Source organism: Hippoglossus hippoglossus, chromosome 3, assembly GCF_009819705.1.
Source record: "Hippoglossus hippoglossus isolate fHipHip1 chromosome 3, fHipHip1.pri, whole genome shotgun sequence".
NCBI lineage: Eukaryota > Metazoa > Chordata > Actinopteri > Pleuronectiformes > Pleuronectidae > Hippoglossus > Hippoglossus hippoglossus.
In genome coordinates this window covers 10,135,890-10,263,836 of record NC_047153.1, presented here as the reverse complement: position 1 = coordinate 10,263,836, position 127,947 = coordinate 10,135,890, and the positions used below count along the sequence as shown (strand labels likewise).

General features: G+C 41.7%; 8 protein-coding genes, 1 long non-coding RNA gene and 1 other non-coding gene across 18 annotated transcripts; 5 read left to right on the top strand and 5 right to left on the bottom strand.

Annotated features, from left to right (window-relative positions):
* Positions 1-1,938: 1,938 nt before the first annotated feature.
* LOC117759638 lies at positions 1,939-2,029 on the bottom strand. The gene has a single exon (XR_004613535.1). It is a non-coding gene; the product is annotated as a U6 spliceosomal RNA (small nuclear RNA).
* Positions 2,030-12,694: 10,665 nt separating this feature from the next.
* On the top strand, positions 12,695-51,324 carry rasa3 (RAS p21 protein activator 3). The gene is made up of 24 exons (XM_034570529.1): positions 12,695-12,974; positions 24,841-24,958; positions 27,338-27,441; positions 28,348-28,442; positions 31,807-31,883; positions 35,910-35,990; positions 36,080-36,152; positions 38,412-38,485; positions 38,577-38,681; positions 39,495-39,651; positions 39,749-39,897; positions 40,820-40,934; positions 41,084-41,158; positions 41,349-41,472; positions 42,260-42,366; positions 42,970-43,047; positions 43,162-43,239; positions 43,437-43,510; positions 46,047-46,153; positions 46,539-46,621; positions 46,726-46,934; positions 47,018-47,121; positions 47,209-47,392; positions 47,741-51,324. Exons 1-24 carry the CDS (start codon positions 12,920-12,922, stop codon positions 47,814-47,816), a joined length of 2,502 nt encoding a protein of 833 aa, XP_034426420.1. The 5' UTR covers positions 12,695-12,919; the 3' UTR covers positions 47,817-51,324.
* A 1,404-nt stretch (positions 51,325-52,728) lies between these two features.
* On the top strand, positions 52,729-62,111 carry pros1 (protein S). 2 transcript variants are annotated; one of them, XM_034570542.1, is made up of 14 exons: positions 52,732-52,898; positions 53,873-54,030; positions 54,582-54,606; positions 54,705-54,788; positions 54,889-55,011; positions 55,162-55,287; positions 57,392-57,520; positions 57,649-57,889; positions 58,398-58,584; positions 58,700-58,864; positions 59,008-59,176; positions 59,864-60,000; positions 60,101-60,329; positions 61,040-62,111. In XM_034570542.1, the coding sequence occupies exons 1-14, from the start codon at positions 52,799-52,801 to the stop codon at positions 61,225-61,227; spliced, it is 2,061 nt and encodes a 686-aa protein (XP_034426433.1). In that variant the 5' UTR covers positions 52,732-52,798; the 3' UTR covers positions 61,228-62,111. The 2 variants fall into 2 exon arrangements, with proteins under 2 accessions (XP_034426440.1, XP_034426433.1); XM_034570549.1 differs by lacking the exons at positions 60,101-60,329; positions 61,040-62,111 and having other exon boundaries at positions 52,729-52,898; positions 59,008-59,180; positions 59,864-60,002.
* LOC117752874 lies at positions 61,452-62,996 on the bottom strand. The gene is made up of 2 exons (XR_004612159.1): positions 62,507-62,996; positions 61,452-62,460 (listed from the first exon to the last, which is right to left on the bottom strand). It is a non-coding gene; the product is annotated as an uncharacterized LOC117752874 (long non-coding RNA).
* Positions 62,997-63,257: 261 nt separating this feature from the next.
* Positions 63,258-78,983, top strand: gas6 (growth arrest-specific 6). The gene is made up of 15 exons (XM_034570563.1): positions 63,258-63,774; positions 64,023-64,183; positions 67,916-67,940; positions 68,052-68,114; positions 70,150-70,272; positions 71,336-71,455; positions 71,741-71,863; positions 73,136-73,257; positions 73,712-73,830; positions 74,617-74,806; positions 74,894-75,058; positions 75,144-75,312; positions 75,495-75,634; positions 75,715-75,916; positions 76,870-78,983. Exons 1-15 carry the CDS (start codon positions 63,696-63,698, stop codon positions 77,022-77,024), a joined length of 1,956 nt encoding a protein of 651 aa, XP_034426454.1. The 5' UTR covers positions 63,258-63,695; the 3' UTR covers positions 77,025-78,983.
* LOC117752867 (transmembrane protein 255B) lies at positions 78,749-95,131 on the bottom strand. Of its 2 annotated transcripts, none has more exons than XM_034570577.1 (9): positions 94,828-95,131; positions 92,863-93,005; positions 92,664-92,726; positions 84,332-84,421; positions 83,153-83,233; positions 82,025-82,110; positions 81,301-81,460; positions 80,732-80,878; positions 78,749-80,494 (listed from the first exon to the last, which is right to left on the bottom strand). In XM_034570577.1, exons 1-9 carry the CDS (start codon positions 94,886-94,888, stop codon positions 80,270-80,272), a joined length of 1,056 nt encoding a protein of 351 aa, XP_034426468.1. In that variant the 5' UTR covers positions 94,889-95,131; the 3' UTR covers positions 78,749-80,269. The 2 variants fall into 2 exon arrangements, with proteins under 2 accessions (XP_034426468.1, XP_034426477.1); XM_034570586.1 differs by having other exon boundaries at positions 80,732-80,875.
* Positions 95,132-97,640: 2,509 nt separating this feature from the next.
* grk1a (G protein-coupled receptor kinase 1 a) lies at positions 97,641-103,339 on the bottom strand. Its single transcript, XM_034577917.1, has 7 exons — positions 102,599-103,339; positions 101,690-101,817; positions 101,123-101,280; positions 100,343-100,426; positions 99,568-99,692; positions 98,925-99,126; positions 97,641-97,933 (listed from the first exon to the last, which is right to left on the bottom strand). Exons 1-7 carry the CDS (start codon positions 103,298-103,300, stop codon positions 97,641-97,643), a joined length of 1,692 nt encoding a protein of 563 aa, XP_034433808.1. The 5' UTR covers positions 103,301-103,339.
* Positions 103,340-104,476: 1,137 nt separating this feature from the next.
* LOC117757682 (potassium-transporting ATPase subunit beta-like) lies at positions 104,477-108,418 on the top strand. The gene is made up of 7 exons (XM_034579051.1): positions 104,477-104,787; positions 105,741-105,869; positions 105,962-106,075; positions 106,420-106,625; positions 106,739-106,801; positions 107,551-107,643; positions 107,935-108,418. The coding sequence occupies exons 1-7, from the start codon at positions 104,676-104,678 to the stop codon at positions 108,091-108,093; spliced, it is 876 nt and encodes a 291-aa protein (XP_034434942.1). The 5' UTR covers positions 104,477-104,675; the 3' UTR covers positions 108,094-108,418.
* A 1,905-nt stretch (positions 108,419-110,323) lies between these two features.
* tmco3 (transmembrane and coiled-coil domains 3) lies at positions 110,324-120,724 on the bottom strand. 4 transcript variants are annotated; one of them, XM_034571358.1, is made up of 15 exons: positions 120,172-120,724; positions 118,707-118,855; positions 117,540-117,853; positions 116,712-116,879; positions 114,435-114,614; positions 113,996-114,196; positions 113,736-113,864; positions 113,553-113,645; positions 112,874-113,060; positions 112,380-112,497; positions 111,997-112,192; positions 111,762-111,912; positions 111,571-111,650; positions 111,320-111,469; positions 110,324-110,953 (listed from the first exon to the last, which is right to left on the bottom strand). In XM_034571358.1, exons 3-15 carry the CDS (start codon positions 117,795-117,797, stop codon positions 110,840-110,842), a joined length of 2,025 nt encoding a protein of 674 aa, XP_034427249.1. In that variant the 5' UTR covers positions 117,798-117,853; positions 118,707-118,855; positions 120,172-120,724; the 3' UTR covers positions 110,324-110,839. The 4 variants fall into 4 exon arrangements, with proteins under 4 accessions (XP_034427249.1, XP_034427229.1, XP_034427218.1 ...); XM_034571338.1 differs by having other exon boundaries at positions 118,704-118,855; positions 120,064-120,203; XM_034571327.1 differs by having other exon boundaries at positions 120,064-120,203.
* On the top strand, positions 120,300-125,619 carry dcun1d2b (DCN1, defective in cullin neddylation 1, domain containing 2b). 4 transcript variants are annotated; one of them, XM_034571424.1, is made up of 7 exons: positions 120,300-120,455; positions 122,367-122,583; positions 122,677-122,845; positions 123,141-123,271; positions 123,385-123,467; positions 123,790-123,886; positions 124,905-125,619. In XM_034571424.1, exons 2-7 carry the CDS (start codon positions 122,409-122,411, stop codon positions 124,982-124,984), a joined length of 735 nt encoding a protein of 244 aa, XP_034427315.1. In that variant the 5' UTR covers positions 120,300-120,455; positions 122,367-122,408; the 3' UTR covers positions 124,985-125,619. The 4 variants fall into 4 exon arrangements, with proteins under 4 accessions (XP_034427315.1, XP_034427307.1, XP_034427290.1 ...); XM_034571416.1 differs by lacking the exon at positions 120,300-120,455 and adding an exon at positions 120,650-120,791; XM_034571399.1 differs by lacking the exon at positions 120,300-120,455 and adding an exon at positions 121,164-121,250.
* The last annotated feature ends 2,328 nt before the right edge of the window (positions 125,620-127,947 follow it).

Here is a 127,947-nt window from a genome sequence, read left to right as displayed (position 1 = left end):
GCATGCATGCGCGCACAGCCAGCCAACCACGAGCCTCGGGTCCAACACACCTGGCCCCAGGTGTGAACTGCAGGGGGACATTTCCGGAACGAGCCATCAGACGTCTTTGTGACAATCGGGGGGGGGGAGAGCCAGCCAATCAGATCAGAGGAAGCTGCCCGGCCACTGCTGCCGCTGCTACAAGGACAGCAGGTCGACGGCAAACAACTGCAGTCGACCACTTGTGCTTGCAACGTGAGTGTCTCTCTCTGTCCGTCCGTCCGTCCGTCTGTCTCACTGTACTGTTCCTTGACTTTGCTTTTGTTTCACCCTTCCTGTGCAGCATGAAGAAGTCATTGTCGTCGTCGTCGTCGGAGTCGTCGTGGTCGCCGGAGTCGTCGTCGGAGTCGTCGTCGGAGTCGTCGTCGTCGGAGTCGTCGTCGGAGTCGTCGTCGGACTCCCCCTCCCCCTCTGAGCCCTCGTGTTCCTCCACCGCGGACAGGAAGCGCAAGCGTCCCACTCGGTGCACTCTGTACCGGAGGCAGAAGAGGGCAGAGAAAGACCAGAAAATCCTGTCCGAGGCCGAGGGTAGCGAGAACCTGCATCCGCAGCGACACTGCGAAATCTGCGGCGATCTCCGCCGCCTGGACACGGGCCACGCCTTCTACGGCGGGGACTTTTACTGCTCGACCGCGGAAGGGCCCGGCGGGAAGACTCCGCAGGAGTGGCTGCATACGCGTGCGGACGCCGTGCGTATCCCGCGAACCACCATGTGGCGGCTGAAAAAGGCACACGAGCGGGAGGAAGAGGAGGGACAGGGGAAGCCCCGGAAGGTGTCCAAAGTGCGCATCTGCCAGCGCTGTGGCCATCCTGCCGTCAAAGACTATGGCCACAGCCAGCTGAACCTGCGCACAGGAAAGGTGTCCTACTGTGCCATGCGGGACGGCATTAGCCTGGACCTGTGGCAGGCGCGGCATCGGACCAGGGAGAAGGAGGTGTGTTTGAGTATTTGCCTTGTTCCTTTCTGTCTGTTCCTCATATCCTGTGTTTCTCCCACTCACTCACTGTCTCTCGTTATTCAGGAGGAAGCGCAGGAGGCAAAGAAGGCGCGGAGGGAGAGAAGGCTGCAAAGGCAAGGACCTGGAGCAGGAGAAGGAGCAGGAGAAGGAGAGGGAGAAGGAGAGGGAGAAGGAGAAGGAGAGGGAGAAGGAGAAGGAGAGGGAGAAGGAGAAGGAGAGGGAGAGGGAGAATGACGCCGATGACGATGACGACGACGACGACACCAGAGCTTCCGTGTGTGTGTTGTTGGCGTTCTTGTTTTTATGTTTATTGTTTAGCAATAAAAACACTTATTTCTTTACACTCTTCTCAGACTGCTCATTTGTCATCATACAGCCTCCAGTAAAATGTAGGTGCAAGGGATGTAGTTGCATTACAGCTGTATTAGTTTATGCTACTATACATACATAAATATAAATATCTATATATATATATATAATCTATAATATCTACAGGTTAATATTGTGCTTTATCTATGCCCATCACAGAGTTGAACATAAGGGCTTAATATATCTCCTCCATGTGTTTATTGGTGCTTTATACGTCTGCAGTCGAATAACGGTTTCTCTGCCGTCAGGGATGCTGATGCTGAGGGAGAGATGGAGGGAGGGCGTGTTAGGGAGAGGCCGCTCTCCCGTGTTGACATCCGGCGGTCGGCCCGCGTGGCTCATTTGCGTAGGAGCCCTGTGACCTGCGTGACGCGGTGCCTCTGCGCCGCGTGACGCGGTGAGCCGGCGACGGCCCCCCCCTTTGGACGTTGCGTTCCATTCTCCAAAGGTGATATTCGGGAAAAATACACCGAGAGCGACAATGACCAAAAGGGCTCCACAGTGCGTCCCCGAAAAGTACTCTGCGGCCGCCTGGCCGCTCGGCCCGCCCCCCGGGCGCCGGGGCCTCCACCTCGCACATCCCGTGCCAGTCTTTGCGCAGGGGCCATGCTAATCTTCTCTGTATCGTTCCAATTTTAGTATATGTGAAGCCGAAGCTTCACAAATCTTCTCTGTTTATGAACGGAATATATACCCCTTCAAATCAGGCACATTTCTTAGTCACGGTGCTGTAATTCTGGGACTTGACGTGGAGCTCAGACAGAAGCAGACACACACCTCGAGCGTCACACTCTCTTTGGGAGCCGCTCTATCAACCATATTTATTTATTAAACTCCACGTTTTTCACAAGCTCACAGGGCTCATGGGAGAAATATTCAGATGAGCCCTTCGCCACGGCAGTCTGATTGGTTGACTACAGGCGAGAGACCAAAAGATCCACCCACAACCCCTCTCTGAGAGGTCTGTTTCATTGTTCACTGCCCTCCCCCCCAGGTCACAACGACTATTCCTTGACCCTGATGGACCCCCCCTCTCACACACTCACACACACTATCCCCCTCCCTCTATGTCTAACACACACACTCGCTCCCTCCCTCTCGCTGTGTTACTGACTTCCTGTAAGTCGCAGACACAGGAAGACACAGAGAAAGAGAGAGCGAGACACGGAGAGAGATAGAGAGGACTCTGTGTATTTCTATTTTAGAAGCAGCAGCACTGGGGAAGAGAGATCTCTGCTCAAGCGCATGGAGAGGTGCACGGAAAACTAAAGTTAAAAAAAATGGATACAATCACAAGTTTAGGGGTTGGGGTTGGGGTTAGGGTTAGGGTTAGGGGTTAGGGTTAGGGTTGGGGTTGGGGTTAGGGTTAGGGTCCTATTGACAGTTCTGCGAAGCTAACAAGCTTTCCTACGTTTTGATCTAAATATAATGTATGACAACCTCCATTTGTGGCTTTGAGAGCAGTTTAAGCACACAAAAAGTAGCTGAATTTCAGCCCTGCTCTCAGTAAAGGGCAGAGACAGTGACTCCCATTCATTTAATTTTCGCTGTTTTTGCGATTTGCAAGCAAACCGCTTGACGAATGTCCCAGAAAAAACCCTGATCCCGATAAAGGCGCACGATTTGATGTATTTTTTGTGCATGTGCGTCAACAATTGCAGGAGTAGTAATGGGACAAAAAGCGGAATAATAACTAGAATATTCCCCCCAAGAAATGTTGAATGTGTGCCTAATGCTTGCTGCCGTGTCTAGAGACTGTTTCAGTTTTAGAGAGAGAGAGAGAGAGACAGACTGCATGAAAAGAAGAATTTAGGTCAGATAATGTCGCTGCAAATTTCGGTGGAATTTCAGGTTAACGGGTGTTCACAGGAATCTGCAGGCAGCACAGAAAACTGCCAGGAACTGCCGGGAATTGACGCGGGGTTCCAGTTTCTGGCAGTTTTACAAGCCTGACAATGTTGGCAGGTGACCCCCCTTCTCCTAGGCCTAGGGGAGGCATTCACATGTAAATGACAATGCTGTGAGCTTTACAAATGCAAATCAGGATAGTTTCACTCAGTGGTGCAGAGGTTACACCTTTTTCTAAAAGGTACTAACTAAGGTACCAACTAAAATATATGGCCTAAGTACACCAGGCTTAAAATAAATATAAAATCTGAAATTGTAGCTTATATAGATTTCCCTTATGAATTACATTGTATACCATGAGCAAAGGTCAATGCTATACAAAAAAATTAGAAACAGTGCAATTTATTTCAACATTTGCCTGTCAAGCTCATCCAAGATAATATGTTTGAATGGAGAGAGGGGCACCACTGTACAGTTTTCTAAGAGAAGTCTTTCTGAACTCAGCACCATATTCACATGTCCATGGCATACTAAGCTGTTGACTCTGCTGAAATTGCCTCATAATTTGAACTTCAATTATCCTATTGTTGTTATTAAACTATTTCAGTATTCCATTAAAACACTAAACACTTTTATCCAAAGTGACTTACAATAAGTGCATTCAACTATGAGGGTACAAACACAGAACCGCACGAATCATGTAAGTACATTAACTTAACACCAGAAAGAATAAACTGGTCCTCAGTCACATACTCATCCCATATAAATGTAAAGTACAATTTAAAAACTGTTAGAACCGCTGCTTCGAAAGTGAAAAGGTCATTTGTGAAGTTTTACTCTGAAAACGTCACACTCAGCTACATGCCACGTCACTCGTTAACGTCAACGCGGTAGAGGGCTGGTCCAATCAAGCCTCTTGAATGAAGCGTCTGTCTCCCGCAGACAAGAAACTAGCGGCTCGTGTTTTGCGTGGTCCGACGAGTGACTCTGTTTTCGGTGTAAAAAACTTGCTGAAGTCGACACGACACTGTTTCCCTGGAGGAGAGGATGAGTGCGTTAGAAAGTAAAGCCGCGGCAATTTGCATGTGTTATGACTTTTTGCAGTGCATGTGTCGTTAAATTTATGACGTTGTTTTCTTAATTTGCAACTTGTTTTGCTCATTTGCAGTGCGTTTAGCTCTCTCTCCTCTGTAAAAATGGATTTGAAATCATTCAGGAAGGGAAATGTCTAATTAAGCTGCGCTCACACCTCCCCCACAGCAACAGTTGCCCATCAACCTGAGTGTTAACCTTTCCTGCTCGGCCTCCAAAACACTCTGTGTTTTCCCTAGATATTGAGCATAAGGGCGAAATAAGTGTTTTATGGTGAATTGTGACTTAATGAGTAAGACAATAATGATCTGCTGACACCTGGGGTTTTAAATGTCTCAGACTTTTGAAACACCTTCTCACTCCACCTCTTGGTTTTGCTCATTGTGTGGGTGTCCGACGAGTGACTCTGTTTTCGGTGTAAAAAACTTGCTGAAGTCGACACAACACTGTTTCCCTGGAGGAGAGGATGAATGCGTTGGAAAGTAAAGCCGCGGGCCCAGTGTGGAGGAGTCGAGGTGGAGAAGACGGGTGCACAATCCCAAAATTACGGTAAGAGCTAAGCTACAGAGAGAAGCCATTGCTAACTGCTAAGCTAACGCTTAGATCTGAATAGCGTGTTAACAACTGTGGGATTAGCGAGAAAGTTGCTAAAAGTAGAAGAGAGCATCGAGTGCTTGAGCAGAACGAGTGCATGTTTAAATATATACGAACTGCTTAAACTTAAGAGTTTGTTCTTGTTAATTTTTTTCATAAACGTGACTTTTTGTCCAGTTGTATTTTATAGGAAACTGCCCGTCTCTTCACACCTCTGAGGCAAATGGCCGGCACCACGAAGCGGAGCGAGGGTAAGTTTAAAGAAGATACGCGCTGTGCTGTATAAAACACATTCTCCAGGTTTACTTTATCTGATCTATTTCATCATTGTGTTTTCACAGCCTGAGCCCCCCCCCACACACACAACGAGGCAGTCACTGCACATTTGGCCGAGACTCTAGCTGCAAGTCGGGATTTGCAGCATGGAAAATGACGCCATTGTATGTAAGTAATTGTGTTTTTTTACTGTGGATCTTCCAACAGTGATGTAGCGAGGCTATTTCCGTTTATTAATAATATACTCATGTTACTCATGTTGTTTTCCAGCTGCCTGTACTATGACGTACTATGACGTACTATGAGCCAGTATGAAGGAACTTCCCGTACATCCAACCGGACCTTGCAGCTCTTGCAGCAGCATTGAGAAGTTCAGGAGTCGACAGAGAAGAAAGAGGGTAAGATTAGATTCATTAGATCATTTTTCAGTTACATGTATAGGTGTATGTTGTCATTGAACTGTGCTAATTGTACTGATTGTGTTTACAGCTGATTGAAGCGGGACAGATGACATGGATCCATCCTTCCACAGCCAGGAGCTCACCGACCTGTGTGCCACACTTCAAATAAGACTGGAAGCTACACTGAATCTCACAGCTACACACAACAGACGTCTACACACTGGAGCAGATTCGGACAGAGTCCCACAGAGAACTTATGACCCAGAGGCGGCAAAGAGACATGTCAACCTTCACCTGATTAGTTTTTCACTGGCTAGGCCAGTTGTGTTTGTACAATATTTGTGCTGTATGTAAATAAAGCTTTGACTCAACATATACCTTGTTAATGTTTTTTTCCCTCTACAATATGTTCAACATATAACATCAAGCATCACATGAATGATTGTATAGTCTTCAGTAACTGCAGTGCTTTTGGTAAAGGCTTACTAATTCATAATATATATTAATTAATAATATATATATATTTATATATAAATTATTAGTAATAATAACTATATATTAATTATTATTATTATGAATGGTGACCAATAGCAACAGATCTACCAGCCAATCACAAGTGACTTTTCGTTTCAAAGGTCTGTGGTTTCATCCGATGGTGAAGTGAGATAAATTCTAACAAGCGATTTGGCTGCGATTCATATGCTAATTAGATAACACCTTCGCTCCGCGACTCCACGGCGGCACGCCCCCTTCTCCAGCCCGAAAGCGGGGGTATGTTTCGTTTTTGCAATTTGCATGTGTTATGACTTTTTGCAGCGCATGTGTCGTTAAATTGATGACGTTGTTTTCTTAACCCTAACCCTCTTAACTTGTTTTGCTCATTTGCAGTGCGTTTAGCTCTCTCTCCTCTGTAAAAATGGATTTGAAATCATTCAGGAAGGGAAATGTCTAATTAAGCTGCGCTCACACCTCCCCCACAGCAACAGTTGCCCATCAACCTGAGTGTTAACCTTTCCTGCTCAGCCTCCAAAACACTCTGTCTATGTGATCATGATCTATTCTATTCCATCCCAGGAATACTCCACAGTTGAGTAAAGATTACCTCATATTGCTGTTTGACATAAACAGCTAATATATAATAAGGTCTGTACTGAGGTTTTTATTAGTTTCTGACTCAGTGAAAGTGGTGGAAATGAAAACAAATTACCTAAACTACAGTATCTGATAGAGGGATAGATTACTTTATTGATCCCCTGGGGGAAATGATATAACCACATCTACACAATCTCCTTTTAATAACTAATGTTAAAAAGCACATGTTTTCACTTTAATTGACTCATTGCCTCATCTGAAACACTCCTGGATATATTACAACACCTGATACATTGTGATCCATGCCCACACTTTTTTCTCTTTCAAAATAAAAGTTTTATTCTCACACCCACACCACCACCTGGTTCTGTTCAGCCAATGAGATTGAGTCCTGCTCTGAACTGATCCTGCCTTTCTACCTTTACATAGGGGTTAACGGGCATGAGTCTGAAGTGTGTGTGTCACAGAAAAGTCAAGCACAGTCACAGCTTCTCACTTTACTTCCTCATCACAGATCTTCTACGGATTTGATTAGGAAGATGGATCACAAGTGGAGGAAAAGTAGAACTCAACAGAATGTACACAGAAGCAGAGATTCTCTATGGTTTTGGTTGGGAAAGAGGGTTCACTCTGCACACAATTTGAGACACTGGATGATTTGAACGGATTTGTTTGGTTGTTGATGTCTGGACCTTTTTGTGGCTGAATATATTTCACACTTTTCTTTTTTAATTGCTTGCTATTGTGATTCCTTGTGTCCACAGACAGGTTTGCTTATTTGATACGAAAAGTTGCTTAATCGTTGAAATAAATTAATAAAAGTTTTTACAGTGGTCACAATTTACACGTTGAAAAAATAACCACTGAATCACTCTTTTACATTGAAAAAACATTTATTTATTAACATCAATTCAATACATATTGTCTGAGTTGGCCGACAGCCTATTTTCCCTCACTAGATAATTCAAACTCAACAAAGACTATAAAACAACTATTTTTAGAGAGGGGGACACATTTATTTGACCAAAAGCACTTATTTCCCTGCTTCTCCAGCTTCTCTGGATTTAGACGAAGTATATAACTAACTTTTGTTGGGATGGAGGCCTCCCCCCTGCTGCCAGCCCGTGGCCGGGCACAGGGCCACTCAGCGGGCATTCTGACTGACATGTTGGTCCTATCAACAACAGCACAGGGTGTAAAGGTCCATTCATTTTCTGCAACTATTTTAAGTTCATTGTGTCTTTTATGTAGATTCATTGTTGTAAAGCACCATGAGCTGCATTTCATACTATTCTTGCTCCCATCCTGTAAATCTTGTAGTTGGAATTGCTGCATGATGAGGACTCTAGATGGTGCTATGATACATATAGTCTTGTGATTGCTGCCGTCAGGCTGTGCTCTTTGATCTGAAGTAATTCTCAGTAAAGTTTAACAGTGCTGCTGCTTTATTTCAATTATTTTAGATTTTAAACATGGAATAGAATAGATCTTAATTTTGCTTCATTCTTTCTTTATCTAAACCTCACATCATATCTGGCTTGATATTATAAATCTGACATATAATAAATTAAACACAGCACATATAGATTCATTATTTTTTAATCACAATCAGAGGCTGTGGCACATAAAGAGAGGGTGATGTTTAAATGTTTGAATTGTTAATTTAACTGAAATGTTGGAGATAGGACTGTCTCCATACATGTGGTGTTCATGTGTGAGTCTGTCACCACACTAACGGCCTGCTGCATGTTTTTTATTGTCTACAGATGCAATGTAGTGTGGAAACAGCAAAATTAATAACTAAAATGTGATTAACATAAATGCTCTGCTTATATGAGTTGGATGTATTAATTGTCACTATTTTTAAACGGACTAATTCAAATGCACTGAAGACTCGATTCATGCTCTATTCATAGAGATTTTATTCGTCTGTCCCACAATACCAGGATTAACTCTGCACATGTCAACCGCCATGGGCTCCCCTCAGTGTCCATGCCTGTGTCCACCATATGCATTCACACGTGTACTCTTTATGTTACAGAATGTGCTCATACGAGGGGAAAAAAAGAGCACAAGTTGCAGAAGGGCGGGTTAGAGTACAGTTATTTAAAGTGTGCCGACGCCCTCAAACCCTGCTCTGGTGGCTGTGGCTGTGGCTTTGTGCGTAATAAAACAATAGTGAGCATCCTTTACACTAATCTAGTTAGAATCAGCATCGGCTTTCTCTTCCTCTTTCTGTCAGTGGCTGTGCATCGTCACGCAAACACACACAATGCAATGCTTTTTATGTCTTTGTTCAGATTTATTGCTTTTTTTTTGCTGTCAGTAAATGAGACCTACAAAATACGAGAGGTTTCACTGTTCCTGTTTTGGGTTAGGGTTAGACACACACACAGTCATAGACCACTTTTGGGGACATTGCCTTAACCATGACCATAATAACCACTAACCCCTAACCCATAAACTAACCTGAACCTAATCCTAACCTTAACTACTGACCCACAAATTGGCTTTTGTCCAATGTTTTTGTCCCCAATAGGGTAAGCTGTCCACTGGAGTTTTGTCTGCAATGTGTCCCCAAAGGAAGCTTATGACAAAATACACTCACCATATACACACATACACAAGCTTGAGGTTTAGTGTTTACCACAGGGCGTAGTCACTTTAGCAAAATCTTTAACGCTTTATATGTGATGTTGTGCATACAGTTGAAAAAAAACTAACGGTATTTTCCTGCAGATATCAGTGGTATGTCATGATATGAGCATCCCTTGACTGTTTCATAGTAGTCCTATATTATGGGGATCTTAAATGCAAAGCAAACAGGAGAGCTCTCGATTTACCTGTTGTACTAAATCATCTAGAAATCAAGTTCCAGCTAAAAGGCCTCTCCCTTCTTTCTACAAGCTGCACAAACATTCTGCTGACAGGATGTGGCCGACATGAAGAACCGACATCATCACCGGTGCCCTCACATGCTAGCATCAGGTTTTTCATCGCAACGCACCTGGAGAGGTTATTCATGCAGCATGGTTAATGCCACTGTTCTTATCTAGGAAAATAGCTTAGAGATAGTCAAATGCACACAAACTTCGTCACTGATATGCATACACAGGCACAATATGCACAGTCAGTGGAAAAAGTTCTTGGGTCAAAGTCAAATATAAGTTAATCAATTCATTAAAATATACTTATATACTTAGTACCAGAGGTTAAATTGCTCACTTGACAGAATGGCCTATTTTACATAACTCTATATAATATATTTGGACTTAGGATTGTCGGGTAGCTTATCTTTGATAATGCATCATAACAAATTTTACTGCTGTAGCTGGTCAAGGATCTGACAAAGTTTGGCTGCACAAACCTGTGTTCGTGTTTTCTTACTTTTCTTTAGTCTTTACTGATGTTTGTGAAATATTGGATCATTTGACTTCTGTAGACCTTAATAATGATGGGAAATGATTCTTATGTGGAACAGCTTACAACTCATAGACATCTGAAACCTGCGACCATAGGCCTCCACTGGACACTGCTTTTTGTAAGTGGTCAAAAGTCCAAAAAGTTTATGGAAAACTGGACTGAACTCAAGAATAAGTATCTCAAAACTGTTGTATGGTAAAGTACTGCACTTCAGTATAGTACCACAGACGACCAGAATACACAAACTGAAGCTGCCAAATTAGAATATTTAGCTCTTAAATGCACTGTACTAGCATCAATAGCAGTATGAAATAGAAACACGCAACTTTCTAAAATGTATTTTCTGTCTGTAGTTGAGTAAACATACTTTACTCGTCACTACTGTCCTCAGTTAGCTTAATTTCACGGCAGAGTTGCTGCTCTGTGTGATTTCTCTTCTCAAAAGTCTGACAGAGCAACAGGAGTGATGAGACACGTCGCCTAATTAGATTTAGAGCTGTTCTAAAGGAGTCACAGCTAATCCCAACACCTTGGCCAGCAGCAGAAGCACTGCAGCTCGTTCCTGGTAGAGACAGTTGTCCCGGCTGTTCTCTAAGTCCCTCTTCTCGGCTGGGTTGGGCCTGGCCAGCCGGGTTTGTGCAGTGTTCCAGACCAGAGTTGGGTTATTTTGAGGAATGTGGTCATGGTGATCTCAGAGGTGTGGCCCAAAAGGCTCAAGCGTGGGCAGATGATGACCCTGCACCTTTCACCTGAATGGATCTCAAAGCCTGTCCAGACATCCCTCCCACCGTGCACCTCGTCCATTCATCCATCTGGTAAATTTGGCCCAGGATCAGTGTCTGTAGGAAAAAGGGGACCACATATTCTTGCTTGGCTATTGCTGTCTTGTTAGGTGGCTGCCTTAAAGAACATTTCTGCGGATCTCTGAGAGACACAAACTTGGTTTCTAATCCTGAGGGAAATTAAGAAATACACATTACCATGATATACAGTATCTCTCCCAAGCTCAGTTAGTGGTTGAAACTGTATTGCTTCGTGTGTTCATGAAGGAAATCTAGGCACAGATTGACACATGACCAATTAAATCATCTTACTAACAAACTTAGTATTAACAGAATTTGTAAATTAGTAACAAATTCGCTGCATTTCACAGTCTGTAAACCTCAGATGGTAGGAATAGCAATAGTTAATCATTTGCTCCACAGATATAAATAACAGTATCAAGCTGTTTTGTTGCTTTTTGCATTTGCGGTCTACAGCATCAAAGACAGGAAACAATCAGGGGCGATCCAGTGGAGTGGGGCCCCCACTGCAGCATGTGGGGCCCATATAGGGGGAGAACGCTCACACTCACAGCCACAGATGATGTTTTATCAGTTCTCAGAGAAGGTGGGGGTACAAATAAATTCAGAAGCACAAGAGGATGGTGCCAGCCAATGCTTGTATTCATAAATATATTTTAATCATTCAACATTATGGGCCAGTTCTTGTCAATTCAGAATTTAGCCAACCAATTCATGAGGAGATTAAAGAGGGGCAGGAACTTTGTAGACACATGTATGAGGGGTGATTAATGCTTAGTAAATCCAGTAGCATAGCAGCCTATGTATGAGGGGTGATTAATGCCAGGCATGAGCAAGAAGACAAGCTGTGTGATTTTGGTACTGTTTGGAGCTGAGGTAGTACTTGGCTTAACATATCCCATGATTCATTGCGCTTCAGTGACAAACTGTTTTTAGAGGAAATGGCAAAAAGCGAGGTTAAAATGTCAGGAGAATTTATTTTTTAAATGTAAGTACTCAACCGAACAGCCAACGGTACACAGATATAAAAAGAACATCAACATTTTTAATAAACTGAAGAACTTTATCATCCACAGCTTTGTTGCCAGGCAACGGCTGTAATGGTGGGACAAGCTGGTGATGCAAAAATAAGACCAGACCGTCTCATTTCCCTACGGCGGTGTACTCCTTAAAAGGCACCAGGAAGGGACTTTTTTTTTTTTTACCAGGGCAAGAAGAGAAGCTGCAGGAGGAACACATGTATGTTTGCCTTCTTGCCTGGACAATGGACTTCTTAATTGCCAGAGTACAATCCAACTAAACTGGTGCATTAGTGGCCTCTTGTTATATGTTTATTTTGAAGAAAGAAAACGTTTTTTACAGAAAGCCACCTCACCCTCCCCTTCCAAACATGAAAGAGAACCTGTGGTAGCCTTCAGATGTTTAGTTTGTCCAGTTTGGACTACTGTAAAAAAACATGGCGGCCTCCGCAGAGAGGACCCGCTCCCGATGTAACTATAAAGCATTTTAATATAAAAGGCCCATTCTAGGGTAAAGAAATCCACAATTTCTACAATTTAGTTGAAACACACTAGGGTTATTTTATATTCAATTTCTGCCAGTAGATCCCTTTCACCTAAATCTTACACACTGGACCTTTAATCCCCAAAACAAAAAAATTGCCTCATCCAGCTTGTGTCCCGTTGGGAGAGTGGGCGGGACTCTTGTCTACAGTTCGCATTCCTCAATGACACCACTTTCTCCCTGGTTGTGCGCCGCTGATCACCCTCCATACAACGTGTGGGCGGTGTTGTGTGGAGCCCCCCCCCCCCCGCTGCCTCTGCTGCCGCTGCACAGACGCCGAGGTCCCGCTTGTACTCACCCAGCCAGCAGCGGCGGAGGTCGGGCCGGAGTGCGATCGCTGTCCGGAGCGCATAGATGTGCAGAACCCCTGGAATAACCGAGCGCTGGAGAGGCCGGAACCGAGCACCGTGGAGCACCGCGTTCGTATAGCCGCCGAAAGGGAGCGAGCCACGGCCACAGCATGGCGGTGGAAGAGGAAGGTCTCCGGGTTTTCCAGAGCGTTAAAATAAAAATAGGTAAGAGGAAAGAAAAAAAAATCCCTGCCCCCCCCAGTGTTAGAGGCTGAATGGATGGCTCCATATTAACGGGCCCAGGCAGCGAGGGGACTCAGATGTGTTGTTGTAATTCAAATCACACGCTCGCCTCCTGTAAAACTGGAAATGTGAGGGAGGGAGGTTTTACAGTCCTGTGGGAAACACTGGGGATCTGGCAGCTGGCTCTTGGATCCACATCATGCGCGCTAGACGGGTTTACATATGGAGACTGGGGCAGACTGGCTGATCTCTAACATAAAGGGCTCCACAGCTGCAAATATCCAGATGCGATGTTTTCCTCTAATCTGCAGATCACACAGGGCTTCACTCCGCCTCAGCTGCAGACACCCATTCATGCTATTGCACCCTCTCCTCTCTCTCAACCCCCCCACCCCCCCCCCCCCCTAACTGCTTCATGCTCGACTGTCTTGCTATTGATTGTTAGCCTAGATTTCTATATTTAGATGTGTAGCTGGTCTCCAGTGGGTACCCCTGGTTTGTAGCAGGCATGTGCTGCATGCATATCTTGTGAATGGAGCCATGAGTATGTTGGCTCAAGGGGAGAGGTGTCTTTTTCAGAAACCACAAGAAATCAAGCTCCCTGATGTAAAAGCCTAGTGGAAACGGCACATTAATACTAATACTAACATCATCACATGTATCCCACACATTGTTATAGATATTTCTAATCCTAAAATAATATAAGACAGGATAAGACTTTATTAATCTTTCTTTGATTCCTTCTTGTGCCAGCTTGCCCCAAGATTATCGTGTCGCAATATATAATAAAATACAGTGAATAAAACAGTATTAAGTGTAAAGTCTGGAAAGTATGATATAAATTAAATAAAAATATGAAGTATTTAAAGAGTAATGAAGAACCAATAACAATAGAGAATAAAATAAGTGAGTTACATGAGACAGTAAAACTGTGGCTATGGACTATTGCACATGATAATTCAATTATTTGATGAAAAAATGGTTATATTACATGTTTCACATTAATAGTAATATTGCACATGAGTGGTTATATTGCACATGAAAAAAATAGAATAATATTGCAGTTGTATTGTATATAGTGTTGGTATTATTTCTATGTTACTGAATATCTGTTCCTCCCTGCAGAAGGGGTAATGATAATAATCATATAACATGACATAAAAAGGTCACTGTAAGCTCAGTCTTCGGTTACATAGACATAGCATGTACAGTATTAAAGTTATGGTTACAGCTAATGACTATTGTCATTAATATGTGGATTATGGGATTATACTATTCTGTTCGAGGAATAATTTTGAGATGCGATCTGACCTGACTTTTAGAATTTTTTTTAGAATCTATCTGAATATTCAAAGCAAACTGTCACTTCCTCTGTGTGGGTTGTAATTGTTATCTCGGGTCACTGTGGGACGTTTGTGACTCTTTCTCTGACATCTGGCACCCATTTCATCCTGGCTGTGCTTTCTGGTTTGCTTTGACTCCAAACATGCGACAGAAGGGATGAGCCGAGGGAAAAAAAATGACAACAAACAGACGTACAACAAACAGACACACAAGCTGTGGGACTGTGTGGTGATGCCAGCCAGCATCAGAAAGAAATACCCTGGTGGCCAGTTTTTTTTTCTCTACTGAGCTGATATAACAAAGTTAGGCCGTATTCTTAAGCTCCTTACCTGCTGTTAAATTCGGCTGCGCACTCCCTGGCAAACAGCTGTAAGAAAGAACCAGCCTGAGTGGAATTAATCAGATAGTCCGGCCCCATTGAGATAATATGCTCAGACATGTAACTCCAGGGAAAGTTGTAATAGTCAGATCACAAAGGCCTCATTAGTTTGCTGCACTTTGTGAATGGATGTTCAGTCATTCAGCGCCATTGAGTTCCTGAAACTAGAAACTGAATGACTGGAAGACCTTGTCCTTTCTCCCACTTATTTCCTAATAAACAAACCGCTTACAAAACAGTGGTAGAGGAAGTAATCAGATTCTTTTATGAAGTCAAAGTACAATACCTGATTAGAAGTCATCCAGAAGTGTCATGATCAAAATGGTCAGTAGTCCAAACATTCCATTCTGAAACATGGACCCTGAATTACCCCTATATTTATGATTTAGTTCTAATGTATTCATCTATATGTAGCATTTTAATGTTGTAGTTTGTGAATCAGTGAGTGGATTGCCTAAAGAACTATTTTCATAATTGAATAATTGCTCAAATGTACTATATGTAAGAATGTGAAGGAATTTACATGCTTTAATAGCAGTTTGTTCCTATTGTGAACATATTTTATTGTAACTTGGAAAAAAGTGACTTTCTTGGTTGCCTATAACAAACAGTGTAATAGACGGTTTGCCTCACTGCTAAATATTCTATTATACTGAAACATTAGTATATCAATTCAGCAGAATGAGACATCTGATGGAAACTATATCATGTCAATAATTAAATTTAGGATTGCTAGCATTACTGAGCTTCAGTGAAAGCTATAGGCAAACGACTGGCGACGAGCTAACGCTGAGGCATCATATACAATTAAATGTATCAAGCAATATGAATTGATTAGTTCATTCATGTAAACTTATATTTTAAGATATAGTAATATTATGCTTTATAAAACCAATTCTAAATTGTGTTCCAAAGCACAGTTCATTCGATGCCCACGAGGTTTGTTCATAACAAGGGTTTTCTATATGTTACTCATAGCTTCAAGTTTTTTCTCAAGCAGAAATGCCAACAAATCATCTGTTACTGAATTATAGTTTTTAGGTTTCGTGGTTGGTAGTAAAGGGTCTGAGGGTGTAGATGTTGCAGGGTGATCAGTTGTTGCCTGGTGGCTACTGTTCGCTGTGTCCAAACAAACTGTGATTTGTGAATGGGCTGAATCAATAAGACTGATTGATTGGCTTTGTTTTATATTAATGTGAATGAATATATTTGAGTTTGGACATTATGACACTCGATGCCGTGACCGTGGACTTAACCACAAAACATCATGAATTAATTGAGGTAAAAGTCAAACAGATAAATTCATAAAGTAACTGTTATTCAGCCGTCATAGCTAATTTACAGCTGTTAAATAAGCATAGTGGAACCTCTGAAAAGTAGTCAGGTAAAAGTACTAATCAAGTAAATCACAAGTACCTGAAATTTCTACGTTAGTACAATGCATGAGTAAATGTACTTAGCTGCATTCCTCCACTGGCGAAATGACTTCATATTACCAAGGAAAATAGTTTAAACACTCCCAGTATGTTATTATTATCTGTTATTTACAGTTGACTGACGTTGATTAAAAACATTCATGCTGTTGTCACTTCCAAGTCCAGACTCAGTCCTGGCTCCTCTGTACTGTCACAGGGTGACGACAGTCTGGTTCACACTGTGTGGTTACCTAGCAGCAGTCGTACTTGCTGTCAGTCTGATTCCCATGGCGCTCTGCTCCCAGTAATGTCTCTGTAACCCTTGCATCACATTGTTTTCATCAGAGCCTTGTCCTTTGGCATGAGGCTGCGGTTGGCTGATGACTCAGAGCTGAAAATCTGCCACATATTTGTAGCAGAGAGAGACAGCGAGAGAGAGGGGGGGTGGAGGTTATTATTGTTATGCTTCGCCAGGTGATGACTCCTCTCAGTTTCCTGGAGGAACACGAGATTTTGGAAACCGACCTGTCTGGGGGAACACAGGAAACAGGAAACTACCCCCAATTCACTTCCTGATTGGCTGGAATAGGCTACAAAAGAATTGTGTTTTTTCCTGCATGGCAACACGCTAATACAAAGCAGATGTAGTGAGACTCAGAGCGGGGGGCAGAGGTGGTGTCTCTCACACGGGAGCAGGCTGCGCTTCGTCTGTCAGCGCTCTGAGAGACGGTGGCACAGCTGGAGTCGGGACCTTGCCCTAATTAACAACAACATATGTGCACCGGACGTCTCTGTCACTGCGAGAGACACGGTTTGATCCTCACTCCTTCGAAGAGATGCATACAAATAAATGACTTAAATATCTTATATTCCACTGTCAGTATATCAGTGTTCACGAGGTCATTCAGTGCAGTTCAAACTTGAAGCTACTCTGCAGAGTTCTTCACCACCAGCAGCACTGTGGAGCAATGTTTTTACTAGTGGGCCATTGTTTTGTTAACATCTCACACATATATGACGACACACATGTACGTGCATATACAATTGTCACATTAGTTTGTATTTCACACTATTCTGCTGATCTAGTGCCCTGACTATAGAAAAATGCTCCATTAAAGGCGATGAAAAAGAAAATCTCACGGGGATATTTCAACACATGCAATTTAAGATGAGAAATGAAATACATTCGAGATGCCTGTTACACCTGGGAGCTACACAAGAAAATGCCACAGGGCACATTTAATTACAAATTTTAATCGAGAACCTAGTTTTTCCAAATATACCTGATGGGTAAATGTGTATCTTCCCTGGAAATAGCTGCTGTGATGCTAATTAGAGCGGTTTGCATGAACCAAAACAGTGAAGCTGTGGGCCAAAACAGAAACAGAAACAAAAACAGTTTAGCTTAAAGCTTCTTAGAGATGAGAGGGAGCTGCGGAGCTTGGTGGTAATTACAGTATTCTTGAGTTTGTCATATTAACCTGTTCCACATTACACATATTCATTTTTACTCTTTGTTAATATAGAAATATCATATTACAGCAGCTTTAAAGATACTTATGGAAACATAGGAAACTTTCAGGGGTTAATGGTGAAGTGTATTTTATAATCTATATGACATAATATGTGTCTGTGGAACAATGAAATAAAAAAAATCTCTTATTGTTGGTTTATTAGCTATAGCAGCCTGGTCTCTGTGTAATTGGCTGTTTCCGGGTGAATAGTTGAGAACCTTCCAGAGTTCAGTCGGTGCCTCTCACCAGATGATTTGTCCCAGGATAAGTTATTGGATTGGCCTGAGAGAATATCTCCACTACACATGGCACCGTCTGGCCTCACTTCTCCTCCTAAGCTACTTGATCCTCTCCGCTGATGCCTGTGTTGGCGTGACACCACGCCATAGCTGCAACAAAAGAAAAAGTGTAATTTTTGGACGTAGTGGGAATAGCGTTCAATGGCTGAGTGGTCCACAGGGAAAGAAACATTAGATTGCATATCGTGTGGAGGAGGTGAAGAGCTGGGGGTCCAGGAAACGGGAGTGGGCGGCTGAATTCAGGCAGCTCCGGCTGGATGACTCAGGCCACGGCGAGTAGCCTGGGAGGGAAAAGTCAGTTTGTAGTGACAGCGCCCTCCGCCCCCCCCTCCTTCCCTTGACAGCTGGCCAACAGAGGTTCCCAAACTTCCTCCTGTCCAGACTGAATAGGAGACATGGCGTGACGAGGAGAGGGGGGGTGGGGTGCTGAACGCTTCATCTGTGTGTGTGTGGAGGTCTCCCGCTCTTATTTAGGCTTCAGATTGCATTTAGTCGAGAGTAATAACAAGCTGCATATGAGGCTGTAATATAATGATTACGTTATGTTGGTAATTAGTTGTCTGTGGGGGAAGTATTGTGTATATTCTCCATTTTGTCCTCGAAGGCCGGCTCTCTGGGAAGCAGTTTGCTGTAAACATGTGTGTTGACGCAGAGCGCGTTTCGCTTCATGCAGATTTAGGCCGGTGGAATAATCCGGGTTGCGTTCAGCAGCTCTTCCTGCACTCAGCACTGTGGGAGAGAACACAGTACCAGGAAACATGGGGAGGTATCACCACAGGCCCAGCATGCAGGGTCAGCAGTGGTAAATAAAGGGCTGCGGAGTGCCGCTCCTTCAGGATGTCCTTCAGGTGCCCCGTGGGAGACGCCGACTCGATCCCTTGCCGGAACGACCTCTACCTGCTGGCAATGACACAAGAGTGAAAACATACACCTGGCTGCGCAGTGGAGAGAGGAATTCAAGTGTCAAGAAGCATGAGAAGCAGTTAAAAAAGGGGAATTAACTGCAACAGAAAGTCGTTCAGAACTTCATTTCTGTGGGAAATGGCTCCACTCATACTGATTTAAATCAGGTTTTGCAAGCGTGTTACTCACCTCTGGCTACATGAGCAATGTCAGCTTGCCACATTACACGGACTCGGCTTGCGCTTTCTTTCCTGTGATTGCAAAAGATATCATATCGTGTCACCATTGTGTGTGCCAGGCCTGTTTGTGAGTGAGGCTGTACAGAGCAGAGAATAAGGGGAGAGTTGACCTTACTCTACATCTTTAAGCGCTTATGTCTGGAAGTCAAAAAGGAAAACAGAATGTTTTGAGAATTACGTAAAAGAATGGGGGGGGTTGTTGAGGTTAAACCGTGTCCTGATCAGGACGTTCAGACCTGAGGAAGCAACCTCGTCTGCTCAGCCTCTCCTTGTACTTCTAACTTCCCTCATCTTTGAGTGAACATACCAGGTTTCAGATCACAAAGCTGATTGTGTCCGTGCAGTGTAACTTCACTGCGTGTTCCCCGTTTGCCTGTTTGTGTATTTTACTTTTACTCAAGTTTTCCATTGAGACTAACGAATCTGTGTGAACATTAGCTCCGGACTTCACCGGGCAGAGAGGGAGTTTGATCAGTAACCGAACACCAGTTTATCGCCTTCAGCTTTTAACTCTCATGCTGCTCCAGCAACTGTTGTGGTCGTGTGGAAACCTCAGCAGCTCAGCTGGTTTCAGGGTTGGTTTATTACTCCTCCTTGGTACAGCCAGCAGGGTATACATGCTGACTGTGACCAACTAATAAATCAAATCAGCTGCTAAACCAGACAAATCACAAGTATTGACACTGACGCCGACAGGAAATGTGCGGATTATTAATTCCTGATGTGTTTCGTTTCATCTGTTTTCTGTTTGACGCATAGTATTCTCCAACTTTTTAAGTAGTGCTGAGAACATTATTAGAAAATTGTCGGCAAGATCCCAAAGGTTAAATACGTCAGGCTTGATTCAAATTCAGAGACATGTTTCTTAATGATGCTGTTATGTCGTAGCTATAAAATTGTTTCGTGCTCTTGAATGTCTCACATAAATGAAACTTTAGTGAACCAGGAAACAAACAGATTCAGTGATTTTTGTAAATGTTTATGTCACATCAAACAGAGCTTCCTTGAATAAAGCTAAAATATACCGGATAAGAACGCTGCCATCTTGCGATCAGCGAATGGAGCCATGGTAACGATGGTAATGAGTCAGTCTCAGCTGTCAATCATTCATTAAACAATTAAAACCAAAGTCACAGGAACAATGAGCACTTGAATAAGTGTGAAAACAACAACCTAAAATGACAGAAACCATCTTCACTTTTTAGTCCTTTCTATGTCCCATCAACTAACATGGAGGACACAGGGTTTATGACCTATACCGCAGCCAGCCAACAGGTGGCAATCAATACGCTTTGGCTTCATTTTTAGGGAGAAGTTATGTTATCAAGTTTGGTTTTAATTAGTTATTTGAAGCCATAAAAACAGAAACGATGATTGACAGCAAATACTGACTCATGATTGGTCGAGCACATGTATTGTCGGGACCTTGATTCCAGGGCTCCATTCCCCCGATCACTACTGGGCAGAATCTGGCTCGATTGTAGGAGGAAGTGGGGGACGCATCGTCCATCTTTATTAACAGTCTATGATGACAATGAAAAGTTGCTCATTGGGCGCACAAGCAGAAAAAAATCGCCAGGCGGCCAATGTGAGCATTAACAGAGATTCTCTGCATTTAACAGCAGTGTAGTTAGTTAGTGTGGACATGTAGAATCCAGAAAGTCCCATTTGAAAAAGAGATGAATGCGTCAGATGCCATAACACTGAGAAACAGACTGGATTTACATCTCTGGAAAGTTAGGAAAGAGGCATGCGGCGACCCTGGGGGTCAAAACACAACAGCGATTCGGAAAACACAACTGTGAACAGCCACAGAGTAGATGTGTGTGTGTGTGTGTGTGCGTGTGCGTGCGTGCGCGTGTGTAATGTTATTATGTTTCGTGATTTTCAGAGAAGCAGTTCTTGTTTTGACTCTGTAGATGAGAATTAACAGTGGGATTATATTGTACAAATTTCACTCCTTTTCCTTTCTCACAGTGTCTCTCTCTGCATTACAAGCACACACACACACACACACACACACACACACACACACACACACACACACACACACATACACACACACACACACACACACACACACACACACACACACACACACAACACACTGACACACATTGTCAGGGGTAACTGGGTTGTTCGCTGCTTTTAAGCTACATCTTGGATCCAGTCGAAATTCCATTCTCCTCATCTCATTTCCTGTTGTACTTTCTCCAAAGCTAACCGCTCTCCAGTTTTCTATCTGGCTGACGTCTCTCTCTCTCTCTCTCTCTCTCTCTCTCTCTCTCTCTCTCTCTCCTCTCTCTCTCTCTCTCTCTCTCTCTCTCTCTCTCTCTCTCCCCCTCCCTCTCTCTCTCTCTCTCTCTCTCTCTCTCTCTCTCTCTCTCTCTCTCTTTCACGCCGCATCTCCTCAAATGTGTTCATGTCAGGGACGATTACGAGTCGAGCAGAGCCGGAGCTGAGTAACGGAGGAGGAGGAGGGGGAGGAGGAACAAAGCTCCACGTTCACCGTGTCCATAACAGTGTTTTCAAACACTTGTGCTTCCTCATTTCTCGCCTCCCTTTCTCAACTCACGATCAGGATTGAGACGAGGAGTCAAGTTTTTTAACGTGTTGATCTGTTATTTTTCACTCTCTGCCTCTCTGGGGTGATCCTCCTGTCATCATCAGTGCTCACAGCTTTCTCATGCACACTACACAGCGCTCACACACGTGCCCACAGTGTCTTTGCACTGTGTTGTTTTGCTCAGATACTAGGGCAAGATATTCTCCAAGGGCAGCTGCAGTGATGCTTGATGAAAAGAGAAAACTGCTGTCGTTGCTGTTGTTGTTGTTGTTGTTGTTGTTGTTGTTTTTTATTTTCTGCTTGTTTTGAATCTTGAAGGAGGGGAAAACACACCCCTCTGGAGAAAGTAAAAGAGGGAAAGATGAAAGAAGGGAAGCAACCAGAAATAGAGTGAAGGGAAATTTAGGTTAAAGCTAATTTTGAAAAAAAAAGTAAAAAAGGACGGTGACTTTGCAAGATGAGCTTCAGACAGAGAGCAAAAGAGAAAAGAGCAGCTCATGGAACAGGATGAAAAGAAAGTACCAGAGAAGGATAAGCAGGAGACAGAGAATAAAGTGTTCAATGGCAGGTTACTGGAAACTCACGTCTCCATCAGACAATACACAAAAACAAAAGCTTCTATACAAAAAAAACCCCACTATTGTCATACTTCCCTTAAACTGACAAACTCTCCAGTCCCTGCTTCTTATCAACTCGTCCAGAAATATAAGACGACTCTCTAGCACTTCCTTCTCCCCTAAACAGGAAGCTGCGAGATGTCACCCCTCTGTGTAGTGACTGGGCTGATGCTCCTTGAGTCCCTGGTTGTTTTTTCTATCTTTTGGCCGGATAATGTACAGATGACATATTTTCTATAAATTACCAATGACTATTTTCAAACCGTTATCAAGCATTTTAGACTGATACAATGCTTGATGCTGTTGGGACAGATGCGGTTTCTTACAGACGACAACCTGATGAGTGCAGTTTACTGACGGGATTTCATCTGTATCAAATTATAGTTTTTTTATTAGGTTCACGAATGAGCACATTTGTTGTTTTTCTTTGTCATGTTATTGTAAACAGAATATCTTCGGTTTTTCTTTGCTGACTCGCACCAGTTACAGGAGTCACCTGGTTTTATTTAAAGTTTATGAACACGTGGAGAACTGTGTATGCGTAGTCAAGTTTCTGCTGGATTCCTCCAAACTGTACAACTGGCGACTTGTTAACTTCAGTGTGTTGTTTTCTGTTGCGTCATGTTTTTAACACAGAAGACGACAACTTTGGCAGACGTGTGCTGAGTAACAGAAGATGATGTAAACTTCTCACACTTTCGTGTAGATCTTGCACAGAGAACCCAACACCGTGATTAACAGTAAAGAAAATAGATACGATAACTTAAAAAGAAGAAAACATAGTTAAAACACTTGGTATTTAAATGGTTATAATAATAATAATAATCGCTTTATTTGTATAGCACTTATCTAAAGAAGGTAACAAAGTGCCTAACAAAATCCATGGCATAAATTAATTTATATTACATTACAAGTTGAGTCATTTACCACACACACACACACACACACACTAATCCCATGATATTTTGGTTACCTGGATGATGGTGCGTTCCAGTCACCACACACCACACATGTAATGAATAAGAGTTTGGAGGGAATTCAGGAGTGTGTGAGGTGAACGAGGAGGATTACAGGAGATAAAATAAATGTTGGGGAGTATACGAGAGAGAAAAGAGGAAACAGGACGAAGATCAAGTAACAGAGTGAAGTGAAGGGATAAAGACGTAGATAAGACTTACATCATTGCTCTGCTCTCACACGTAAACACAGAGTGTGTAAAAACAAATCAAAGTAATAGTGTGTGCACCATGTTTTCCAACTCTTTTGCGAGGGAATGTTGTGTTGTGAATTTTTCTAAGTAAGTTTGTAAGTATCCACAATGTGTGTGGATCAGCCTCCAGAGAAGCAGTCACAGTGTCGTCCCTTAATGTAAAACAATTCATATGTCTAATGCATTATGGCTACTAGAGAGCACCTCTTTCATGGCTTGAAGTAATGTATTTTACATTTTCAATAAAATACAGTGTTTCCTAGCAACATAATCATATTATGTAAATCATATTAAGCCTTTACAATCTTGTGTTCCAAATTAAATATAAGGAGTTATAAATTTTTTTAAAGTTTTTTAATGATGTTCTTTTTTTTATCAGACCCTTACTCATTTTCATGACCCACCAGACACTTAACCTCCTCCTGAAAATCATTAAACTGAAACAATGCAAGAAGGATTCGAAAAAAGTAGAATATTAATTTCAATTTCCTGAGCTTGAAACCAAAAATGTGGGGGAAGGCCACAGAAAGTTTCTTTTGGCAAGTAGCAGCACCCACCCACTGTCTCATGCTTTCATTGTGAAGAAGTTACTCATTAAAAGCCAAAAATAACAGTACAAGATTTACCACAGCTCAGCTTGTTGTCTGAATGGCAGCATCCGATTCCTGTGCAGATAATGGAGTGTTATTGGAACAAAAAAGTGACACAATATTGGGTTAACACACGTGTAACTATAGACCACAAAGTCCTGAGGGTCCCCAGGGTGAGGAGAAACACAGTCAGGGACATGGCAATGACTAACATGGCTCCACGGCTTCATAATGGAGAATATATTGCTCCTGTGGGATTGGAGCACCGCCTGTGTGGTGTCATGTGCATGTGTGTGTGTGTTTGTGTGTGACCTGGTGTGTTTGTGTGTCTCGGTGGGTGGTTGGACCACATTCTTGTGAAAGGGAGTGCTATCTGTCACACACATGTGATGAACAGATTGAGCTTCAGCAGGATTCAGGAAATGTCCCACGCAGATTCTTTCATTCACAGATCTGACAACGCACACACAGACACACACACATATACACACACTTGTTATGTTGTTATTCATGTGTGTTTCCGAGAGCATGAGTGGATATTTGTGTGTCCAGTGAAAAAAGTACCCGGATACACCCAAAGCTAAAACAGGTGTAAACTTGCATAACCTTTTTTTTCCTTTTTGAATCTGCCTACTTTCAGTGTTCTTAAATAATTCATCATTTATAGCAGCGTGCATGAATAAACATTGTTATTGCTTACAACAGCGTCCCTAAATAATATCTGCTCTCTCTCTCTCCTTCCTGCTCCCTCTCCTCCTGTTTCTTTTTGTAGGAGAAGCAAAAAACCTCCCTCCTTACCCGGGGCCCAACAGGATGAGGGACTGCTACTGCACCGTCAACCTGGACCAAGAGGAGGTCTTCAGGACCAAGATTGTGGAGAAGTCACTCTGGTATGCTGGGGGCCCCTCCACCCATTTGCTTTCTTCCTCATCCTTTCACTGGGTAGATACAGACATGGGCAATAGTGAAAGTCAAATCAAGACTCAGGGCTGATATGGCGCAAAAATCTAAATATAAAAGAAGTAAACATTCAAATTATATTTCCCTGAGAGGCTCAGAGAGGCTTTTCTGTGATAAACTAAATAGATAAGTAAAGACACAACTGAGCAGCTACAGAATCGTAGACTGCATACACTCGCTCGGCCAAACACGAGTCAGCCTCAGCTGTCAATCACGAGGTCTCGCCACGATTTGATGGCGTCAAATAACTGATTAGAACCAAACTTACTGAAAAAATAAACACTTGATACATCAACCACTTAAAATGACGGAAACCATTTTTGTGAAAAAATTAATTGTACTTTCATTTTGGGTTTGGTCCATGTGACATCTATCAACATGGAGGAGGCAGGGTTTCTGACCTATACTGAAGCTGACCACCAGGGGACATCAAGATGATTTGGTGTCACTTTTGGGGGCTGTCATTATCGTACATTTTTATAGTTTGCATTTACTTACTTGTCTAGAAGACAACTGCCAAGTTTCATTCCTCTACTCGTCGAGAGCTGATTCACTCATTCAACTCAGTTACCTCTTGTTTCTATTAATTATTTTATTCTACTGAAGTTAGCAATCAGCTAGCCTCAGTCCATAGACTGTATATAAAGATGGAGGACACGTCTCCACTTCCTGCCACTATTCAGAAATGAAGTCAGGATACGCAGATCCAGTATTTTTTCGCTGCATTACTTGTAGATCGTGTTCGTCTGAACAGATTGTGACTCTCTTCCAGCCTCGAGCTTTCAATTTTTCGTCCGGGTTAATGAAGAGCTCATTACAGCACAAAACTGAATTAGATTGATTTCAAAGCGCCCTGTATTTGTGGTATTGTTTACGAATGCAGTCGGGGCTCTGTCTGTCTTCATGTCCACTGAGTAACTGAAGAAGTCAGTAATTGCTGGCGGCGGCCCCGAGGCCTCGGCTCACGAGATTCTCATTGCTGTGATTTCTATGGTCGTCGTTTAGGTAGCGCTGCATGGACGGACCTTCCAGCCACTGGACACAAACAGGCTTATTGTTGTAGCAGAGTCCACATGACTCATGGCAAGATGGGGACACATGTGGTCTCTATTTTAGGTTCTGTCCAAGTGGAAGGTTTCTGCCTGTGATGTTTGCGTGACGGTGAAATTAAACCTGAATGTTTCAATAACCAGGACAAACAGCACTGACAAATGTTCCAGTGGCAGAAACAGTTTACAGATTAACCAAACAAACAGTGAGAGACGAGCACAGGAACAAGAGGGCAATCACACAACTGATTATTATTCACATGTAATCATCACACTGTGTACTGCTCCACACAACTGTGTTGATAGACCGGCTTTTTTAATAACAGGTCACATCTAATTACTTGTTGAGCAAAAACACAGCATTAATTAAAGCATTAAAATATGTTTCAATCATTAAATGATGTCACATCCCTTTGCTCATTAAGAATCGTAAGGGATGCGGAACAACCTCAATCTAAAACTGTGTTTCACAAAAGACTGTTAAGGTCCAACAACACTGTAATTATTAAAGAAATAAGTAATTAAGATTACTGGAACACTGTAATTTTTAGAGAAAAAAATAACCACGTTATTTTTTCGGATTTGAAAATGAGTTATAATAGTTTTTTTCGCTGTTATGAAAACTTCAAATGTAATTATGAGGTAGTAAATCTTAATATTCAGATACTGAATTCAAAATTATGTGATATGGTCTCTTTTTTTAAAAAGTGGAATGTGCTTCCATACATTTGTGATTCGGGTTTGTGTAAATAACATTGGCCGGACTTTTCCGATCTGCATGCTGCTGCGATCAAAACATATTACACACATGTGACTTGAGAGGATGTTGTTTTTATTTGAGACATCCGTCTTTTCATATAATTAGCAGCTTAATTTCTATTGGGGATTTTTGTCCCTCCCACATTTCTTTCTTCGCTTCAAGATGCTACTTGACTTCTTTCAGCTACTAAATATGTGGCACTTCATTAAAAAGCCTTTGAGTGTGACATGCAAAAGTAGGCGGAGCAGACACAACCAAACAAGATGAAGAGGAAACACCTGCAAGCTGCCTACAGTTTCTTGATGAAGCACGTTTAATACAACATTTTGGTCAAAGACCTGTTTTCAAGAGTAACCTCAAGAAAGGCCTTTGAATAAGCATGTGGGGGTGTTTCCTTTTCTTCTTTTAGTTGTAAAACTGAATTTGTGGTAAAAACATGTTCTATCAGACGACAGATCAAATCTAATCTCAGTTGACTTGTGTCTCCTCTTCCCCTTCAGTCCGTTCTACGGGGAGGATTTCTACTGTGAGATCCCACGAAGCTTCAGACACCTCTCCTTCTACATCTTCGACAGGGACGTGTTCAGGAGGGACTCCAGCATCGGTGAGTAAACAGCTGCTCCGTCTGTTGTTTTTCACACCGAGGCTCTAACGCAGCTTGGAAGATAAAATTAGATTAGCTTTATTCATGTTGAGTGTTTGGAAAGAGGAAAAAAAGCCTCAACACGCTTCACCATGATTCCACAGCAACTAAACCACATTGGGTGGCTTTTTACAATTTTTTGATAAACAGCAGTAGTCTTGCAATTGTGTTATAAAACAGCAGCGTTCTTGTTTGTGTGTATAAATTCTGTAACGTGTAACATGTAGGTGAACCTCAGACTGTTTTAATTCAACCAAACTATAGAAAATCAAGGTTAAAGCAACATGTAACAAACACTAAAATGTCTGATTTAAAATTTCAGCTTCAACATATCATTTCAATTAATAAAATCTTAATACTAAGCTGCTCTGCTGGCTGCTGTAGCTTTGTATTAAACAGGTGACAAGAAAACCAATCACCATATTTCACAAAGTGGAAATAAGTTATGTGTCTGTTTGAGTGTGGACGGATGTTTTTGTTGGTATTACAGGGTGTGGTAGTTTCATATGGTGTGTGTGTGTGTGTGTGCGTTTGTTGATCTGATTAGTGACCACAAACTGCAAAAATCTTTCTTGGGTGTGATTTGTATCTTCAACACAATCGCCGGTCCTGTGTGTGTGTGCGTGGGTGTAACTCAGTTTCAGAGTAGACATGACAGGGTCGTTTCCAGTTCACTGACAGTGACTTTGGGAGTGTTTCTGCACCAGGTGCAAACATGCAAGCGAGCGGAATATGGATTAACAGTAAGTGAGCAGGCATGTGAGCGTGTGTGGGTGTTTGTTGTTGCTGGCGTTTGAACCTTTCTGGCTTTTTTAACGTAAAAGCACGTCTGTGTCTTCATCTCATTTATCTCTGTCCTGTGCATAGGCAAGGTTGCAGTGAAGAAAGAGGACCTGCAGAAATATCACGGCAAAGACACCTGGTTCCAGCTACAACCTGTCAGCGCTGACTCAGAGGTGCAGGTCAGTACAGAGAGAACGTGCACACGCACACACACACACGCACAATTACGCGCACAACGCATTCTCTCGTGATCTGAAAAATAAAAGGCTGTTTTAAGTATTGGAAATCAAATTCAGGTATTGTAAATTGACTGGTATCAGAATATTTTGAACGACGCCCAGATGTTCACACTTCCCCTGCATGCAGTATATGCACAAATGTATATGTGTGATAGTGTGTCTGCAGGTTAATGTTTGCAGTGGTGCAGACCCCTAACAAACAAAGCATGTGTGCACCTAAAACACCTGAGCTGCAGGGTCAAAGTCACCTGGCTGCTTCTGGGTATACGGTAAAAAAAACAACGTCACCCCCATCACAGCTCAGTTTGTCACCAGCCGATCAAAGAGTGAGCTCACAATTTCATAAAGATCACTATAGTTTCTACATTCGCACTTGTCATTAATTAATGACAGTTGCTTGTGATAGAAGGTGAAGTCTGTGTTTGAGTCGAAGGTTGTGCTTTTAATTTACTGTGGAAAGTAACGATAACAGGGAGTGTTACAGAAATATGTTCATGGAGGTAAACACAGACTAAAGCAAATTGTACCTTATTCTCCTGCTGGGAGACAGTCCTGACTGAAATGTTAGATCAGATGTCAGATGTAGATTGTTCAGTTCAGTTTCAGGTTCCGATCTTACACATGACGTGACCGGGCGTCTTTTCCAGTTTCACATTGACGCAGGTGTTGTCTTCCTGTTGATTTTCTAGCGTGCAACTATTTTATATTGTACAAACTCTTGCTCTAGCTCTAGCCAAAAGTATGTAGACACAGCTTTGCATGTACTCGTGGTCTTGGACTATATTGTTTACGGTTTGGACTTAGCCACTTAGGGCCCTGTCTAGTATCTTTGTTAGTTTTGGATGCAGTTGTCATTTTCCTGCACTTGTGCAGCATTTGAGCTCACATGGGCATGCTGATCCTGATATAATGGATGGATTGACCAATAAAAACCTGGTCTGAGGTCAGTGGCACTGATGGTCTTCCTCTGCATCTGGGCAGGTTTGTTTCCTCTGCAGAGAAGCCATCTCTCCACCGAGGTGTAAGAGCACCTGGCTTTTAAAGGGGACCGGAGATGGCACTGTGATTGGTTTATTGCACATTCCATTATTAATTATGAGTCAAAGTGCAGATACTTTTTTTTCACTTTTAAATTAGTAAAAGTGGCCTTGAACACATCCTTGCACTGTGCATCTTCATGGTTAAAATAGAGTGCGCACCATTTGCACTTCAACTTTCGTGTGACTGTTTTCCTTGGCTGCACACACCTGTGGTCAGAGCTGCAAACCTGTCACACTGTTAACTGAGACCTCTCAAATGCTGGGAAGTTCATTTCCTTGTCCAGCGTGTACGTGTGTTCATCGCTCAGCAAAATGGTCAAGTTCTCTGTCATCTGCTGTTTGTGACGGTGCAAGAAGTGACTGTCTCTGCCGTGCATGTAGCGCCTTCCATCGGGTTTGCTCAGCCCTCGAATAAACTAAGTGAATATAGCAGTCCATTCTTATTAACATTTGACCCAAGTTATATAAAATACCCTAAAGACAATCTGAGTAATCTAAATCTGTATTCTTAGCTACAGGCAGAACTGTATTAATGTTGACATTATTGATCTCAGTGATTCATTTATAATATTTTTTTGAAATATTCCAGTAATCAGCTATGGAGCGCTGTTCTGTCCTACATGCTTATTCAATACATAAAATATTTTACACTATTCACTATTCAGCGGTCTCACTCACCCACACACATGCACACACGGAGAGGAACGCACACACCCAGCAAATGGTGCCCCACACACACACACACACACACACACACACACACACACACACACACACACACACACACACACACACACACACACACAGAGTGAGCGACACAGTAAACAGTGAACAGTAACATCTGCAGACAGATGGGTGTGTGTAGCCCTGGAGCAGGGATCTGAAACAGAGACACATTCATCCGAGGAGCTGGGGAGAGGAAGGATGTGTGAGACAGTGACAGAGAAGAGAGAAAAGCGAGGGAGAAGGATCAAATGAAGTAGGAAGATAGAGTGTCTCTCTTCTCTTTTCAATAGAGGACGCATTGTTTGACCTGTGCGCACATGTATAAGTGCTTGTGTTTGTTCCCTCTGCTCGAACGGGCCCAGAAAGAGCTACGCCTGTGAGTTTGCATACTGATGCTGTTAATTAATGGAGCTTTTCTCGACAGCTGCACCGCTACACTGTCATTATGTCATTAATCCAATCACTTCAGAGGGGGAATAACTTCGGCATGACGCTCAGGCTCACGGATACAGTGTCTCTGGTGGTGGAGGGATGCCACCATTTCTTTTATGTGTGTGTGTGTATTTTTTTGAAATTATGTTTATGTTTAAGGTTTAATGTTTATCTGTTTGTTTTTAGGCTCAAAATACAGACTATGGATCAACATTTGGAAAACAGTTTCAACTATATCCGACCTTATGCAATATATACAGGATATAAGATAGTTTTTTTATATAGTTATTGTAGGTAGATGGGTAGAATGATAGCTAAATAGATGGATGGATGGATAGATTGATGAATAGATGATAGATGGACGGGTGGATGGAAAGGTTGGTAGTAGGATGGATGGATAGATGGATGGATAAATAGATAGGTAGATGCGTTCAGGTTTTCCTTGTGTGTCCGTATATATCCATATTTTTGTAACACTTTCTGACTCAAATTCTGACTCAAGGATGAACTGATTAGAATCAGGTCAAAGGCCAAAGTCACTGTGACGTCACAAGACACGTTTTTCGGTTTTGTGAACATGATATCTGAGAATCACCTCGAGGGACATTCTAACTGTGACCACACATAACTCAAGCAATCTCATGCTTATTGTGACAACATGAACTTAATACCGTCTATTGAATCCCTTCAAAGTCATGGAGTTGAAACCCATTTGGTTATTTTCCATGATCGTCACCAAGACTGGAGAAAGTTTGAAAAGGTGACATCTTCGATTGGATTAGGTTGCACGATGTTGTCAGACTCGACTCTAATGCACATACACACTGGTGTTAGTGAGTGGTTCTCACTGGATAGTGAATGTCCTCCCGGTCACTGGGCACTTGGCCGTGTGAAGTGTTCATAATTAATCGTTAACAAACAGAACTTTGAACTGTGTGTTATCTCATTGGAAAAATATGTGATGAATAAAAAAGTGTCTATTTGTGTGTGTGTGTGTGTGTGTGTGTGTGTGTGTGTGTGTGTGTGTGTGTGTGTGTGTGTGTGTGTGTGTGTGTGTGTGTGTGTGTGTGTGTGTGTGTGTGTGTGTGTGTGTGTGTGTTGTGCAGGGAAAAGTGCACCTGGAGCTACGTCTGAGTGAAGTCATCACAGACAGCGGAGTCATCAGCCATAAACTAGCCACACGGTGAGGCAACACACACACACACACACACACACACACACACACACACACACACACACACACACACACACACACACACACACACACACACACACACTCACCCATCCATTCGTTCATTCATCCATCCATCCATCCATTCATTCATCCACTCATCCATTCATCCCTAACCCTGATGACATCATGTCGTAAGGGGATTAGCAAACCAAACAGGACACCCAGCAGGACGAATCTCTTCCTGTGTGTCATGGTGATGCACCACTCGTCACTGCACATTATGTATTACACAGCAAATCACAGTGCTGCCCACACACACACACACACACACACACACACACACACACACACACACACACACACACACACACACAATTGTGACAAAGACAAATTTATTTCCCACACCCTGCTGGTAAAAAAAAAGTAACAATAAAAAATGCACACTTAAACTTTGAAATACAGTTTTATAATGATAACAGTGTAACATTAACAGTGTAAAAACAAAGAATATAATAATGAACAAAAAGGTTAACTTCACCCGATGTCGAAAGTCGGGAAAGTCTGAAGGGTTGAGTTGTAAGCAAACAAAAAATTCAGTTTATTGAAAGTTTCCTGCCAGAACGCACTGTGAGCACCAGGGGTGTCGCAATATGAAGCTCACACCAAAACCACAATACAGTCGTACATGATCTTGTGTTGAAATACAGGATGACGGAACCATGATAGATTAACAGACTGATTTCGGTGATACCATCGTCTTTTGGGATCTCATCACTTTACTCACTAAGAAAACAAATCCCCCGTGTGTTTCCTGTGTTTCTTACTCCAACATTTTCAGAGCAGTTTTCTTTAATTGCACAATCTGCATCCTTGTTTTGCTGCACGTAGTCTACTTCTTTACCTTTGACACCTTACTGCTGCCAACTGCAGATCACTGTGTAAATGTACACATTCTGGAAGTGGAAGTCATGAATTTGTAAATCTGCCCTTACGTGTGTGTGAGTGTGTTGTTGTGTGTGTGTGTGTAAAATGTGATAGCACACGCACGTGTTTGTGTTTGCAGGGGATCAATGATATGCCTCTGGATGGATAACTCAGCGTGTAGGTGTGTGTGCTTGTTTGCTCTCCAGCTCTTCTTCTGTAACTTGTAAAGTCTGATGATGAGCCAGCGGGGCTCTGCTCACAGCACACTGTGGGTAAGGAGCTTAGAGTGTTGAGCAGAAGGTCATTTAGTCACATCTCTATGAAAAGACCTGTGTGTGTGTGTGTGTGTGTGTGTGTGTGTGTGTGTGTGTGTGTGTGTGTGTGTGTGTGTGTGTGTGTGTGTGTGTATAGGACAAACTGTGCACACTCAGCTCCGCACATCAAACTGATCGACTGCAAGAAATCGCACAAAACACACTTCTTTTTATGCAAGTTTTGAGTTAACAACTGTTTCATGTCAAGGTTAAGGTCATTTGCAGTGTGTTCTATATCTCATACAACGCCAGATTAAATCTGTGCCCAAATCAATCGCATGTCACATGTCCGTCTCAACTGTTAGTCGGGGAAACATTTATTTGATGTGTACTTTTACTTTTTAGTTTGGTCCATGTCCCATCCACTAACATGGAGGAGGCAGGATTTATGACCTTTATTGCATCCAGCCACCAGGGGGTGATCCTGATGATTTGGCTTCACTTTTGGGGAGCTGTCATGTCGTCCATCTTTACATAGAGTCTTGATTTTAATTAGTTATTTGATGCAAAAAAAACGGTGTGAAACATCATGATTGACTGCTGAGACTAACTCGTTGTTGGTCGAGCGTGTGTATCAGTGGGACTTCACTACTGCGGCTCCATCCCCGGATCCCTGATCGCTAGCGTGCAAACTCTGGCTCCAAATACGCAAGATGGTGGCGTTCATGTCCATGAAATTTTGGCGTCATGTCTAGATAGTTGGAGGAAGCGGAGACGCGCGGGCCATCTTTATATGCAGTGTATGGGTTGGATATAAATATATATAAATTATTTTTTAAAGCCACATCTTCAGATTTGGTTAATTTTCAAACTTGCACTGTTGCTGACCCAAGTGATATCACTCGAGGCAACTAAGAATCATGCAGCGCCCTCTAGAGGCTAATATTTTGAATGTTATCTAATATGTTTACTTCTAATAGAGTATTTTCACAGTGTGTTATGGACGCAGTCCGTTTTGTAAAACCATGAACAACATCTGAGGCGTCTCATGGTAAAACACATGCTTTCCTTTTCGTAAATACTCAATTCCGTGTGCTAATTTAACTTAATATTTAATCTAACTAATTTTAAATAGTGTATCAGTCCGTGACAGTGACTCATGATCACATCTGCTTTCTTTATGTGGTGTTTCTTTAGGGGTTGGGGGGGCTGTGATGTACTTTATTCCCTACGTTTATGAGGGAAATTGTTTTGGACAGGATCCGTGGGCGCAGAAAAGAAGCACATTAACCTAATATGAGTAATGTCAACTAACACAAACAACACGTCTGCCTCTCGCCACCACTGTCTGGCACGTCAGAGCAAACAGCGGCGATGAGGGAGAGGGACAGTGGGGCCTGGATAGTAGGCCAAGCAGGGGTTATATAAACAAGCTTATTGGACAGGAAGTACTCTGGCATTAGTGATGCTTAACCCAGCCCACTCCTTATTCCTTATTAGGAACATGTGTGAGTGTTAGTGTGTGTGTGTGTGTGTGTGTGTGTGTGTGTGTGTGTGTGTGTGTGTGTGTGTGTGTGTGTGTGTGTGTGTGTGGGGGGGGGGGGGGGAAGCACTGTGATTTGCTGTGTAATACATCATGTGGAGTGACGAGTGGTGCATCACCATGACACACAGGAAGTGATTCGTCCTGCTGGGTGTCCTGTCCTGTTTGGTTTGCTAATCCCCTTACGACATGATGTCATCAGGGTTAGGGATGAATGGATGAGTGGATGAATGAATGAATGGAGAGAGGGATGGATGGATGGATGGATGGAAAAATGAACGAACGAACGAATGGATGGATGAATGAACGAATGGATGGATGGATGGATGGATGGAGGCCTGCCACTAATTTTTACATTTGTGAATCTTTGAGAATTAATGTTTGTCTTCTGTTTTTTAGCTCAAAATACAGACTATAGATCATAGATGGATACACAGTTTGAAAACGTGTACGTTAAATCAAATTCAGTGATCAGAAGCACGATTTATTTCAGTTTAGGATCAAACCCTTCCCAAGCTTTGTTTTCAGTATTTTCTCCAGATACGGTCTCTTCTGCATTTTATCTCGTTTTTCTTCTGCCTCTCTGGACTTTTATTTGTGCTGTATCTGAAGTTGCTGGACCATTCAGGATTTTAAAAGTCTTTGCCAACTGCTCACATGTAATTACTTCCCTCCATTTATTAAATTTCTACTTAAGGACAGTAACTGAAAGAAAATGTACTTTGTTACTTCCCACTGAGAAACTCAGAGAGCTCTAAACTCAGGGCAGTGAGTACAGTGTGTTTTATATATCTGTGATAAGGGAACAGCTCACTAATTACTTGATAAGATGCTTGTTTGGAAAAAAAACAACATGTGTCCCTCAGTCACTCACATGTTGTTACTCACTGTTTAAAATAGAAAAGTTATTTAAAACAATGTTTTCAGCATTTTACAGATTATCTTTTCTCAAATGTAAAAATAGGTTCATTTTCACCAATTTAGAAGATAAGATTAAACTTTATTGATCCCACCTGAGGTCATTCACCTTGTTCCAAGCAAGATGTCAGAATGAGGTACAAAAGATCTAACTTAGATATCTAACTTAGTCTAATAAACTTTGTATTGAATAAAATGGTTTTATTCACCACTTAACTTTTACTGTTATGGTCCCTGACATCTGGGCAATGAGGGGAGGCAATCACAGGAGAGGATGAGATCATGCAGTGTTAATGGTGCGTTCACTATGTTCATGGTACAGGTGTGTGTATGTAGGCGCATGTGCTGACACACAATATGTTCATTCATCAATGTCGGCTCTATGTGTTTCTACAGAGTGTTGGAGTGCCAAGGTCTTCCAATAGTCAATGGCCAATGCGATCCGTACGCTGCTGTTTCCTTACTCGGACCCTCAAGGTGATGACTTCACCAATCGCCCTCCACACCTTTGATTTCTCATGTTTGACTTTACACCAACGTGTGATTTGACCTTCATGCCTCCATAGGTCAGATGCCAAAAAGACCAAGGTGAAGAGGAAAACCAACAATCCACAGTATGAGGAGGTTTTCTATTTTGAGGTAAAAGTTTCCTGCATTTTACTTCTTTAGTTCAAAATAAATCCGTTGATGTGAAGTTGTGTTTTCGTGCCGGGAATCAGTCAAATCCAATGAGACAATGAGTTTTCTAAAAATCATGTGTTTACTACAATCATAACATGTGATGGAGGTATTTGAACTTAACCTAACTGGATTTTAATTTTAGAAAATTTCAGGAAAATTAGTAAAAACCAACTGGAAACATTAAAGTTTGCAGTTTTATGTCTTCGACTGATATTGTCCCCAAGTTACTTTGAATAAAAAAGTACCAATGTAATGATTTAATTACACATCGCAGCTCATATTTATATAAATTGGTTCATATAACGTCATACAACCTCCCTGAGTCCATCACTGCCCCAGTTAACCCTCGCTCTCCAGCAACACTGCTCGGACATTATTGTTTGGCTCCTCCCTCTGGCCTCCAGAACCCAGCGGGACAAGAGTATGATTGATGCGGACAAACCACCAAACAATCTGGCCCATTGATTTCTGCCTCGACAAGATCGTCTCATTTATTCCCAATGTGGGTGCTTTCTGCCCTGCAGCCCCCCCCCCCCCACACACACCACACCCTGTGTGTCACACACAGAGCTCCGCGTCCACATGCAAACTCAGGAAGTTAATCATGCTCCTGTCATGTGTTCCTGCTTCAAACCTACATGAACCATGACACATTCTTATTTGGAGCTGTTTCTAGAGTTTTCCACACCAGAAAAGGATGTTGTGTCAAGTCCATTTTATTTGTATAGCCCAATATCACACATATTTGCCTAAGGGGGGGGGGGGGTTCACAGTCTGTAGAGCAGTGGTCGCCAACCCGTCGATCTCGATCTACCGGTCGATCTCGCAGTCTTCACTGTCGATCCCCCAACTCTCTGGACTCACTGGCTGTGGTCGCGCCACAGACTAGCTGTGTGTCGGTTGTCTGTTTTCACAACGCGCTGTTGTGTTTGCAGGTTTATCTCCTGCATTTCCTCCAAGAACAAGTTGGTTTATGTACTAACGTAAATGTCAGGACTCTACGGTATGAAGATGCGCATCTTTCGGTCTGTCGATAACAATCAAAGCCCCGTTGGAACAAATGAGTGGATTCAGAAGGTGAAACGCTGGAGTGCTTTTACTTTGAAACGGGTTCGGAAAGTGTTATACATTTGTGTCATAGACAGATAAACATTGTGGTTCACAGCAGAATAAACAGAGACAATGATCTTTCACCTGAGTTTTAATGTTTATCTGATGCATTTATGTCACAAATGGTTGCAACACTTTCTGTATGCCTTTTCAAAATACAAGCACTCCAGCGTTTCTGTTGATGGAATCCATTCCCTTGTCTAAAAGTTTTTTTTTATTGTGAAATATTTGCAGGAGCGGAAGATGCACAGCTTCATACTGTGTAGTACTGGTATTTATTTGAGTACAAGGGACTTCTTTCATACAGGGCAATTATCATATTTGTGGCCATATTCAAATCAAAGCCTATATATAAAAACATTGTGCTGCAGTAGCAGCTACTCTGCGGAACATGTTTTGGAACTGAGAAGCTACATTGTGCATTGTAAATATGAATTGATATTAATTTGAATATTGTGAATTGAATAGAAAAGTTGCACAAATGCCCTTCTTTGTGTATATTTATTTATTGTATATTCAGCCTTTAACAGAATTGCAAAAAAATAATAAGTATGACCCTCCTCAGTGGGTTTCTTGGAGGATATCAGGGTGGTAGATCTCGGCTTACGTTTGGAATTAAAAAGTGAAAAGGTTGGTGACCACTGCTGTAGAGCATACAGTACTCTTGCTGATGTACAAACTGGATAAGGACAACTTACAATTTACAAAATTTACTATTTTTATTTTATGTTTTATTTATCAGCCAATAGTTTTCTCTATAGATTTTTCGAATATATAAATGTTGCAAATAAGTAAAATTGGGGCAGAAGGTTCTTGGCTCAAATCCGGGTTCACCTGCATTGTTTCTGTGGAGTTTGCATGTTTTCCCTGTGATAAGCTGAATAGATAATGGTTGGAATCCTAATTCTGAAGAGACATATTCAGTTTGCTTGTTATATATGGTGAAAACTGAGATACAAAAACAAATGTAATAGTTGCAGATTAATCATCTGCAGATTGATTAATCATTAATGTTTCAACTCTTCCACCAGCACATTGCCCAGGATGAATATGACTCTGTAGCACACCAGCAAAAAAATCCTGACTTCTCCCCGCCTCCATTTCTAGGTGACACGACCATTAAGTTACACGAAGCGACAGTTTGATGTCGAAGAAGAGGACGTTGACAAACTGGCGCTGAGGTGAGCCAGGAGCTGTCTTACAGGGATTTGAACTCTGTGTCTTTTAAAGCTTCTCCCATGTTTGAGCTGTTTCCCCGTGGTCTGTGTTCAGGGTGGATCTGTGGAACGCCAGCAACTTGAAGTTCGGGGATGAGTTCCTGGGAGGAGTCCGGGTTCCTCTGCGAGTCCTGGGTCAGGTCGGGGTTCACGACGCATGGTGAGAGGAACATTACTGACACATAAAATCACCATGTTCTGTCCAGGGGTGGGAAGTAACTAAGTACATTTACTCATTACTGTATTGAAGTACAAATTTGAGAATAATGTACTTATATTTTCTGTTGTCTACTTGAAATTTCAGATGAAAATATTTCACTTTTAACTCACTACTTGAATATGACTGCAAAAAAACAAGTTTAAAAAATAAAACACAATTTTAAAGATTAAACCAGTGGTTTTCAACCTTTTTTAATTTAGACATTGAATGAACTTATCATGAGCGTATTAGTCAAAGTTTGTTTCTATAGCACATTTACTATGACAAGCATAGACTAAATGTGCGTTAAAATAAAAAGCAAAGATACACGACAAATACATGAGGCGGCTAAACATATGAGTTGAAGATGTATAAAACTAAAAAATATATATATAATGGGGAACTAATATACATATATATGTAATGAATAATAGATGAGATAAAATCAAATAAGGAAACAGATAAAATGTTTCTTATTTACACAAAAAGTAGATACACAGCAACTCTCCACCAACATTTGGTTCTTTATGACTCAAGATAATAAAGTCATGAAGCCATGAATCCAAAAACAATACGGATGCTAAAAATCTTTGAGGGAAACTGGCAACACCTTTCACATCATAGTAATTTTTATCATTGTCAATGAAAATATAGCTCAGTGCAGCATTAAACTAAGGTTTTATCTCTCTTTTAGTCTGAAAATCTTTAATTTATAAAAAAAAATCAAAGACTAATCAGTGACACTTGGGATATTTTGTCCTTTTTCTCCTTCAGGTACTATCTCCAGCCGAGGGAGAACGGAGGGAAGTCAGTGAAGGTGGAGGAGCTCGGCTCTCTGCGTTTGAACATCGTTTACACCGAGGACCACGTCTTCCCGTCCGAACATTACACTCCTCTCAGAGATCTGCTGCTGTACTCTGCTATGGTCCAGGTACAGTACGAGCATGTTAGCGTGTCTCAGCTCCGCTCAGACGCTCACACGCAGCTGTCTGATCGCTTCTTGTTCACTCCTCGTCCTCTCTGTTCAGCCCGTGTCAGCGTCCACCGCTCATACCCTGGGGGAGGTGTGTCGAGAAAAGCAAGAAGCCGCCATCCCCCTCGTGCGTCTCTTTCTTCATTACGGCAAGATCGTGCCTTTCATCAGCGCCATCGCTCACGCTGAAGTCAACCGCACACAGTGAGTGTCATGTCGCATCTTTTCACTTTGAGTAACACCAGAAACAAGCTCCGCAGCTAATACAGGATTCAGTTTGACCTCAGTGTTCAGCTTTTATCTTTGTTTGCAGTAGAATGAGTAGATTCCCTTTTTTATAAGCCTATTATATATCCGGGATTTCATTAAGCCGCTAATTCAGTTGCAGATGTATCACCACAGGCGTTTTCAGACATGAATTCCGGACAACTTCTGAAAAATTGGATCTGGATATGTTCAGGATTTTTCTTTTCACATTTAAAAGATGCAGCAGGAGATGGTCCGAGTAATACGCGTTCAGAACAACAGAAAATGTTCGGAAAACATTCAGTCGAGGGGGGGCCTCTCCAAAGAACATGACGTATAAATTCGACACCAGCGTCGGCCTTTATCAGCTAAAGCTCTTAAATATTGTGGTTTTTCCAAGTTGACATCCTCGTCGATGGGCTCTAATTGTACTTTACCTTTGAGATATTTGTAATTTTCCAGATTAACGTCCGTCGCATCTTAAAAACATCATCAACAAGACTCGCTCACTGTGAATTTTCCAAACAAGTTTGCTGCTGTATTATCACACGGGCTGACGCAGACATTCTCCAGAAATCTTACAAGGGGGGCTCCCAGGAAAAGTTTGCGTTCTCACATACAGCCCTTCTGGAACATTTCAGGAAAATGCCGTGACTTCAGTGCATGTCTGAAAACAGGTCATGGTTAGTTTTTTTTAGAGTCGCCATCATCGACTACTTTGATCAGACTCTCAAAACATATTCTGCCTCTTTAATACTATTAACTTTGGATATTAAATTACTGTCAGACGTCATGTTTTTCTAATTTAGTTTCAGCTTTGTCGTCTCATTGAGTTAGTTTCGGTTTGTGCTCACAATTGCACTCTGCTTCCTTTTTGCAGGGATCCAAACACCATTTTCCGGGGAAACTCGCTGACTTCTAAGTGCATTGATGAGACCATGAAGCTGGCAGGAATGCACTATCTGCAGGTCACACTTAAACCCATCATAGATGAGGTATGACGCTGCAATACTCCCGTGCCCTTTCCTTTGCTCACAGTATTTTTCCACTGTATTTTAACTCGTCACACATGTGGCACGTCTGAGGATATTTTAGGAAATCAATTGCCAATGGAGGTTTTAATGCTTTTTCTAAATCGTCACAGATCTGCACAGAACACAAACCCTGTGAAATCGACCCGGTGAAGCTCAAAGAGTCGGAGAACCTGGACACTAACAGGGTAAGAAGGCGTGTGTGTGTGTGTGTGTGTGTGTGTGTGTGTGTGTGTGTGTGTGTGTGTGTGTGTGTGTGTGTGTGTGTGTGTGTGTGTGTGTGTGTGTGTGTGTGTGTGTGTGTGTGTGTGTGTGTGTGTGTGTGGGGTTGATCATTGCCATGTTGTGTGACACCTCCGCCCTGCTCTCTCTCCTCAGGAAAACCTTCGTCAGTATGTTGACCGCATCTTCAACGTCATCACCACCTCTGGCGTTCGCTGTCCCACCGTCATGTGCGATATCTTCTTCTCTCTGAGAGAGTCCGCTGCCACTCGTTTCCAAGGTAACTCGCCTCCTGAACAAAATACCAGAGATGGAGGAAGAAGAAAGAAAGAAAGACAGAAAGCCGCTAATAAGAAACAGGAAACAGACAATAAAGAACAGGATGTGCGAGATGTCCAAGGACATTTTTTATTCTGTTCGCTCAGGATCGCAAGGTTGTTTTTTTGTTTTGTGTTCAGCTCTTTGTGTCAAACCTGAAACCACTTAAGCCTCCTGCACACTTATTATGCCTGTGTGTCTATGTACACCCATTATCATATACTGCACTGCCTCCTGTTGGCCATCACAAAGCACTGCAGTCACAGGAGGCGCAAGCTGTGAGAAATATTATAAAAAATGTGTTATTTACCTTTCATTTCTATATCATGTTTAAAAAGAAAACCTGTCCCACACCAAATTTGATCACAAGACAAAAAAATCATCTTCTTGTAATACATATAAAGGAATACAAAATATTGGTTATAAATGAGTGTTCCTATATGCGTTTAAATAACGTATTTATGCATATATTCAAAATAACTACCCAATCTTGAGAAAGATTCAGATAAAGACCTTTTTAATGTAGTAATTACTTATTTAAATATTTCACATGTGAACAGCAAACATATTCTATATTATCAATATTCACAAATTTGATTTAAATTTTTCCCAGTAAAGGCTACAATAAAAAACTAATTGGAACTAACTTAGTTGCTGATTCAGACAGTACATTTTTCCAGAATGACTATGTAATATTTTGGGTGTAACTTTATTCAGCTAACCCTGTTTTGTGTTTTTCTGCTCTCCAGTCGACCAGGATGTACGATACACAGCAGTGAGCAGTTTCATTTTCCTGCGTTTCTTTGCTCCAGCCATCCTCTCCCCCAACTTGTTCCATCTACGGCCGCACCATCCAGTGAGTCTGAATGATGAACACTTGGATTGAATGCTATCAGAGATGTGTTTTAGATTACGTGCCTGTAAAACAAACACAGCAAATTCCCGAAGCCACTTAGTTCACAGCCACAGTATCATTTTACCTCGTGTGTAGACTGATAAATACATAACACTTGCTTGTTTTACAATATTGGATTTTGTTATTGGCTTCCCAGTCAGAGGCCGTAGTTGAACCTTTTCTTATGATTGTTTTTATGTGTGTGTGATTGTGGACCTGCTGTTTTGAACAAATAAAGTGTCTTCATGTCTACACTCATTACTCTGAAAATAGGAGCTGTTTTTTAAGAATTTTAAAATGACCTGGAAACAGTAGCTTCATGTGGCACATGATCTTCCTCAGCAGGAGGAGCTTGTATAGTCGTCACAAAAATATATTTTGTTCTAGTTCCAAATTTTTCTAACTCACGTTGCTTAAAAGCTGAAATTCAAAGGTCATTCTTGACTGTGGAAACACAATTTTTTGTTTTTATATATGACCTTAATTAATAGCACTGTATCTTTCTTTGATTATTTTTTTCTACCTTTAACCTTTGTTTTATTTCATGTTTGTTTCTGTCCCCAGGATCCCGGCACCTCACGGACCCTGACCCTCATCTCCAAGACGATCCAGACCCTGGGAAGTCTCGCTAAGTCTAAATCTGTGAGTTTCTCCGCTCAAAGTGAATTTTCCTATTTTCATTTATGTTATCAGACTCGGCCCCATTGTTTTTTTAATCTTAACCTTTACACTGATCTGTCTTTTCATTCTGTTAAGGCCAACTTCAAAGAGTCTTACATGGCTGCGTTTTACGACTACTTCAATGAGCAGAAATATGCGGACGCTGTGAAGAATGTGAGTGTTTGGCTTCCTACCTTGTTACGTTCAATAAATCTTGCTCAAAAGTTATTTTTGTCTTGCGTATCAGGTGCATCTAGATGCACTCCCATCAAAGGGTTAAACATTTTAAACTATTTTGGACAAAGAACCAAAAAATGTTTTGTGCAAGAGTGAACAAACACCGAAATAAAATCCTTCTCTTCCCTCTGCAGTTCCTGGACCTGATCTCCACATCTGGCAAATGGGATCAGAAGAGCATTGAAACACCCATCATGCTCAAAGAGGGGTGAGCATCCAACTTACTGTCAAACTAATACAAGTAAAAAAATACTAGCAGAAAAACAGACCACAAATCAAGAAGCACCCCAAACCAAATTTATTTCACATGACTTGGTTTTGTAATCCTAATAAAACTGTGGCTTCCACCACAACATCAGTCACTTCATTTTACTGCTAATGACGTTTCTTTCAGACAAAACAGCTGAGTGGATTTCTACAGCTCAACTTTACCGAATACTTTAACATTTTGGTAAACTGTTACTTCCTGGGGAGTAAAATGAGAAGATTGATACCACTCACATCTGTAGAGTAAATATAAGGCTACATGTCTGTGATCAGCTGCTCAACTTGTGCATCCTTTATGTTTTACTTTATTTTATACTTTTTAAGTTTAATTGCCTGTGTCATTTTATTGGCAATCCTTTGCAGCTTATGCCACTTGTAAAGGAGATATACACAGTTTTTATTCTGTTTTGCTACGAATACTGTATGTAATCTAGGAAAAGGAAGGATGTCTTCAGCTTCAGACTATTTCAGACTCATTAGGGATTTGAGGAAGTTACTAGTTTCTGGTTTACATTAGGTTTTCTGGTGCTGGTCAGCAGATTACGTTTACCTTCAGATGAAGCCTACATGTTTCCTCTGTCTTAATGCTACGCTAACCAGCTGTGGGCTGCAGCCTCACACTGAGCAGACAAGAGAGTGAGACTGGTATCAATCTTTACACCAAACTCTTATTCAGAAAACAAATAAGGGCTTTTATTTTGACAGTATTCAAAAGTAAAAGTTTGGGAGAGTTTCCAGTTGTTGGTGGTTGTGCCGGTGCCTCGCTCATCAACACCCCCCCACCCCTCTTTTGTTTCTGCTACCGGGCGTAGGAGTGTAAAACTCACTATAAAGAGGGTTGATGGGAAAGGGTCAAAAGGCACAAAGGGCAGGTAAGAGCTTCTCTGTATAAAGGCTTTGCCCTTGTGACCCCGCCCCCCTCCTGTGTGTGCACCGTGACCCCCCTCCAAACCGAGCCGGCCATTTTCTCCCCCACCGACATCCCGCGCTGCCGTAGACACTGCTGCACTTTACTTTATATCTGGCCTGTGTAAAAGCAACTTGAACCGTGACACTGTGGCTGTAGCCTGCGCCTCACTACTGGTATAAAGTAAAGTGTTAACCTTTAGGCCTGCTTACTTAGGAGGTGACTCTCGTGCTGATTGTCCTTCTCGCTCCTCGCCACGCCACACATGCTTGGTGTGACAGCGGCAGCAGGGGGTTGGTTACTGTGCAAACATTTCTTAGATTTCATATCTGCCCGCATCCTGACCCTCAATACCTCCTGTGCAGACTGTGACCATATCTCAACCGTGCACGTTAGAGTCCCCAGCACAGCGCCAGGCGTCATGGCAGATGTGAAACCAGCACGTTTTTTTTTTTGGCGGGGGCTCAGTAGTGAAATATGAGAACGGGTTTTCCTGTGGGAGAGTGTTAGTTTTTATAACCCTGGTACTTTGAATTCCATGTATTATGTGGCCCTCAAACTTAAAAACGAAGACATCTTGGCGTTTACTATGCTTTAAAGGACCATGTCGGTGGTTTTACATGTTTTAATAACAAATAGTGTATATCTCACATCCCATCCCACATATTTCATCATAGTGTTAAAATTAAAGAGATTAACCAAGAGATTTAAAAGAAGGAAACATGAACATAATCACTAAATTTGATTAATACAGAGTCATTTTCATCATCAGGGAATTCGCTGTTTATTTTCTGGATCAATCAATTCATTTTTACGGGTAAAAAGTGGCACATGCAGGTCTGAGATTCCCAAAGTCGAATGTGTTAATAAAAAGACAAAGACATTTAGTTTAAAATGAAACAAAACAGAGGGAAGAAGCAGTTCCTTTAGACAGAGAAGATGAAACAAAATAAAAAAAATTTGGGGCAATTTTTAATAGAAAAGTGGAGAAAGTTTTTATCATTTATAAATAGTTGCTGATTAACTTTCAATGAGAAACTACTCAGTTAAATATTTTAAAATATTTTTGCATCTAAAAGAATTGCCAACACTCAAAGGGTCGTTACATCATTTAACACACCAACACACACTTCCTGTCGGCAACTGCATAACCACATGACATGCTAATATAACATACAACATACAACATACATGACACACACTGTAAATAGTGTTATTGATTTACTATCTCAAGTATCTGCAAGTTCATTCTCACAATGTATTGAAAGAAAATGGACACCAGTTGCAAAAAATCTTGATTTATACAAATTATAGGTGATTAGTTAAAATATGTAAAAACACCTCTGGTACCTTTTAATCTGCCGACATGTCTCCTTTTTAAACCCATAGACTTTTAAATCTATGAGATAAACTGTTTAATGTGAAGTAATTAATTCATACAAGTAAACATTTAAATATTGCACATGTGTAAAATATGTATTTTGCCAGAGAAATGTAAATTTGGTGAACTATCAAAATATGTCAAGGTTTATAGTGTTTGTTTTTTTTCTCTCATCCATTTCCCCCACAGATTTATGATAAAGAGAGCACAGGGGAGAAACAGGTTTGGAATGAAGAACTTCAAAAAGAGATGGTTTCGCCTCACGAACCACGAGTTCACCTACCACAAGACAAAAGGTACGATTCAAAGTTTCTCAGGATCTCCTCACATTTACAATGTTTCCTCGTCTATTTGGGTTAAGATGAGCTGAGTGTGCGTTTATCCCGACAACATGTCAACAACAATCATCAGCCTTTTACTGAAGCTGCTTTCAGACATGCACTGAAGTCGGGCTGTATGTAAGGACGCAAATGTCAGAATTAGTTGATCTGGACATTCTTCAACACTTTTCCTGCAAGACACCAAGTCAAATCTATCACAATCTCATTCTGCGCTCTTCACATGTGAGAGGCCAACTCCAGAAAATGTCTGGACCCAATTTCCCAGACATTTTGCAGAGTTCATGTGTGAAAACAGCCTGTTTTTCTTTCTCATGTCTGATGTGTTTCCTCTTCCCTTCAGGTGAGGGTGCTCTGTGCAGCATTCCCATAGACAACATCCTGGCTGTAGAGCGGCTGGAGGAGGAGTCTTTCAAAATGAAAAATGTAGGACCTCACAAACTTTATAGCCTTTAATATTTGTCCAAAATCTGTCCCACATGTATCTAGATTCCCTCGCTTACTTGTCCTTCCCACTCTCCCTCCTCCAGATGTTCCAGGTCATTCAGCCAGAGCGAGCCCTCTACATCCAGGCCAACAACTGTGTGGAGGCGCGCGACTGGATCGACATCCTGACTAAAGTCAGCCAGTGCAACCGCAAGCGCCTGAGCACCTACCATCCCTCAGCCTACCTCAACGGCCACTGGCTCTGCTGCAAGGTCTCAGCGGACACAGCCACGGGATGTACGCCATGCACCGGGTTCGTGAACTCGTCCAGATCGATCCAGCATCACGTTCTTTCCCATGTCTCTCCCTAATTTTTCCATCTGCCTGCGTTTTCAGCGGCCTCCCGGCAAACATTCAGCTGGACGTGGACGGAGACAGAGAGACTGAGAGGATTTACTCCCTGTTCAGCACGTACATGACCAAACTGATCAAGATGCAAGGTGTGCAGGATTTCATGTGTCCCGTGTTTATCTCCTGTGATCATTTGCACACTGTCCCTGACTCTGCCGCCTGGTCTCCCCCCGCAGAGGCCTGTGGGAGTAAGTCAGTGTACGACGGGCCCGAACAGGAGGAGTACTCCAGCTTTGTCATCGACGACCCGCAGGAGACCTACAAAACCCTGAAGCTGATCGTTTCAGCCGTGCAGACTTTGGAGCAGCAGCACACCAAGTACAAACGGGACAAGTTCAAGAAGACAAAGATCGGCAGCCAGTACGTGGTTTACTGTACTATACTGTATTTAATGCATTGCTGGCTGAGAACTGTGGAGAAAATGGGAGATTTCTAACTGTAAAATCAACACTGAGCGACCTGCAGGTGGTGCTATGGTACAGTTTTATTCATTTAACGTGTGCAAAGGATGTTGGAGATTGAACGAAGCAATTCTAACATTTTAAATAACTTAAACTGTGAGCTGGATTTTCCCTTCAGTCCAGTTCAGTTCTCCTCCAGCTCTGTTCTTTAAACAGGAATCTCGACTTTTATCAAATTTATGCTCTATTCTGTCTCATGAGACGATTCTCTAACCTCCTGCCACCATCTTTCTCTTTGCTTCCACAGAGAGCACCCGATTGGAGACAAGAGTTTTCAGTGCTACATCCGCCAGCAGTCTGAGAGCTCCACCTACTCCATCTAGCCATGGTCCTGTAGACTGTTTCCATGATGCCCAGAACCAGCATATTTTTCACTTCTGCAAAAAAAAATCCATCTTAACACTGCTCTGGGTCTAGCATTGAGTTTTAAATCTTTATGTTTTACTAAAGAAGAAGGTGAGATCATTTATCTCATATTGTTATCCGTGAATTAATATTTCTCTTTTTTTTAAATGACGTTTCCAGAAGTAGACGATGAGCTGGATTGGAGACATGTGTCACCTGGTGTACCAATTTGTTTAAGAAAATAAGAGGTTTAAAACCCACTGCCAGACTGAACGAGCTGTGTAGATGGACATTTTTTCTGCAGTACCTCGTGGTGCATCACACCAGGTTCGGAGAAACAGACCTCAGATCAGTAAGGACAGAAAGAGAGGAACAGGCGTGGATACGTCTGAAGAAGATAATCACACCACGAGTCTGTTTGAGTCTCCTTTCCCTGATGTGACGAGAGAACAAACAAACGTTTTCACTGGACAGTTTTGACAGTGAGCGACACGCACTTTAATCGTCTCCAAATCTGTGGATGAACAAGCCTCGCAGCACACTTTCAAAAAGCTTATTTTATCTGTTTGATTTGTTTTAAAGGTTGTTTGAAATGTTCCGTTGTATTTCACGTCTGACAGACCAAACTCTAGAAGGAAAGGACCGTGTTTTGAACCCTCTGTGGGGTGTTTTTTTTGTTTTTTCATTATGTTTTGTCCCCAACCTCCTCAGGAAGGCTGCGAAGGTCGAGAGAACACAAGAAGGGATTATCAGGACCAAGCACGGCCCGAAAAAACAGCTTGACGTTTGCCATGAGAAAATCACTCCACGGGCAGTTTTATCCCTCATTTTTTAAATCCTTATCATCAACGTGCTAACAGGTGTACAGGTTGAAGAGTTCACGTTTGGAGTCTTGTTCTGCTGTGGTTACACTGTTAGCTGTGCCCTGTGTAACCATTACCTGGCTTAAACAATTAGCTTGGATATTTAAGTTAAAGTGTTTTATTTCTGCCTACACTGAGTCTGACAATCTCACAGGTGTCTTTATCTATCTCTGTATGCTGATTGAAGGGTGTTAAGAAGTCTGTGAATGTTAAGGTGCAACTTCACTTTTGAGTAAAGATAAATATACTGGATGGAAGATTATTTCATCTCCGTCTTTGATCGAAGACATTAGATCGTATCCAAGTTCAAAAAGATTTGAAACAGTGTTGTGGGCCCCTGTTAACTCCCACAGTTTATGAATTTGTGCCCAAGCACAACTTTATTTAGTAAAATGTACCATGTAACCACATCATTTTAATTGACTAGATCCAGATGTATTTATTTTTTGGAATCTGCACTAAATTGCACACACTCATATTTTATCACAAAAAAAAAAAAATTGGTTTGGGAAATCAATGCAAATGTTCAAAATGTCCCATCCCACAGTGTTAAAGAAAGTAAAAAACTAAATCCTGGATCCACCCCCTGATCTAAATCTGCACCAAAGTGTAATGGATTCAATTTTGGGTTATGTCCCAACCCTCCACAAAATTTAAAGCAGAATAAGAGAAACACCTCTGAATATTAACAAACTGCAACATGAACCAGGAGCCTCTGGGCCCCTGTAGGTCTGGGGCCTTTGGGCTGTAGCCTCCTTTCCCCAACCCCTGATTAACATGCACACAAATACATGAAATAAAAATAAATGAGTAACTATTACAGGATATGCATGGAGAACATTTCCATGTCCCTAACATCCAGTAAACAAGATCAGCAGTCAACATGTCAAGCAGCATACAGACATGATGAAGGCACGTGTTTGTTAAACTCCGTGTAAGAGAAAAAACGAAAAACAAACGATCCCTTCAAGTGTCACAAAGCAGAATCTGTGTGAGTCCAGCTCATTCGCTGTGATGCTGGCTTCTTAGCTTCACTCCTAATTATTACATGTACTAACGTTATAACCAGTCTCCAGTTATGCTTGTGATGGTGGATGGTGTGTTCCTGGTTGTGTTGCCCAGTTGGCTGCCTGATGATGTTCTTTCTGTTCTAGTGACTTAGCTCCATCTTACTTTTTTGGAAGAAGCGGCCCCCCCCTGTAGCTTGAAACCTATTTATGTGCATTCCTCTGAGAAACTGCTCGCTGTGAATCTCACCGGTCAGGATTTTGTTGAAGGTACAGGACTTATTGTCGTTAGCCCGGCCGTGTTGTGTTGTCCGACGCTTCCTCCCCCCCACCCTCAAAGGCAACCGCCTCTCTCTTTTGGCTTCCAACGTTCATCAGCACTCACTCTCTCGCCAAAACCTGTGCATGTGAAGTATAGTCGTAGCCACACGGGGACGGTGGCCTCCGCAGTGTGCGACCAGGTGACTACAAACCACTGAATAGAATTTTTGTATTTTCCCAAAAAAATGGTTGTGTAGCCTCACTGGGTGCTCTGGTGGTCACCAGATCCCCCTCAAACAGTGCCAGTCATCACTTTTCTAAAATTATTTTTGAAAAAAAAACGAACAAAAAAATATATCATTGTTTAGACATGTTTTTTTTATATATATCTCAGAACCTATAACTGTTTTCAAAACGGACAGCGGTTATTCAGATGACATCTTTTTTTCTTTGTCGAATATGTGGATCTTGCGAACTGGAGAGGAGAGATTGTTCGACTCTGTTTTCTATCTTTGTCTTGTCATACAGGAATCTTGCTGAGTGTGTCTGAATTCAATGACTGAGGTGTGTGTGTGTGTGTGTGTTTTTTGTGTATGTGTGTGTGTGTGACTGACAAGACGGGTTGTATTGCCAATTGAATGAACCCAGTGTTACAGGTCAGGAAAAGGCAGCATCCCACTTAAAAAAAACACAAAAAATCACTGCCTGTACTTTTACTAAAGACTCTATAGTCGCCCTGTGGAAGCTGTTGTTCTGCTCTGGCCTCATATGAAGTTTCTCCTCTTTCTCCTTGTATAGAACCACTGATCCTTTTCAAGACACATTTGCCAATTTATTCTCCCAAAACATGAAACACAGTAATAGCACTGATGAAACATTCAGCAAAAACACTTCTGTCTCTCGTCCCCAAACTGGAAACCATATTTATTATCTTTTAGTTTTTCAGTTTCTCTTTTGCCAAACCTTCCCAGAAACATCAGCGGAGTTGGTGGGGGGGAGGGGGTGGGGGGACTGTAACGGCAGTTACAGTAATACAAACTCCCCCCTTCCCCCCCTGCAGCCTATACAGGAATGAATTATGCAATCATTGTGTTTCAGCATGCAATAATATTAACAAACACCCCCCCCGCACCACAAATTAACAGCGCACATCTGCTGACCTCTCGCAGCAAAAAAATGCCTCTTCAGAGAAACACGTGATTATCATAAAGGGAGAACAGTGTATTTTGTACAAATATTTTAAAAGTATTAAAGTAAGCCTGTTATTTGTGTACATAAAGCAGCTGAGTGAATGGTGAAAATGTGATGTGTTTGTTTTTTCCTGAATAACTAAATGAAACCGATATTAATGCAAACATGGAGTCTGTGTCATTTGTTCTTTGGGGTTTTTTGAATCCAGATGTTTTTCACAGCAAACATGACAATATGATGTTGCAGGAAGAATAAAGGGGACATACATTAATGTGCACTTTCCTGGTGTGGTTTAATTAGATATCGACACGGAACAGAGATTTAATAATTTTTATTACTTTCATCTGTATTTATAAAGTCACTTGCAGTAAAAACAAAATGATTTCCAGTGTTGTCCAGTCATTGTTTTTTAGCTATTGTCTATCATCTACAGTGAGTCAGCTGATTTTAAAATGGATGTTGTGTTGAATCAAATTTCTCAGACATTTTCAAGGGAATGCATCAGTGTTGCCGTTTTACACCTGTTGATCACACTACTCTCATTTTCAGACTTTCGATGCGTCTAAAACAGTTAGAAAAGACTCAATTGTGTGGATGAAGCCTTCTGTGGGGTGGTGGGGGGGGGGGGACCTTTTGTCTGTCTGCACCCAGGGGCTCATTTTCCTCAGTCCGGCCATGAGCTGACCTCACTGGTGTCTTCATGTGTGGTCCAGCAGATGCAGGGAAGTTGAGCTAACTCCAATTTAAAGTGAAGATACTTCTGGGAAACACGAAACCATTTTTAACATTATATTCGACCAGAGAGCAGCAACATCCCTTTTGTTGTTCGTCGCATAGCAACGGCTCATTATCCTGAAAGCATGAGGGTTGGCTGCAGATCATGAGGCTGTATGTCGGCCATTGTGGCCTGACTTCAGGGATGTTAATACACGGGTAGCATCAAGTCTCAGTTTGTGTGTGTGGACTGGAAGTCTCTTCAGGAACTTTTCCAGCAGGAACACTGACATGGTCAGGACCAGTAGACCTCATGGTCCTAATGAGGCAAAACGTCAGGTGTGAGGTTAATGTTGGTGGGAAGATCATGACTATAGTTAGGTTAAGGTTAGAGTTAGTCATGGATTGGTCAGGGTCAAGATGAGCGATACGGTTTCAGTGGTTAGGCTAAATAGATAGATAGATAGATAGATGGATGGATAGATGGATATACAGATAGATACAGTAGATGGAGAGAGAGAGACAGACAGACAGACAGACAGACAGGTGGATGGATAGATTTGAGTAAACAATGTGTGTGTGATTGCAGCTCTCTCTCTCTCTCTCCCCCCTCTCTCTATAGAGAGATTCGAGATCCCCCCCCCCCCCCCCCCCCCACCCCCTCCTCTCTCTCTCTTTCTCTGTCTCTCCATGAAAACACTTTCGGGAAGAATGAAGTTTTGTTGTTTTCTCTCTCTCCCTCCCCCTCTCTCTCCCTCTCTCCCCCCACTCTCTCTCTCTCTCTCTCTCTCTCTCTCTCTCTCTCTCTCTCTCTCTCTCTTCTCTCTCTCCCCCCACTCTCTCTCTCTCTCCCCCACTCTCTCTCTCTCTCTCCCCCTCTCCCTCTCTGTAGTCACAGGAGCTCAGAGCCAGACGAGGCCTCGCATGAAGAACGGCTCGACTATGTGGAGGAGGAAGAAACGTCCTCTCGGGGAAACCTTGGCCTGTCTCGTGTTTCTCGTGACGCTCGTCGATGCCCATCGATGTAAGTGTTTCGGACATTTCACGGTTTACACGGTGAACACACACGTACATGCGGGGAACCGGCGCAAGGCTCAGCGTCCTGGTTAGAAACCCGCAGCTTTTCTTTAGAATCACAGTGAGTGTAAAACTTTGGACGAACACCAGAGAAAGTGTCGTGACTTCTTCTCACGGACCTCTGAACAACACGAGCCGCTCGTGACAGCAGACCCAGGCCATTTCTGGGAAATAACGGTTTCGCAATGACTGGATTTTTGTATTTTTATCAGTCAGGCCGTTTCATAGAAGTGCAATTAGGTTGTGTCCACTTCAGCCACATCAGCTCGAATCTGTCAGCAGGGATCACAGCACTGACATTCCTGCTGGGATCATGTGTTGTTATGATGTATTAATCACACAAGCGAGAGGAGAGTAATCTGTGATAGGTTTAAGCCTGGTGTTGTTGTTAGCATTATGTCTAAAAGGTCCACATCTTACTTTACATTGCAATAGATAGATGGATAGATTAATACTGAGACTGGACAATATGTCCACAATGTTCACATCAGTCGATATCAATAATTATCACGATAATATCACATAAGCAGTAACTAAGTGCATTTACTCAGGCCCTGTACTTCAGTACACATTTGAGGTACTTGTGGTTTACATTAATATTTGCATTAATGCAACTTTCTACTTCTGCTCCACTGCATCTCAAAAGGAATTATTTGACCACCACTGCTTTTAAGTTCGAAGACTGAGGTTGTGGTTTTTAAACTCTTCTTTATGAGCAGAGAATGACAAACACTTGATAAACAGCAAAACATTTTATACATCTGAACTGGATCAGTTATGTGTTATACCTCCTCACTGTGCTTTCACGATGGTCAGTCAATTTATCGATTATATTGCTATTGATGATAATTATTGCTATTGTTTTATGCTTCACACATTACGTTTAATTGAGTGTGTTTGTGTGTCTATTTCATTTCCCAGTCCTGAGCCAGACCTCAGCCTCCCAGTTCCTGAGGAGGCACCGGAGAGCCAACTCTCTGTTTGAGGAGAGCAAGAAGGGCAACATGGAGAGGGAGTGCATCGAGGAGCTGTGCAACAAGGAGGAGGCCAGGGAGATCTTTGAGAACGCGCCGGAGACGGTAACCAGTGCCTTGGTCGTATCATAGAATGAATTTGATTGATCTTCAACACATAACAAGAAAGATAATTACAGGAAAATACAATACCTCCTCATTGTTCACTACATTCCTGGGTTTATAAGCAGTTCAAAAAGCAATGGCCAAATTTCTCACGAGCTGGCCTCCTCAAATTCTTATTATTTTGTCTGACACACAATTGAAACATAGTCCATCTACTATCAAAGAGGTTTTACAAAGCCAGTGAAAAGGCGTAAGGGAATTTAATAACAATTTACTTCAATATCTTACAGTCTTTTTTTCAATTGATTAATCATGTCAGCTTTAGATCAGATGCTATATCTTAAAAACACTCAGTTTTCCAACAGCGAAATCTATAATCAGTAAACTGGTGATGCCGCCTAATGTTTTACTGAAGCTTTAATTTGGACTGATTCACTGATTCAGAGAACAGCTGACTGTGTGTCTGCTCACTCTCTCGTCCCCGATTCTCTCGTTTGTTTGTCTTTTTGTCAGAAGTGAATATTTGTTGAATCTCCTTTTTTCCCCCGCAGGAATACTTCTATCCCAAATATGTTGGTAAGTTTTCTGGGTTTACTGTATATTTCAAGATATTGTGATATGAATTAGTGTTGCCTTTACTAGCCCGGCCTGATGAACACCACTCTCTGTTGCAGTGTGTCTTGGTTCACACCGTGTCGGCATCAACAACCACGACTCGGACTCTTCCATCCCATCTGACCTCCGCACCTGTGTGAACGGTGAGGGGCTTTCCCGGGGATTATAAATTACTATCTGTTTCAGAAGTGAAATATTTTCAATGACATCCTCTGGGTTAGTGACTTAAACTGTTGGTTGCAGAGATCAGTAACCAGTGCACACCATATCCATGCTACAAGGAGGGCTCAGAGAGCTGCGTGGACGGCCTGGCCACCTTCACATGTGTGTGTAAGCCCGGCTGGAAGGGGGTTCGCTGTGAGGACGGTGAGTCCTGATACAAAATGTTGGGATTTTGCATGTTTTGGTTGAGCATAAACATCCTGTTGTTTGTACTTAGAATTGGACCTAAGACTTACAGTATATATGTCGCTGTTTGAAATGCTGAGACATTTTTCATGTGTGACGTGTTGACAGACATCGATGAGTGTTCAGATCCTGAATTTCCAGCGGGATGTAATCAAAAATGCTACAACATCCCCGGCAGTTTCTACTGCATGTGTGAAGAGGGCTACTTCATCAATGACAAAATCAACTGCGTGGGTAAGACTTCATTGTCTTCATGTTAAAGTTTAATTAGAGATATAGATTCTGATACAGATAGCAGCATCGGAAATGCCTCCTGAAAAATGCTGACAATACCACGTCTTAAAAGCACATAAAACTGCTGTATTCTTTTTCTGGAAGTCATTTTTATAACTGTAACTGTTGCTCTGTGCTTACACTGGTGAGTCCTGTTTTTAGATTGGAGAACAAGAAGTGATTTCCGGTAGGGTAGCATTAGCCAGAACTAGCTGAAATGTCAGCAATTTTGAGATATTTCATGCTGAAAGTCTCACAAGTAAAACAGCAGCATAGTAACATAAAGCTGTTAAAGTACTTTAAAGAAGTTGTTATTTATTTATTTGCATTGGTATCGGATCGGTACTTGGTATCAGCCGATACGCAAAGTCCATGTATCCTATGTATGTGTGTGTATTAGTGGCTTATGTCACATTTATAAAGACATCCAGCTGTGTTACTGTCCATATGGAAGAGGAACATTTAGTCCGACTAAGCAGCTGAGAAAACATGTTTCTGTACAGTATATTATTCTTTTTGATACGTTTTGTTTTTTAAATGTATTCATATGGACAGTGGAACCCTGCACACTTCATAACAAAACTGCTCTCCCAGCTGTCGTCCCCTGGGCCCGGAGTATTTGTTATTTTTTAAAGCTGACCAGATTTGACCTCTTTTGGAACTGAATGTGAAAAACTTTAAATGTCTGAAAAGATGGCCCTTGTTTTTTTACCAGTCTCATATCTATGAGCTGTTACAACCCAACCTATCTGTCCTCTTTTGTGTTGAGTCAGTGTTTGTCTTCGAGTGGGTTAAATGCTCATGGAGTTCAAAGTCTTGACAAACATAGACTGAGTCAATTTGGTCGATTTACTTTCTCCTATTTTTTTTATAGGATTTGAGAGATACAAGACCATGAAGAGGGTTGTGCACAAACAAATCAAACTAATTGTTTTAGTCGCTTACACAGGAACTCTGAACCAGAACGAACGAATCATTACAGAAAATGTCCCGGGTTCTGATACGGTGATTATATCCAACCAGTTTGCTACTCAGAGTTCACATCCAGTCGAGTGAGCGTGATGACAAGAGTTCAAACATGACCACATGGCAGAGGTGGCTGGCTGAGCGTGGCAGGTTATCGCAAAGGCACAGACTGTATGTGATCCTAAGCAAAGGCAAAAACAACAGAGGTCAGATTTAGACGAACAGGTGGAGTAGCAAGACGTTTCCCAAACAAAGGCTGAGTGGTGGGCCGACACATTTCAATTTGAGACCATCTGACAGGGTCTAAGTGGTGGAACCTGTCCTTATAAAATGCCAGGTCTTGTTATGGATAAGACGCTGGAGCTCAGGTGTTTAAGTGTATTGGTGAGAGATTGGTAAACTGGAAGAACACCTGAAAACTCACATCACATGACTATACACATACACAGAGTGTGTGTAAACAGGAAGCAGGTTGTCTATTTGTAGTCGGTTACTCATTTACAGAAAATAATACAAACAGACAGCTCAAACTGAAATGGTGAAGAGTAAGAGCAGAGATTTATTTTCTGGCAGTAAGTGTTAGCAGCATTTGGCATTCATTGTGTGAATGGGGACAATCACACACAGCAGAAAACCAGGGAATGAAGTCAGAAGCAGCAAAAACTGTGCAAAAAACTGAAAACCTAAATCCTATTGCCTCAGTGTCTCTTCGTATCATCTCAGGCGTTGACATCTGGGCTCTGTGGGGCTGGACTATGTATTGCAGTACTCCTTGTTTTTCCTCACTGAAGATAGTTCTTTATGGCTCAGGGACCGATCAGATGTTTCCCCGATGATATTTCCTGATGGATACGAATCATCTGAAGTAGAAAGTAATAATTTTCAGCAGCTGACTCCTTCCTTGATCAAAACAGTCTCTGCACTCCATTATGGGACAACGCTCATGTAACTTTTCCAACAATATGCAGGTGTCTAAAATCTGCATGAAAAGAAAGCTGTCAAAATGCAGCTTGATGATTTTTCTTTTATAAATCAGCACTCAGATCTATCATAGTACAAATTCTCACGAGACAATTTGTCCATTGTCCCTTTTTTCCAGATATCAACGAATGCCGATTGTATCCCAGTATCTGTGGAAAACTGTCTAAATGTGTCAACACGCCTGGGATGTATGAGTGCCAGTGTCCGCCGGGATTTAAATATAACTTCACTTCCAAAACCTGCAACGGTGAGACTTAATTCTATTGCTCCTGTTTTACCACCTCGAGTCTAAGACTACTTCCATCAACCGGCTGCCACAGACACTTGAGCCAAAGATCACTGCATGTTCATGTTTCTTTTTTTCCACTGCTGCAGATGTAGACGAGTGTGAGTGGAGCATGTGTGACGGCATATGTATAAACTCAGTGGGCAGCTTTGCGTGTCACTGCGATGGTCGTCAGGGCTTTCGTTTGGTTGAGAATCAACGATTCTGTGAGAGAATCCCTGTTTGTGTGGACCTGTACGACCACAAACACTCAGAGATGCTCTACCTGGGGGACCAGTTCGCAGGCCTGCCGGTCATCTTCCTGCGTTTCCGTCTGCCGGAGAACACAAAGTAAGTCTATATCGCACACACACACACATACAGTCGAGTCAACGTGTTCATTTCACCTAACCTTAACCTTACCCTAAAATCAAATTTTGTTATGTTATGTGAAATTGCTTTATGTCCCCTTTATGAAGACAAGTCCCCATAATAGAGTGTCCCCATAACATGAGTAATATCAATGCATGCACTTACACACAAGCACACACTTGCACTAGACTTGATGGTTGAGATCTATGATTAATTACAGTAGGCATCGTTTATGCTTTTCTATGTCAGTTGTCATTGTATGGTAATGCTATTGAAAATGTGGATTTATTAAGAGTGGACTTTTGAGTGTGATTGTTGATTAGTAGTAGTAGAAGTAGAACAAAACAAAACCAACTCAAATGTCCATAAATATTTTTAAAATGTTGGTACGAAGATTGTTAGTGAAAACATGCTAAAGCATTCATATAGACGATGCAGTTACATTCATAGTGTGTGAATTTATATTTCTGTCTGCTGACGTTGTTAGGTTTGCAGCAGAGTTTGACTTCCGCACATTCGACCCAGAGGGAGTTGTTCTGTACGCTGAGTCCTCGCAGGACTCATGGTTCATGTTGGGGCTGAGGGACGGTCGCATTGAAGTCCAGTTCAAGAACCAGCACACGTTCAAGGTCACCAGCGGAGGAAAAGCCATAAATGATGGACAGTGGCATGTGGTGAGAAAGAGCTATAGTTCACTAAATCACTAAACTGAATTGATGTGTTGTGTTGTGATAACTGTGCGTTCTAGTTTGAAACTGCGTTGAGTGAAGTATCATGTGTAACCTGCAGATCTCTGTGGATGAACTGGAAAGCAGCATCAGTGTGAAGATCAGCAAGGAAGCTGTGATGAGCATCAACAGCCCCGAGAGTCTCTTTACTTCAGTTAATGGCAAACTGGAGACCAAGGTCTACATCGCCGGTCTGCCCAACCGCACAGAAAACATCATCAAACCTGTAAGCTGCAAACACTCTACTGAATCACCCAGCACACATGGTGGATGCTAAAATAACAATCTGGATAAAGTGTTGACTAAGATACTGGGGTTTAGTCCAGAAATCCAAAACTGCTGCACTCTGTGTTTCTGTCCGTCTGTCAGATCAACCCTCGACTCGACGGCTGCATCAGGGGTTGGAACTTGATGAATCAAGGAGCATCTGGGGTGAAGGAGGTCATCCAGGAGAAGAAGAGTAAACATTGCTTTGTGTATGTGGAACGAGGGTCTTTCTTCACTGGGGCCGGACTGGCACACTTCAACATTGACTACAGTGAGTAAGTTAAGTTATACATTATTAATCCCTATGGAAAATTGTTTATCTCTGCATTTCATTCATCTAAACTACTTAAGATTATTGAGCTGACGCAGCGTAACGGATGAAGTTTTGTGCAAAGTGTTTTGATTCAAAAAGAAATGTTAACAAAAGAACTGAGGAACTAAGAAGCTAAATGTTCCACCCAGAAACACCCCAGTTTGACCTGGTGGATTTTGAACAAAGCCTTATTTTATGTAGAAGTACAGACAAGAGCCCGACCGATTTTGTCTGTTGGCCGATAAAAACTGGCCTTTCACAGACACATTGGTATCAGTGTGTATGTTTGCGGAGATGTGCCGATACAAACACTTTTATATTACAGAATAAATAATGCAGAAAAGATTACATTAAATTATTTTTAATTTTCCTTAATACATTTTATTTTATTTCACTTTTTTGGGACTCTAGAACAGAGGGGTTCATATATTCCATATCATTTCACATTATGACAGAACTCTTCATGGCTTTAGAACGACAGACTTTCTTCAGAGTTGCAACCATGTGATTTTGAGAAAATCCAAACATGTTTTAATTAAGTAAAGCTAGAATCATGGGATTTACATAGTTTTTCTAAATGTCCAACCTGACAAAATATATGCAACTAAATTGTGTTTCTCTGTGTGTATGGGTGTGTTTAACAAGGTGATTCTGGGAGCTGGAAGGTGGATATAAAGCTGAACATCCGTCCGTCCAGCAGCACAGGCGTCCTCTTTGCTCTTGTCTACAATAACATTGTCCCCTTATCGGTCGCTGTGGTAACGAAGGGTGAAGGAGAAGCTGTGAGTTAATTTTGTACGCACTTTGCTAGAAATCAGCTCATATCTATCTTAAAGTTAAGATAAGTTAAACTTGGCGATGTTATTGCCCTCCATTCTCCAGGACCTGCAGGTGTTCTTGGACGGTGTCTCTGTGGCGAAGCTGGACTCACTGATGTTGTGTTACCCTGAGCGGCTGACACTGCAGCTGAGTGTGACTCCCACCGAAATCCAAATCTCAGCCAACTCCTCCACGGTTACGTACATGGCATCTGATGCCCTGCAGGTGGCACTGGAGCGCCTCAATACCACCATGCAGAAACCCATCAGTACATATATTGGTGGGATACCAGGTTCGTCAGAGCAACAAGTACAAAGTTAACTTTGAGCAAAATATATATCAGCTGTATGGTCACCATAAAAAGTGCAATGTGGCCAACGTGTGGGAACCGTCTCTGAGTTCAAAATTAAAACATTTTAAAGCAGATGATGGCACTAAATTAAAATTGAAGAACATGAACATCTGTACAAATGTTTACATAAATCAATTTAATAGTTGTTGAGATATTTCAGTCTGGACCAAAAGTGATGAAGCCACCATTGCCAAAACTTTGTCCTAAATTGATTTATCCTCCCCTGAACGATCAACACTCATTGATGTGTTGTTGAATGTATGAATAAACAAGTAATTCAGTAATGTCAGTCTGTCCTGGTGGGGGGGCTGGAACATTCGAGGTTACTTTTATACCTCTGCCAAGTAGGTTATGTTTTCATTGGTGTTTCTTAACTCTAACTTTGAGAGCTAAAGGGTCAAGTCCAATCCGTTCCATCTTAAAAACATCTTAATAGAGTGAGTTTTAGATTACATATTCAAGGAATACATTCCAAGACAAGGTTGTTCTTGATCCTGATGACAGGATTAAAACCCAATTGTGAAATGTACGCTGGCTTTTATTGTTACTTTTTGTTATTATACCATGTTTTGACCTTGGTCAGGCCTGTGTTTTCCTCCATCTCTCATTGTTTTCCTTCTCACTGACTGTCACATTCTCTCTCTCCTAAGACGAAGTCCCGTTACCTGCCACCCCTGTGACTGCGTTTTACCACGGCTGCATGGACATCTCTGTCAACGGCCGCCAGCTGGACTTCGACGAGGCTCTCGGCAAACACAACAGTATCAAGAGTCATTCCTGTCCTCCCTTCTCTCCCCCCGAAATCCACCATGATCCACCGCACCTGCACAGAAAGTGACCTTAATTAACAGCAGTGTCACTTTTGGCAGCGTCCCACAGTGGCCACTTCCTGGGACATTTTGGAATGAGAGATATATATGGGATGGCGGGGGAGGGGGGGGTTTGAGAAATGGCAAGAAGAGGAAATAGAGGTAGATGGTTATAGTCATTTTTGTCGACTTTCTCAGATCGGTTTATTTTAAGCTTTTGGTAAATACAGTATTCTGGGAGGATTTTGTTCACTTTTGTGTTTTTGTTTTTCTTAGTGAGGCACAGTGAAAGCTGGCTTGCCAGTGACCTACTCAGAAACTGGATGACGTAGTCATAGCACGTTGCAATGAATTCAATTCTTTCCAAGAGGCTTTGAAATAGAGCTGAGCTCTGTAGTGCACTTACCGTGTGTTGAGCAAGAGATGGGTGATGTTTGTGTAGAGGAATAAACAAGTGGTCACATTGGACCAGGCTGTGAGACCACCTGCATCTTTTTTCTCCCTGTTGTTGAATCATAGTACGATGTCTAAATTCTCTTTCACTTTGGTCTCATTGAGGAAGACATCTGGAAACAACGAACTGAAATTGTGGTGGTTGGTTGTGGCGGGGAAAACCACAGAGGAGAAAGTGGAGCCTCCAGGCTTTCGATCCAACTCTGCTCCAATTTCTTGATTGAATCATTATCCCTAAGAAACATGTGTTATGATTTAATTGTTCCCAGAACCCACCCTTGTTGTCACCAGATGTAGACACCTCTCATTGTGGCTGCAAAAACTTCAGCTGTTCTTCTATTTCTGTCCTCATCTTCAGCGTTCTCCTGTGTACACTGTTTGACTTGTATATAAAACAGGCCATCTTTAATATATAACTTAAATGTAGGTGTTCATTGTTGTTTGTTTGTTAAAATAAAACTGAGCAAAGCAATCTCATTTTGATGCTGTTGAATTTTAATACTGTATTATTTCTGCCTTCTCGCAAGAACCAAGGCCAGTCAAGAAAGGGTCTTTTTTTATATTGCACCTTTCAATGTACCCAAGGCCGCTTCAGAGAGTTAAGAAAAAAATTAATTAAAAACTAGCCAAGGTCAGAAAATAATAGCAAATGAAACTAGTAGCAAAAAGCCTTTGTGTACAGGTGGATTTTAAGGAGCTTTTTAAAGGATCCAGAGATGAGGCATTGAGGATCTGGAGAGAGTTTCACAGGCTGCAACACCTAATGTCAATATAGCTTCTCAGGCTACTATGGAAGATGGTGAGCAGACCTGTAGAGAATGACATGAAAAGTAATGGCATTGTATTTAAAATGACTTAAAGGTAGTTACTTTATATTTGTGCCTGGTTTAAAAATAAAGTGATAATAATGCTTAAGAGTCCAACATATTGAACAATATCCTGAGTCCACAGTCCAGTCACTAATTATACTTTCATTCAAAATCAATTAATGTAATATATAGTATAACTTAACATATGTTGTATTTTATTGTAATTTATTGTGTTATTGTGCATTACTTTCCATACAACTTTAATACTGCAACCATAGACAGTACATAAAGATGGATGACGTGATGGCTCTCCAAAAGTGAAGCCAAGGTTTCTCATCGCCACCTGGTGGCTGGCTGCAGGAAGGAAGGAGATAAATACCAATACACCATTATACGTTTAGTCGCATTAAAACTAATCACACAGAATTGGATGGGTATTAAATCACCATCATTTCTTAATTGCAGAGCGTTGAGAGTTGAATGCACTGATTGTAAGTCGCTCTGGCGTCAGCTAAAATGACATGTATGTAATGAAATGTGAATTTGTGTTAGGATGACAAAAATGTGAATTTCAGTGGCTCTCTCTGCCACCACTTGAGAATCTGGAATAAGTGACCTTGTTTGGTATTTTTTCGTAAATAATGAATTCTCCTTCGGTTTTCTACTTGTTAAAAACAAGTTATGTGTGGTGGTGGGGGGGCCCAACAGCACTTTTGTTGCCCCAGGACCCCTGTTTCGAGGTGGCTCCGGCCATGAGTGGTAACAGTGGGGCTGCATCACTGACAAACTCCTGCCCACACTCAGATACTCCCCCTCCCGAGGCAGCTGCAGCCGAGGCGTGCAGCAGACTGAGTCCGGCCACCGAGCACCGAGCACCGGAGCGGAGACAGGCAGAGAGGAGGCTCGGGAAACTAAAGTAAAGCCCGCAATGGGGGACGAGCTGAACCGCAAGTGAAAGTCAAAAAGAAAACGAGGTCGGTGGTAGTTAATGCGGGAGAAGCACCGCACAGTTTAGCTCGCAACCTTCCGGCGGCGGTGAATTAAACCCGCATCTGAAAAAAAACGTTAACGGGATCCACCTGAATACCTGCAGTGTTTCCTCGGGTGCGGACAGTGGTGACATTGAGAGACGCGTTGGGGGGGGGGAGAGAGACACAGAGGAGAAGCGGAGGAGGAGGCAGGGAACGGGACAGGAGAAAGTTTCCGGAGCTTGGCGCAGACACAGCGGCTGAACAATGCGGCTGACCCCGACCCAGTCCCTCTCATCGGCCGCCCTGCTAATCCTGCTGCTGGGTGTCCGCTGCTCCGGCGGCAGTAAGTAAACACTCACATGCTAGGTGGCTAGCTAACCCTGCTAATTCCCCCTTTGACATTTGTGTTGCTGCTGATTTATCAAAGTCATCAACTGCTGATGTTTCGCAACCTCCCTCCAATGTTTTCTTTTCTTTTTTGGGAGCCGCAGATGTCCCCGAACTCCCCCGAGCTGTTTGACCCCTTCCTTGCCCCCTGCTGCCTTCATGAACACCGTGTATTTAGTTTTCTTCTTCTTCTTCTATTTTTAGTTTCCTTGTCCCCTGAGGAGGCGAACCAGTTCCTGAGCAGACACCGGAGAGCCAACCAAGTGTTCGAGGAGACGAAGCAGGGCCACTTGGAGAGGGAGTGCGTGGAGGAGAGGTGCACCAAGGAGGAGGCCAGGGAGGTGTTTGAGAACGACCCGGAGACTGTGAGTACTTCACTTCTTTATACAGCCAGAGGATTCTAGCCATCTAGGATTTTTCTAGATGGGTCTTCACAGAGGGGGCAACTGTATGACCGACATCCATCCTGATTCAGTAAAGCCACTTCAGACACGCACTGAACTCTGCATAATCTCCTGACATTCTCCGAAGGGGCTGTCTGTGAGACCGCAAACGTCTGAAGCTGCTTTCAGACATGCTCTGAACTCCGGATAATCTCCTGACATTATCCAGAGGGGCTGTCTGTGAGACCGCAAATGTCTGAAGCTGGTTTCCGACACGCACTGAACTCTGGATAATCTCCTGACATTCTCCAGAGGGGCTGTCTGTGAGACCGCAAACGTCTGAAGCTGCTTTCAGACATGCTCTGAACTCCGGATAATCTCCTGACATTCTCCAAAGTGGCTGTCTGTGAGAATGCAAACGTCTGAAACTGCTTTCAGATACGCACTGAACTCTGGATAATCTCCTGACATTCTCCAGAGGGGCTGTCTGTGAGAACGTAAATGTCTGAAGCTGTTTTCCGACATGCACTGAACTCTGCATAATCTCCTGACATTCTCCGAAGGGGCTGTCTGTGAGACCGCAAACGTCTGAAGCTGCTTTCAGACATGCTCTGAACTCCGGATAATCTCCTGACATTCTCCAGAGGGGCTGTCTGTGAGACCGCAAATGTCTGAAGCCGCTTTCCGACATGCACTGAGTTCTTGATAATCTCCTGACATTCTCCAAAGGGGCATGCACTGGACTCCGCAGTACCTCAGTATTTTCACCAGAGGAGGTGCATGAGTGAACGCAAATGTCCGAGTGAGACGCTCCGTAGTTTCTGCCTGATCTCCTAGTATAATGTCTGTAGCAATCCAGGAGACGTAGATGTGTGAACACAGCAGATGACACACACGTAGAAGACCTTGACGAAGATGTCAAGAGAGCGTTTGGTGATAAGAGTCAACGCCAGTGTGGATGTGCTGTAAACAAAAATATGAACCCCGCAGCAGAATTGATGTGTTACGTCCTGCCCCTGCCCGTTGCGCCACCGGTCACGTTAACACTCCGGCCATTGCTGTGTTGTTGTGAACACGTCTGATCGCAGAGTCTCCTGCTGCGTTGTTCGTATGACATTGGCAACCTCCCGAGAAAGTCCGGACCCAATTGTGTTGGCATTCATTGAACAGATTTTGAAACTTGTTCCTTGTTCAAGGACATTGTGTACTTCAATGCCCCCCTGGCCCCACCTCTGGATCTGCCCCTGTGTGTAGCGTCAAAACGAAACTTAAATGTTTTGTTTTTTCAGTCAAGGTTGCATGTAGTTCCCAATGACCCCAAACAAACACCCCTCTTCTCCTTAGGCACCAAAAAACTGAATTATTAGATCTTCAAAACACCGTTGTCACTATTACAATATATAATGTAACTTCCATAAGGCTGCGAGGTTGGTTGGTTTCATATTGACAGCAAACTGATGAATGCAATGTGACACTAGACTAATGATTCACTGTCTGGGCTGGTGATGTTCATGCTCCAATAAGTCCAGATCGCTGATAGCCATCAGTACACATAACATTTCCATGTCAAGGACTTGGGATGTTGTTGTCGTTTGTTTCTGTGACAGACATTGAGTCGGTGTGACTAGGCTGGAATTTGTGAAAGTACAGTATTAGTGAAGACACTGCTATCCCTGTACATAGTCACTTATGTCTTCCATTTGCTAAAAGTGGCTCCGTCTGCTGGAGATCTGCTCGGCTTATGTTCCTGCCAAAAATAGGAAACACCTGGATATCTCTTCTCCATCTCAACATCTGAACCGTCTGCACATGTCCACGACTACATATCCTTACACACGAGTGCACGTGAATGATGCAAACAAACCCCTCTGATTGGTCTCTTTAGGAGCTGATGAGCAGTTTCATTCAACTCCCACTAATGCACATTGCCTCACTAATCTGTATACATGCTTCCCCCCCTGTTTTTCTCATTTCCGTTTACCAACAAACCAAATCCATCGCGCCTTGTGTGCTCAGGAATATTTACTGCCGATTAGTTTCCCTTCTGGATTCAAGAATGCGCGAATCAGCCTCTGTCCATGTGAATACATAATCCTGCTTAATACTACTTGTGCTAATTATGCAAATCAGATCCAGAGATATAAATAACCCAGTGTGTCAGAAAACGTGCAACAGCTTTTGGGCCAAGAAGTGTAAACATTCATTAGCTTAAGACCTTTAATTCGTACTTCTTAATTCTTAAAGCAGATGTCTGTGTGTGGTATGTTGCATGTGTCAGCGTGTGTGTTTTGTTAATCAACAAGATAAGTTGTGGTGCAGGCTCCTGCCCGAACATCTTCAAAATGTCAGCTGTCAAGAAATATGAGCAACAAGTAAATTCTGGCAGTGCTAAATGTTTTTATTTTTGCATTTTGTCAGTTTAATTGCATGATTTGTAAGTCAGGGATTCAGAACAAGTTTAAACTGTGCGCACAGGGAGTGTTTGTTAGCATAGTGCCGGTGAAGCCTCTGCCACTCTTTAACAGTCGCCCTTTACTCACTTTAGACACTGCGAATGGTGGCAGAGAGCGAGGGAATGAGGCAATCGATGACTCAGATTATTCGTAAGATTATCCAAGTGCGGAGACATGGAAGCCGTCGGAGGGAGGATTAAACGTGGAGTAGAGCTGGGTTCAGGGGAAAAGGTGAAGCTAGGTGACGCTGGACGCGCATCACCGGCGTGGCAGCGTTTGAACGCCTGTAGCTTGTCTACCATGTCGTGACAGAAAGCTGCAGTCTCATTCATAGCTGCATTATTCATTCTAAAAAACCCGTCTCTGACTCTGCATTTTCTTCTACTGCAGCTCTCCTACTGCAGATAGAGAGAGAGAGAGAGAGAGAGAGAGAGAGAGAGAGAGAGAGAGAGAGAGAGAGAGAGAGAGAGAGAGAGAGAGAGAGAGAGAGAGAGAGAGAGAGAGAGAGAGAGAGAGAGAGGGGTGTTCCCAGATACTGGCAACAAAAGCGATTACTCCAAGTTTCTGGACTCTCATCTGTTAACTGACTTTTCCAGAGGGACAGATAATCAATAATAAGGTGTCCCAACTGAGTATTACGCTTACTAATCACCCAAAACTTGCTCTACTACTGTCACGAATCAGCAATCCCATTGGGGTTATAATCAGGCTTCATGTGTCTGGCTTTAGCACAACTTTCAAACGATTGCTGATTCTTTTTTTTTTTTTTTTTTTGTACACCTCAGCTTGCTGCATCTGGTTCGTACTGCAGCATAAGCTCCCTAAAGTCTCTTTCCTCTGTTCCTTTTCCCAAAATTTTGAAAACTGCAGCCAGGAGGAGAGAGGGATGCTCCAAGTATTCGGAATGCAGAGAATTTTCAGGAAGCCCCTGGCAAAAGGCCGCACCCATTAGAGAAAGAACACACACACACACAGATTACAGTAATCACTCCATAAGCTCTGTCTCGATATAACACACAGACACCTACAGCACATGGACCAATGCCACACTTGAAATTAATGATTATTTATGAATTGCTCTTCCCGGCTGTGAGTGTGAGCACAGAGTTCTGGTTCAAAACAAAACCAAATCCTAAGATTGTGTCAAGCATTAGCGGAGACATCCCTACTAGTTGTAAGCATCTGTTTGGATTATCATGCTCTGTTTAGATTCTTCTTTATGCACCTTAGTAACTTTATCCCTCTCTTCTCCCTGATTTAGGACTACTTTTATCCAAAGTATTTAGGTAAGTTTTCATTTTGACACAAACCCTTCATCTCTGCTCATAACAGCCAGATTTTCTGGTTATACGTTTGTAATCACCTCATTAAATTTCTTCACTTTTGTCTCTCTCTAGCCTGCATGGACAAGTTTGGAGACTCAGAAAAGAAGAAACAGGATCTGGTCACGTGTGTCCACAGTAGGTTTTTTTTTAACACCCTTACTTACTTGTCTGTCAACTTCACATTAAGGCTGATTATAGAAATTTATAGATGCTGCTTTTTTTCTCCCCCTTCCCCTCTCATTTTTCACTGTGCAAGTATCACTACTTCCAGAGGGAGCTACCTAGGTGTAGTGCAGGGTTGGGCTACACTGCAGTATCATTGCTCTGCAGTCACATGCCGGCACACACACTCTCCAAGTGTAAAAAATGAAATATAAGGAAGGATTTTTTTTGCGTCATCTCCAGGTCACCTCCTGCGGCGTATCTCTGACGTTGAAGGGAGCGCACCATATGTGCGTGATCCCAGCAGGTAGCTTTCGGTAACATTGCAGCACTTTGCCACAGTGATGCCGCACATTGGTGAATGAGCAACACACCCCTCACAACGTCACACACTCCCTCCCTCTCTCTCCGGGTGACTGCACCAGCTCCTCCGTGAGCTGGCTCAGCGTGCGAGAGTGACGTGAATCAAACGTCGGTCGTGAGTGGAGCACAGGATTTTATGCTGCATCAGGATACAAGAGACCGGCACCGACCCGGCTTCGCTGCGATTGGCCGAGGAAGCTGGGAGAGGGGTGGGGTGGGGGGTGTTGGTTCCATGACTCAGCTGCAGCATCGTGGCACTTAAAGATACGGTGGTTCTTTTTTTTTTTTGGCTTATCATTCAGCACACCATCTTTCTCTCTCACTGCGAATCTCTGTCCCCCTGTCATCTGTTTAAGTCAAGAGGTGGGTGGTAAACCAGTATTTGTTTAGTGGTGGGTGGTAAACCAGTATCTGTTTAGTGGTGGGTGGTAAACCAGTGTCAAAAAGCAGATTCCACAAATACTAATTATTTGATTTTATAGACCATGCTACCAACATCACAAAAGTTGATTTATTTGTAGTCACAACAGAAAGAGTTTATTCTTTCAATACTTCCTGCATCTATTTCCTTTATCTGCTATCCCTATCTTAGTTGCATCCATAAAAAATATTTTCCATTTTCCATTTCATATCACAATTATGAATAATGATGTACACAAATATATCGTACACATATAAATGTGCTATTCCAGGTTTATTTAAGTTAATTATTGCCTGATAGAAGATATCTGCATCATGAACTTAATCAGATTATACAATTATACAAAAGCTTTTCATTGCTGTAGTTGTCGAGAGGACTTACATTCACTGATTGTCAATATTGCTGTTTATGACTGGGATGAATTACATGACTCATCCTTTTGCTGAAAGCAGTGCATTTATTTGATGCCTTTGAAAATATTAATTAAATTAATCATCAGTATGTTCTTCACTTTCTAAATGACAACTCAGTATCCATTCATTTGTTGTTGGTATAAATAGGCAGTAAAATCGGGCAGAAATGCAGCTTTATACATCTGCTTCTTGTAATTGATGCAAAACATCTAGTGTCTATATGTAGTTAATATATATTAATTAAGATACAACAATGCATTGTATTATCACCAAATGGAAAATGATTTGCTTGCTGATGGGAACTCTCACTCTCTTGCTCCCCTCATATTCTCCAGGCACTGTCCCTGACTGTAACTCTCTCTTTCTGAGCTGCAGCTAACATGCCCGGACTTGTCGAGAACTCAAAACTCCTCTTCTAGGAAAATGAAACTGTAGGGGGAGAGAAAAGATTTACACAAGCTCACTTACACAAGTTTGGAGAGAACTCAAGTGAAACTATTTAACAGAAACAGGACAAACCTAAATGAAGAGATAGTTGAATACAGATACAAACATCCGTTTCTTCTTGAGCGCTGGAGGTCAGGTATGCTGGGAAGGACTGAACTAGGGCATCTCTGGCAGGAGGGCTTAGCCAGCATTAGGCTATTTATATTGACGTCCTGATATGCAGAACATCAGAGATGCCCTTCGTCTATCTGGTATCACTTTACAATCACATGTACTGAGCACATCCGGTTTGTACCCACCACAAAACAATGATGACACTTAATTCCTTGCATGTGTCTGTCTTTGTTTTTCCTCTCTCTTGAAGATATTCCAGACCAGTGCTCTCCCTCTCCCTGTAACGCCAGAGGTACGGTGCGCTGCGAGGACAAAAAGGGCGACTTCCTGTGTCACTGTTTTACAGGCTGGATGGGCGCCAGATGTGAGAAAGGTATCGTCATCCTCGACTTTGAAAAGAGAGAAAATGTATAGCAGGAAAAAATTGCGTGCGAGAGAGGAGCAGAGGTTGAATTTTTGCCCCGTCATTCAGTGTCACGTCCAGCGTCACTGGGTAGATGTCAACACTGTGACCTTGGTTCTGACAGCCAATCCCTGCCCTGTCCACTGAGAGAAAGAGCTCTATCCCTCACTTTTATTAGTCCTATATTTGATATTTCTCATCATTTTACATCTCAGTGGTGCTGGAATTTATTTACCCTTGCTAAACTCCATTTTAGTTTTCTAGTTTTTATTTTATTATAATTACTACAGCTGTTATTGTTGAGGTGAATATTTAGCAACCCAGTGCTGCTGCTGCTGCTGCTGCTGCCGCCACCGCTGTTATTAATGATGTGTGAATTGTGTGTCACATCAATATGAACTCTATGAACGGGAACTGTGGTCACAGAGTTCACGTCAGAAACCGAGCGAGTCTCTGTACAGAGTCAAAGCTAGTTACCCTGTATCTCCTCTGAGAAAAAGTGAAATTCAGAGCAAAGATTTCACTTTCAAAGGACAGATTTTCAAATATTAAGTGTATAAACGGAACAGGAAAACATACATAATTTAAAAACACACACACACTGTGAGGGAGAACCATGTTTGTCTGATTTATGGCACGGCCATCATTCCACACATTTCCACTCTGACTCATCCTGCCACCTTACCGTGAGAGGAAACCAAAGCCGATTCAGTCGAACTCGGTCCGAGCCTTTTCCACTTGACAACCGCACTGCTTCTAAAACACTCTGCCACAGTGTGTCAGTTACTTGTAAGCCGTTTTAACAAAGCACTAATTCATAGGATATTTATGTCAGCTTTTCAACCTGTATCAAACCAACAATTCAGAATGTCAAATGTGAACTTTTACAACTGGTCTCGTTAAGTACATTTGGATCCTGAATTTGCCTGCTATGGGAAATCTTAACACACGCCTAACAACCTAATGCTGTGCACAGCCCATGATGATGTTTTTCCCTGCGCTCACGCTGACTGCACGACCATCCTATTCGCAGATGTCGACGAGTGCAGCAAGAGAAACGGAGGGTGTGATCACGAGTGCAACAACACTATGGGCAGTTACCGCTGCTCCTGTCACCAAGGATACATGTTGGTAGGACGCCAGATGTGTAATGGTAAGCCACAAACCACAGATGCACATAACCTAACAACTGTATTCATGTAGGTCCTGCAGAGTTTGCCTTGTAAATTTACGACTTCAGTCTCTGAGTTTATTATTATTATTACCCTATAACTTTGGTTGTTATTTCTAATACTTTTGTTGGTAGGTCTCCTTTTTTTTATATACACAAATGATTAGATCATGTTTTTCCAGCAGGGGGGTTGATGTTAAGGTCATCTTGGTTTTATTGAATCTCCATCAGTCTTGTCCAGCTGTGACCACAGTTTGTGTCTTTCAGATGTGAATGAGTGTGAGGACGCAGGTGTGTGTGGAACAGCGCGGTGTGAGAATAAGGACGGCAGCTATGAGTGCTTGTGTGATGCCGGCTATGTCTACGACAACGAAACCAAGACATGTGTTGGTAAGTGTACGCACACGCACACGCACACGCACACGCACACGCACATTAGAAGAAAGTCACACACAGTTTGATGAAAAGTAAGTGAGGAGCAGCTTCAGGCTCAGCGGGAATTCGTGCAGCTGTGTTGCGAGGTCAGGAAAGGAATGCAAAGACATTTGCAGACACTGTTTAAGTAGGTAACAGGTCAATGTCTCCTTGTGTTAAATTTGTTCGATGGCTGCAGTACGGGTCAGAAATCTCGCCTCCTCCATGTTAAGTAATTGGACATTGAGCAAACTCAAAAGTCAAAATATGTCAAATACATTTTTACTTAAAAGATGGTTTCTGTTATTTTAGGTAGTTGTAATCTCTCTGGTGTTAATTCAAGTGTTAATCTTTCTGATAAGTTTTGTTTTAATTTGTTATTTGATGCTATAAGAATGGGGTGAAACATCATGATTGACAGCTGACTCATGATTGGTCAAGCACAGGTATCAGCAGGATCTCACTGCCACGGCTCCATCCCCCAATCAGTACTGCCAAGACAAATGTGCATGATGGCAGAATTCAAACAGGATATTTTGGCTTAATTTCTGGAAGTGGAGATGTTGTCCATCTTTTTATATAGTTGATGTTGATGTTACAATCACACTCTTCCCATAATCCTGGAGCTGAGTGTAATGAGAAGCTCAAACTATACAAATCTGTTCTTGTATATATCAAACAGGATAAATCCCTGTTCTCCACAGAATTAATAGTAGGAAACATTAAAAACTGCTCAGTCTATATTTAAATAAACAAGGAGGATTTTGTTTTCCCACGAAAAAGCCATGTATTTTTATTCAATAAGATAACAGTAAGATAAAATTTATATTTGTTACTGACAACATGGAAAAGTCATCAGTCACTTCTGTGCCCTGTTGCGGCTCTGCTGTGGAAACCAGACTTTTCATAACCTCCATGTCTCTCCTCAGAGAAATAACAGTAATTATAGACAAGGTCCTCATGGCCATGTAAGGTTATACACGGAGCAGAGAGACACTACCCCGTCATCGTCAAAGACCACTTGACTCGAGTGTTGTTTGCATTCCCTGATAAGACAGATTTTTCTTTCATACATTCCTGTGATGTTTTTCTGATCCTCGGAGGTTCATGTTTTGACTAATTCCACCAATGATGGGACTTTGTTAACTTACAGAACGGTCTGTTGCTCTGAAACTCTTTGTACCTCAGTAGTCACTTTCATCCCTCCTTCTCTTTAATTTTTCTCCATCCTGCTCTGTCGCTCTTCAGATGTGGATGAGTGCTTGACAGGTGTGTGTGCAGAGGAGTGTCTGAACACTCCCGGGAGTTTCCGATGCTTCTGTGATGGTCGACAGGGCATGAAGCTGGGCCAGGACCTCTGGAGCTGTAAGGTGAAATACACTAACTGTTGTATATTGAGCAGCCATTTCAGATTTCAGCTTCCACGCTAGTTGTAAAAGATCTATAAAATTAGAAACAACTTTCATGATCTTTTATACATTTCGGAGAGGGAAGGTCTCAAAAGAGAACTGAGATATTTTCTCTTGCCTGCCATTGGCAGCACTGAAGGTAAAACTGTTTTTATGAGTGAATGCCAGATGCTGGGAAATGTCACACTCCTGTAAAGTAAAAGAAGGATTGTTGTAACAGTCATATTTTGACTGGTAGGCTCATTAAACATGTTTTTGCTTCCTTTCCTATATTAAAAGTCTCAATTGAACTTGGTGAACCTGCCGAAACCTGTTGTATGAGTGAAGATGCAGCTTTGGTAAACTTGTGTGGTTCTCTTGATGTGGCAGCATGCATGATCTCCAGTTTGTTGTTTGTCTGTTTTTTTTCCTTTAGACTATAACTCCCTGTTTGTCGCCGTCTCTGAAGAGGAACTCTCGTTCTCTTTACCTGGGCCGCATGTTCAGTGGCGTGCCGGTGGTGAGGCTGCGTTTCCGTAGGAGGATTCAAACTGGGTGAGAAAGTTGTTCTGTGTTGAACTATAATAATAACTTCAACTGTTGTCTTTTGACATACATGTTGGACCTCTTCCACATTTATTCACGAGTTACAGAGTTAGTAGAAAGATGGACAAGATCAAAAAACAATTGATTGACCTTTTCCAGTTCCATGATTCTGGTTATTTAACTTAAACTAATAATGAACAAAATAGTTTCTCCAGTAACGTTACTTTTTGCCTAATTTGTTTGGAAATGTCTCACATTACTCTGGCAACAAAACATCCCAGTACTACGATTGGGAAAGTATTGACCTTGAAACAGGTCTTCCAACTTTCTGCATGTTTGTTGTTTTTAAAATGCTTTAGAAGATAAGGGGATTAACTTTTTACCAGAAATATGCTCCCACTTGACTTTTTTTCACCTCCTTTCAAAATGCAGTTCAAACAAAATGCTTCAGGCAAAACCTTTCAGAAGTTCTTGTTTAAATGTTTGTTTTTAATGAGTGTTTATCGTAAAGTGAAAATGAAGGGGTTTGAACAGTTCATCGCAGGTCTTAAAAGAAAACTTGTTTTTTACCATGCATAGTCACCGTGAGAAATTGAATCAGCTAATTCTAAAAATAATTTCTAATATTAGCAGGAAGGAAAATACCACCCGCATTATCAGAGTGGGTAGCAGATAAAGCTATTTTGGTCACTAAATGTCTTTTTCTCTCTTATATTTCTGATGTATTCCCACCAAACCTTTGTCATTTAAACACACATGCTCATACCTAAACTCAATCTCCACCTCTTCTCACAGCTTCTCAGCAGAATTCGACTTCCGTACCTACGATCCTGAGGGGGTGATTTTCTTTGCCGGTGGTCACCTGAACAGTTCCTGGATCGTGCTGGCGATGCACCACGGGAAGCTGGAGCTGCAGCTTAAGTATGGCACAGTCAGCAGGGTGACCAGCACAGGACCAATCGTCAATGACGGCCAATGGAGAAAGGTTGGAGGCTAAATAAAAATAAAACGCTGTCTACAGGAGCTTCATTAGCTGATCCAAAGTTCCTCAAATGTCCTGTTTTCTCCTCAGATCTCCGTGGAGGAGCAGGGCCGGAGTTTGGTGATTAAGATCGACAGGGAGGCCGTCATGAAGATCGCAGTGAATGGTGATCTGTTTACACTGAAGAAAGGCATGCACGAACTCAACCTCACCGTGGGCGGAGTCCCATTCAGAGAGGATGGCCTCGTCAATCAGGTGTTTATTTGCATGTGCTCTTGTGTTTTCTTGAATTTTTACCGTACGTTCTTTACATTTTCCTCATGTTGTGTTCATTTCGCAGGTGAACCCTCGTCTAGACGGCTGTATGAGGGAGTGGCGGTGGCTGACGGGTGAAGACTCCTCCATACAAGAGACCATTCGGTCCAACGACAACATGCAGTGCTTCAGCACAGAGAATCCTGGAGCTTATTACCCCGGCACAGGCTTCGCTCTCTTCAACATCAGCTATGGTACAGCGTGTGTGTTAGCGTGTTTGAAGCTTGCATAACTCAGTTTAATTAGCTTCTTCCTGCAGCAGTTAGTCAATGTTTCATTTGTTTAGATCATTATAAGTTGATTTACATTATTGCCTACACTTTTGTAAACAGTCTTGTTTGTCGACAAAGTTCATGACTTTCTGTTCTCACGTCAGAATCCCAGAATCTGAGCCTCAAGTTGACCCTGCGTCCAACTATCGCTATTGGCGTGCTGTTTGCACTTGTTTACCAGGACAGAGTCCCTCTCTCCATCGCTCTGGCCAACTATCATCCTGGCATGGATGAATGGAGAGATGTGAGTAGATGTGTACGAAATTAGTTTGTATAAAAACTGTATGTTTGTTTTGGAAACTTACCTTTTTTGTGTGTCTTCAGTTTGTTCTGGTGTCTACAGGTGATGCCATCATCGCCAGCTCTCCCGCTCCACTGTGTGACGGTGAGAGTCATGAAATCCAGGTGACGATCACGGGCAACCAGACGCTGCTGCTGGTCGATGGCCAGGCTGGAAGAAGTGAAGACACTGAAGTTCCTACCGACCTCCTCTCTCAATCCACCACCTTCCTAGGAGGCATCCCTGGTGAGGGCCCATATGTTTATGTGCACACTTTGCAGGATGTTATTCTAAGATAAATACCAGTTGCATTCCATTAATGCTCAGTTAGACAATACCGATGTGGAAGCCATATCTCTCCTTATATCAGATCTCGAAACAGTGTCCTGTCCCATAAATGATCTTGCCTGTTCACAGGTCAATCTGCAGTTTAGGTTATTAGTCAGTAAATAAATGCAACAGCTCATCAAGACCCAAGACAAGCTCCTGTTCTCTCACTGCAGAAATGGCGCCCAACGTGGGGCCTAGAACCTAAAATTACATTAAATGTTATCAACATTAAGAGAATTAAAGCTGCAATTTAGTTTTTTCCTTATATATATATATATTCTAATGGCTGTTGCTCTACCGAACTGAATTTTCCCCAACAGCAGAATTTGTCTCTCATGTTCTGATCCAACATAAACACCCGCTGTCAAATATAACTGTGACAATAGGATGATAAGTTTCAGAGAGGACTCTTAATTTCGCACTTCTGTCACACACTGGTTTGTCTCACTTCTGTGAGGAACCTCTGATGCTGAGTAATTTGGATGAACCCAGAACAGTCTTACAAATGATCAGTACTTAAAATTCTAATTATTGAAATAGTAGAGGCTTTCCCAAGCTGTTCTAAGTTATTTTATAGTCAGTGGAAATTTTGTTAAATGCACATTGAAAAATTAAAATGAAAGTCAGACATTTTCTCTTATGTTATTGCTGGTTATTCTTGTATTTACTGCTGTTAAGTAAAATGTGTGCTCTACAAACCTCTGACTAAACTTAAAATTCAGTCACAGCTTCCTTCGTTCTGCACAACTGTGCAATATTCCTCAAACTGGAAAGAAATCATAATAAGGATTTTGTGCTTTTTGCCAAATTGTTATTCTGAGAAAAAACTGTCACCACACTCGTTCACATGTTGTTATTTCATCCCTCAGATGACGTCCTGTTGGTTTCCACGCTGGTCTCAGCCCCCTACAGCGGCTGCATGGAGGTCAGTGTAAACGGACGGCCTCTGGACTTGGACCAGGCCATCCATAAGCACAACGACATCCGCTCACACTCCTGCCCCCTGCTGGACTCCCACCAGTGACCAGCGTGTCAGTCTGCCAAAACTGATCCATAAGCAGTTGATTGAGGCAATGGGGATGATTTCCAATATGTTTATAAAAGTATTTGACCAGTGGGGGAGATCTTTTAGATTGGAATGTAAAAAAAAAAAAACTAGACCAGGTATTGTGGTGCAGGTGGATCCTTAACCCAGGATCAGCCTGTCCTTCCACTGTGACAACACTGCTGCCTAGAGGTGTGTGCAGGGATTTTCACAGTATTGTCAATTAGTTGGGTTGTTAGTCAGCCGGTGGTCAACATCCCCTTCACTAGGCAGAAGATATGGGAATAAATGCTGCACAACATTGCCTCAGAACTGCCCATGTATCACAACCTTGTCAGCCCACAGGAACATACAGGGTCTTACCTGTAATATGTTAACTGGTTGGTCTCGGGTCAGCCTATTGCGCCTGGCATCCTGTGCTCAAAATACAGATCTGACTGGAAATGACTCTTAGCTGCAGCATCTCAGCTGATAGAGCTGAGGTCATGTTGCTTACATCCAGTTCACCTGAGGCCCACGTTCACAAAGCTTCAAATAATCAAAGCCTCATGCAGAATCCGATGAAATAGGGGAAGAACACAGGCACCGAATAAAAAGTTGAGAAATCAGCCGAGAGAATGTGGAATTAGGTGCTCGGATCTTCATGAGTGTTTGGTGTATAATGTTTTATCAGTCGATTGCGGACTGAATAAATATTATTTGCTCCTTCTAAGCCAAATCTTGTCCTCTACCAGGCGTGATATTAGGCACAGCTTTGTGCTCTAGAGAAAACCTTGCACATTGTTGCAGGTAGAAATGGACTGCGACCTGAAGCCATTTTCTCGATCGAAGCAGCAATCCATGTCTGCCTGCAACCTTAAAAACCGACCACGTGCCTGCCAAGAAACAACCAACCCAAACTTCTCGACAGGTCAACCGTTTCACAGGGGTGCAGTGCTGTGACACACAAACAGAGCAGTTAACACACTATGCATTTTGAAGTATTACAGTCCGTTAAAGGACTTGTCCGACACCCCGATTCTCAATAATCATCGATATAACTTCATCACGAAGGCCCCTTCTTTCCCTCAGAACCCCCCCCACTCACAGTTAAAAACCTGCCACATACACGAGCGGCGGACGACAGATTAGTCTCAGAAGCACAGGGACACAGGAAGGGGCCCGCTCCATGAAGGAGAGAGAGCACTGCATCAATCGCACCACACAAGCTACTGAGAGTTAAGAAAAGAGTGCGCTGTAAAATACTGAATATGTAAATAATGTGACTGTACAATGCTTTATAGAAGACAGAAAACGAACACTACCTTATGCTCACTGAGGTTTTCTGCACATTTTAAGTTGATCCAAAGTTAAACCGTAATCTGAGTCGCTTCATTTCATCTGCTTCTTAAAAGAAAAGGTCGAGCAACAAATCCATACCGTTTTCATTTCTTGAAATCTTTTTTTTTTTTTTTCGCGACTGAGAGCAATAGCCAGGGATCTAAGTACTGTCAATCATTAGGTACTCTGCTTTTAATTTAAATTTATAGGTGCTGAGCAAATCAAAACTCAATAAAGATAAAGAATGTCAGGAGCATTGTGATTGAGAAATACCAAAAGGGCTCCAGTGCTATTTGACTTCTCTCTGTAATGTTTCATTTTCCAGTTTTCTGACGAATGACTGCCGGAATATAGAGCTTGATGTGTTATGGTTTTTTTTTTTAATAATATCTGTTGTTGTATATTGAACTTCTCTTTAGTTTTTATTTTTCACTTTAACTGCCAGTATGTGTATGATGCTGAGAGAAGTCTGCCTTTTCAGTTTTTAAACTTCCCTCAACAGTGAAAAATCCTATTTAAAAACAACCAAAAATAAAAGCAGTCGTATGAAATGTGTTTTCCAAAAATGGATTTGTATGCTATGTGGTTATGTTACAAGATAAACTTTTCATTTCCTGCTCCGTGTGTGACATGTTGTTATTGTTCTAAAAGTTTAGCAGTATAGACATGAGTGGTAATGAGGGGGTAAAGGTAAATGTAGCGCAGCACTGAGTGTTGCTGTTACACTGATGCTGAGTCGACGTCAGTAAACAAACACACAACATGTGGTAGGTGGATTTTATTACGTTCAGACAGAGCCAGAGTTGCCATTTCCCCATTTGAAGACTTTTTGCTAACCTAGGTTAACTGGCGGCTGGCGTGTAACTTCTCTAACAAACGAGTAGTGTAACTACAGTGGCCCAGAAGTGTCAAACAGGATGCAAAAAACTGCACTGACAATGGAAGTGAGTCTGCCGAGTAAATATTGCCATGGCAACTGATCAACATCTATTGTCACTCACTTTCTTTGTGTTGTGGCTTTTATATTCATGTTGTGACTTTTGTATTCTGATTGACACTTGTGGGCCACCATATCAATCTTTAAATCTTCTCACCTGACTTTCAGCAGCTAAACAAATACACTTTTTTCCCCAAAAATGATAAAGCCCTTACTCCACATGTATTTTCATACATCATGGATTTCTTACAGGTGCCTTTTCTATACATAATGTATCTCGTGGCAACAGCTACAGCAGCCCATCCCACAGCCGTGAACATGCATCATAAATAATATATCCAGTGTATTAACTCTAAAGTGCACATTAAATGATTCACACAAACATAAGTAACGTCATTTACTCTCCAGTTCACATTACAAGAAAGCCCTTTTATTTACTCTACGGTAGATAGTTTAGTGAGACAATACACACATACACCTGTAGAACAGAAACAAACTGTCAGATCACAGTTCATTTTCTATAATCTCTTTATGTAATATGTGAGCATCTGAAGATCAGCTCTAGGGTTAAAGGAAATGATTTAGACAGACTTTGTTAACCTTTGAACAGAATGAGGGTGGCTGTCTTTATGCTATGCTAAGCTAAGATAAACAGCTGCTGGCTCATATTTACCTATAGATGTGAGTGGTATCAGTTCTCTCGATCTAAGTTTCGTCATGGAAGCAGAAGTGTGTTTCCAGAACCGATTCTCTCAATGAATGCACATGAAATATATTTATATAAATAATGTCTATATATTCACACTATAAATCTGTTCAGTTCACGTCCACCAGAAACACGAAACAGCTTTTAAATCAGAAGTGGTGAAGCTCACTGGTGTGTTTTCCTTCTATAAGGTCATCTAAGAAATGTCTGAAATATGCTACACTCCGCCTGATCAGATCAGATCCCAACATGCCTGAGGGATCAGCAGGCGTAAGGTGGAGGTTTCTCAAAGGAGCCGAAGGAGGATCCGTAGAGGACGGGAGCGTTGGGAGTCAGCATGTAGCCGCCTGGTTCCTGGGTGGCTCCCTGGGGCTGGGTGGAAGCCTGAGAGGGTGGCTGGTTCTCCTCAGACGGGCAGGAGGTGGAGGAGAGGCCTCCGTCTGGGTTCATCTGGGGCGTAGCAGGTGCCTGGTAGTTGCTGTTATGCTGCGGGAGAGGAGAGGAGACAGGGAGTGGTGGGTTGTTGCGGTGTGTGAACATAGAGCCAAAGATACATGACATGATTTCACACATTGTCATGTGAGGTGTGGGTTTGTGTAGTTTGTTGAAGCCAAGAAATATCAGCAAATATTAGACATAATTAATCTGTGAAACATGAACTGATCAGCCACAAAATTAAATCTGGTCATTGATAGTCCCTGTTGTTTTGCTCCTGGCTCGTACCTGCATGGACATTGGATAGTTGGGGTAGGCAGGCAGACTCTGTCCTGAAGGACAGAACCCAGCGTAGGTGAGCATGTGCTGGGTGGGGTTGTACAGGATGTGGGGTGGCGGTGCAGGGCTGGGAGCCAGTTGCGGATTTGGCTTCTGCTGCAGGAAACAAAGAAATGACAGAGAAATAAAACATTTCAAAAGCAGCATGTTTTATGTGTATAATAAAACGTTTAAAAAATGACCGATTTGACAGTTCTATCTTGCTCAGTGAGCTTAGTGTGTCTCCACTTTCAGTATCTAGACTTAAAGAAAAAGGAAAGCTTTAAAACAAGCTCTAATGAGAGATATTGAAAGTGTTCAAATAATACATTGTTATAGTTCACATCCTGGAGTTTGGTTTACACACAGGGGAGAAACAGACAGTTGCTTGGTGTCCGATACTGTGTGCGGCCTGTAGGTAAAAAGAAGTTAACTCGTCATAAAGGTTGAGGAAAATTATAAACCTTCGACAAGCATGTTTATTTTACCACAGGATGTAGAGGACCTTTAATCAGTTTTTTGTTTTTTTCTGGACTCACCATGTCCTTGTACGCGCCGAGGATGGCGGCAGCGATGATGCCCAGGAACAGGCCGATCACGTTGAGCACCACTGAGGCCCACAGCAGACGGTACAGGTGGATCACGTCCCAGCAGCTGCCGACACCAGTGAACTCGAAGTACTGTGTGTGGTACTCTATGCTGGAGGAGGGACGGGGATGGGTCAGGCCATTAATCACAAAGGATTTATATTTCATATCATTGTTCATATTTAGTCTTTTTTATTTGATTTTTGAACATTTGATTGTTTAGTATTTGTGAATCTGACATTGACTTTATTTGCAATGCCTGTCAATCATCTTCATCGCTGGCACTCGTCATCCTGGGACTGAATTATCTTTATTTCTAAAGCTGAAACAATTCAATCAACATTTGCTGATTCTCTTTTTGGATTTGATCATTATCTTTGTTTGTGTTTCATCTTAATCAGAATATTTTGTGGTTTTGTTCTGTTGGTTGAAAACAAAACAGGAAAAGTAACAAACTTGGACTTGGGAAAACTGTGAAAATGAAATTTAATGAATTTAATCTAATTATTCCTGAAGACCTTGATATTTTCACACTAATATAATGAACTTAAAAAGATATTTTTAAAAGAATGTACATTATGTCCGATGTATTGTCAGTCTATATTCCTGTTTCTATATATTTCTCAGGAGAAATGTGAGTCACGTGAGTAAGTAGAAGGTCAGTTGCATTGCTCACCTCTCACAGTTGTACAGGTAGCAGCAGTAGCAGGTGTTGCTCCTCAGTTTGAGCTTGCAGGCTTTGTCAAATGAGCGACATGTCACCTGCAGGGTAAAGATTCTCTTAACATTTTGTTATGACAGCAGAGAAGCAGGAGCTGGACGAACACTTTAGACAGAGATACATGAACTGAAGGTAAATATCTGTTTGTCATATCCAGAACTTCAATTGTAACCTGTAAGTTGATGACATTTAGTGATTGCTTTTAAAAGATATATATTCTGTATAGCATCATCTGACCACTAGATGTCATTACACCATCAGTTTATTATTTTGGGGGGAAAACAAAACTGTTTGACTTATTTAACAATAATGAAATTGAATGATTAGTTGAACGCAACAAATATTCTATTCAATATTTCGTATGAGCGCCTCCTCCTGGGCATGGACGATATACCAGTCTTGTTCAAATGTGAAGAGATGCTCTGCCGTTCGTCTTTTTGTGTTTCAGTCTTCTACTGCCATGTGTCCTGAGACTGGGCGTCATCATTTCATTCATTATCTGTGATGACAAACCTGCATTCACAGTCTTTTCATCTGTAAATGTCATCTCGCCTGCACATGTTGCACTCATGCAGCCGATCTGTCACCGAAACACCAATTTCCACAGATGGTTCCCCCTTGTGCAGCATCAAAAGCACTCATCCATCTCTTTTTCAATACAGGATGTTTAAACAATGTTGTGTGAGGCGTCAGTTTTGAAGGAAGGCACTGCACCTCTTCGTTTTTTTTGGTCGTGTGGCTCTTTACTGTGCCTCCAAACCACTGCTGCTGATGTTTGTGTTCCCTCTCCCATCTTTATGAAATCTGGTCAATGACTTATTCTGGCAGTTTCCTTACACATGTTGCATTAGACACAACAGAGGCCAAAATGAAGAAGCTGTGATGTTCACAGGTACTTTTATAACGTGTAATAGTTTTTGTTGCCTTGAGGTTGTACTTCAGGTGGTCTGTCTGACTTGTTTGTATTTAACTAGATCAAACACCCTACGCCACTTTATCTTAAAATGTGATTATTGTGCCATGATGCAGTCGTTTTGAATTTTGGCACAGGCTTTTGTTGTTTATCGTAGGAGTGAGAATCACCTCTGTGTAGTAGCTGTCGTAGGCATAGCCCGATCCACTGGTGTAGAAGTCGCACATGTCCTCCTGCAGGGGTCTAATGTCCTGTGGGTTGGAAATATCAGAGAGAGATTTGTTCTATTCAGGAAGCAAAATGGCAGTTTAGAGAAGCTAATGTACGAGTTTATGAGACGACTTTGGTCCTGAATTTCATACACATCAATGTAATAAAACATCTAAAAGAGCTGATTTTTGTCAGTTCAGGGATCATTGAAGTGCAAAAGATTGAGAACCTCTGATTTAAAGGGTTCAGTGATATAAAGTTACATGTGTGTGCATTGGAGCCCTGTGTCCGTCTGTCCGTCCTCCCTCTGTTTCTCTGTCACTGCAGCAGGGAAGGTTTGCTCTCACACCCCGTCCCCTGCACCGGACTGCAAAAAAAACCCTCCAGCACTAAACCTCACTCGACTTGACACAGTGTGAAAGGTAATAAAATCATTTTCATCGTCCAGAGCTTGAAGGTGCAATAACTGTGACTTTTACTGTCCCGCGAGTGTAGAAAGAAAAGCATATCTGCAGGGCTTTGATTGCACTGTTGATCGATATCAGCGAGCGGGTGCCAGGTGCTGAGAGCTCCAGCTTTTTAAACTCTGCTCCTGGTCCATACTCATTAAGAACCTCATTAAAGTTCATTAGGCCGATGTGACAGACTGAGGTGTTTGTGTACGTGCATGTGTCCAAACATTAAAGATGTGCAGGAGGGGAGTGGCTTTGACCTCACCTGACCTCTTCGCGTTTTGAGTTCCCTAACAAATGCAGGTATTTGTAGACATGTGATTTTTAATGCATGTCGATTTAGCCTGGGAGACAAAGATGTGTCGTGCCGTAGAGAATTGTGGGTAAACATTTAATCAGCCCTGTTGTTCTGAATGTTTTCTGCAGCTCCTCTGGTGACCCAGCAGCTTCCTGCAGATTGGACACTGAGATGAGTCAGTCTGGTTTAACTGTGCTGTCTCCATTCTGTCTGATTACATCTACAAAGTTCCTGATCTGTTGTGTCTGAGCCGCGTCTCTGCTGACCTGAGCATGTCTGATCAAATGTGATGTGTGAGTGTCTCAGGGAAGAAAGATGAATTAGTTTGTGTTTCTTTCTCCCTGTTCAGACTATAGACTGTAAATAACAAGACATAAGATGAAACACACAATGAATTCTGAAGCGATGATCCCGTCCACAATGGCACAGATGAAAGACGCGATGACCCCGATACTGATGAAGATGATCGCTGCCACGAGCTGAAAGAGAGGAGGAGGAGGATGAAGAGGATACAGTCGTTAGTAAAAAGCATCAGTAGCTATCATCTGCGTAAACAAGCAGTAGAAGAATAAAACTTTTAAGATCAAAGTCTCCTCATTCTAACCGTGCAACACATTCTAGGATCTCATCAATTCTGCAACAGCTGTTGATGCAGAGTCGGTTCAGACCTCTCAGATGTTTTCCAGACAAAAGGTGCAACTGCAGCCTTTTTTAAAGCCAAAACTACAAGAGGCAAAATTAATTCTGACTCTTAAATTGTACAATTTTTCTTAAAAGTAAACAAAGAGGATAATACTGTTATACTGTTATACTGTTTATGAAATTGAATCCCACTGAACAGCTTCTCTGTGTCTAAATTACACATAACAACATGACAGGAACAAGAGGATGAAGACCCGTAGACTGTCTGGTAGGATATGAATTAATGAATTTGGATAAAAAAATCAGTGAGCGCTAATATAAAATCCTTTTAACAAACATACAAAAAAATCCTATGTCCCCAAAACTTAACCAAGCAGTATTACAGTAATTTAAATAAGGTTAGATCTTACCATAATACATTGCAAACTGGTATAAGTGATTTGTTAGGTACAGGATTTTTCCAGTAATACCAAGAAATGTATATTTCAGTAACAAAGTGGTGTTTTCCTTTTCAATTTCCTGGTTATTATTTTTCCAGATTTAAATTGTTTCAGACATCAGTGCTGCTTTAGTTCAAAAATTCAATCCAAATGTTTTTTTGAGCCATTATTACATCATCCCAGTGTTTGGTATATGCTTCTGATTTATTATAAAATATGTTGGAACTTGTATTATATAAAGGCAAAATCCAGATTGAAGTTAAAACTCATAGGATTAGTTTCTCTGCTGGTGTGTGTCCTCGTCTGCGGCGTCTCAGCTGCAGGACGATAAAGAAAATGTACAGCCTCCTGCCCTGCCAACACAAAAGTGCTTTGTGGGTTATTTATGGGAAAAAAAGGCCATGCACAGGACAGAGGGACGGCCTTTTGTACCAGCAAGGTCAATCTAATTCTCCCAATGTGATACACACACAGACGCACACACACACACACACACACACACACACACACACACACACACACACACACACACACACACACACACACACACACACACACACACACACACACACACACACACACACAGACACACATGGGATGAAGACAAAACAATCTCACACATTCAGTTTTGTGAAATAATCCCAAGAAACTGATCACTGATCAAACCCAAATATGAATGATGTGACAAAGTAGGTTCTTCTATAAAACGTCTAATGTAAGACATATGACACACACACAAACACACTCGCACAAAGACACACACACACACACACACACACACACACACACACACACACACACACACACACACACACACACACACACACACACACACACACACACACACACACACACACACACACACACACACACTTGGCAGAGCAGATGCAGCTGACTGATCACAGATGTCTGATCATAAACTGTATCCCTGAGCATCGTTTCCTGTCTGTTCAACAGCTCCTCCAGGACCAAAACCTCCTGCACTCAAACATCAGATTAAACACACACTTTGTTCTTTCAGCTGCTGCATTCATCTCCCTGAAGCAGCAGCTGGGACTCACTACTTTGTCACAAAAATTAACAACTAATGTAAAAGGTAGAAAAATGGTAGTGTGTATTTCTATCTCCTAAAGAACTGTCTGATTCTGCATTGATATTTGGGACTTTTCTGGATCCCAGTCATTACAGTCTGGTGTAGTACAAAGTAAATTACAAAGGAGAACCAGAATCTAATTTCTGGTAAGCAGTGAGAAAGGAACGTGATGTGGATTATTGAATTGGATGTCGTCAGTGTAACAATGAAACTAAATTCATAATTTCCTGAAAATATAACCCTGGTTGAACCCAGGTAGAGTTGTAGGTAAATTATAAATATGAGGGGATCCAAAACAGAGCCCTGGGGATCACCGCTTATAACTGGAGATCTAAGATTTATCACCTGAACAAATATCTTGTGTGTTATGTATAAAATGCCTTGAGCTGTGTGTGAGAGCACAACACAAGGTGAAGTGACAGAGATGTGAAAACAAGGGAATTATAAAAGAACTCCTCTCACTAAGGTGAAGCAGAGTCAAACTGAGAAAATGAGCTTTTTCTGACTGGGTTTTATCTGCCACTGGTCCAGACTCTCCACTTCATTAGCGGTTTAAATGACTCTGCTTTTATGGCCAGCAAGTGGGAGATGAGGCCAGAGGCAGAGACAATAGAGCCTGACAACTGCATTACTTCACATTAGCACCGGCTGCCAGCCCATAAAACACCTCAACACACCCCGTCGTCCGAATCACCAAAACCTCCTCTGGTGCAACTGAAGCAGAGAGAACAACCAAGTAGTGTAAAAGATTAAAGACAGTTTCTGCTCTCAGGAGTCGATTCACTAAAGAAATATAAAAAATACAGCAGGTAACTAAGGCTCTTCTTCTTTTACATTTGATTGGATTTGACTGCAAATTGTTGTAATTTTGTATTCAATTTATACATTTATGTAACATCTGCAGTGTGTTTTCTTGTGACTTTTCAGAATTGACTTGTAAAAATAACAGGTCATTCACTGACCAGAGGGTCGGTGGTTTGATCCCTGGCTGCTCCAGTCGGCATGACAAAGTGTCCTTGGGCAAGATACTGAATCCCTCATTGCACCTGATGGCTGTATTATTGTTTGTGATAGAAAAAACGTAGCATATAGTAGCGCTGTATGATGTGATTGTGGCTATATAAAATACACTTTACTGCAGTTGTAATTTGCAGATGTGTTTGTAGCCACCTGATGAATGTTAGGTCCAATGTTCCCTCTCTTCATGTTGCTGTTAATCTCTGTTTAACCCCCTGAGAGAAATATCTGTCTCTTTAGCTGCTAAATGTCCTTCACCGTGTATATCTGCTGTTCAGGTGATAATCTCCCTGTCCCATTGTTTTTACATAGTAATGATATGTTTTCATTAAGTAAATAATCTGAATACTTCTTTCAGAGAATTGTGGATGAAAGACAAAGAGGATAAACGTTTTAGAGAAGAAAACTCATCAGCCTTGGTCAAGATACCTAACAGGTCATGCAACTAAAGTCGCTGACCACTGCAAGGTCTTCTTCTCCTGCTCAGTGGTCCGGTGAGCGATCACGACCACATCTGGACACAGCAGTAATAAGAACTGATCGTCCCGTAACCTGTTGGGTAAAATACGACCTTTTGAAGGTTCCCTGTTCTGCTCTCTGCGCTGCAAGGTGACCAGAAGGACGACAGGCCTGTGAGATATACAGGCAGAAACTACAAGAGGCTGCTGGAGCAGAGAGCTGAAGCAGCGTGAACCTGGTTCACACAGAGTGATAAAGTAATCTTAGAGCAGTGAAGCCTGACAGGGTGAAAGTGCAGATTTTCCTCTTTCGCTCTTTCACAGAGAGAATTTCATGCTCCACGATGCTTTTGAACGTTTGAGGATAAAACGAAATGAAGAGCGCAGATATATGAGCCGTTAAGGTTTTTAATGCTTTATCCGGGAAATGTCGACAGAGCGTGAATGTGCGTTTTACCTGCAACAAGTTTCTGATTCATAAAGAGAGCTGGTTTCCCTGCAGTATTAACGACTAACAGAATATCACTGAAGTACTAAAAACTAGACAGTGGCATTGTATGGTGGAAAATTTAGGGATCACCAAGTTTTCTAATATTTTTTGTTTTCAAAGGTGATTATAACAATAATCATATAAAGCAAATTATATGTAAAAAAAAATACATTTTTGTTTCCTTGTTACACCCTGACAGAAACATCTTACGTTACTTTTAACCATGATGCACAACTAATTTCAGATTATCATATTTTACATGGTAAGCAAAACTACAAATAAAACCTCACCTTCAAATATTACTCACATTTATACTAAGGAAAGGACCTAATTCATCACAGCAATTTAGATATTTTGATACGTACGTGGTTATTATAGTAAAGTGTAGGGAATCATTTAAAAATGCTTTTGGCAGGATGAAAACTAAGTGAAAATAAATACACTGAACTAGATTTTCAAATTATTATTGGAATTGTATATTCACCCCTGTCTGTTTATTTGTTGGTTGGTTGGTTTGTTTGTAAGCAAGTTTACACAAAAGCTACTGGACGGATCACAAAGCAAATTGGTGGAAGGATGGGATATGGGCCAAGAAAAAAAAAAAACTGGAGTTTGAGGGTGATTTTTGCCATTTTCACCAATTTCCCAGAGAATAATTCATTGATCGTGATGAAATAAATCATTGGTATATTCAGGAGCGGAAATCTTTGAATCTGAAATTTGGTGTTTCTTGTGGTCGTATGAAATGTCCTATGCATTGGTGTATGTGCTTTAATCTACTGTGCCTGTGTTGTTGATGTGTATGTGGTTCTGTCTTATTGGTGTGTTAATGTCACTTTAGATTTTAAACTGCTTTAAACTCAACAGAAGAATTAAAGTTTCTGAATTTAGTTTTTCTCCAGTCACACAGGAAACCTTTCTGTTGGGCACTTGACTCCTTTCTCATCAAAGCCTGAGGCGCAACGAGCTGTGAGCCAGAGGAAGCTAGAGAAGCTTCAGAGCTCTCAGATGTCAGTGTGGCATTGTGGTAAGCGCAGTTGTTCTTTAATGAGTGACCTGCCAGCTGGCGCTCATGTTACAGTGCTAAGCTGGGAAGAAGACACCTGTGTGAGGGCCAACGTGGTGCCACATGTGCCTCATAGGAGACTCTGTAGACCGCTGGCTGTGTGGCAGCGATCACGCCATTAAAGTTTAACACACACGGAGCTGAGAGAGATGCCAAACAGGCGGACATGTACTGCCAAGGTTGGTTTATCAGGCAAAGTGGGGCCTAAAAACCTCAGGTTATATCACTGACGGGTCCTGAATCCTCCAGCTTTTGGCTCTGGTCTGGAAGAGGAACTTTTGAAGCTGTTTAAGTTTGAGCTGCTTTGTTTAAAATGGTGTTTTATCACTGTGATTCACACACAGTGATTATTATTCCAACATAGGAGAAATGTAAGGCTGTAACCAACCAGTATTTTCATTATCAATAAACATGTCAGTTATTTTCTTTAGTAATTGATTGACAGCTCAGAGTATAACAGTTTGGAAAATAGTGAAAAATGCCTTAATTCCTTGAAGCCCAAGTTAACATTAAAATTTCTTATCTAATTTTTGGATGTGGCCATCAAAAAACAACAAAGTGGGTACCAGTGATTTTTTTTTTGTTGTATTTTGATGATTTCAGCTCTGGAGTACTGGTTGGTTTATGGGTACATGGGGAAAAATACAAAATGGTGCAGTGAGAGTCAATGGTAACAACAAATAGTTTGTATCAGGCCTCCCAGAAGTTTTTTGGTAAATAGATACTACAGGTGTCTTACATGTTTTTCCTCTATTCACAACACAGAAAGTGAAACAACAAGGACCGGCCCAAAAATACAGAACTTTTTAAATATGAAGAATGTGTTCATCCTTGTTAAATGATGCTTTTAATTGACCTTTGTCAGCTGCATGAACACGGACACGTCGTCGTTTTTTGTAGATACAGTACACTTGTGGTGTAAGGTAAGACAAAGTGATCCGACCGCAGGCACACAACACCCTGCACGCCACATGAAATATTTACAACACACACTGATACACCACAGTCATGGAGACAGGGGACATACACAGATCTGCCTTATCTTTAAGGGGACGGGTAGAGATGTATTTGGGCAGGTTTTTATAATTTGGGGAAAGTTTTTGTTTGACGTTTAACCCTCCAATCAACATGATCAACAGGCGCAGGCAGTAAAAGTAAAGGTACTGTAGTGTGGAGAAGACATAAAGAAAAAATTGGGTTGCCAGGTTGTGGCAGCATGACCAGTGAAAAAATTGATTGCAGCGTGTTGGAAGCCTCCCTCCCGCACGATAAGAGGGAGGGTACTCTTATCGTGCGTGAACACTGACGTACCCGGATATTTTATACTCAGAGTTGTTGACTGCTCAGTTTCATGGAGCAAGAGAATCCGTTAGAGAAGGTCAGAGGCCTGGACCACTGGTGGAAGCATGTGGTAAAGGCCGTGGGAGACTCCATTAAATTTAGTTGTAGATCTGGATCCAGGAATTTATTTTCACTTTCTTTAACATTGTGAGATCGGATATTTTTAAGCATTTTCATGGATTTCTCAGACAATTATTAATGGATCTTGATGACAAAAGCCAGGCATCTGATATTTATGAGTCTGCAATGTGGTGCAGATCCAAATAAAAGTCTTGATCTAGTGAATTTAAATGTGGTTTCATAAGGGGACTGTTGGGCCTTGGTGCATTTTAATTTGCCTTCGTGATTTGATGGTTTGTGTATGTTTGTTTGTGTTTTAATATTTCTTTGAATAAAGACACAAACAACATTTTATTTAAAAATTATTTATGTAAATAGAATGTATTGAGAATATAATTCAAAATATAGCATTGAAGTCAATGTAAAATTATGAAAGATGTCCTATCTCACAATGTTAAAGAAAGCTGGATCTGCCAGCTGAGTCGTATGTGACCCAAAATTCAATGGGTTCTCCTCTAACACAAAAAAATTGTTTTGATGTTATCTTACTCACAACCAATGGACAGGGATGAAAACAGAAGCTGCTTGATGGAGGTAATCAGGACAAATTCAGAGGTGAAAAAGCTGAGGTTTCTGTGTCATTGGTGTCTTCTTAACTCAGTCAGTCTCATGCTGGGTTTGATACACTGCGAATGTGATACCGACGATAAGACTTAAATTACACACAGGGACAGTTTCAGTTTCTGGTTCCCACTGGGCCTTGAGTAACACTTGTGTTACTGTCGTCTCAACCTGGTTGAAATCAGCTGATTGGAGGTTCGGGGAATAATCAATTTCAAGCAGGTCTTTGGGCCTGTTCCTCTAATTGTCTCTTCACTCTGGAGTCATGGACATGATTATATTTTGGACCTGGTGTTGTACAGAGAGGTATTTGATGATATTCTATCTGTGTCCCTGTCTGAAATAAAGGAGCCCTGTCAGCACTGACCAATACTAATGTAATTTTCCCCTCATGTCACTGAAATCCAGAGCCGATGTTGTTCACTTCCCCCAACCACAGATCCAGTCATGTTACACTGACCTGGGCACAAAGAACCAAGAACACATTACGCTGCCATCGAGTAATCACATTTGCTCCTTGCTCATAACAGAGCAATTTCCAGTTTAGTGAATTTACAGAGTCTGTAACACGATCGTCTGATTCCTTGTGTATATTTATATGTGTGTCCTGTTTTCCAGGAACAATGTCTCATTTTTAGAAAATGAATTTTATTGACACAAGTCACCTTGAGAGAGAATAAACACAGGGCTATAGGACTTGCAGCTGACATCACACAAGTCAAATGAGGGGTCAACTATCAAGATGAAGGAATTTTCTTACATTTACAAATAACTCGGCTGCAGTAGAACAAGTTGTGAACACAACAGATTCATATCATCAGCAGAGCCTGAGCAACAATATTGTTCATTTGGATCCTTACATTGGTCGATTGTTTTGGTCCATCCTTTGATCTCGGTTTTGTTTTGGTGTCTGCAAACCGGTGGGAGAAATATTTGAACCTTTAGCTGTTAAACTTTCTTCATCAGTTATAGGTGACATCTTAGTTTGCATTGTTACAGCACATTAATGACGCCATCTCTCAGTAAATAAGTTTACATGCTTGGCTGAGGTGTTGGAGTTGTTGAATTAATAAAAACTAAATTCGACCAAAGTGTAATGAGATCAGACTTATTGAATAAATCATGATGTGCATGACGCATGTGACGACTGAAGAATGTGGCTGCAGACAACAACATCAGATCTGTGTGGGGCGTTTGGTTTGGTTTGGCTGAGACTCTTTCATGACTTAATCTCATTGCCTCCTCTTCTTCTGCATTGGTTTAGTGACTGGAGAAGGTTTGTCCTCCTTCCAGTGTGTCTGCAGTGATCCAGCAGGTTGGCACACTTCCTCTGTCCATTATTCCATCCTATAAAAGCTTCCATGCCATTTTTCAAGTTATGCACGAATGCATGCAATAATATGACATGTTCTGAAGCCTGATATAAAGTTTGGGGTGTCAGGAAAGACCAGAAATATATGTTATCATTTTGACAGTCAGAGGAACAGACTCACCATGGGTCTGCGGTTTTCCACCAGGTGGATGCCGACAATTCCCAGAAATGCTCCAAAACTGAGCTGGAGGTTCAGGGAGAAACAAGTAGAAACATTAGGTCTCAGACACCAGGTCACGATCATATTTGCAGGATTAAATGACAGTGAATCTTCTGCGTCTGGACGTGTGAAGGTGAGACGGGAGGTGATTGTCACTCACGGTGATGCCCGGGTAATACCCAGCGACGGGCACATTGTCGGTGCGGGTGGCAGAGATGAGACCCACCGTCAGCACCACCAGAGACAGAGCCAGCAGAAACACAGTCACCCACAGGGCCGTCCTCCTCCGGCGCAGGTACAGATCTGAGGAGCAACATGAGGAGGACCTCTTCATCACTAATAATCCATCTCATTCTGAATTACATGTCACTCTGACCAGAAAATACAAAGCTAAATCTCTAACCTGCACATATTCAAATTATTTTACTGTCCATCCATTATGATCTAAACTACTACATTACAGGGGCACTTGATACAATCCCAGCGTCAGTCTCCAACTATTCAATTCTAACCCCAGTCTGCATGTCTTTGGACGTTAGAGTACCCAGAAAAAACCCATGAGAAGAACATTCAAACTCCACACAGAAAGAACTCGGACAAACCGGGATTCGAACCCACAACCTTCTCGCGGCTAAGAACCACTGCATCAGTGTGCCACCCCTGATTTTAATATACTCTTAGTAATTTCTCTTTTTTTTTTGTTGATAGATGAGCATTGATGAGAGAAGTATTCAAATAAATCACTCCAGTATATGTACCAGTAATAACCAGGAGACAATAGCTTGTAGTGTGTATTTAAGTAGCAGGTTATGTTGGGACTGATTCTACCTTGTACTGTTGGGTGGTTTTATTTACTGCATCACAAGGCATAATACTTTGTTAACTTATAGTATATCTATTAATCAGACATATGCAGGATTTCTTACTTGCTAGTTTCCAAGAACTTAATGTAATTATTACACAATTTAGGAAGCGTAAATACTGAGGTATCACTTATGGCTGTCAGATAAATAACAGTGGAGTAAAAAGTACAATATTTTCCTCTGGATGTTAGTGGAGTCGAAGTATAAAATTCAAATACTAAATAAGTAGTAGAATTTAAATAGCCACGTGTGTTCGCTTCATCAGACTTGTTGCAACCTTTTGCTCACAAAGCTCTGATTAAATACTTTTCTCTGATGGCATTTCAACCTGTCACAACATAAATAATTATGGTGAACGACGGCTGGATTCCATTTAGCTGCTTCAGTTTCAGGGTCTGAATGTGTTTTGGATCACTGTGCCACTGTCACGTCTGCTGAACTGAACAGAGCCGAGTCAATTTTATCAGTCACCACCGGTGCTTCTCCCTATATAATGTGTCAAAATGTCTGATGAGAAAAAGATCTATTCAATGAATCAAGAAAACCACGTCACCACTTCCTGACAAGGCATCGTTCATAAAGGGCTCACAAGCTGTAATTAATGGGTTTATAAACGGTTGATAAATCATTCACTCACAATTTATCGGTCAGTTATGAGCCATTAATAACAAAAACAACCTTTTGAGTTGCCAGGTTCAGGAAAATTCATCAGGTAGACGTCTCCCAGTAACCTTCATTACTGTCATACGAACCCCAAATACTTATTTATGGTTTACCAGCATTTAAATCTGCATTACAGCTGGATATATAGATATATATATACACACACTGTAAACATTAGTCTTGACATTGTTCAAACAAAACAACATAATCTCCTTTTTTCTATTATTCTGAGTTCTGCATGCAGATCAGCAGCCAGTCAAACACTTTGTATGACTTAATAAATTGTTCTATTATATCTGGGCTCACAAATGTTGTTTAGCTGTTTATAAATTTGTTTTTGGTCCATAATGTCCTGCAGCTTTATTTAAACATGATAAGTGGTTTAAAAGGCACAACCTGGCAACCCAAATTTTTGTATTATTAATGTCTTATAAAACATTAGTAAATTGTATGGATAGATTAATCGATAACAGTTTATAACCCATTTATAAACAGTGACCTAGGCAAGCAACAATAACATGCATATAGTGTTTAAAGTGTTTTCTTGTTGATATTAAAGTTTAGATTATTTCAGGATGAAGGTTGATGATGTATTTTACCTGCAGGATCCAGTATGCCTGTGGCTGTTTGTTGAGTTGTCTGCTGAGCTTCAGGCTGCATCTCCACTCAGTCTCAATGAATCCGCTTTTAAAATGAAGAACAGATAAACACACCAGGAAGCGGCTGAGTTTTCTTTCTATGATGGAGTTCAGTCTTTTTTATGTTGATTCAGGACAGAGTCTTCATCGTCCTCCACAGAGCTGCAAGAAATACGTTTCCTCTTTTTCTTCTTATAACTCAAACATCTTTTGGATGTAAAAATAAATTCATCCAGAGCTGCAGCTGATCCACACACAGCTTCAACTTTTCTTCTGAGAGAGAGGGAGAGAGAGAGAGAGAGAGAGAGAGAGAGAGAGAGAGAGAGAGAGAGAGAGAGAGAGAGAGAGAGAGAGAGACTCCCTGTTTTTTTTCACCTCTGTGATAAATTATTAATCTTTTATTAGATTTTTAGATCATTAGCCCCACATAAGTTATAACGCTGCTTGTATTCCAGGTTCATGTTAAACATACTTACACTATGTGACTAAACTCTACTGTGTGTTTATTCTATTTATTTTATGGTCGAGTTGCTGCAGCATTGATATGGAGGATATCAGTGGTAATATGAGTTTACAGCGCCCCCCATTGGCCAACGCTTGATGTATCAGCCATTTACACAGTTAATCCAAGATCCACTGCACATCTTTTTTTCACTGACCCCTTTTTAGGGCCCGAGCACCTCCTGTGGGAGGCCCTATTGAAATTGTAAGGATTTGTATTTCCCTTTTGGGGCTTTTTCGGGGCCTAGACATGCTCAAATTGTTACCAAAGTTTGCAGGGAATTCAAAACCCCAAAAAGTAATTGTATTCTGGAGTAATTTGAAATGGGCGTGGAAAAATGGCTCAACAGCGCCATCTAAGGAAAACCCCCTCAGTTAGCTTTCACCGATCTTCACAAAAATCGTAGCCCAGGTGTATCATGACCAGACAAACAAAAAAGGTCAGAGGTGCAATCGGAAAAAAGAAACAGGAAGCCCGCCATTTTGACTTTAGTGGCCATATTGGCCATTTTCCACATTTTTACTTTGATGTACTCGTCCCAGGGCTTTCATCAGATCAACTTCACATGGAGATGCGTGTCATCACAACAAGATGGAGATGTAAACTAACTCAAAGATCGATTTTTCGTCACACGGTGTGACCGTGGCGTGGTGTCAAAGTTTGATTACACGCCATCAAAACACGAGGTTCTGTATCTCTGACATATTTGGTCGAATCGAGTCCAAACTAGACATGTAAGACAAAAGTCCCGGCCTGATGACATCTACACAGAAATCATGACTTAAAAACACAGCGCCCCCTGGTGGCAACAGGAAATGTCTTGTTTTTTGCATGTCTTACACTTGGAAGTATTCCTCCTCATCTACTGACCGCAGCCATGTCAAACCTATGTCAAAAGGGTCTCAAGACATTGATAATGTAGGCATAAGATTACTGTGACTTTTCTTCAAACGCTATATTAATGGCGTGGCGTTAAAGTTCATCGACTCGCTGTGACACACGAAATTGCTGTAACTTCCGTGTTCATGGGTCTATCTCCCTCAAACTACATTTGTGTAGCAACAGCCCCCAAAGGAGACGATGTTGTCATAAGTCCAGTGTGCATTGTCCTATCACCGCCAAACTGATGTCTCATGATCAGAGACAAGCCTGAACAGCTCTATGTGTCAATATTTCCTCAGTGTCATAGCGCCACCTACTGATTCGCCATGAAACAGGAAGTACTTTGTAAATCCACTCTGCATTATCCAACCGGCTCCGAACTACTGACCTATGATCACAATCCTGACCTGAACACATCCATATATTAATATTAGTTCAGGGTCATAGCGCCACCTACGTTACTTTACGTTACTTTACGTAACTTTTCGTTACTTTTAGTTACTTTTAGTTACTTTTAGTTACTTTGTAACTTTTCGTTACTTTTCGTTACTTTTTACTTTTAGTTACTTTTCGTTACTTTCATACTTGTAGTTACTTTTCGTTACTTTCGTTACTTTCGTTCCTTTTCGTTACTTTCGTTACTTTTCGTTACTTTCGTACTTTTAGTTACTTTCGGTACTTTTAGTTACTTTCGTACTTTTAGTTACTTTTGTACTTTTTAGTTACTTTTTAGTTACTTTTGTACTTTTAGTTACCTTTGTACTTTTAGTTACTTATTAGTTACTTTCGTACTTTTAGTTACTTTTTAGTTACTTTCGTACTTTTAGTTACTTTTGTACTTTTAGTTACTTTTGTACTTTTAGTTACGTTATGTTACGTTACGTTACGTTACGTTACTACTTGTTACTTCACGTTTTACATTTTAATGACAACATATTTAATATGAATTCATAAATATCTCGGAAACAATGGATTAAAAAAAAGAAAAGAGAAATGGTTAAAACACAGTAGAGAAGAGTTCAGACATGTTTTCATCATGAATTTGTCATCCAAAGTGTGATTGAGATCTGCACCATGCTGGGCTTGAATGTTAGGAAATGTTAAGAAAACACTTCATTCACATTCAAAACTGATCATTCACACCTCAAATAAAAATGTAAGAAAATGTAAGAAACAGACAATCGTGTTCCAGATTGAAGCTGTCTGCAATAATCCAACATTTTCCACAAAAAGATTGTTACAAGGTTGCTCAACAGTTATTTTTGAGGTAAATACATGAAAAAGTGCATCGTCATGATCTATAAACAGATGAATTTATTCCATTTTAAACCCATAAAGTGCTCATGGAATGCAGTTCGATTCACTGATAGACCAACAGTTCTGCAGCCTCTCATGACACCGTGCAGGTGGACGACTTGGGCGGCTGCTCCAGGATGGATTCCTGCCGCAGGTTGTTGGGCAAAGCGCCGTCCGGGCCCCAGACTGTGAGCTCGCCGTAGATCCCCGTCTCGATCATCTCCTCCTGCCAGGGGATGGAGATGTTCCCTGAGGAGAACTCATTAAAAAAGACCATGTCCTTGTGCTCCAGCTGCACACCTTTAACTGTGGAGAAGGCCCCGACATCGTCAACGTTCTTGGCATAAACCGTCTTCGGGTCTGGTACGAAAGGAGGTGGAAGGATCCCTGAGGAGAAACAACAGGATGATGAGCATGTCTGACATTTTGATGTGGAATTTTTAGATTTTCCCTTTTCTTCATTTGCCTCTCAGCTGAACGTTTATTTTAACTTTTATAGCTTATCTTTTTTTAAGGCTTTTATGTTTTGTGAAGCAACTTGAATTGCCATGTTGTTGTACATTAAACATTTACACAAATATGAATATAAAAAAGTGGCCATATCTTGATTTGATCAACTATGAAGGAAGTAGCGACTCATAAATACTTAATGGCTCATTGGAAGTCAAAGTCTGTTATTAGTGGAGGGCCTTCATGTATATACTTTACAACACATCATACATATACTCACCAACAGGTTTGATTTTGTGTCAGTTATATAACCAGGCTCATAGATGACCACCTCTGAAGAATTCGAAATGAGAATTTTTAGTATTTAAGTCCCTCTCAAAACTCAAACTTTTCACATTATATTCAATATGTTATTTTAAAACAACTTATATTTAAGAAGTTAACAGTCACTCAGCTCGGTTTCCAATCAATACGATTGAAAAACTAATTTGGGCGGCAACACATTCGTAGCTCTGATGCATTTATAAAATAAAATAAGTCTTAAAAGCTCTACAGGGTAAATGTAGGTCTTGAAAAGTGATAAAATGCATTGAATTTTATATTAAATATATATATATATCTTTTTATTTTATATTTGTTTTTTTCATGTGTGTAGTACTTATTGTGTTTTTATGTTTTATGTTCCTTGTATGCACCTATATACCAAAGCAAATTCCAGGTAGGTGTAAACCTACTTGGCAATAAATACTTCTGATTTTGATTCTGATTCTGATGAACTAAATTAGATTAAATATTGTCGAAACATTGTAAAGTATGTTTTGAAAATCCATCCAGAAGCAATTGAAAACATTGGAGTATATTAAAAAACAACAGCAGAATGTAAATTAAACAGTGTATTAGTGTAAAATGGTATTGACATGTAACTGACCTGCGTTCAGTTTCCACCAGTGGATCTCGCTGAAGAAGGGATGCGCCCTGAGCTCGTCACATGATCCGTTCTTGAAGCCGAGCCTCTTGTCGACCTCTTTGCTCAGCAGAGCCTCACAGATGGAGCGAGCGCTCTCACTGAACTTCTCAGGATACGTCACTGCATCGTTCAGGATCCGCTTCTTCACCACCTTGTTCTCCACCTTCAAACAGCAGAGAATATCTCAATTAAATCTATATATCTCATGTTAGATTAAAACATTTAAGTGTCTGTAAATGCATCAGAAATGAAAGTTGTTAGCTATTATTTTTGCAGGAGGTGCAGGGGAGTTCATGTTCATGCATGATAGTCTTACACCAATACAACTTTGAATCCTTGATAAAGAAAATACCCATAGTGATGTATATGGACTAATGTGTAATAAAAATTGTTTGAATTTACATGAGGGGTCAGTGCTTCATACAGTATTTCATGGCAGTATAAGCATCAAGCCACAGGGAGGTGACACTGAACTATATAAAGTGTAATAAATGCCAGTTTAAACACATTATATGACAGGGGAGCATTCAAAGAGGAAAAGAGGCAGAGGAACTGCAGCCGAAATAACCAACAAACACATTTTTATTCAACACAAGGAATTTACCTTCTCCCTTCTGGTCCTAAACGGTCCTTTGGCAGCCAGGAACTCATACAGAGTGACGCCCAGAGTGAAATAATCTACAGAGTAGTCATACTCTTCTCCTTTCAGCAACTCTGGAGCCATGAAACCTGCAGGTGACATTTAAACAGATGTGTACACAGTATCTGTTCAAACTAAAACCCTGAGACCAAAGAGTCGAGTCATCAGATTTCGCTATAGCTGCTAGTGACACATGCATTTACTCAGGTGATGTACATATGATCTGAAGTACTCTACTTGAGTATTTATACGTTTGTACAACTTAATATTTATAGCAAAGTGTATTTGAGAAGAAATACTTGTTCCTATCGCTACAAATAAAAAGGCATTAAACTATCAACATATAGTAGCACCACTATTAATAGTAGCACTAAAGTAGTATTAGGATACAAAATGTGGTGAGATTACACCACCTCATCTGACACCAGGTGTGTCGCCAAGACTTTAGAAATACTGAGCAAAGAAAATCTAATTTAGGATTTTTCTGTATGACTTTTGTCCGAACAAAGTCTGAGGACAGGCATGGTGCTGAATAAAGAGCTCAGGTGATGGAAATGCTTTTGGATTAATAGATTTTTCTTTTCAAATAGCTAATGTGGAAAAATATCCGAATGTGTCTTTTGTTTTTATCTGATGTTTTTCTGTGAGAACACTGTGGAGCTGTGGCCTTTGTGGGTGTGGTTGTGTTCACAGCGGTGAGAACAACTGTCACCAGGTACATGTAAATTGTGGATTGTACCTGGCGTCCCAGCGTAGCCTTTGATTTTGAACTGATCGTCTGCGAGCTCCACGGCCAGACCAAGGTCAGAGATACGTACGTTACCTGCGAGAGCAAACACCACAGCAATGTCAAGAGCTGTGCACGTCACAGATACCAATGTTGACCTGCCCACTACGTCTCCAACTCATTAACCCGTAGTAGAGTGATAACCCAAAGATGTCCTTGTATGTAAGACGCAAAGTGTACTGTAGGGGGTTTAGTGTGTGTGTGTGTGTGTGTGTGTGTGTGTGTGTGTGTGTGTGTGTGTGTGTGTGTGTGTGTGTGTGTGTGTGTGTGTGTGTGTGTGTGTGTGTGTGTTGGATCTCAGGAGGCCAAGAATGAGACACATTCTTTAAAAGTCAAAGTGAGAGGTTACACTGAAAAATTTAAAATCTTTACCAACTTAAAAAAATCAGTTGGTAACACCCTGATTAATTAAGTTTGTTCAATTAGCTTAGCTGGAGCCAGGACATGCTTGTCCTTACTTCCAATCATGATAATAACGTAAAGCTAAGCTTACCATCTCGTGGTACCAATCTTCTCAGCTAACTCCTACTTAAATGTCAAATTAATGTTTTTACTAAACATTACATTGGTTTAAATAATAGCCAGTAACACAATTAACCCAGATATGGTCTCTTGAATGCATTAATAACCTTTAAATATGGAAATGGGCCTCATCTTACAATTACAAACACAACAACAGTGAGAAACCTAGAACACTGAAGACTGTATCTTTCCAGTATGTGACCTTCTGACCTTGATTATCCAGCAGCACGTTCTCTGGTTTGAGGTCCCTGTAAATGATCCTCTTCTGGTGGAGGTGCTCCAGGCCCTGGATGATCTGAGCTGCATAGTAGCAGGACCGTGGTTCGTCAAACCCCGGGTTGTTTTCATCCACGTTGTAAATGTGAAATCTGGAGGTACAGTAAGAGAGGACACAGGGTCGTGACACACATTTCTTTTATACACACTACTCTTTCACCTTTCTAAAGAGATATAGGTAGTTCACTTATGTGGCTCTTTATGAACAGTATACGCGACAATAATCGATTAACCGGTAAGTCGATTAATTGACTTATAATCGACAGCTATTCTGATAATCAATTGATCATCTCAGTTCATTTCCAAGCAAAATCACAAAACATCTCCTGGTTCCAGTCTCTGAAATGTCAGGATTTGATGCTTGTTGCCATAAATTATACTTATTTAATACCTTAAGGTTGTGGATTATTAAACTGACTATTACTAAATAAAACAAATTATGCAACAGGTATTTGTCCCCATGTTCAGAATGTTACCAAGCGAGAGTGACTGACATCTCACCTCAGGTCTCCTCCATTCATGATGGTCATGACCAGACACAACTGAGTTTTCGACTGGAAGGCGTAGGACAAAGAAACAATGAACCTGCTGTGAACTCGAGCCAAGATCCTCTTCTCTACCATCGCCCCCTACAGGACAGGAGGAGAAAATGAGTAAATACTTCTAATGTTTACACCACTCAAGGCTAGTTTCATCTTTGTTGGCCATACCAATGATCAACAATAATATTGTCTGTCCCATAGACTGTATATAAAGATGGATAACATGACTGCTCCCCAAAAGTGAAGCCAAGACATCTTGCCACTTGGTGGTTGGACTATTGGGCCACGGCGGAGGTATACACTCTACTGTGTGCCATTCTATAGTTGAAACTAGAACTCAGTAGAGCGTACAGTATACCTCCACCTCCAACAGTTTCCTTAAATTCAATCAAGCTGCACCTTAGATATGTGTTTCTTAAATTATTTTCCATGAAATGTTGCCTGGAAAATGGCGCACAAATGGTGAAAAAATGCCCTATATTGCACTGTAAAAGAAAGTGAAACAGACCTGCACCAAATTGAATGGGTTCTTTCTTTACCAACACCTCTTTCAACGCAGTTTCGTGGAAATCTGTTCAGTTGTTTTTGTGTTATCTTGGTTACAAACAAAGCAACCAAATGGACGGGGGGGGTGAAAACATAACATCCTTGGCGGAGGTAACCAAGGTAGATAATATTTGCACAATTTAGAGGGATATTGAAAAAGTGAAGACAGCTGCTCCATTATAAACATGGCAAGTTTGGCACGTTATAAAGAGAACAAAAAGTTATAAAGCTTGGGGTACTAAGCATATAAGCCAAAGATGCCTTTACGGAAGTTTCAGTCTTTTCAGAATGAACAAGTACTTTTCATAATCTACTGACTTACCTCACAGCCTTTCCTCTTCTTCAGCCTCTTCTTGTTGAGCTTCTTGCAGGCGTACAGTTTCCCTGTGGCCTTCATCTGACAGGCAGACACTTCCCCAAAACCCCCTTTCCCCAACACACGAAAGTCCAAGAACCAGTCCTCTCCCATGGGCTGCATCTCCAGCCACTTCCACTGCAGAAACCTCTGCAGATACATGCTCTCCAGGAAGAAAGTGTAGGGCACTTCCTTGAGGAAGTCCATCACATTGTCCATGGTTTCATTGAAAAGATCGTCCCCAGCCTCCTGATGTTTCTCTTTGACCTTTGTGATGGCGTTTTCTGGCAGGGAGGGGCAGAAATACTTGGTGCCAGGCTCCATGTACCGGTTCAACATGTTGCTTGCTTTCTGTACACGATCCTCATCCTCAGCCATGTTGTACTCCTCGATATCCTTCCACAGACGGCAGGGACCTTTATACTCCTTGTTGGAGTCTAAGAACTCTCGGAAGAGTCGTTTGCCGATGGGCTGCTCCACACAAACCGTCTGGAAGCCCAGGTCTAAAGTCTCCCGCAGACCCTCGCACACCGTGATGTGAGGCAGCTTCAGGCGGGAGTGGTACTTCTTGTCTCGATTGGATGCAGGGTTGGCTGTGCCATCCACGCTCCCACGGGCTGAGATGTAGGCAGAGTTGGCCACCACTGTCGTCAGGCCACCAATATCCATGAAGACACAGTGGAAAAGTGAGGAGGGACGGGAACAACGTGTGAGATGGACCAAAAGCTACAGCGAAAAGGTACTACAGGATATAGAAGAGAAGAGGAGATAGCAAAAGAAGAAAGTTGACTATAGCAGAAGAAGCTGATGAATCAGATGGGATATGGGTTTCTTCCTCCTTCCAATGATTTAGAAGGAGGGTGTATCATGCATGAGGCCACCTGCTAGCTACAGACAGAGAGCGCACCATTTCCCACTGTGTCCCTTTCTTTCCTCTCAGCCACATGCAGACACACATGCAGATCCTCCTGACTCATCTTTCCACAAGGGGATTTATCCACTCCGTGTCTCTGTAATGCTTTATCCTGTGCTGACCCATGGGCACGCTGCAGACATAGAAGAGAGTGAAGTGATGGCACACGATGGAGAGGAGAGACAGAAAATTAAAGAGAGAAGGAGAGAGGGAGGAGAGGGATAGATGTGCTGGCATTCAGTGGGTTGGTAATGACAGGAATGCAGTGACATTCGCACAGAAAGTGACACAAGAGCCACTGTTACAGAGAGAAAAGAGAGAAAAGCAGATAGTGTTCATTGGAGTTAACATCATGCTTCCACTCAGAATTTATCATATGCTTTTTTAAAATACATTTTTAGGTTTGTAGCTTTTATAGAAATAAATTCCTGAATATTTCTTTTTCTAAAACCTCCAAACCCAAGATGAGTCAAGCTCAAAGGGAGGCTATTGTGAATTCTACCTCTTTGAGATTCAAGTAGTGCTAAATGTATTGTGTTTTCCTCTTATAATTTAATTTAAAACTGTGAGTGTCCCTACAGTTTTACTTTGCATTTGGTTTATTCACACCCAATACGTGTCTGCCACTTTAGTACAGACTAAAATATTTCAGCTATATTGAAACTTGGCAGTCACGCTGTAGTCATGCTGCAAAGAACAACTTTGTACCTGTACTGTTACCTTCAAACAGATGTAGCCTGCAGGTTTCACTACGCTGGCTGTTCAAGGTGATCCTGATGTATGGAGTAAAGGACGTCATTGGTGGAGAAGGAAGTTCACCAGTTTCTACGTTGACCCACCTCAACTTCACTACCCACTTTTATCAAGGCCTTATAAATAGTGAATAAGAGATAAGACATGCATCACACTCTGGAGCGACATCCAGGGAGTCACTTTTAGCTTTTACTGTGGTAGAGAATGAGACAGGGGACAAGACGGACAGCACACACCTGAAGGGGCCTCACAGTCTTTGGGGAGGGAGGAGAAAACAATTATTACTGTTCGAAGGAAGGAAGAAGAGAAGTAAAGGGTAGAGTTGAATAAAGGAAAGAAAAGGTCTGCCGTGGATCCTGGTCAGCACAGCGCGTCATCATGGCCACCTTGAAGGAGAAGAGGACCTGTGGGCAGCGATGTGAAGACTTTGGCCGTTTTGTCTGGAACTCAGACAATGGGACATTTATGGGGAGGACACCAGTGAAATGGGGTAGGAATGAAATACTTCACCAGTACTTTTAATGAACAACTCTTTAAGACACAAGTTGAATCGATAGAAGAGACAGTGTCAAATGTTATAATGCTCATCTGGAACACCTGAAATTGAACTTCACCTTATCTAGTTTTCCTAAAAAGTGTAAATATTTGGTCAAAAACCCTAAAGTGATTAATTCGCTCTAAACTTCAACTTATATCAAGTGGATATTACATCTGAGTCACATGTCACCGTGGCCAATATGCACAGGAACAATGATTACTGCCATTTATTGTCAGTGGACGAATAAGCAATAATTCTAAATCAATATGTTTCATTACAAGTGAGAGCACTGCTTTCAAAATGTAAACGTAGTAAAAGTAAAATGTACTTTAAATATTAGAAGTACTCTCTACAGGGGGATGGCTCCTGTCAGTATGATATTATAGTGAATATTATTTCTAAGCAGAAATGTAAACTTGGAGTCGGTCGATGTGGAGGGATTTTGAAATACTTTATATATTGTCGGGTCCTTTAGGCCAGTTGACTCCAGTCTGAAAATCTAAAATCAATTCCTGAAACAGAATAACACATTTTCAAGTATATTTATAGCAACATAAATGTGATATATCTGAAAGACAAACACTGGCGTGAGCTCAGTCACGCTGGATGAACTTGAATGTGTGTGACTTTTTCTGTCCTTTCAAAAATCACCAGAGCGACATGTATGTTTGCAGCATGTGGACGGGGAGAGATAAGGCTGGTGTCGTGAGATAAGCTTTGTTTATTTTTTGTTTGATCTCACAGATTAAATTCCCCTCACGTTGACAGAGGACACCTTGACCTCTGGAAATAACGACACAAGCCTTTATGATCACACTAAAATTGTTGTTTTCTCTTTAACTGCCTTGCTACTGTAATTAAAGGAATGATTTATTTCCCCCTGTGTCTTTCTCTCTCCTTCACAGTGTACATCAGCTTGTATTACTTGGCGTTCTACGTGGTGATGACGGGCCTTTTTTGTTTGGCCATCTATGTGCTCATGTACACCTTGGATCCGTACGCGCCTGACTACCAAGACCGGCTAAAATCGCCAGGTAAAACAACAACAACAACAACAACAAGGAGGCATGACAACAATAAACTCGAGCTCAGAGCTTCTGAACCATCTCTCTGTTTACTTGCTCAGGGGTGATGGTGTGGCCGGACACTTATGGAGAGGAGAAAGTTGAAATCAACTACAACACATCAGACAAGTGCAGCTGGATGAAGATGACCAACATCCTTAATAAGTTCCTGGAGCGTGAGTATTTATTTACTGGACAATTATTTAATATCTAATGTGTCAGAACTTTCTTTTGTTTGTATTTGGATCTGCACCAAATGCGCACACTCACAAATATCAGTCTCCTGACCATGCCTGATTTTTTCTTCAAGATCCATGAATTTAAAATGTTGAAAAATGCCCTTTCTTGCAATGTTAAAGAAAGTCAAAATAAAAACTTGTTATGGGCTCTTCCCTGACCAACACCACATCCTTCCAACAACATTTGCTTGAATCCATCCTGTAGTTTTTGCGTAATCTTGATAACTAACAGACAGATGGCAAACGAACACACTGTAAATCGTTCTCTCTCTTTCCTTCAGCCTATAATGACACTGCACAACACGAATGTTACAACCATAACTGCACCAAGGGAAAGTACTACATCCAGAACACCTTCTCTGCCCCTGACCACACAAAGTGGGCATGTTCCTTCACCAAAAGCATGCTGGGACCCTGCTCAGGACACGAGGACCCGACCTTTGGCTACAACTGCAGCATGCCGTGTGTCGTGATTAAGATGAACAGGGTACATTTTATTAATAACAAACATCCCTCTGAGCTCTGTCGGGAAACGGTAAAACCTGGACATTAAAAAAAACTAAAAGACTAAAAAGTACTTCTTCTGTTTCTTCTCTGCAGATCATCAACTTTTTGCCAACTAATGAAACTGAGCCTCCCCCATATGTCAACTGTACGATACTGGTGAGCAACATCTGCTTGTGCTGAATGTAACAGCATGTGTTAAAGAAAATGAGTCTGAAATATTGTATTTTATTTGAATGGGTAAGTCAGTGATTTACAATATTGGAAGGTTTGCAAGAGTCCCCTTAAATCCTATTAAATCAAGCTGCACCAAATTTCACATATTGATAGATATCAGTTCCCTAAATATCCCTAATTGTTTTAATCAGGGTCCATAACGTATTCCATGGGAGAACAGTGAAAATGTCAAAAAACAAATGCTCCATCTCATAATGTTTAACAAAGAGAAAGAAATTCCTGGAATTGTCCCATTATCCAGATCCGCAAAACAAAATTATGTGGGTTCTTCCGTGACCCATATCTCATTCTTTGACCAAGTTTTGTGGAAATCCATCCTCTAGTTTTTGCCTAATTTTACTTACAAACGAACAAAGCAACAAGCAAATGGACAGGAAGGAATACAACCTCCGGAATGGAGGTAATGATGCAGAGGAGACAGAGATATGACTGGGAGCTGACTTTTATGCAGGTCAATCTCCAAAACACTGGATTCTTCTTCCCATAGTGGAATTTTTCATTAGAACCCCTCTGTGCCCAGTAAACATCAACCCTGTCCTTTAAGCCAATTATAAATGAGTTGTCTCCAATAAGCATTACACATGACACAGCAGTTGTTGCAGGAGGAGAAAGTAAACTATGTTTAAATGAGCGCTTCTTTGAATATACATATTTTTTGTCCATTTATATAGGAAGGACATGACAATGTGGACAAAATGGAGTATTTCCCTGAAGGGGGGATTATGGATCGCTCCTACTTTCCTTATTATGGAAAACAGGCACAGGTAAGCATGAATCCCCGACTCGATGTGCGCATGTCCAAACACAACTCTATAGTGGAGACGAGGTTGGGAAAAAGTGGGCAACTACTGCAGCAGCCCCAGCCTCCATTTTTTAAATAGTGTTCCCCATTGTTATATAATCATTTTGAGTAATTTTGTGTTTATATTCCACTTGATACAAATGTTAACATGTCGCATATTCTTGAATAAATACATTTAACAAACATGAGAAATAATGATATGAAAACAACACTAATCAGCCGTCTGCCCTGCCTCCTTCCCCCTTTTCCTCAGCCTATGTATGTCAACCCGTTGGTGGCCGTTCGTTTCCACCTGGTCGGAGAGAGGTCGGCCAAGATCCAGTGCAGAGTGGTCTCCCACCAGATCAGCTACCAAAACTACCACGACCCCTACGAGGGAAAAGTCGACTTTTCCCTGAAAGCAGTGAAATGAGAAACAGAAGAGAAAATACTCAGATATCTCATAATCGTGTCGCCTGTCAGCATGACAGACCGAGAAGGTGTCCACACATCAACAACCTTCAAACTACTTATCCTAAACTTAACCCAACACTGCAGCCACACTTTAATCTCTGTGCTGTGTGGTGCTTTTATTTTCAGGTAATTTCTCATGTGTGATTCATGAACTTCTTTGTATACTGACTTTTAGATTTTGCCACGTATTAAACAGTAACATCTATAAACCTAAAGGATATGTGAGGAAAACTCAAGTGGAGTCATTATGACTAGATTCTTGAGGTTAATTGGGATTTTTTTTGAAGTGCTAAATGGGTCCTTAGACATATCTAAACGAAATAATAACATTTCTAAATAAAAATGTATTCCTACTTCAGTTTGGTCTCATCAGTAAGTGTTTTACCAGCAGCTCAAGCTTTAGGCAAAACTCTCACTTCAGAAAGATGAAGCTGTGGCTCTAAAAATCTACTTAAGCACAGCGTGTAGTGTATTTGTATTTGTATCCTCACTAATAGGATGATGGGGGTGATAAGGTTTCTCATAAATCTGCTGACTGCAGTGTGAAGGTTATCAGCTTACAAAGTTCAGACGTACACACACACACACACACAGTCATGTCTTCATGACTTCAGAGGACATACGTAACATTGACTTACATTACGTTGAGGCTACTACTTGCCTAACCCTAACCTTAAAACATGTCTTAACCTTACGAGAGTAATGATTTACATTATGGGGACTTGCTTTTGTCCCCACAACATAAGCAATATCTGGGCCAGAAACAGTGGAGCAGAGAAGTGAACAAAAATAAGAGCTTATTGGATAATTACACAAGGGATGAGAAAGAGAAATAAATACAATTCTTTTATAAACTTCTGATTTTATTTTCTATTATAAAATTCTGGTCAATCATCTTTGGTGCTCATCCCCTTAATGCAAGTCAAAGAAACCATGACAGATACTGGCCAAGCCCAACAAATCAGGAGCCTCTCAGACGATTAACATGAGCAAGTTCTGTTTCAGTGACGGGGCCCACAGAAGTCAGTTACTTATAATCACAGCTTAAACTCATTATCTTTTTTAAATGTGCCAATGACTTCCAACATTTGTCCTTTAGCAAGTCCATCTGAGGCCCATGAAAGAAAAGAAATACACAAAAGAAAAAATTGCTAATAAGGCTAATAAGAGGAGGCTGAGCCATAGCAGCACGGCCTCAGCTCGCCATGTCAGTCGTCCATGCTGAGTTCTGTAGATCGGTAGATGTTAATCATGAAATTAGCTCTCCAGCTACACAAATAATTATAATTTCCCCAAAGAAATTACTACATGTAAAGAACAGAACAGAGTAGTAAATATTTTGTTCCTATTTTTTAATAAATAAATGACTTCATTTCAATAATTTAAAAAATACATGAACATTTTGATTGCAACATGTCTTTGTGCCCAGGAGCGTTAATCCAGCGCACACACACGTGAACTCAAATACCCTCAATGTAAATCTAATGCAGGAAAATATCAGAAAACATTCAATTATAACATGTGGTAGTGTTACAGACATTAACATTGCACATTATGAATTGTAAGACAAGGACATGTACAGTGTGAGATGCAGCACAGCGGAGCTCTCTCACAGTGAGATGACGCCCCCTACAGTCTTTCCTCTGCTCCTGCAGAGGAGTGATGAGCTAGCTCATTCGTTTTGACATTCAGTGGTAACCAGTGCAGGATGTCTCCTTAAACGCAAATGAATAAATTCACATGACATTTAAATCATTTTGTGAGGTACTGCCTAAATTCAGATTACTTGATTAACATTCATTCCTTTAATACTGATGCGACAGGTACCATGATTTTCAACGAGACATTAGAGATATGTAAAAAGAGTTACTGCAGATTTTAGGTATCACACCTGGATGGACAGACATAGAATCAGGATTAAACAACATGTATCCTCTATTAAATACAGCAGAGAGAAGGTGTGCACTTCAATCAGAATCTGCCATTCATAATAAGCTCAATTTGAATAACGTCAGCTGTAATGTCAACTAAAGGAAAGATGGAGGACGTCTTAAATCATCCTATCAAGGAAATGTAGCAACACATAAAAAGAAAAACACCATATAGAGTTGAAACCTCAGATTTGGTCCATGTGTTTGCTACAAGTGAAGAGATGCAAACGTGAGGTTCAAAGTGGAAACATGAATGAGGTGCACATTTTTAAGAGAAAGTGCATTAAAAGCATCAGAACTGGAGGGATATCCAGTTCTTTGTGCTTCTCTACTAAACATGTAAATCAGCTGTGCTTCCCAATCAGGAGTTTTCTATGCCACAGATTCTGTCCAGGCTTCAGGGTTGTTGACTGAAGAGTGAAGGGCTTCATTAATATAACCTAAAACTACATGTTATGGGTTTTACATAAGACCTTATACAATAATCTCATCGCTATTGTACCTAGTGTACATGCTTGAAGAGGATGTCCTTCATAACAATGCCAGAATGGAGCTGATGAAGATCCTCGCCCTGCATGAAGAGGGTTGATTCTGCTGAATCGAGAAAGAGAAACATTTGGTCCAACAGTCTGCGTCATATCCGTGTGTGCATTAACATGAGAGAGTTCCTGAATGGACAAATAAGACTTGACTTCTGCTCCTCGTGACGCTGCTGCCGGCTGAGTAACAGTCAGTGCACACAGAGGCCGCTGGGGCCCTGAGGTCGCTCTCTGTTCATGGGACTGTTTTGTGCTCGACCCGGGGAACCCATCTGTGTGTGGTTACTCTCCACAGCACCGGAGCCAGCAGCAAACTGAGAGTGGTGACACTGAGAATCAGCAGGTACACCTGAGCGGAGGGAGACACATTAAAACACAGGAAAACTGCAACCTATACATGACACCACCCCCTCCCATTGATCCTCTCATCAAAGTTACGCAGGTCCTCTCTACGGAGGCCACCATGTTTTTTACAGTAGCCCAGACTGGACAAACTAAACACCTTTTGAGTTTTAATGACTGAAGGCTACCACAAGTTCTCTTCCATGTTTGGAAGGGGAGGGTGAGTTGAGGGGTGTTCAGCTGCAACATGAAACTTCACCACTATATGTCACTAAATTCTACACACTGAACCTTTAAAATTCAAATAGTTACATATAAATGTGCACTGGGAGAAAATAACTTTCAAAACTTTAAAAAAAAAGTCATAACTGACCTCTCTGGAGATGATGCCAGCTCGACGTGCACGGCTGCTCAGGACGAAGGAGAATTCGCTGACCTGCGCGAGTCCGGCTGAGACGATCCATCGAATGTGTCGAGAGCCCGGAGGTAGGATCACTGAGAGCACCAGCACAGCCATGAAAAACTGGAAGGACATGAGGGGTAAAGGAGAAACGGGAAGGAGTGAGAGTGCGTCATGGTGCACTCTGGGAAATGAAAGGAGCAAAAGCGACAAACAAGTGGTACCTTCATAATGACGAGAGTGAATGTAAGCACCAGCAGGATGGTGAGCTCATACAGCACGAATGTCGGGAACACGTGGAGACCTGCAGCGTCACAAAAACACACACAGTGAGCCAATTTCACTGTAAATGCTGCAAAAGTCTAACACGCTAATAAAAGTAAGATCAGTCATAGATGGTCATGTTGGTTCTGACCAATAGAGGCAAAGAAGATGATAACGAGGAAATCCCTGATTGGCTCGATGCATCCCGTGACCTCTGTGGTGACCATGTGACCCTGTGTGGACAGCAAAGCTCCAGCCAGGAAACAGCCCAGCTCCATAGAAATGTCAAGATACTCTGTTACCTAGGGAACCCGTGAGGAGGAGAGAAAAACTAAAATCAGACGTTTGTAAAAAGGAATTCAGGACATCTGAAGAAAAGATCATACCGTCAGCATGAAAAAGACAAACGCTGCCATCCCAAGCACCAGGATCTCCTTGTTGCCTTTGCTCTCAGCGTGCAGTTTCTTGTAATAAGGACCAATCACAAATTTCTTGAGAAGCAAACACAGCAGCAGCACGGCAGCCAGGGACACCAGGACCTGGAGCAGGAGGTACAGCACGCGGAGGCTTTCAAACAGGAGGCTGTGGTGCAGAGCAGAAGTAACAATGGGTTTACAAAGCTGTGTGTGTGTCCGTGCATGTGTGTGTGTCCGTGCGTGTGTGTGTGTCCGTGTCCGTGTCCGTGTGTGTGTGTGTGTGTGTGTGCGTGCGTGCGAGCGTGCGATTAGAGGGGAGATGACACAAGCAAGAGCAAAAAAAGCTAACTGACCTGTCCATGTCTCCACTCTGTGCCTGGATCAGAGTCGGCATGACAGCGATGAAGAGGCCGAGCTGAACATCCTGCATCACCAACATCCCAAGAAGAACACTGCTGTAGTCCGAGTCACCTGTCTCACACACACACACACACACACACACACACACACACACACACACACACACACACACACACACACACACACACACACACACACACACACACACACACACACACACACACACACACACACACACACACACACACGGTCATTCTTGGGGACAATATATAGACTTAACATATCATTTCCAACCCTTAAAGCTCATTTATGCTCAATGTTAGATATGCAAATGAGCCAAATGAGGTTGAGCCAAGTGAGGTAAGTCAATTTTCTTACCACAGGAAGCAGTTCACTGTTTACCTTTACGTAATTTAAGGTTATCCACTAGACTTTAAATGCTTTCATTTCAATTAAAACTGTTTGATTCATAGTGTCTGTTGATTACCTTCTTTGTCCACTCTGCTCCCTCCTGCGAGGAAGCGGGACACGAGTGGAGTGCTGGACAGGGACAGACAGGTGGAGATGAAGACCGTCTGTGTGGGTCGAATATTCAAGACTTGTCCCCACAACAAACCAGCCCCCACCATCAGCAGACTCAGGTAGCACGACCCCTGAACTGACGTCTTCCATACCTACACGCACACACACACACACACAGTTGAAAATCTGAAAATCCACTTTATGGAAGTAATTTACTAAAAGCAGGTATATATACTTAAAAGTATGAAAACTCAAACAGAATAAAAAAGGTCATAAACCAAAACATTCAGGGCCATTTAAGTATTTTGATGAGAAGGTTTTTTTTCCTCCACTTTATTAGTTAACGATTTCCATATCTACCACTTTACAAGGAAAGTAACTTTGCAAAGTATGAAGAAAGAGAAGCAGGAGATACTGAAGAAAGAAATAGAAGTCGACATGTATCAAATTAAAATACAAGTCAAATACCAAACAGGCAACCTACTTAAACCACAAAATGTTGAGGGTGAAATTCAAAATCTAATTCAATGAGAACAAGACCCCCAGAATAAAAGAGACAGAAAAACAACATTTCTTTGCATTTTCCTATCTCTTTAAAAACATTTGGTGTCTATTTAAATAACTTGTAAATCCCTTTTGTTTACCTTTCGAAGGCGCTCAGGTGAGAACTCCAGTCCCACCACAAAGAGAGTGAAGAACACACCCAGCTCCCCAAGAGTCTCCACCTGCACCATCGACTGGAACAGAGAGTGAGACAATGACATCATCAACTAACCCAAGAGTAACTTTAGACTGGTCTCATATTCAGACACTCCAGTCACACACACCTTGATGCTGTTGAGGCCAGAAGGACCCAGCAGGACCCCACAGATGACGTATCCAAACATTGGAGGCAGACCGACTAAAGAGCAAATCCAGCCGCAAGGTAAGGACAACATCACCACTGTCATCAAGTCCTGCACAAACACATAGCAACAAAAAGGTTTAATAGTATTAAAGAGGTAGAATCTGTCTTGCTCTAACCATTATTAAATAATAAATCACAAGTTTCCTCACCTATAGCCTGGATGGAATAGGAGTAACTGACCTTGATGAAGTGGTGGTCAACTCTCGGCATCGTGGAGTCTCGTGGTTTAGTCAGAACGTACTGATTGTTCTGCGAGTCGATGAGCATGCTCAGTCCCAGGTCATCCTCCACTTCCTTATGCCTGGACTTGTTTTTCCTCTTCCCTCCGTTCTCCTCATCTTCCTCCACTCTCAGCACTGCCTCTACGTTCACTCCTTTCATCTAGACACAAAAACCAGAGTAAGAAAGGACACAATCGGATGCTTTGTTGATAACATGTGTGTTGAACTGCCAGCTGAATAGTTCTTACACTTGAACTTGGACAAACACTACTTTTATTGTGGGATATATAAAAGCTGTGACCAACTCTGTATCCTTTTTGTGCTGATTCTAGCATCCTGACTATTTATTTTCCAGGCGTAATCTTGTTTGATGACTGTGAAAGGTTTTGCTTCCTGACCAGTTTGTTGTTGTCAAAGGCGTGCTCCTCGATCTCCTCCTCCAGTCGGTCTGCTGCCTTCCGGACATCCTCCAGGATTTCATCTAGCATGGACAGAGTCTTGTTCTGGGCCAAAGCGCTCTTAACAGCCTCCTGCTGGTGCTTCTCTGCGGCCACCAGCTCCACGTACTCCTGCTCCTCCTGAAGGGTGAGAAGGGAACAAGCTGACATTTAGCTGACAAACCAAGGAAACACAAACTGAATACACACATAGGACATACACTACCGTTCAAAAGTTTGGGGTCACTTAGAAATTTTCTTCTTTTTCAAAGAAAAGCACTGTTTTTCTCAATGAAGATAACATTAAATTAATCAGAAATACACTCTATACATTGTTAATGTGGTAAATGACTATTCTAGGTGGAAACGTCTGGTTTTTAATGAAATATCTACATAGGTGTATAGAGGCCCATTTCCAGCAACTATCACTCCAGTGTTCTAATGGTACATTGTGTTTGCTAATCGCCTTAGAAGACTAATGGATGATTAGAAAACCCTTGAAAACCCTTGTGCAATTATGTTAGCACAGCTGAAAACTGTTTTGCTGGTGAGAGAAGCTATAAAACTGGCCTTCCTTTGAGCTAGTTGAGTATCTGGAGCATCACATTTGTGGGTTCGATTATACTCTCAAAATGGCCAGAAAAAGAGAACTTTCATGTGAAACTCGCCAGTCTATTCTTGTTCTTAGAAATGAAGGCTATTCCATGCGAGAAATTGCGAAGAAACTGAAAATTTCCTACAACGGTGTGTACTACTCCCTTCAGAGAACAGCACAAACGGGCTCTAACCAGAGTAGAAAGAGAAGTGGGAGGCCCCGGTGCACAACTCAGCAAGAAGACAAGTATATTAGAGTCTCTAGTTTGAGAAATAGACGCCTCACAGTTCCTCAACTGGCACTTCTTTAAATGGTACCTGCAAAACGCCAGTGTCAACGTCTACAGGGAAGAGGCGACTCCGGGATGCTGGCCTTCTAGGCAGAGTGGCAAAGAAAAAGCCATATCTGAGACTGGCCAATAAAAAGAAAAGATTGATATGGGCAAAAGAACACAGACATTGGACAGAGGAAGATTGGAAAAAAGTGTTATGGACAGACGAATCAAAGTTTGAGGTGTTTGGATCACACAGAAGAACATTTGTGAGACGCAGAACAGGTGAAAAGATGCTGGAAGAGTGCCTGACGCCATCTGTCAAGCATGGTGGAGGTAATGTGATGGTCTGGGGCTGCTTTGGTGCTGGTAAAGTGGGAGATTTGTACAAGGTAAAAAGGGATTTTAAATAAGGAAGGCTATCACTCCATTTTGCAACGCCATGCCATACCCTGTGGACAGCGCTTGATTGGAGCCAATTTCCTCCTACAACAGGACAATGACCCAAAGCACACCTCCAAATTATGCAAGAACTATTTAAGGAAGAAGCAGGCAGCTGGTATGCTGTCTGTAATGGAGTGGCCAGCGCAGTCACCAGATCTCAACCCCATTGAGCTGTTGTGGGAGCAGCTTGACCGTATGGTATGCAAGAAGTGCCCATCAAGCCAATCCAACTTGTTGCAGGTGCTTCAGGAAGCGTGGGGTGAAATCTCTACAGATTACCTCAACAAATTAACAGCTAGAATGCCAAAGGTCTGCAATGCTGGAATTGCTGCAAATGGAGCATTCTTTGACGAAAGCAAAGTTTGAAGAACAAAATTAATATTTCAAATAAAAATCATTATTTCTAACCTTGTCAATGTCATGACTATATTTTCTATTCATTTTGCAACTCATTTGATAAATAAAAGTGTGAGTTTTCATGGAAAACACGAAATTGTCTGGGTGACCCCAAACTTTTGAACGGTAGTGTATAGCATACAATTATAGAGGATATTACTCTGCCCTTGATGCAGGGCTTAGGGATATAGTTTAAATTGGCATATATCAAAATATGACAAATGGATCCAAACATCACAGAAAATAACTAAAATCTAACTTTACTGACTCATTTTGATTATTTCATATGAATATATATATTCACACATATTTGATTTTACTTGCTCTCTCTGTTTTTTAACTAATATAAAGTCTCAGTAATATATAAAAAAATGTATTATCATTATTATTATGACGATATGAAAATATTTACAGGCATTTGACTGTTTTATATGAGAAAAAAACAAAACACTTAATTTACCCTGACCGAATACAGTATGTACCAGTCTCCTGACACAGTGCCCATGAAAACACTGGGGACCTCACCCCTCACCTTTATGGCCGCCTCCCTGAGGGCCTCCAGCCTCTGTCTGCTGCTCTCCTTCATGTTCACCACGTCCTTGTAGTCGCCCTGCAGCGCCCTCTGCAGGCTGTGCACCGCCTGGAACACCAGGTGCTCGCTCTCATTCAGCTCTTTCTGGAAAACCTCCAGAGTGTGAACCTGAATGCACATAGAGAGAAATACCAGTCAGTCAGCTGTAAAGTATGTGACGTGCTCTTTTACTGGAGCCTCTGTATACAGTCTTTATTTTGGAGCAGTTGATAAGAGCAGTTTAGTCATTTAAAATAGTTCCATGGAACACTTTAAAACAGTTTTTCTATAGCAATTTAAGAAGAAGCTAACTTGCCTTGCGTCCGCCCATTATCTAAACTGCAACTGAATTAATTAGTCAATTAATCAATTGACATCAAATGAATCAGCAACAATTCTGAACTCATTTATTTCACTAATTGACCAAAATGCTTGTTCCAGGTTCTCCAGTGTGAGAATTTACAGTTTTTTCTCTGTTTGAATATTTGTAAGTGTAAAATCTTTTGGTTTTAATTGAATTGAATAATCTCAAAAATAGATCACTGGTAATACATAGTGAAATTAAACATTATGTGACTCTAACCTCCTCTTTTTGAACCATCAGTATGAAATATGAACTTTTTGTGTCAACAACACAAACAAAGACACCACCCAGAGGAGCTGCCGACCTTATGTGTCACACATTATGTACTGCACCAGAGTGATGAACTATAAAAATAAATATACAGACACTAACTGATCTAAACAAAGGCCCTTTCCTGCATCTGGTCTTTATTCTCAGTCTGTTACCTGGAAGTGCCTCTCGGACTCCGACAGCGCCAGGTCTCTTCCAACAGCATTGGCAGCGGCAGCCAGCTTCTTGACAACCACATTCTTCTGACGCAGGAGACCCACCATGCGCTTGCAGTTGCTGGCCACCCAGCTGTGGCCCTGTTTGACCCCCTTGCTCCGGTAGAGGTGGATGGCATTCTTGGCCACCTGGTCCCTCTGCAGCACAACGGCTGCACTTGCCAGGCCAAGGCACAGCAGCCAATATACAACCTGCATCCAAACCTCTGCTGCTGCCTTCCCCAGAGTGTGGAGAGTGATCAAGAGGAAGAGACCTGGGGGGTGGATAAGACAGAGCGAGACAAATTACAGTCTGAAGGGCATAGTGCTTACAATAATCAACAGACATTTCTAGAACTTCATTAAGTAGAGCACATTCCTCCACCAAGCCCCAATAGTCCCCTTAAATTTAATCAAGCTGGACCAAGTTTCACACATTCATAGATATCAGTCCCCTGAACATGTCTGTTCTTTTTTTAAATCAAGATCCATTAAGTATTTTCTGACAAAACACCACCCCCTGATCCTGATCCAAAACAAAATTGAATAGGGTCTTGTACGACCAGTACCACATACTTCCACCAAGTTTCGTGGTAATTCATTAGGTAGTTTTTTTGTGTAATCTTGCTAACAAACAAAACCAACAATCAAGCTGACAGGGGTGAAAAAGTACAAATGTAGGGAACACAGTAAATTCCCTTCGTACCCTTTAAAGCACAGATAGTAACTTTTTCCTTTTCATGTTAGACAAAAGGCTTCATGTAGAAAATCTCTTTTATCTGGGCCACTTTGTGCTTTTGCTTTTGTGAGACATTTCCAGAGAGGCTTTAGTCTTTGGGCTGGGTGTGGTTACTGTTGAACAGCTTAAACAACAGCTGTGGACACACGCCTGTGGCCTGTGCTGTGAGTGGCTAACAGCACCTTGTAGAGCTGTGGTGGGGCCACTTCACTTGACTCTGCACGTCACGTGTCGAAATTCCTGTCGTACTCGATGCTCCATTTCTTCCCATGCTTGGAATTCAAAGGTCTAAAGAGCTGTGCCGATTAACGAAGCTGCTTCCTCATGCCATGTGTTTGGTTACACATGAATCTTTTGAGTACAACAAATATATGTAGTGAACTTATTACCAAGCTGGTCTGGACCTTTGTGAGCATGAGTCCCGCTGAGTGATGATGATGTTAACTTTCCAAACTCCTCCTCTGTCCGTCTCCCTGGACGGCAGCCACTCTGCTACTGTTGCTGGAAATCAATAGCACCTCTGTTTGGGATCTGGCTACTGAAAAGAGCAAGCACACACACACACACACACACACACACACACACAGACACACAGACACACAGACACATAGACACATAGAGAGAAATGATCTCAGTTCCTTCAATTTTAAAATGTTTTAAATTGTATAAAATCATATTTCAACCTATTAGATTCGAGGGCAGACACACTTACAAAATCTTTTCACCTTTAACAAAACTGCTGTACGAGCCCAAACATCTGCTCCAGTAAAAATACAAGTAAGAATACGAGATAATGAAAACACCCCATTAAAAGGTAAACATCCTGCATCCTGAGTTTACTCAAGTGGAACTTCAGGAAGTTACAACATGTGGTGTCACAGCTAATATTACACTATGTGTGTGTAAGATGTGCTTTAAATCATGTTAGTTTGTGGGTGGTGTTTCATTCACTGTTGGGTGATTTGATCAATTACAGTGTCACAATGCTGATCTTAAAACATCCTAAAACTTAATCTGAAAAGTAATTGTAGTTGTAGAAATGTGGTATAAAATGTAGAGCAGCAGTGATTAGCTGATTGGTAGATTAGTGGATTGAAGGAAAATCAATAGTCAATATTAGTCATTTATCAAGCATAAATACAGACCATTTGATTACTCTAGGATCTTATATGTGAGAATTTGGACAAGATAAGACATTTAATGACGTCACATTGGGCCTTGCATAGTGTAATACTGTGCATTCATAACTATTTTCTCAAGATTATCAAGAAAATTAGAGCTGTCACAGATTTTTGGATTAATCAATATTAATCAGCAGAAAGATGTTTTAATTGCTCGCTATTTTGATCATAGAATCTTAATCATTTAGACATGTTATTAAGTCAAGCACAAACATGTCAACAACATAAATATCACTGCACTTTGGACTGTCAAGGATGTAATTTCTATTTTCTGGTATTTTATAGACTAGATGGTTAATAATTTGTTTAAGTAATCAGCAGATTAATCTTTAATGACATAATTGTTGGTTGTTGTACTGGTCAAAAGTGTAATATTTGTCTGAAATATGGTGGAGTGCAAGTTTAAAATGCAAATAACAACAATCAAGTAAAACCGTCATGTAATGGGTTTTCTTCCACAAACCTTTGCATGCACACATTTGTATAAACATAAGCAGACCTTTCAAATTGAGAGTGCAATCAAAACACAAACACACACACACACACACACACACACCGGACATACCCGGAAATCACTCGCGATCTCAATCACAGATCCCTGATTTCCCTCCACGGATCGAAAATCAATGTCTGACAGATGAGTAAAAGTTCCCGAGGAGGAGGCTGGAGCTACCTGAAAGATCCGCGCTGTGTCCCGGCTCCTCGCTCCGCTCCAGGACTGAGGAAGAGGCAGAAAGAAAGAGAAGAAGAAGAGGAGAACAATCATGTCGCTGTGCCTCGGTGACTCCCCTCCTCCTCCTCCTCTGCCACATAACTGCTGCTGAAGTCGATGCAGGCGTTCACCGGTTCACTCCGGTGACTCAACTCCCGTGTTTACTCCGGGTACCAGCGCTAGCAGCAGCAGCAGCAGCAGGGGCAGCAGCAGCAGCGGGGGAGGCTAACGACACCAGCGCCCAGGTGAGCAAACACTTCTCCCGGGGGGGACTACGACTGTGTCACCGCTGAAACGAGCGTCCCGGAGCTCAGCCCGTGTGTTGTGAAGGCGAAGCGAAGTTAGTGGTGGTTTCGCTCCGGGCTGTCACACACTCTGACATTATAACACAACCCAGCAGCTGCTAGCATAACTTCGGGAGCTAACGTTAGCACGGAGGGCACCCAGCTCCTCACAGAGTCGCGTCACCACCACCATCATCATCATCATCATCATCATCATCATCACAAACCCTGGTTTCTTCATGGGATCCGTGCATGTAATTTAGATCCGTGCACAGATGACTTCCTAATGTTTATCAGGTTTGATATTGGGAGTTGTAGTTTTCAGGTGTCGGGTGTGTGGGGAGTTAATGGCAGCTGTCATCGGGTTCATTTGACTGGAACACGTCCGATCACTTGTTACACATCAGGTGGTTTATTTTTTTTAACACAACATCGTTGTTTAAACTAGTTTAACAGAGTTTACTGGGTCAAACTTACATAAAATCTGTGCTAGTTATACTCGAGCTTTTTAATCATATTTATCCTCCAATCACAGGTGGGCTGATCACTATTAAATTAAGCATTTTGCCGAAAGTGTTTACTACAAATGCAGAAAGCTAAAGTTAGATCTTTAACACTGGGCCCGTGAGCTCGCAGCGTCGCACAACTACATTTCCCATGAGCACCGGCGCCGCAACAGTAGCGCATTTCATTTCGCGCATGCGCACCGGCGGTAATTGGATATCAACTTGGGCAAAAACAGCGGGTGATAAAATGGTAGGTGATCTTTAATAAAACAATCACACACCGGCTCTGTGGCCCCGTTAAAACTGGTGTGAACAGCAGCGGGGGGCCGCCACGCAACGTCACGGGGGGGGGACACGCCGGACGCGCGGGATCCGAGTGTCCTCAGCCCAGTGTCGCAGTGTCAGGGCTGATGTGTTGTCGGTGCTGTGGAGGGGCAGAGATGTGGAAGGTCAGTTGTTGGTATTTTGAGAGAGCAGCACGTACCTTTCCCTTTATGGTAGCTGGAGCCCCGGGGTCAGAGAGAGAGAGAGAGAGAGGGAGGGAGGGAGAGGGGCTGCAGGATCACACGTCCCCCTCCGCCCCCTCACTCCTCATAGGGAAACTGGGTCGCCAAGCACTGGCCTGTCACCGGTCACCGCTGTCCGATCCCCGGGTGGATCAGATCCACTGCATCTGCGAAAACACGTGCAAACCCTCCCGATCAGCGTCCGGATCACATGAACCGCGACGAGGTGTCAGGGTTTCCCTCGATGCACTTCCACTAATCCACACGCTGTTGCGGTCAGAATGAGTCTTACTTCTTCATTCACAACTCCAGCCGTCATGACACGTGTTACACAACATCCAGCTATTATTAGTGTGTATTTCTGCGGAGCGAGTTTGCAGTCAGTCAGGAGAGTTAAATTAAAATCTCTCCCTCTCTTATTCAAATGCATCAGGAAGTTGAGGCTGTTTGTGTGAATATTGATGTGCAGCCTCAGCTCCACGTGCACATCTCTGCACCCCGTGTTTTCATATTACTTGTCCTCGGGACCCTTGACCTGATGGGGCCCCATTGTCATCTGTGATAAACCATCCCTTTTTATGGTACTTTTATTTATGTGCAAATTGTTTACTAATATGCTCCACTTAAGCACAAAAAAGTTGACGTCTATGTCAAAATCTGACAGTACTTTAAATAACGTTGCAGTTCATATTGTGCTTTTATGATGACTTAAACAAATGATCAAACCCAATGCAGATAATATTCCAGTGCAGGAACTTTGATAGGTTTAGAGTTTGTGTTAGTGTCTCCTTAATAGGAGCCCACAGCTTTGTCCTATAACATGTTACTCCAACCCCCGTATTTACCGTCTTCCTTTACAGCACAAGTTGAAGTCATCGCAGAAGGACAAGGTTCGGCAGTTCATGTCTTTCACACAGGCTGGGGAGAGGACAGCCGTGTACTGCCTGACGCAGAATGACTGGAAACTAGAAGTCGCCACAGACAACTACTTCCAAAACCCAGACCTCTACTACAAAGAATCCATGAAAACCTTGGTGGACCGCAAGAGGCTGGAGCAGCTCTACAACCGATACAAAGGCAAGTGTTTAAGATCCTAACGTTAACGTCGGACAGTTTTGCTTTGTCGCGTCTGTTGCACTTGTGCATTGTTTTGCCCTCTCTTCCTTTCAGACCCCCAGGATGAGAATAAGATAGGCATCGATGGGATCCAGCAGTTCTGCGACGACCTGATCCTGGACCCAGCTAGCATGAGTATACTTGTGGTGGCGTGGAAGTTCAGGGCGGCCACGCAGTGCGAGTTCAGCAGGAAAGAGTTTGTGGACGGCATGTCGGATTTAGGGTGAGCAACACGGATACTGAAACCTACAATAATTAGGGATGCTACTGCATTCTTTATATAGCAGTAGTTAAGAAAAACACATTAATGACAGTGTTTATTAAGGAGTGTTACTGTGCTGTTTGTTTCTACGAGTAAAATATATTGGATCTTAAACTGAATTTGTTAGATATGAACTTAAATGGTCACAAACCTCAGATTTCATTGGCTCATTTCATGTGTACACATCTCTCATTCTCCCTATGAGAAGATTTTAGTTTTTTTTATCGTCTGCTTGTCCTCATTGTCCCCCCCCCAGCTGTGACAGTCCTGAAAAACTCAAGTCGATCCTTCCCAGACTGGAGCAGGAGCTGAAAGACACAGCAAAGTTCAAAGACTTCTACCAGTTTACCTTCAGTTTTGCCAAGAACCCCGGCCAGAAAGGTTTAGGTAAAACTGTTTGATAGATTTTTCCACCCACAAATATCCTGCTGTTTTCAAAAGTTCACCTGTGTCTTAATCTAAATGACAACATATCTAATCTGAAGAACTTTCTACCGTAGACCTGGAGATGGCTGTGGCTTATTGGAATCTAGTTCTCACAGATCGCTTTAAGTTCTTGGATCTCTGGAACCGGTTCCTGATGGTGAGTGTTGTCACATATGCAATGAGGTTTAGTTTTTTTACTCTTTTATAGTTATTTAAATTGTGTGTCTCTTAGTTAGCATGTTATTTGAAGTTTATGACTAGATTCATACAGTTCTATTTAGACATATGTTACTTCCACCTCATTTACAACACATAAAGGATCAGAAGTTTTAGAAAAAACTCAACATGCAGACAACCCCAGCTCCAAAATGACCAACATCAGTCTGGCGATGTCAACAACAATATTAAAGTTATTATAATTTTCACAAAGTTAATATGTATTATAATGTTAGACTTGCCTGTTACTGTGCTGCATTCAGGAGCATCACAAGCGGTCGATACCCAAGGACACATGGAACCTCCTCCTGGACTTTGGCAATATGATTGCAGACGACATGTCAAACTATGACGAGGAAGGTGAGTTTATTAAAGACTGTTGAAGTGATATTAAATTCACTCGGCTGGATTTACTTTGTTTCACATATGTCTGAGCAAATTCCCAAGTGGATGTGATCAAATCAAATGTTCTGTAGTAAAATACCTCACTCAGTCTGTCATGACGAAACAGTAACATACTTCTGTATTAACATAAAAGAATACAATTTCCACTGGGGAAACACAAGACCACTAAACTGTCATGTTATCGTCCACCTGATCAATCATTCAAAGATGATACAGTAAAAGACAGTGCTCTTTGTAGTCAAGAAATACATTTTGAGTTTAAAGGGTTACATTTAGTTTTTATTTAATATAATATCAATATTGTTAGAGTATCAGGCCTCTACCAAGAAAATTAAAGGTGACTAGATTACATAACTTTATTTAAATAAAGATAATAACACTTATGATTTAATTTATATACTTTTAACTTGTTTTTCATGTTCGTTGAACGTCTGACATCTTTGTGTCCCCTCCACTTCTGAAACCAAACTCAGAACCACAGAGGATCAACTTCAGGCCTGCAGGGGCACTGGCATGTGTACACTGCTTTGATAAATGCAGTCCTGCAGGAATTACTCTAAAACCTGAAAACAAGCTAGAAGTCGATGTTTTTTTTAAATACATCAGTGAATACCCTGCTCGTTAAATCATTGCACCAAACTCACAAACCAATGAACCCACTGGTCTGTCTTTGCAGCCTTGTTTTGTTTATACTCACACTTTTCCAAACTATTACTTACTTTGTAAACGGATGTACCTTTGCGAAAGAAATACGTGCAGCATCCTAAATTACATTCGATTTTTAATGTTTACGATTGTGTTTAGGTTCATTTGTGAAGACTATTGAACGAAACACAATTTTTTGTTTGAGATTTTCTTCCTGAAACAATCTTGCTGGCTTATTGTGGAGGCAAACAAGCTAATAACCCCAGCATCCTGTAAAGTCATTGTATTAGATTGCATCTAGAATTAATATCCTGTCTCCTCTCCTCAGGGGCATGGCCTGTCCTCATAGATGACTTTGTGGAGTTTGCTCGGCCGATCGTGACGGGGATTAAACGCAACTTGACATAATGTTTGTCCCGGCTTCATGCAGCGGATGGAGTTTGTGTTTCTTCCAGTTTTTCTTTTTCTTTGACTGAGAATTTTTATACAAATGAGCCAAAAAGACACTTAAACTTCTCAATAAGCTCGTCCGCGGCTTGTTGTTAAGATTGTTCTTCCAAACTGCAGATGATGCCTTGGGTGAGGAGTGACCTGGAAAGGAGGGAAATCAACATGAGATGAATGCTGACAAGGACAGACTATATTTGCAATATGCATATAATGGGTACCCAAAAACTCGACACTCGAGGGTAAATCACAGATGGGTGCGGCTTTGAACTGCTGCTGTGGACATGGCTCACTTACCTCCACCCTCGGCACAGGGAGGAGTGGCAGTCAAAGTGAGCGTCCAGCACATGCAGAGGATTCAGTTGAAGATGCAGAAGCAGGACGTGGCTTCTCACCTTGTAAATTTCGAATGGAACGGTGTGTTTTAAATCTGCATGTTTTTGTCGGCTCGTGTGAAGCTGTGCCGTGAACGCTAAGGAGGGAGAAAGTAATCTACATTATTTTTACGGAGATTGTGAATGTGTAGACCTCTATCAATCACATTGCGAGTAGAGAAAGAGAGTGTGTGTGTGTGTGTGTGTGTGTGTGTGTGTGTGTGTGTGTGTGTGTGTGTGTGTGTGTGTGTGTGTGTGTGTGTGTGTGTGTGTGTGTGTGTGTGTGTGTGTGTGTGTGTGTGTGTGTGTGTGTGTGTGTGTGTGTGTTTGGGGCAGGGAGTTAAACATATTGCCTCTTTTACAATACATTGCGAAATATTTTGATTTGTTTTAATTAATATAAAGAGTTACAGTGATGGTGAAAAGGTTCAGAAACACGTTTTGTACTCAGACGGAGGATTGGATGGAGCAGCATGCTTTTTGAGCTCAGCACCAGCAGAATCGCTCTTGTTACAGTTGTAACACACCGTTCTCACTGAAATAAGAATAGAAGAACAAAAGTCTGAGAAAACAGGTAATGACGTTTATAATCTTTTGAACATGAAAAGCATTTAGATTTAGATCCTCATTTTTTAACAATGCTGTTACATTACATTTGTTAGTGTTGGTTTCCTTTAGTTTTGCAGTTTGTAAACTGCTGTACACAAACATAAACTGACTGGCACATTGACTGTTTTATTATATTACTACAAACCAGGTAATAATGACTTGCCAACTCTGCAAACTGCACTGATTTACACTTTTTCTGTTGTTTTAGGATTTTTGTTTTTAGTGAGTTTACATGACAGTAGGTTTCATTTACACTTTAGACTTTTTAAAATCAAAATCCACATCCAAGATAAGTTTATTTTATTGGCTTGTTTACACAGTTTAAGGTTTTAGTCTTTATTAGCACTTGTAGGGCAGAAGTGGTATGTTAAAGCTCAGTAGAGCTACTGCAGAGACGAACGGAGTTTATAAAGCTGGACAGGGCATCTCCACTTCCACCCTCTGTATAATCAGAATAGTCAGAATATCCAGGATGCAAACGCGGCCATCTTGTTGGAGCCAGTCTGCGCTCTAGGGATCGTGGTTTAGAGCTGTCAATCATGGCATTTCACCCCATTTTGATATGACTTTAACTTTTGTAGTTTGGTCCATATCCCATCCACTCACATGGAGAAAGCTGGGTTTATGACCTATACTGCAGTCAGCCACCAGGAGGTGATCGAGACACGTTGGCTTCACTTTTGGCAGCAGTCATTCATCCATCTTTTTAAAATATATATATATATATATATATATATATATATATATGATAAAAAACATGCCACTTTAAGAACACTGCTTGTTCTGCCATCTATGGGCGGCTGTGCATTATCATATTTCTCTGCGTTATAGCTAGATGGGGTCACATGATTTGACCTCTGAACCTTAGCGCTTAGTGCAGCAATGCTTCTCCTCCCATTTCAGTGTCATTATAAACACTAATCAACTCTGTATGTTAATTCCATCCACTCTCCGAGATACAGAGTGTTACAGAAGGTAAAGAGCTCAGGTACCAGTCGGCTCGCAGCAGGCGGCCTCCTGTACTAACAGAATTATTAACCCTACCCTATTAACCCTATGCTTTCTGTTCTAACTGGCGACGAGCCAAGTGTTGTCACCATGATCAAACCTTTGCCATGTGAGATATAGATGGATGAGTTCCCTCTCAACAGCCAACTGCAGGGGGAGATTATCACTTTTCAATTCTCATTATTATGTAGACCTGAGTCGCTGATAAACTACAGTGGTGTTCGTGAATGTAGCCTTCATGAAATTGAGTCAAATCAGGATGGAAGTTAATTATGATTTCTGTCCCAGATTGAATGTGGATGAGTGACAAAAGAAATCCTCTTCACGATAACGCAGAACAGACACGTGTGTTGCTTCAGTGAAATATGTTATAATCTGTCAGTACTGTTGAAATGTGTGTAAACCGATCACAGTCAGGACGACAGTGATGTGGTGTGAGAGCTAACAAAGAAAATGTGACATTCAGTATTCAGTGCTAATATGGTACATTACCGACGAGTTTATTTGTCAAATATGTGATCAACTGTTTTTAGTCATGCAAATCATTCTCATCAGAACAGTGTTATTTTTACCAGCAAGAAAACTGGTATGTCCTATTTACAGAATATTCTGTTTTGTCACAGAAACATACCTTACATTGTTTTCTTTCAGAAAATTGTCAATAAAGCATGTTGTTTTTAACACGTCTCATTCACTCCAACAAGTAGAGGTATAGTTCTGAAACAAGGTGACCTGCTGATTGGTTTAAGATATCAAATACAAATGTGTTGTCCTGGATGCGTTCATCTTTTCAGACCTGCTCCAGAATTAAATGGGTTCGTTCTTGGGACATGTCCCACCCCCCACAAAATTTAACATAAATCAGTTGAGCAGTTTTTGCGGAATCTATCTCAAAATCAAAGAAAGAAAAAGGAAAGAAATCTTCACATGCTG

Excerpts from the sequence above, each read along its gene's own strand:
- gas6 (XM_034570563.1), top strand. The coding sequence starts at position 63,696 with ATGCGGCTGACCCCGACCCAGTCCCTCTCATCGGCCGCCCTGCTAATC. Across the intron at positions 73,831-74,616 it reads CGTAGGAGGATTCAAACTGG|CTTCTCAGCAGAATTCGACT; the intron begins GTGAGAAAGTTG and ends CTCTTCTCACAG. Across the intron at positions 75,917-76,869 it reads CTTCCTAGGAGGCATCCCTG|ATGACGTCCTGTTGGTTTCC; the intron begins GTGAGGGCCCAT and ends TTCATCCCTCAG.
- tmco3 (XM_034571358.1), bottom strand. The coding sequence starts at position 117,797 with ATGCAGGTTGTATATTGGCTGCTGTGCCTTGGCCTGGCAAGTGCAGCC. Across the intron at positions 112,498-112,873 it reads GAGCAGAGTGGACAAAGAAG|GTGACTCGGACTACAGCAGT; the intron begins GTAATCAACAGA and ends TGTGTGAGACAG. Across the intron at positions 111,651-111,761 it reads CATCTTCTTTGCCTCTATTG|GTCTCCACGTGTTCCCGACA; the intron begins GTCAGAACCAAC and ends GTGACGCTGCAG.
- rasa3 (XM_034570529.1), top strand. The coding sequence starts at position 12,920 with ATGGCGGTGGAAGAGGAAGGTCTCCGGGTTTTCCAGAGCGTTAAAATA. Across the intron at positions 28,443-31,806 it reads GCGCTGACTCAGAGGTGCAG|GGAAAAGTGCACCTGGAGCT; the intron begins GTCAGTACAGAG and ends TGTGTTGTGCAG. Across the intron at positions 46,154-46,538 it reads CACCTACCACAAGACAAAAG|GTGAGGGTGCTCTGTGCAGC; the intron begins GTACGATTCAAA and ends TCTTCCCTTCAG.
- grk1a (XM_034577917.1), bottom strand. The coding sequence starts at position 103,300 with ATGGATATTGGTGGCCTGACGACAGTGGTGGCCAACTCTGCCTACATC. Across the intron at positions 100,427-101,122 it reads CGTGCTGCTGGATAATCAAG|GTAACGTACGTATCTCTGAC; the intron begins GTCAGAAGGTCA and ends TTGCTCTCGCAG. Across the intron at positions 97,934-98,924 it reads CTGGTGGAAACTGAACGCAG|GGATCCTTCCACCTCCTTTC; the intron begins GTCAGTTACATG and ends GTTTCTCCTCAG.
- LOC117757682 (XM_034579051.1), top strand. The coding sequence starts at position 104,676 with ATGGCCACCTTGAAGGAGAAGAGGACCTGTGGGCAGCGATGTGAAGAC. Across the intron at positions 106,076-106,419 it reads CCTTAATAAGTTCCTGGAGC|CCTATAATGACACTGCACAA; the intron begins GTGAGTATTTAT and ends TCTTTCCTTCAG. Across the intron at positions 107,644-107,934 it reads ATTATGGAAAACAGGCACAG|CCTATGTATGTCAACCCGTT; the intron begins GTAAGCATGAAT and ends CCTTTTCCTCAG.
- dcun1d2b (XM_034571399.1), top strand. The coding sequence starts at position 121,194 with ATGCGCACCGGCGGTAATTGGATATCAACTTGGGCAAAAACAGCGGGT. Across the intron at positions 123,272-123,384 it reads CCCCGGCCAGAAAGGTTTAG|ACCTGGAGATGGCTGTGGCT; the intron begins GTAAAACTGTTT and ends TTTCTACCGTAG. Across the intron at positions 123,887-124,904 it reads GTCAAACTATGACGAGGAAG|GGGCATGGCCTGTCCTCATA; the intron begins GTGAGTTTATTA and ends TCCTCTCCTCAG.
- pros1 (XM_034570542.1), top strand. The coding sequence starts at position 52,799 with ATGAAGAACGGCTCGACTATGTGGAGGAGGAAGAAACGTCCTCTCGGG. Across the intron at positions 54,607-54,704 it reads CTTCTATCCCAAATATGTTG|TGTGTCTTGGTTCACACCGT; the intron begins GTAAGTTTTCTG and ends TCTCTGTTGCAG. Across the intron at positions 54,789-54,888 it reads CCTCCGCACCTGTGTGAACG|AGATCAGTAACCAGTGCACA; the intron begins GTGAGGGGCTTT and ends TGTTGGTTGCAG.
- LOC117752867 (XM_034570577.1), bottom strand. The coding sequence starts at position 94,888 with ATGCAGCCTGAAGCTCAGCAGACAACTCAACAAACAGCCACAGGCATA. Across the intron at positions 83,234-84,331 it reads TCATCGCTTCAGAATTCATT|GACATTAGACCCCTGCAGGA; the intron begins GTGTGTTTCATC and ends TCCAACCCACAG. Across the intron at positions 80,879-81,300 it reads TCGGCGCGTACAAGGACATG|CAGAAGCCAAATCCGCAACT; the intron begins GTGAGTCCAGAA and ends TGTTTCCTGCAG.